Source organism: Arachis ipaensis, chromosome B3 (assembly GCF_059453495.1).
Source record: "Arachis ipaensis isolate K30076 ecotype BB chromosome B3, ASM5945349v1, whole genome shotgun sequence".
NCBI classification, from domain to species: Eukaryota; Viridiplantae; Streptophyta; class Magnoliopsida; order Fabales; family Fabaceae; genus Arachis; species Arachis ipaensis.
The window spans coordinates 31776268-31889139 of NC_142438.1; the positions used below are offsets into that span (position 1 = coordinate 31776268).

General features: G+C 34.5%; 9 protein-coding genes and 1 non-coding gene across 17 annotated transcripts; 4 read left to right on the forward strand and 6 right to left on the reverse strand.

Moving 5' to 3' along the window:
* Nucleotides 1–36574: 36574 nt before the first annotated feature.
* On the reverse strand, nt 36575–36681 carry LOC148570215 (small nucleolar RNA R71). The gene has a single exon (XR_015908212.1). It is a non-coding gene; the product is annotated as a small nucleolar RNA R71 (small nucleolar RNA).
* A 5557-nt stretch (nt 36682–42238) lies between these two features.
* Nucleotides 42239–44027, reverse strand: LOC107630251 (uncharacterized). 2 transcript variants are annotated; one of them, XM_016333347.3, is made up of 3 exons: nt 43239–44027; nt 42944–43141; nt 42239–42858 (listed from the first exon to the last, which is right to left on the reverse strand). In XM_016333347.3, the coding sequence occupies exons 1-3, from the start codon at nt 44025–44027 to the stop codon at nt 42463–42465; spliced, it is 1383 nt and encodes a 460-aa protein (XP_016188833.1). In that variant the 3' UTR covers nt 42239–42462. The 2 variants fall into 2 exon arrangements, with proteins under 2 accessions (XP_016188833.1, XP_016188832.1); XM_016333346.3 differs by having other exon boundaries at nt 42239–42861.
* An 11374-nt stretch (nt 44028–55401) lies between these two features.
* LOC107634364 (uncharacterized) lies at nt 55402–60952 on the forward strand. Of its 2 annotated transcripts, XM_088509675.1 has the most exons (13): nt 55402–55958; nt 56075–56214; nt 58224–58353; nt 58473–58960; nt 59090–59311; nt 59401–59501; nt 59579–59663; nt 59767–59844; nt 59925–60011; nt 60122–60259; nt 60344–60464; nt 60559–60631; nt 60709–60952. In XM_088509675.1, the coding sequence occupies exons 5-12, from the start codon at nt 59141–59143 to the stop codon at nt 60597–60599; spliced, it is 822 nt and encodes a 273-aa protein (XP_088365801.1). In that variant the 5' UTR covers nt 55402–55958; nt 56075–56214; nt 58224–58353; nt 58473–58960; nt 59090–59140; the 3' UTR covers nt 60600–60631; nt 60709–60952. The 2 variants fall into 2 exon arrangements, with proteins under 2 accessions (XP_088365801.1, XP_016193367.2); XM_016337881.3 differs by having other exon boundaries at nt 56075–58353.
* A 702-nt stretch (nt 60953–61654) lies between these two features.
* LOC148570216 (uncharacterized) lies at nt 61655–63701 on the reverse strand. The gene is made up of 2 exons (XM_088507957.1): nt 61896–63701; nt 61655–61795 (listed from the first exon to the last, which is right to left on the reverse strand). Exons 1-2 carry the CDS (start codon nt 62589–62591, stop codon nt 61655–61657), a joined length of 837 nt encoding a protein of 278 aa, XP_088364083.1. The 5' UTR covers nt 62592–63701.
* Nucleotides 62595–63002, reverse strand: LOC148570217 (protein FAR1-RELATED SEQUENCE 5-like). Its single transcript, XM_088506907.1, has one exon. The coding sequence runs from the start codon at nt 63000–63002 to the stop codon at nt 62595–62597; it is 408 nt and encodes a 135-aa protein (XP_088363033.1).
* On the reverse strand, nt 63093–64702 carry LOC107632921 (protein FAR1-RELATED SEQUENCE 5-like). Its single transcript, XM_088506908.1, has 3 exons — nt 64631–64702; nt 64068–64253; nt 63093–63962 (listed from the first exon to the last, which is right to left on the reverse strand). Exons 1-3 carry the CDS (start codon nt 64700–64702, stop codon nt 63093–63095), a joined length of 1128 nt encoding a protein of 375 aa, XP_088363034.1.
* A 4518-nt stretch (nt 64703–69220) lies between these two features.
* On the forward strand, nt 69221–75462 carry HGO (homogentisate 1,2-dioxygenase). The gene is made up of 9 exons (XM_016333345.3): nt 69221–69706; nt 70273–70503; nt 71237–71316; nt 72104–72271; nt 72380–72555; nt 72675–72744; nt 72881–73035; nt 73470–73553; nt 74935–75462. The coding sequence occupies exons 1-9, from the start codon at nt 69519–69521 to the stop codon at nt 75142–75144; spliced, it is 1362 nt and encodes a 453-aa protein (XP_016188831.1). The 5' UTR covers nt 69221–69518; the 3' UTR covers nt 75145–75462.
* Nucleotides 75463–78411: 2949 nt separating this feature from the next.
* Nucleotides 78412–82151, reverse strand: LOC107630249 (protein DJ-1 homolog D). Of its 6 annotated transcripts, none has more exons than XM_088509047.1 (6): nt 81664–82151; nt 81101–81226; nt 80233–80322; nt 79883–80102; nt 79709–79775; nt 78412–79081 (listed from the first exon to the last, which is right to left on the reverse strand). In XM_088509047.1, exons 4-6 carry the CDS (start codon nt 79935–79937, stop codon nt 78838–78840), a joined length of 366 nt encoding a protein of 121 aa, XP_088365173.1. In that variant the 5' UTR covers nt 79938–80102; nt 80233–80322; nt 81101–81226; nt 81664–82151; the 3' UTR covers nt 78412–78837. The 6 variants fall into 6 exon arrangements, with proteins under 6 accessions (XP_088365173.1, XP_088365171.1, XP_088365169.1 ...); XM_088509045.1 differs by having other exon boundaries at nt 81682–82079; XM_088509043.1 differs by having other exon boundaries at nt 81101–81339; nt 81697–82078.
* An 18605-nt stretch (nt 82152–100756) lies between these two features.
* On the forward strand, nt 100757–101449 carry LOC148570218 (uncharacterized). The gene has a single exon (XM_088506909.1). It carries the CDS (start codon nt 100757–100759, stop codon nt 101447–101449), a length of 693 nt encoding a protein of 230 aa, XP_088363035.1.
* Nucleotides 101450–101467: 18 nt separating this feature from the next.
* LOC148570219 (uncharacterized) lies at nt 101468–106568 on the forward strand. Its single transcript, XM_088506910.1, has 3 exons — nt 101468–102437; nt 103544–104299; nt 106366–106568. The coding sequence occupies exons 1-3, from the start codon at nt 101468–101470 to the stop codon at nt 106566–106568; spliced, it is 1929 nt and encodes a 642-aa protein (XP_088363036.1).
* Nucleotides 106569–112872: the final 6304 nt, after the last annotated feature.

Below are 112872 nucleotides of genomic sequence, written 5' to 3' on the forward strand. Positions count from 1 at the left end.
AATGTAAATTATGTAAATATGCAAATATGTAAATTATCCTAACTATTTTATCACTATGACCTACAATCCAAGATGCGATAAGGAGAAAAGTGGCTCGTATATATTTGAAGGCAAAAAATCGCCTTGATTTATTGCATAGTGCTTTCAACGTTAGGCCTAATGGTTTGAAGACTTAAAAGAGGAGAAAATATTCGGTAAGATTATTAGATATAAGTCTACTATCTATGTATTACACCTTATTGAAATCCTATAGTGTAGATTTATCAATTTATCATTTTAGTTTTCAGATGTTTGTACTATAGGATTTTAGAAAAGAGGTCTTTCATATTCACATATTGTTTTGTTTATGCATAATGTGTAACGACCCAACTTTCGATATATCATGATTACACAAAAAGTTGAGTGTTACTAATTTATCTTCATAGTTTGTAACTAATATTTAATATATGAGCCTGTATCTTGTTAGATCGTTATCATTTTCACGGGTAAATTTTTTTTTGAAACGTCATAAGGTAAATAATCAAGCATACATGAACATGAATAATAGAGATAAGTAAAACAGCAGATATTCACATTCATAATGTACATCATATACATCATCAACAATGTTATACAAAAGAACTCAGTCAGTTTACACCCTTTTCAGCCTCTGCTAGAAAATATGTACATATATAAATACACGACCCCCAAGGCCTGGCCCAAATAAAAAGCTTTTAAGCTGGCGCCCAGACTAACCTAGCAACATTAAAAGCTCCTAGTATCTCTGGTGTACTAACACAAGTAACAGTTTATACAAATATCAGTCCTAAGCTGGAGTGTCCTAAAAAAGAATGCTACTAGATGCTAACTGTTCATAATCATATGTCACTATTGGGCAAATTCTCGTGGGGCTCGCCCGCTGGCTGGTTGCTACCCGACAATGGTAACTCCTCCTGCTCAAAATTCTCATCCAGATCCTCCTCCTCAAAATTCTCATCCAGATCCTCCTTCTCATCATTATCATCATTCGGGATCACTATTATATCACCCGTACCTTTAGTGATGTTGCTATCACTACTCACATCTTCATGGAGAGAACCGTTTGCAAACACAGGTCTGTTCACGTATATCGGAGCAATTGCCTCTCTGGGAAGTCCTGACTGATCTTCTAGTTGTGCACCTAGAGATGGTGGAACTATAGGCTCTGGAGAAAATTTCCACTTAGGAGAAAATGCAGGAATGTAGTCATTAGCTGAAGCTAGCTCAGCAGGCTCTGTAGGCTCAGGAGCTGCCTGGTTCACCGGCTGTGCAGGATAGGAATATTCTAGTCCGTTGGAGAAAGGGTGATCCGGAGTGTCGGGATGGAGCCATGATAATAGGAACTCATAAGGAGCGTCAGGATCAAAATAAGGATTATCTAACGGGTGCTGAAACGGGTGATCTCGTAGTACATATAGTTGTATGCAAGACTCTGCGGCTAAAATGTAGTAACTGTGGAACATCGAGTCTTCATATATATAAGGATGCTCAAGCTCGTAAAACAGAACTCCAGTCTCCATCTAAAGGAAAAAATAAGGGGTAGGAACTGGGGAGTAGTCCTTAGTAAGGTCAGGATAATTAATAAAGTTAATCGTTTTCGTTGTTATCACCAGACAGTAGAACATTTCAAAGAATATAGATATACAACAAACAAAAAACAGAAAATAAAATGCAAACAAATGAATACAAAGAGCAGAATACGGACATAAAAATGCATAACAGAGAATAATGTTCACACAAGGATGATGTATGTCTAGCCTTAGTGTAGGTCATGAGCTCACTTGTCGGTTACTAACCCGCTCCCGACGTTACCCAGCAGCTGGTCCAGATATGCCTTTCCAGTTGGCATACCTACTGTAAGCATCCTCTTTGTCTTACAGAATGATCCTTTCTCGCCGATGTATGCTGAATATAGATCGACTATAAGCATCCTATTGTCTTTAGGAACAACATTCACAGCTGTGTTTTAAACTGAAGATACCTCTGCAAGCGACATCACACTTGTAAGACCCAAAACTTTTGAAAAATCTTATTATGAGCTGATTTCAAATTTATTTATTTATTAAAGATTTATTTTCAAAAATTATTTCATTGAGAATAATTAAATCAAGTTTTGACAATTAAAATGAAGATTTTACTTAATTTCATAATTATCGAGTTATTTTCTATATTTAAATTATAACGTTAGTAGTTATGAAAAAAATAAGAATTTTATATGATTTGGACTAAATAATTAATATTTTAAATTTTAATACTGATGTTTTGGAAAATAAAGAAATTAAATATATTATCTCTAACTCTTTTATTTGAACATTTTATTGAAAATAATTTGTAAAATTGATGAACAAATAGTATTTTTATACATTATTATTGTTGGATTAAAATTTATTTCTAATTACTATATTATCCCTATTTTTATTTGAAATTACAAAACTACCCTTAAACCTAATTTTACCTAAACCTTAATTTTAACATAACAAACCCTCACCCAAACCCTTTAGCCGCCACCCAACCCCCCATCAGCAACACACACAACACACTCAGCAGCAGCACAGCTGCAGTAAGAAAGAAAGAAAAGAAAGGGGAGAGAGGAGAGGGGAAGGCTGCGGGAAGAAGAAAGGAAGCTGGGGAAAGAGGGAGATGTTAAATGAAGTTGGGAAAAGAGGGAAGAAGAAAGGAAGGGGGGGGGGGGGGAGGGAAGAGCTGCACTATTTTAAATGAAGTTTCGAAAAACTTCCATATTTAGCAGAAACCTATATGTTTGTAACGCACCACTTATTTCCCTTACTAACTTATAAGCAAATTTTTACCTCAAATTTTCTTTTCTAAATAGAGTTTAACTTCTTCTTCCGAGTTTTATGATTACTTTGGGTTAAGTTGTGCACCTAACTATCTTTCTAAAATATTTGAAGAAATAATTTGCTTCTAGCCAAACTAGTATTCATTTTGTTTTAAAACTCTAAATAATCTCTTTCAACATGGAATTGTGTTAAAGTAATGCTACATTTATACTCTTGTCATTCTTTTACAAAATGCTTGTTGTGCACATTTTTCTTTGAAAACGTGAAATAATTTTTGAAAAGTTTTTCACTCTTCATGAGCAATGCATTCGAAAGTGCTTTAATCCTACTCTTGAGTCTTGTAAGCTTTGTTTTCGATCTCAGACATTCTTCTTTTGTAAACCTTATACTTCTTTGACTCAGCTTGATTTTGTTCAAACTACTGCACTACCTTTTCTTTTATCGTTCCTATCAGACTTCTTTGATTCAGGTGTTATTCTTGAGGTTGCCCAAGGTGATTTTCTTCCCAGCACTCTTTATCGCTTGTACACCCTTGTTTACTTGTAGTTTCATCAGTTCTTTCAAAACTCTTGCAGAGACTATCTTGTGGCCTGTCCTTCTTTTTCAAAGTCTTGTATTCTTCTGAATAAACTCGAGAATTGTTTTGCTATCACGTGCGACCCTTAGGCATAGTAATACGATGCGTTAGCTCTTTAAGACGTAGTATGTGGATATAGAAGGTGAAACAGTGAGTGTACAATGTTATGAGAAGTTGTGGGAGTTTTGTTCCTCATGAAAGAGTTTGTGGGTGTTAGACTTATGACTGGTTATGGAGTTGTAAAGTGATTGACGGAGTTGGAAAGTTGAAGTTTTGAAATGGATACGAGATCTGTGAGCGAACGTTATGTCAGCCGTTTAAATACCGGCATCCTTTGTAGCCTTTTACCATATTAACTATTGCTTTGCTTTGTGAACGCCTATCTTGATTCGCACCCTATTTTGTTACTTCAAGTTTTTGTAAAGTCTTGAGACCATATGACCTTTTTGCATCGAATCTGGTATCTTCTGCCCTACACCATACTTTATCCCTATATTTAAATCTTCTGGTTATTCGGTATTTGAACATATATATATATATATATGGTTATAATTACTATATGTGCTAAGATTTCTTACTTTTCTAAAAGTATTTAAAAGTACTAAGACTATGTATTATCTTATGTATTACTTTAATTTTCAAGGACGAAAATTTTTATAAGGTAGGTAGAATGTAAGACCCAGAACTTTTGAAAAATATTATTATGAGCTGATTTCAAATTTATTTATTTATTAGAGATTTATTTTTAGAAATGATTTCATTGAGAATAATTAAATAAAGTTTTAACAATTAAAATGAAGATTTTACTTAATTTCATAATTACCAAGTTATTTTCTATATTTAAATTATAACGTTAGTAGTTATAAAAAAATAAGAATTTTATATGATTTAAACTAAATAATTAATATTTTAAATTTTAATACTGATGTTTTGGAAAATAAAGAAATTAATTATATTATCTCTAATTCTTGGATTTGAACATTTTATTGAAAATAATTTGTAAAATTGATGAATAAATAGTATTTTTATACATTATTATTATTGGATTAAAATTTATTTCTAATTACTATATTATCCCTATTTTTATTTGAAATTACAAAACTATCCTTAAACCTAATTTTACCTAAACCCTAATTTTAACATAACAAACCCTCACCCAAACCCTTTAGCCGCCACCCCAATCCCCCCATCAGTAACACACACAACACACTCAGCAGCAACATAGCTGCAGTAAGAAAGAAAGAAAGAAAAGAAAGGGGAGAGAGAAGAGGGGAAGGCCGCGGGAAGAAGAAAGGAAGGGGGGAAAAAGGGAGGCGGCGCGGTGGGTGTCACTGCCGCCGTTGTTGAGAGGAGAAGAGAGGGAGATCTGAGAGAGCTGAACGGGAAGAGAGGGAAGGAGACCTTGCCATCGCGCCCAGCTCGCTGCGTGCCCCGTCGCATCGCTGCTCAGACCGCGTCCAACCTTCACCGCCAGCTGCGCCTCACCGCCGCCCAACTTGCCGTCGCGCCAGTCACCCAAGCCAGAGGAGAGAGATCGGACAGAGAGAGACGCGAAGAGGGAGAAGGACTCGCGCCGCTGCTGCTGTGCGTGCCGTTGCCGCTGAGGGAATCCAGCACCACTAGTGCATCACCGTCGTCGAGCCTCATCGTCGCCGCCGTCGTTGACGAGCCCAGCCACCACCGTCTCATCCTCCATTGCCGCTGCTGGAGGTCTGCCACCGATCTGATCTGAGAGAGAGGAGATGTGAACGGAAGAGAAGACGGGGAGCCACTGCCACTGTTGCTGAACCACCGAAGCTTCTGACCAAGCTTCTGCCGCCCGAAACCCGCTGCTGTCGTCGGAAAAAGCACTGACGGTAAGGTTTTAAGTTTTGGATTTCGTTTCTCTTGAAAAAGCACTGTATGTTTGTTACAGCCACCGCTGCCAGAGTTCTGGTCGCCGCTGCCGCTCGAGGTGGCCGCCGGTAGGGGGTGTGCATGGCCCGGCTCGGCCCACAGACCCGGCCCGGCCCAAAGACCCGGCCCGGCCCCAAGCACTTTAGGGACTAATTTGGTATGATTTCACCGGGTCTAGGGTCAGGTAAGGGTCTCAAAAATAGACCCGGTCATTATTTCGGTCGGGTTCGGGCCATTGCTTGGGTCACCCGAACTCGGCCCGGTGGCCCAGTCATCATACATAATTAATATTTTGTGTTATTAGTGATGGATGATGGTTATTTTTACGTGGAATTTAAGTATCGTAAACTTTAATATTTTGTTTTATTAGTTATTATAAGACTATAAGTTAATGTTTTATGTTTAAAATGCATAAGATTTTAGACTAATGCATAATATTATGTTATTTGTATTGATTTTCACATGCTAGCTTATAAGAAGGTATCAAGGTAATATAATGTTAACGGCCCGGTTTTCACCTAGTTTTTACCCGGTATAATCGTGGCCTGAAAGTGTATAGATTTCATCGGGTCTAGGGCCGGGTTTGGGTCTAATAAATAGGCCTGGTATATATTTCGGGTCGGGTCTGGGTCATATCAAACCCGGTTTCACCCGGCCCATGCACACTCCTAGCCGCCGGGGCTGCCGCCAAGCCAGTTCAGAGAATGTTGTTGCTTTGTTTTGTCATTACAGTAAGTATTTACCTTTCAAAAACCTCTGCGTTAGTATCCTGCTACGTGTATTAAAGTCTTAGCGATATTCTTGTGTTAGGAATTAGTAACCGAGCTTTGCGTGTAGCGATTAAGGCTGTTTCTGCTATTGAGAAAGCAAGCAGAGCTGAGGTTTTGGGTGTCGTCAAATTCGGGTCGAGATGAGGGGATTTCTGTGAAGGGTGTGGGTTATGGTTTCAACTTATCGAGGTAGGGGACGTTTTCAGAAAATTATACTTTATAAATTGGAATTATTATATATGGATATCCATGTGAGAAATGTATTTTTTTAATGATTATATAAGTCGTATGTGTTGTTTGGTATGAATGCTTGTTTGGTTGGATTGTCGTTCGGTTTTGTGAAACAGATTGTTTTCAAAGTGTTTCTTTAAAGTTATTTCTTCTAAAGTCTTGAAATTGAGTTCAATCCATTGGAGGTTGGTTTGAGTAGAATTGGTGTTCTTGAAATACAAAAATGATATGCATTTTTAAAACCAACTTGATTTTGAACTAATTTGGTTTTGAACCCGTTGAAGAGGGTTGCGGAATAGTTTGGTTGGGACCCGAAAAGGGTGGCAAAGTCCAAGTTTTAGGGGAGGTGCTGCCAAATTTTCTATAAAATCTAAAACTTTGTTTGAAATATTATTTAGAAAGTTTGAATTTGAGAAATCGTATTATTTGATTTATTAAGAAAATAGTATGTTTCGAATTTAATTTAATTGAGAAAAACGTATGTCTTGAGTTCAATTTATTCAGAAAAAGAATTGTTTTACAATTTTAAATCACTTAAGAAAAGTATTGTCCTAAAGTCGATTTTATCTATAAAAAGAGTTTATGATTTGAATTGGACTTAAGGAATTCGTTTAGAGGAGCTTTAATGAAATTACAAGAAAATGGTCTTTGATTGAATGATGTTGTTTTGTAATGATTTTGGAAAGAGTTGAAAGAATTGGTTTCTAAGAATGAAACTAGATTGGTGTTGGATTTTAACTTGGTTTGGAATTACATGATTTGATTTAGAAACTTCCTTTGAATAACTCAAATTAAGGAAGCAATGATTTTCAAGAATCTTTACAGAATTTATGGAAATGAGGTTGGTTGTTTTTCCCCTAAAGTCTTGAGACCTTGCCATGGGTTTTAATTAATAACTTTTGACTTTAAAGTGATTGAGCGAACGGTTAAAAATGAATGATTTTGAGTAGTTTAGAGGAGATTTTTAATTTGGCATGGTTTTGAAGTGGTTTGGAACTTATTTTAGCAAAATAGTTCTTGGCAAGATGTGAACTGAATACGTTTCTGATTTGAAAGTAAGTGGGCTAAGAATGATTATTGAAATAAGATTTTGAGTCTAATTGACTATGGATATTACTGAGAATATGATGAGCATTTTTTGGCCTGGCAAGGATAGTGGTATAATCCCGCTTGCTCAGTGCATAAAACGTTGTGCAGGGATGGTGGTTTTATCCCGCCTGCAGTGAGGATGGTGGTTTTATCCCGCTCACATATTGTTAATTTATTTGGCAAGGACGGTGGTTTAATACCGCTTGCGTGTTCCAGGCAAGGATGGTGGTTTAGTCCCACTTATCCGAGTCGGATATGGCAACATAACCAATGCGTGAGCTCATGGCCAGTAGGATAGGCATGCATCATATGCATTTATATGACATTGTTTGGGTGTGCATATTGTAATTGGTTTACCTATGTGAATAGTTATGTTTAATTGCTAATTGCTCTACTTGATATAATTGCTTGATTGTGTTTGAACCTTCTTAGTTGTGTTTGTGACTGAAAATTGGTTGGATTGTGATGAATTGGTTGTTGATTGAGTTGTTTGGGCCTAGTGCCGTGATTTATTATGAGATGGGCTGAAGGCTGTGTTTGGTTTGTGTTTCTGATTTAGTAAAGTATGAAAAACTAAACTGGTTCAGCATAGACTTAATGAACCTACACTTGGAACTAGGGCTGGCAATTCATACCCTACCCGCGGGTGCCCAACCCGGTCTAACCTGTTCGGATAGGGTAGGCTACCCGACCCGCTACGGATAGGGTAGGGTACGGTCCGGGTATGCCTGCGGGTAGGGTTGAGTATGGGTTTAAGGTGTACCCTACCCTACCCTACCCTACCCGCACCTCATATATAACACATATTTTATAAAAATTAGGTATATAGTAGTGAAGGAAGTGAGAGTTGAACCCACAACCTCCCTTATGTAATGACTTACAATAAGTGAACAACCACTAAAACTAGTTAGTTAATTTAGTAATTTAGAGCATTATTTTTTTATTTTTTTATGTTATTAATATCTATAAAATTCGAAATGATTGAATTTTATATTTACTTTGAAAAAAATTGATATTTCTGCAGGTAGGGTAGGGTAGGGTTTAGAATTTTAGGGTGCAGGTAGGGTTAGGGTTGAGAGATTCTCAACCCGCGGGTAAATCCTACCCTAACCCTACCCATTGCTAGCCCTACTTGGAACATGTTGGTCATTCATGCTGTTTAGGAAAAATCTTTTGAATTTTTGAAGAAATAACCGTTTCCTCCTTCAGAAAGGATTTTAGGTTTTTAATAGTAAATCTTTGGTTTTGAAAAGATGCATAAGGCGGTTATTAATCACTGTAACGGTTTTTATTTTCACGTATCCTATTATAGTAATTCTACAACCCTATAGTGAGAACCCTTTCGAGGACGATGTTCTCACTCCCCTACAGGTGTTCCCTTTTCAGGATATGGACGAGAAAGTCACGAAGAGTTTATTCTATTTTCGTTTATATGATGTATTGTATTGTTTTAGATATTATGGTTTTCCTCGCCTTTATCTTTATACATTCTGTAAGAGGGATAGGAATTGTATTAGATAATACTTATAAAATTATTAATATATATATATAGGTATTCTTTGAAAGTATTGATATTTGTATGGATGTATGTCATCTATTAAAAAGTCTTTTGAGCGGTAATACGATTTAAGTTTTAAAAATGCTCATATTTTAGTATTAAATATTATAAGAGTTATCGTAATACCCGAGCTATCAGAGTAGCGTAGTCAGAAGCGTGACATTTTGATAGTTAGGGTGTTACAACACTTGTCTAAGCCGGCAAGTAAAGCTCTAGGCTAGTATCCCTAGAAAGCAATCTGAGTGGTCACACTACTATCTATCTACCTACCTTGAGCAGCAGATGTTCAACTTATAACTTTGGCCCTTAAATATTTAAAAATTACACTTTGGTCCTACACTTTTATTTAATTATAATTTAACCCCCAAACTTTTTTATATTTATACTTTGACCACAAAATAATTTCAGCTGCTGGTGGTTTCTTTCTCACCAAGAAAACCGAACTAGCACCATGATTTCTTCATGAATTTCCACTTGATCTTTAGCAAGTTTTTCAAGCTTTTTTGTAACAAATTTTTCTCAACTTTCAATATCATTTTTCAGCCACCAAATCATCTAAAATTTATCAAGATTCAGACTTGAAAATAGCCTCAAATAAGGTTGGAACAGTTCGGTTTTCATGTTGCTCCATAAAACCAAATTGTTAAACTTATAAATCACCTAATTTCCATAACAAATCAAACATAATAACACCCGATTTCAAGCATCAATCAATAGTCCAGCAATTACACAACAAGAACATAATTAACCATGAATAATTCAACCAAATCTTATCTCTCGTTGCTGCCTCTAAAATTGGTGGACACACCAGGCTTCCTAGTTTACTTTTCACCTAGTTTTCAATCAAAACAAACCTCTAAACCATGATATACAAGAAACAAACCATCATAATAGGAAGGAAAAGAATTTTCTCATCTCTCTCTTGCTGAAAATAAAGATTTCTTGGTTCTTAAGATACTTAGACAAGAGATCTAAAGAGAAACATAAAAAAAGCACTAATTAAGCATAGTGCACCTTGGCTGAAATATACATGGGAAGAGAACAGATAGCAAACCTTGGCTTACCTGATGAATATTGATATGGATATGAAGAGAAGGAAGAGAGGAACACTTTAATCAGTTTGGATTTTTTATGAGAATTTTTAGAAAGTGAAAAAACCAAGCTTAAAGTTTAAGGCTTTTATGGAAGTTTTTTTTTCTTTTTTTGTTTCTTGGTTTCGGCTGAATGATGAAGAGAATGAAGCTGGTGGTGTCAATCAAAGGAGGTCCATGGCTTTAAGGGTGCTTAGTAAGCCAAAAATAATGTTAACATATTATTAAGGAGATAATTACTAAAACTAGATGTATTAGAACACAAGTAATAACACATCTGGAGGTAAACATTTGAGCTACTAGTATAAATGATACCAGTAGCATGATAATCATGAGAATAGAAGATCTATGATGAAGCATTAGCATAGCTAAGTTCATGAAAGTGTGCTGACATTAATCCGTACCGATAGATTTTGATCCTGGTTATAATATTATTAAACTTATCTTTGTTTTAACTAAAGCGGGTAAAATAATAATATAATAATAATATTATATTATTAGTTTTTCTGTCGAGATTCGGTCTTGCTCGTCAAACTGAGTCTAACCATGAAAATAAAAATTTTGAAATTCCTCGTCGAAGCGGCTCAAAAACCAAGTTTTTCGTGACTGAGTCGACAAGCTTAGGTCAGTAGAGGTGCTTGCTTACCTAATGATGATGTAGTGGAGGTGTCCGCTTCACTGAAATTTCGAAAAAATTCTATTTCGTTAGGAAAAAGTCCCATTTTCTGAGAACTAGGCCATTACATTCTACCATCTTTAAAGAAAATTTACCCTCAAAATTTCAGTTACATGTAAACAGATGCGGGTAGTGAGCTTTCATCTTGTCCTCCAGCTCCCACGTGTATTCTTCTTTTCCATTTCGTCCCCTCGCCACCTTAACTAGAAGAACTGTCTTGCCTCTCAGCTGCTTGTCGCTCTTGTCCACAATCTTGACCGGTGATGCTTTATATGTCAGATCATTTCATAACTGTATTGTCTCCGGTTGTAAAACATGTTTCTCATCGGGAGTATATTTCTTAAGTTGCGAAACATGAAAAAAGTTGTAAAGATTTGACAGGTAAGGAGGAAAGGCTACTTGATATGCTATTGGACCGACTCTTTTAAGTATCTAGAAGGGTCTTACATACCGATGATTAAGTTTCTTAGTCCTAAGAGCTCAACCTATTCCACTAGTAAGGGTTAATTTTAAGAAAACATTGCCACCTTCACTAAACTCTAAGGGCCTACGTCAATTATTGGCATAGCTCTTTTGACGGCTCCGAGCTGTTTGAATCTTTTGACGGATCCTCTTTATCTAACTAGTAGTTTTCTACACCAGGTCTAGACCCAAAATACTAGCTTCCCCTCTGTTGTGCCAACATAATAGTGCTTGACATCTCCTTTCACAGAGGGCCTCATATGTTGCCATTTCGATACTTTGCTGGTAACTGTTGTTGTAAGAAAATTCAATCAATGGCAGATACTTATCCCAGCTGTTCTGATATTCTATTACACAAGATTTCAATATATCTTCTAATATTCAGATAGTTCGTTCTGATTGTCCATCTGTTTGAGGATGATATGTCGTACTCATATGCAATTCTGTCCCGAATGCCCTCTGAAAAGCTCCCCAAAACCTGAAAGTAAACCTTGAATCTCGATCAGAAACAATTGATGAAGGTACCCTATGCAATCGTACTATCTCCTAAATGTATATTAGTGCAAGCCTTTCCAAAGTATAATCAACTCGAATTGGAAGAAAATGCGCTGATTTCGTTAATCTGTCAACAATTACCCAAATGGTGTCATGCATTGCTGATGTTCTCGGAAATCCTGTAACAAAATCCATCGTAATCTCCTCCCACTTCCACTGCGATATTTTTAGAGGTTGTAAGGTTCTTAAGGATTTCTGATACACCACTTTTATCTTCTATCAGGTTAAACACTTTGAAACATAAGCAGCAACATCTTTCTTCAAACCCGGCTACTAGAACATCTGCTTCAGATCTTGGTACATCTTTGTCACTGCGTGATGCATAGAGAATCTACTCTGATGAGCTTCCGCAAAAATATTATGTCGCAAATACTCATAATTAGGGACACAAATTATACTATTATATCTCCATAGTCCATCTTGTTCCTGGCGTAAGTCTTCTGGTTTTTCTATCTTCATGCGTGTCAATAAAGTTGACATTTTCCAAATCCTGCATGTAAGAATCTAAATGTTTTGAAAATTAAATAATAAATTATTTGTGATTTATTATATTTATTTATGATTTTATTTTCAGAAAGTTATTTACAAAAATTAATTAAATCAAAGTTATGAGACTTTGAGTTTAAAATAAATTAGGATTTATATAATTTTCATAATAATTGGGTATTTTTTTTATTTAGAATTTAAAATCTTAGCAATTGAAAAATAATTGAGATTTAGGATTTAATATTTTAATTTTATGAACTAAAAAAATTAATTTATTTATCTATCTAATTTTTAAATTAGAGTACTTATTTAAAAATAAATTGTAAGTTGATAAAAAAGTAGTATTCTCAAAAGTAATTATATTGGACTATATTTAATTTTTAATTACTACTCTACCTTTTAACTTTTATTAAAATTCTTACATTACCCAAATCCTAATTTCCAAATAAAAACCCACACTAAACCTAAGTGAACCCTAACCCTAGCACTCCTTCACCAATTCTATAATATCCTAACTTTTAGCACGTCATGATCGTACCAAAAGTAAGGAGTTACTAACCTATTTTTCTTATTTACTATTTACTATTTAATATTGAGTCTTTAATTCGATATCATATTTCAGTTTTATAGAAAATGCCGGAAAAGTTTGTTTTCATTAATCAAAAACATATATCAAAGATCACCAAATAATAATAATCACATAATTATTATTAATAATAAATATTATACAAAAAAATTCAAATTAAACTCAGATACAATTCCTATCCCTCTGTATAAAATAAAATCTTCAATAACTAAGGCGAGGGAATTTTATGAAAGCAACTCAACACACAAACTTAACTAAAAAAGACTAATAATCGCCCGCAGCTTCAAATTGAGTCTTTGGACCTGTGGCACTGAAAAGGTGAAAGATTTTGGGGGTGAGAACAAACCACACATTCTCAGTAGGAAATAGGAATGCCGTAAAAGTAATGAAATAAAATATAAATAATTAACTTTACTCAATAAAGACTATTTTTAACAAATCCCTGAAAATACTTTTAGATAATTAATTACTTTTTTTTTAATTTCTAAACTCAAAACAGATTTTAATCACACAATTAGTCATATTAACCATCTCTCAGCCACGTAATTATTTTTCAACCACAACATTACACCTCAATGCATCCGTGAACCAACAGCACAAGTAAGAGATCCAAACCAACACACAAACAAGTCAAACAACACAATCATAGATAAGTAATATAAGCAAACACAGCCAAATGCAAATGTGCAAACAAGGATGATGCATGTCTAGTCCTATCACAGGTAATGAGCTCATTTGTCGGTTTCGACCCGCACCCGACCAATGCGACTCGCAAGTCAAATAAGGCATTCCAGCGGCATAACCTCTGCAAGTTTCTACTTCTTGCAGGTGCTGATTCTCCAGCTGAAGCATGTGCCCCTTTCTCCTGGAAGCCATTCCATATACACGGGCATCCCCGCACAATCATTCACATAAAGGCCACGGCTTAACATTTTCACATCAGCACCCTAACTAGTTATTTTCCGTCACCCTTTCGTGACCTTTTATTAATTTCATAATCACACGTGTTGTGTTCTCTTTCCTCTTTCCTTCTTTCTCTTAACAAACCGAACTCAAATCATAACTTGAAACAAAATCTATTCAAAAAAACCGAATGTAAAACTTTATACTTTCTTAATAAATCAAGCTAAAAACAAGACTTTCTGTAATAAATCGAAATCAAATAATTTTTAGTAATTAAAACGTTTTCTTTGAAGCTAAATCACTTTTTATTTTAATAAAATTCAGAACTTTCAAATCTTGTATTATTGAGTCAAACCAATCATTATTAATAAATCAAATCAATAATTTCTCAAAATAAGCTTATAAATCGGATTTTTAAAATGAAATCACTTTTTGTGTATTTTTACAAAAATTGGACAGCATCTTCCCTTAAAATTGGACTTCACCACCCATGCGGGTTTCCTCAGATTTATAACTTCCCAAACCAAACTCATCCAACTCCATTCAACAGTTATCAATACGACAATTTCTTCAATAATTAACTCATCATATTTCAATTTAACAAGTAACACTAATTTAATCACCTTTCACAGCCACAACTCAACCAATTCATCACAATCACACAAAATCAGGATTTCAACAACTCCATCAAATCAGAAAACCAATATCAATCACAGCCTCAAAACAAAATTAATCTTATCCATTAATCACTCATAATAACAAAACCAGTCACATTCTCAGCCATGACCTAAACTCAATAAACTAATTATAACATCAAAACTTCATCTCAATACCAAACAAATCATAATTTTACAATCTCAAACCAAGCTTATTCCTATCAATTAGTCACCTAAAACTGTTTTAAATTATTCACAATTACTCATTAAACTTCATTGGCATTCATAGATTAAAACAATTAATTTTAAAATAAATCCCCTATCTCGAATAGTCGAACTCATAACCAAATGCGTCAAAGCCCCTTTTTCCTCGTAGTTCGCCACAACCATAGCTTCAGACCATTTCCGAGGCAACAACAATGACCTCAAACATGAAATGCAAGCACCGATACTCAATCCTATAGCAAATAACACCGCAAAATCTCAGCCACAACCAACTCTTATGCACTCTTCAAACATTCATATATTAGAAACTGTAATTTTTAAAATAAATCCCTTACCTTAAGGAATTGGACTCAACGACATAGTAAAACAGTGGCAGTGGGTGTTAAGCAGAACGGATTGCGGGCAGGAAGAAGTTGGCTCAGACTTCGACGATGGCAGCTCTGGCGGATAGAAAGGCACTAGGAACAACCACGAATCAGAGGACAAAATAGAGTAGCACAGTGATAGAGCAACAGCAGTTGCGAGTCTTACCAGGAAAAATGATGGTGGTACTAGTCTCTCTTTTTCCGCGACGGACTCCAGCCAGCCCTAGCAATGACAGCAGCAGCTCCAGAGCTTCGACAAGGCACGTCAGAGGTAGCAATGGAGTAGAACAGCTACAAAACCCAGCCTCCATCCCTTATCACTCATTGAGCGCTCTCTCCTCTTCGCCTCGGCTCGATTACGGTGACAGTTTTGCGGCGGATCTTCGGCGACGAGGCACGGCGGCACAGGACGCAGCTTGACGGCGGTGATTCACGGTGAGGGCAACGGCAAAATGGCAAGGCAATGAGGGAGCGTTTGGCCTCCCCCTCTCTCTCTCTCTCTCTCTCTCTCTCTCTCTCTCTCTCTCTCTCTCTCTCTCTCTCTCCCCCCTTCGTTGGCGACGTGACGGCCTTGGCAACGCGGTGGTGGTGCACAACGGTGGCAGTGTGACAGCATGGTACCCTCCCTCTCTCGGATCTCTTCTCCGTGCTCTCCCTTTCCTTTTCCTTAATCGGTTCTTCCCACTCCTCCCTTCCCTTTCTTTCTTTTCTTTCTTTTGTTTACTGAGGTATATGGGAAAGGGGATGGCAGTGGGTGAGTGGATAATGAGGAAGAGGTGAGCGTGGCTCACTAACAGGTGAACAAGTGGGGGGTACATGTGGGTGAATTGGATAATAGGGTTAGGGTTGGTGAAATTAAGGTTTAAAATTTGGGATTTAGGGTTTGAATAGAGTTTTAATTTAAAACTAGATTTAATCTAATATAATTAATTTTAAGAATACTACTTATTTTTCAAATTAAAAATTATTTTCAAGTAAATACTTCTAATTTAAAATTATAAATAAATAAATAAATTTTCTTTATTTATAGAATAAGGTTCAAAACTAAATATTCAAAATGTAGTATATAAAATTTTCATTTTTTCTCAATTACTAGAACTTCAAATTATAATTAAAAAATTACTCGATTTATATGTAAAAATCTCCGAAAATATAATCTTGATTAAATAGAATAAAACGTAAAATAACTTATTATTTAATTTTCGAAAATCTGGGGTCTTACAAATTCTAGCCGCCATCCCCTTTACCTCACGTAACACGCACACATGTACACGGTAAAGAAAGAGAGAGCGAGAGAGCAGAAGAAGAAAGAAGGAGAGGGAAGGAGGTAGACGACGCTAGTGGGCGTTACTGCCACCGTCGCCGCCATCGAGTCACAGAAGATAGAGAGCTCGCGAGAGAGAAAGGGAGAGGCGTCACCGTTGGAGCTGCAAGGAGCTACCGTCGTTGAGGTCTTCATCATTGCCATTGAGTGAAGCCGCCTCCACGCCTTCATCGCCATGATAGGGCCGTTGTAGAGGAACCCGACGCGACAAGAACAGAGTGCGAAAAGAGAGAAAGCGTGCACTGTCATGCTTTGTCGCCACATTGCCATCGACTGGAGATCGCCGTTGAGCTGCTGCACTGTCGCCGTCACTGGTGGGGTGGAGTCCATCGCCGAACTGAGCTGAGGAAGAGGGAAACGCAATGGAAGGAGAGATGTCCGCCACCGCCTACAGCCGTGCCACCACGCCTCTATTGCTATAGTACTTTACGTTAATATCTTTTGCTATGACAGTAAAAAGAGTACTTTACTTTGAAGGACTGTTAGAAAGATTTATTTATTAAAAATGACCTTTAATACTAAAATATTTAAGAAGAACCAAATCTTTTTATATAAAGAGATTATTTCTCTTAAACTTTTAGTAATTTTAATTAATTATTTTTTATTTTTTATTTTTGTAATCTTTCACATCCTTTTAAAAGAGGGGAGAAAAAGGATGAAAGATCACAAAAATAAAAAAATAAAAATAAATAAATAAATAATAAAAATTACTAAAATTTTAAGAGAAGTAAAAACTATTAATATAAAGAATATGAAAAATAAATAAAAAATAATTAATAATATATTTGTCTCTTTATAAAAAAAATTTGATCCTTCTTCTTAAATATTATAAATATTATAAAAATATTTGGTTCTTTTTAATAATTTTGATATCAAAAGTTCTTTCTAGTAATTAAATCTTTCTAACGGTCCTTTTAAGTAATTTTTTCTAAGAATTATGCATGAAGATGAATACTTTGAAATTTGAATATAAATTTTATATTTGTTTTAAATTAAATATTGTTAAAAACATAAATAAATAAACTTAAAATAGTATATTTGTTGTGTATGTTTGGACTCATTGGATTACATTGTCTCAATGGAAAAGATTACTACATAGTATATTACTAGCATTAAGGTACACCATCATTGTTCTCGCACTTAAAAGAGTAAGTTGATCAGCCTTATCATGCTTGGAAACGAGCTATGTCAAGAGCCCTAGCATAAAAAATTAAAAGAAGTGAACATATAAATTAAAAAGAAAACAAAAAAACAAGTGGAGTAAAACAGATCAATGGAAACGTGAGCAATAGAACCCATTCGGAGAAAATGATAATATTAGCAAATATCAACAACAGTTCCCATGGCGTTGCAGCAACAACAATAACATCTCTCTTGTTAGGTAATAGAGAAAGAGGAGAAGATGCACAACAAGAACAACATGAAGATTGGTAGAATGAGGCAAAGCACCAACTATTATTTTCACTTCCTATGATTCTTATGAACTTGTTCTATTACTTAATCACTTTGGTTTCTGTAATGCTGGGAATTCATCTCCAATCCTCATGCATCATATTCCTTATTGCATCTGGCATCTCAGCTTCTCCTGTAAATATATTTTCTAGCTTTGGGCGTTGCCACTAATGTCGGGCTCAACGTTGGTGGCACCAACGTTCGCTTAGTCACGCGTGCGCGTGACTCGCTATTTTTCTATTTTCACACGTACGAGTCATTCACGCATACGCGTCACATCAAATTTTTTCAAAGATTTTATCGAAGACGTTGGTGAGCAACGTTTGTGATAACGTTTGCACACCAATGTTGGCCTGGTCACGCATGCGCGTCACCCACGCGTGTGCGTGGAGTGTCAATTTTTCATTCTCACGCGTACGTGTCGTCCACGCGTGCGTGTCACAGCAAATTTTTCCAATGCATTCCTCTTGAAATTATCGAAGACATTGGTAGTAACGTTGGTTCACCAACATTCCCACCAACGTTGGGCACCCTTTTCTTTGCAAGTAACGTTGCCAGCAATGTTGGTGAACCAATTTTGGCCACCAACATTGCTTGTGAGGCTTGGGATATTGGTGGGCAACATTGGTGAGCCATCTTAGGCCACCAACGTTGCTCACTCTCTTCCTTGGAACGTTTGTGGCAACGTTGGTGAGCCAAACTAGGGCCACCAATGTTGCTCACTCTTCCTCTTTAAGCAACGTTTGAAGTAACGTTGGTGGCACCAACTTGGCCACCAACGTTGCTTCCTTTTCCTTGGACAATGTTTGTGGCAATGTTGGTGAGCTAAACTAGGCCACCAATGTTGCCTTCTCTACTTCTTCCTTACCCTTCTTCTGCTTCTCCTCACCTATCATCAACCAAACAATGCATCAAAGTCTTGCCATAGTCACAAGATATTGCATCATTCATATCATCAAACAATTCTTGCATAAATCTCATGAAAATGCACATAATTAACAATGTTTGATTGAATCAAGGCATGCATACAATTCTCATCCAAATGTTACTTATTGCCTAAGAAATGCATGAAAACCAAATAAAAACTAATGAAAAAGGCTTGTGAAACTAGCCTAAGATGCCTAGGCATCAAGCCTCCTTCACCTTGAGGTGCATATCCTCTTGATGAGCGGATATTTTATACGCTTTTTGGCATAGTTTTCATATAGTCTTTAATATATTTTGTTTAGTTTTTAATAAGTTTTTATAGGTTTTAGTGTTAAATTCATATTTTTTGTTCTACTATGAGTTTTTGTATTTTTGTACAATTTCATGTAATTTCTGGCTGAAATTGAGGAGCTGGAGCAGAAGTCTGATTTAGAGACAGAGCTCATACATTCCTTAGGAATGTCTGGGTGCTGCATAGCTTTGACAACATTTAGCACGAACTTTTTCTCATTGACTCTTAGGGTTACTTCCCCGTTTTCAACATCAATGAGGGTCTGTCTTGTAACTAGGAAAGGTCTTCCTAGGATAAGGGATACACTCTTGTGCCCCTCTATGTCCAATATCACAAAGTCAGTAGGAAAGACAAAAGGTCTAACCCTGACAATCATGTCTTCAACTACTCCCAATGGGATTTTAATAGAACCATCAGCAAGTTGAAGGCACATGCGGATTGGTTTGACTTCATCAGTCAAACTAAGCTTCTTTATTAGTGAAGCAGGTATTAGGTTGATGCTTGCTCCAAGGTCACATAGAGCTTTCCTTGTACAAGCATCACCTAGAGTGCATAGTATCGTAAAGCTTCCAGGGTCTTTAAGCTTCTCTGGTAAGTTGTTCTGAATGATTGCACTGCATTCCTCAGTGAGGAGGACTGTTTGTGTCTCTTTCCAATCCTTCTTATGACTTAGAATGTCTTTCATGAACTTTGCATAAGAAGGTATATGTTCAAGAGCCTCTGCAAAAGGGATCTTTATCTCCAATGTTCTGAGATACTCCGCAAAGCGGTAAACTATTTATCCCTTTCCTCTTGACAGAGTTTCTGAGGAAATGGCATCTTAGCCTTATAATCATCAACCTTGGTTGATGAAGGCCGAATGCCTTGTATGCTGGAATGGGAGTTACTAGCTTACTTAAGAGGGTTGTTATCAGTGAATGGCTGACCTCCCTTGCTTGGGCGTTCAACGCCCATGCTGCTGCCCCCTGGGCGTTTGAACGCCCAACCTCTACCCTTTCCTGGCGTTCAACGCCAAGAGATATATCTTTTTGGGCATTTGAACTCCCAGTCTCTGCCCTTTCCTGTCGTTCAACGCCAAGAGGGATGTCTCTCTGGGTGTTTAAATGCCCAGAGTCATTTTGTGCAGAGACCTGTGTATCTTCAATGGGCTTTTCATTTTTATTGTACCGAGGTTGGGTGCTTAAGGTTTTCCCACTCCTCAGTTGGATAGCCTGGCATTCATTTATTATCTGTTTAGATAACTGCTTCCTTATTTGACTCAATTGGGCTTCTACATTTCTGTTAGAAGCCCGAGTTTCTCGCAGAGCCTCTTGCAGTTCTAGCATTTGCTGGGCAAGGGCTTGCAGTTGCTGAGTCAATGAGCCATTCTACTCTAGAGGGTTAGGTTCTGCAACTACTGCCTTAACCTCTCCTTTTATAGAGGTCTCAGAAGATGATAGATGTTGATTAGTAGCAACTGTCTCAATAAGCTCTCGAGCCTCTCCATTAGTCTTTCTCATGTGCATGGAACCACCAGCAGAGTGGTCCAAGGACATTCTAGCCATGTCTGAAAGCCCATAATAGAAGATCTCTAACTATACCCATTCTGGAAACATTTCAGTGGGACATTTTCTTAACATCCTCTTATACCTCTCCCAGGCATCATAAAGAGATTCACCATCTTCTTGTTTAAAACCTTGGATGTCCAGTCTCAGCTAGGTCACCTTTCTTGGGGGAAAGTATTGGTTTAAAAAACTTGTCCACTAACTGTTTCCAAGTTTTTAAACTAGCTTTAGGCTGGTTATCCAACCACCTTTTTGCTTGGTCCTTTACTGCAAAAGAAAAAAGTAATAATCTGTAGACATCTTGGTCTACTCTCTCACTGTGTACTGTGTCAGCAATCTTTAAGAAATCTGCCAGAAATTCTGTAGGTTCCTCTTGAGGAAGCCCATAATACTAGCTAGTGCAATAAGTTGAGGGTTCACTTCAAAGCTACTAGCTCTGATGTGAGGTATGCTGATACTTCTTTCATAGAAGTCAGCAGAGGGATTTATATAAAATTCCAGAGTTCTCTTGAACTCTTCATTCCCACTTGAGTTCATGATTAAGAAAAGTAGAAGATGAAGAAGGAGGAAGATAGAAGGAGTAGAAGAAGACATAGAAGTAGAGAGGATAAACAATAATTAAAATTAATTAATTAAAAAGAATTTAGAAATTAAATTTAATTATTAAATTTCGAAAATAGACGAGAGAGAAGAGGAAGAGAATTTTCGAAAATTAAGACCTTCACCTCCGTCGACACTATCACACTGCTTCCCAATATGCTCGTCTTGAACACATTCCCATACCTAGAAACATTTCAGTTTCCTTTCTATCTTAATTATTGAAACTTGAAAGGATCTATCCATATACATATCCATCCTTCATCATTGTAAAGTACACTCGTTAATTCTCTCGTTTCAGTACTTTTCATAGGGTAAAACGTACAAGTCTAAAACTGAATTCACCTTTGCCTTTCTCCCTTGCCACAGAAATTATAATCAAAACTAGAATTAAATAAACTCGACAAGTTCTTAATTAAAGACAAAAAATGAGAAAAAAGCTTAAATAGTTAATACTGCAAGTCAAAATAAATAAAGAAACTGAATTTAGTGTCACCAAATTTTTGGTTAAATAAACTAAAACTGAATCTGCTTAATTGCTGCATTTATATGGCCTAGTTTTATACTCAAAATCCAAACCAAACCATACATTGCTCCTTTTTGTAAGCAAATAAAACAAAGAAATTTAACTGCAATTTGGTTCAGCTTTGTTCTAATCTTTGCTACAGATGGAAAATGACACTCAGTAAGGTTAACCCAATTACATGCTCTGAATGGAGACATTACATGTAACTATTCTGCTTGATATATGTGTAAAGCATTCAACAATTTCATGGATACAGGATGCTACCTACCAATGTATAGGAAAGCGAAAAATACTAAAGGAGGATGACACTCACATTTAAATCTATTGAGCACAATGAGAATTATGGCTAGAGAACTGAAATACCAAAGGAGGATGACATATTTTTAAATCTATTGACCTTTGGCTAGCCTCTCTTCCCCCTCCTGCAATTTCTTTCCCATTCTCGCAAGTCATCTCCCTGCTTTGATAAAGTACTCTCATGTGCTTCTTGCCTGCTGCAAATCATATCATAATGCATTATACACAAGAAGTACAGCTACATATTACAATAAGAAAATAGTAAAACCTTTTAAGAACAAATAGTTTAGAGTTATCAGGAGTACTCTGCAATCAGAGATAAGCAATCCCTTCGAAGTAATGCTTTTTGAGACTCAAGATCGTGTGATTTTTTGTCAATCTCTGAACTCTTTATGCTTATTTCTGCAAGTTTGGCATTAACAGAGCGCAACTTGGCTTCCACTTCTAAAGATTTCTCTTCAATGCTAGCAACCAAAGCATTTGCTTCCGCCAACTTTGACTCTGCAAAAAATTTAATATTTGCATGCTCTGAGCGCATTTTTCTTACAACCTTCTCTAGCTGTTGATGCAAAAAGGTTTACATATTAGCAAGCAGTAATTGTTAATTGTTAATTATTAAAATAAGAAAAGAATAATCATGGTTTCCACAAATAAGTTTTAATATAAGAATCCTGATTTTTTTATTTTGAAAAAGAAGAATTAACACTAATACAAGTATTTATATAATAATAAAAAAAAATCTTACATCAAGCACACATTCTTTCTCAACACCCAAGGCCTTCCTCAGATGCTCTTCCCACTTCTTTGCCTCAGAGATGACAATTAAATGAGCAGATTTTTCTCTTTCAAGAGCATCCTTCACTTCTGCCAAATCTTGATTCAGCTCATTATACTTAGAGCTCCACTCTTTTTTTCTCAATCAAGAGAAGCCCCATATTATATTGATACTCGTAAAGCTGGCCCCAAAAAAAGAAAACAAATTAGCTAAAAGAAAATTAACCAAAGTAACCATGAACAACAAACAGTGTACACTACTACATATAGATAAAAGTGGACATTTGACCAAAATCCAATTTCCTTAAGCAGTAGCAACATTGGAAGAAAGTAAAGAAGAAAACACTGGAAAAGGGACATTAGAAAGCTTTATGAACCAATACCCACAAGACAAAGACAGACTTGAGAGCTAAATTGCCACAAGCCTCGTTCTTTGGACAACATAACAAGCTGCCAACCCAAAACCAAAGTTAAAGTTTCAGTGCTCAAAAAGTAGGTTAAAATTTCACGAAACAGCCTGAATCCGGTTTACACTGGAATTACTCTCTTAATTTATAAAATAGTACTTTGAGTTCCCACTACAAGAAATAAGAACCAAACATTCAAATCAAAACCAAGAATTTCAACCAAGAGAATACTAGAGAACTGCAAAAAATATGCCAATCAAAAATCAAGAACAAATTAAAAATCATAACAAAAATCAAGAACTGAAATACTCAGGAACAGACCAGAATTAACTCAAGAACAGAACAGAAAAACAAATAAAAGCAGTGAAAAATCAAACAAAAAAAAATCAAGAACCAACCTGAGTCAGAGGCTCCATTCTTGATGATGCAGACAGAAAGTGGCAGAGTAGAGGGAGGAGTGGAGGAACACGCGGTGGCTGCCAGAAAGGGAGAGGTGCTGGACGACGACGGCTGGACGGGGCTCGATGATGGAGGGCGAAAGGGCTCGACGCGATGGCGCAGGGGATGAAGACGCTTTTACCTGCTGGCTTGATAGCGCAGCGAAAAATAGAAAGGTGTTAGGGGTTTGCAGCGACGGAAGGGAGCGGCGGCGGAGGGAGCATCGACGGAGGGATTGGGAGCATCGGCGATGTTCTTCGCGGAGTGCTGTGGTTCTTCGCGGAGTGCTAGGGTTCTTCAATGTTCTTTGGAGTGCTGAAGAGAGGGTTAATCGTCAGTGTTTAAGGTGAGGGACAATGAAGAGAGGGTTCACCACTACCATATCTGAACGAGTTAGGGTTTAGGTTCTTTAAAGGAGGGAGAAACGGGATAGGGCCAGTGCACCATGAAGATAGAGAAAGATGAAGTTTTGAAGAGAGAGGGTGTGCCAATTGTGTAACTCAAGGTCCTTTCGAAGGACTTCATTGAAACCTTTTTTTTGTGGAGCCTTTTGGCCACGATTTTAAAACATGCCAAAAGACTTAGGAAACAGCTACGTTTTTAAAATGACACAATAATGAAACTCTGTCGCCACGCTTTAAACGCGTGCCTGTTTCTCTCTATGGCTACGCTTTTTAAGTGTAGAAAAAAAACGTGGTCAAATCTCTAATCAATTGCGACCCTCATAAAAGCGTGGCCATTAACCCTTTTCACCATGCTTTTGAAGCGTAGCAAAAAAAACGTGGCCAAATCTCTCCTCAATCGCCACCCTCATAAAAGCGTGGCCATAGGTATTTTTTCTTGTAGTGTAACTCCAGATTAACCCAAAATTGACTCAGAAATATAAATAAGAAATCAGAATCACATCAACCTAGCTTAGAAATATAAATTAAAAATCAGAATCAGAAATTCAAAAATCAGAATCACATCAACCTAACTCAGAAATATAAATTATAATTAAATTAGAAATTAGAATTAGAATCTCATTAACCTAACTCCAGATTAACCCAAAACTAACTCAGAAATATAAATCAGAATCAGAAATTAAAATCACATCAACCTAACTCAGAAATGTAAATTAGAAATCAGAATTAGAAATTTAGAAATCAGAATCACATCAACCTAACTCAGAAATATAATTAGAAATCAGATTCAGAAATTCAGAAATCAGAATCACATCAACCTAACTCACAAAGTTGACTTACCCGACGGAGAAGAGGGGTAGACTAGCGAAGACTGGCGATTTGGCGGACGAACGGTGAAGATGCAACGAGGAGAAGAAGACGAGGTGAGCGTGACGGTGAGCTTGAGAGGTGCGGTGAGCGACTGAGCCACTCGGGGAGTGGGAGGTGGTGCTAAAGGACCGAGGGGGTGGGAGGTGGCAATCGGCGGTGTTTAGGAGAGGAGAGACTGAGGGTTTGACGAGGAGAGGAGAGGAGAAGAGACTCTCTGAAACAGTGAAGCACTGAAGTTTTGAATTTTTGACAGTTAGGGTTCTTTTTCATTCTTCAATGTCTCATATATTGGGTATTTTAGTCTTTTCATATAAATGGGGGTTAAATGAGTCTCTACAGGGCGGGATCTCTACTCTCGCTCCCGCCCTGTTTATTATACGAGACGCCATTCTCCGTCCTTGCGGGTAGAAATCAGCCCCCATACCTGTCTCTCAGCAGATAAATCCCCACGGATACCCGTCCCGCCAAAAATTTTTGCTATGCCTACACTAAGAAAGATAATTATTAATTCTAAGCTGTAACCTGCACAAAATATATAACTATTTATATACTTCTAAATTTTTTTATATAAATAATTTCATAATAAATATATTTGAGATTTTATAATTAAAAAATTAGAGTTCGATCATTATTATTGACTTTTTAAAAAAGAATCATTTCAACAGAATAAAATAAAAAAAAAGAATAAAAAACTTACACAAATTCATGCAAATAGAATAACAAATTTTTTTTTATGTGAAAGAACGTCTAACATATATAATTATTTATACATTTTTATTTATTAGTTTAAATTTTTATGATAAATGGACCTATGAATTTCTTGATTTTACGTTGCTTATTGTCTTGTTTGCAATTATATGGAATATAGTTTTTTGTATAGTTATTATACAATTCAAAGAAAGTAAACCGAGATAACTGTAATTTTACTAGAAATATATAAATGTATAAAGTGTTTATATCACTGTCACAAGGTTGTCCCTGCATGTCTGTTGGTAGGAATTTGACAACAAAATCCAATCTTTGTGATAAGATTTGCCACTCATGTACATACATATGCTTGGAAATTTGATATTAATTGCCATTCTTAGGTCGCGCTAATCAAAGAAAGGGCTAATAATGAATTATTAAAGCCAAAAGTTGCTTCTGAAGGGTTTTTTTCTAATATAGAGGCTCTATCAGTGGTGGAACCAAGGAGACCTAAGGTGGCCATGCTCCCTCCTCCCCCTTTCTATTTTTTTTAAATTTATTTTTTATATAATATATGTTTATCATTGATTAATTATATGTTAATATATTAATCATAAAAAAATTATAGGTAAATAATTCAATATGTATAATATGTAGTGCAATATAACAATATCAAGTAGTGTTTAAAAAATTAAATAAAATAAAATAGTATAAGTGTATTATCTATGAATATGTAACAAATTTATAATAAATATAAGTTAAAAATAATTAACTAGTCTATATAAAGATTAAAATGGTCCAAACATAATAAAAATGTAATTTTTTTTAATAAATTTCATTCTTTCATATTTTTATATATATAGGTTCTCCACGAAGAAAGATTTAAAATTTTCTCTCTTTCTTTGATAATAGCAATAACTGAATGAACTTATTTAGTTATGAAGAATATTTAAATAAAGTTTTGATAGTAGATAAAATATGATTTTTGGTAGATTATTATACGATCATATATATTAAAAAGAAGATTGCTTTAAAATTTTATAAAGCTTGGCAAACAAATTTAAATGTACTAAAATCTTAAAATATATTGTTTAATATTGACTTTTATATAATGTAATAATTAATTTGACATATATATTATAAATTATATTTTATTATTTTTTATTATATTATATTTTAATTTATTTAATTTGATCATGTTCTTATAAAATTTCTAATTCTATACCACGGGCTCAACTACAATTTTTTAAACAATTAAGACCTAATTAAAAAATTATTTCTCTAATCAGAAGAAATTAATTGTGACAATCAACGTTTTTTTAAATTTTTTTGAATCCTTAACATTTTTTTTTGGAAAGTTTTGGTGAATAGAAAATAAGACGAACCAAATTAATTTGAAATGAGTCAAGAAATATATATTTTTTTAATATTTAAGGAAAAAGAACACTCATGTAAATATACTCAATCTCTTTTATGTAAATATACTTAATTTTTTTTTTGTTATTACTTGAAATAAGAATATCATTGAAGCAAATTAAAGAATGTTTGGAGTAACTAATGATGCTATGTTGGTTTAATGGATCTATAATAAGTTCATAATGATATAAATTTACTTGATTTATTATAATTTTTTATGTGATCGTATGTGTTTATGATGCTTGTTTGGTGCCTAATGTTGTGGTTTAATTTTGAATGTGTGGCTTGCTAATCCTAGTCTAAGTAGTTCATATTTGTTATTCTCATTATATTGATGCAGAACGATAGATATGACTCAAGGTTATAAAAAATATATTATGATAAGAATATGACAAATAGTTAAAATCTATAAACTAAACAAAAAAAATACAAAATCTATGAAGTCATTCATTATAAATCTAAAAAGAAAAATAAAGTTGCACAATTTAAACAAATAATATTTCATCTCTTCAATTAGTTATCTAAATTTAGTGTTGTAACTTGACTCCATGATTGACTAATAATCTTTTAGCATGAATAAAATGGCAAATCAGCTTTATTTAAGCAGGAATTTTAACTTGCAATATAAATATTATTATAAGAAAAGTAATAATACAAAAGAACTTCATAAGTTTTAAACCAGCTATAAAAAATGATAGTAAAGAATAAAAAATATTAGGACCTGACAATTTTGGGTGAAATGTTTCTTTGATAATGCCATTTTTTTGTTTAGTTGTTTTTTAACCCAATTTTTTAGTCCTTTTTTGCCTTTCTCTTTTTTTTTTTTCAAGTCTTTCACATTTTTAAGTAGTCTTTCTAATGTGTCTCCATTTGAACAAAAGTTTCTTTTGCATTCAAAATATTTAAAACATCATTATCTTGATTGCGTCTACAAAAAGAATTTACCTTTTTATATGCTTCATCTATAATTCGCTCAACAAACTTAGATGTTACTTCAAAATCTGATGATTGAGCAGCTAATGTGATTGAATTAGAGCATATATTCTTATATCTTCCTGTGGTATCCACCCTAGTATCACTTTGAACAATTTTTCATCTATGTCATGAACAACCATTTCTCTTACTTCTCTGGTCTATCTCTTTATAATGTATTGATTCAGAATTTATTTTACATCTAAGATTTCAAACTATGACAACATAAGAATCCCATTGTTTCAAATACTTCACAACTACAAGTAATTGACATATCTTTCACATTGCTAGACATGGTGTATTCTCCATCTTTCTTAAAAATGACAACTTGATATTCACAAATTTAATTATTTTCTTTACAAAAAATAATATAAGTAGCATAACTCTAATCAAACTCATTTTAAAGTAAATCAAATGCAATAGAAGTATATATTTGTACAACATACTTTAATAATGATGAGTGAATCATCTTTAAGTCGAGGAAGTTTTTGCCTTGCCTTGCATTGTATTCAACTTATTGCTCCTTATATCACTTGGCACTAACAACTTGCTCAAATTGTTTGAAAAAATATATTATGTCTAAATTTGACCGCACAAAATCTTTTAAGTTACTATTAGAACTTTTATTTTTCAGTAGTATACATCTTCATATAGTAATGATCTCATTTTTTTTCACTTTACAAATACCCTTTAACCAAGTATTATCTTTCACTTTGTATTTCTGAAGCAACGCACCCCATGCCTCTTGAAATTGAAATTGGTATTCAAAATTATATATGCAAGCTTTGAAATCTTTCAAGATACAAAACGTATCTTTCAACTTATTCCCTAAATGTCTAATAGCATTATGCATTTTTTTTACCAAAGCATTTGTTATAGCAGGATATTGATTAGTGAAAATAGTTTTAGGCCTTTTTTGTATGAGCTTTCAAAAATAATTTAAATATCTACATGAAAGATTTTTTTTTATTCAACATACAAAAGAGCATCTCCAAATATTACTATTTCTCGATAATGATTGGATCCACAAAAAACACCCAATGGTCTCTTTTCTTTGTTTGTGCAATATGTAATGTTAAATGTGATTACATCACCAAAGATAACATAATCAATAATCATTTTTGCATCAGCCAAATATTTGTTATTTTCTCCTCATTATCTAACTGTATAGTATATTGAAATAAAGGATTATCAAGCAGCTGTCGATCAAAGCTTTAATAAACTACCTGCTTCACCATAGGCCAAGTCTCGCTTTTCTTTGGTTCGAAGATAGTTCTTTTGATCTTATTTGGTATATCCAAGAACATCTTTACTAAGAGCTTGTAAACTAGTTAGTTTATGTGTTTTCTTTGGTCTTGTGCCAACTTCATCTCTTAAATCCATTTGCAATGCTTGTATTTTTGAAATCTTTCTTTGTGATAACATCATATGACTGGTTTTTGAAATTCGCAAAATATGATTTTGATTTAACTCAAGGGCACAAATCACATTTTTTTTTATATCTCGAGCAAACTTGAGTGATATTCTTGGCAATTTGTTTTAGTCTCGGTGCAAGGATATTTTGTTAAATAATCTCATTTATCTGGTCTTCGTTCGCCTTCCTTTGCACAAATAAATCTAAAACTATTCACAGAATTATGCACCTTGCAATTATTGACATACTATTGTAGAATATCAAAACCCATCATTTCACCATAATTTCTTTAGAATTCTTTAGCTTCTACTACTATGTCAAATTTTATGTCTAATTTTGGTATTTTTTTCTGTTACAATTGGCTTGACCAAAATAAATAACAAAATTCCAAATATAATTATGATAAACATACAAAAGAAAGAGTACTAAATTATGTAAAAATTATGAGGACTAAATTAAGAGTACCAAATTATGTAGAAAAGAGATTAAAAGTACAACACCATGATACTATAAACATATATATTTGAAAAAAAAAACATACCTAGAATAAGTGATTAATATAGAACTATATTATGCAATTTGAGTTTTTTTCATGTTTTCAGAAACTAATTGAAAATCTTCTGCAAATATCACAAAAAATAATATATTAAGCAAAATTTTATCAAATATATTACAATGAAATTTGAATTTATTTAGTAAAAAAATACTTTTTCAAGGTGGTAACATTATGATCATTAACTCATTCGTTTTGTCAGATAAATTTACGTTTTTGGTTCCAAGAAGCAACACCTCTATGTTTGGCTTGCTTGGCAATCCTATCATAGCAAGGGACAACATAATGCTCGTCTCTATTGGGGACACTATCATCGTAGTATCCATGGATGGAACTAGCATATTCGTTTTACTTGGTGACTCTATCATCTCTTCTGTAACCACTGTGTCTTTCTTATTCGGCGACACCGTACTCAATATCTATATGATCTTCTCTATCATTTTTCACTCAATAAAAATTTTATTATTATACACTTATTTTAGTTTTGCAAAAATCTAACTGTACGTCCAATCCTTGCAAAATGGCGCATTTTTTATTTTTATTTTTTTAATAGTTGATGTTTTGATTCTCTTTAATGTATTTATTTATTATTTATTTATTTAAGATGATAAGCACTATTTATATTATTAATGGTTTATATTAATTCACTTTTTCTCTAAAATAAGTGAATAACTTTAGAGAAGCCAAATTCAAGTTATTTTATTTTATTTTTTTGTACAAATGAAAAACCAATTTTATAAAACTTTTAAGGTTAGTAATTTAGTATAAAGAAAGTACAAAAAGTTTTACTACCTTGTGGTAGAGGTGTCAAATGGGCCAATTTGTGGGCTGACCTCTCAAACCTGAAAAAAAAAAAAGACAAATCAGACTAAGATTTCGAGTCTATCAAACTAAAAAATATTTGCCAAATTCATATTGTGAAACTCGTGGTTTTTGGTGGAGCAGTGCAGGTGGTGCACGAATCCCCACGCTTCGTACAACTGAATCAACAAGTGTACTGGGTCGTCCAAGTAATACCTGAGCGATTCAGGGTCGATCCCACGAGGATTGTGATTTGAAGCAAGCTATGGTTACCTTACAGGTCTTAGTCAGGCAGATAGAAAAGTTGTTGGATTTGTGAGATCTGAACTAGGTTGATATGTTTACAATGATAATCTTAAATCTTGGATGGTTAAGGCTTGGAGTTGCTTTGTCCTTCTGGATTAACTCTGGTCTTATTGTCTTCTTCAATTGTGAATGATTTCTTCTATGGCAGGCTGTATGTGATTGACGCTAGTTTGAGCAGCTGCCAATACTCCTCCAGATCTAAACCCAGGGTTAGTGTGGATCCATTCTGATTGAGGGTGAAGTTTCTGCAGTCCATTCTCTTTGGTGATCCTACTCAAAATGCCACAGACAAGGTCGAATCTTCCAAATCAGAGGATGCTCCGCCTTTGGATTCTACCCTCTACCACAGAGATCCTAATCTCCCCATACTTCGGCTGAACTGGTGTCTCGAGAAGTCCCCAACGAAATCGTGGATTGGCTGTCTAAGAGATGTATAGTCAAGCTGGCGATTCAATGCTTTCCACTGAAGTATTCACACAAACCCAAGAAGAACACGGGTGGTTGTCAGGCACGCGGTCTTAGTATGAAGAACGAAGATGATTGTCACGGATCATCCCGTTCATCATGTTAAAGAACGAAAATACATCTTAGAGTTAAATCAAACACGGATTGAAGAGAAACAGTAATACTTTTATTAATTCATAGAACTCAACAGAGCTCCTCCCCTCAACCTAGGAGGTTTAGAAACTCATACTGATAGAAAATACAATGATCAACGAAAATATTTGGTGTAAAGGTTCCTATGATTATGTAAAATATCCCTTAAATACTAAACTAATGACTAAGGATTACATAGGAAGGGTAAAACAGTCTTTTTAGTGCTAAAATTCACTTCTGGGGCCCACTTGGTGAGTCTTTGGGCTGAGCTTTGATGAGATCCACGTGCTAAGAGGCCTCTAGGGAATTGAACGTTGGCTAGGGAGTCCTCTTTGGGCGTTTGGACGCTGGTCTCTTCTCCTTGGGCGCTGGACGCCTGAAATGGGGCAGAAGGCTGGCATTGGACGCCAGTTTTGGGCCTTCTAATCTGAAGTAAAGTATGGACTATTATATGTTGCTGGAAAGTTCTAGATATCAGCTTTCCACAGCCATTGAGAATGCTCCATTTGGACTTCTATAGCTCCAGAAAAGCTCTTCCGAGTGTAAGGAGGTCAGATTCGGATAGCATCTGCAGTGCTTTCTCTGTCTCTAAATCAGACTTTTGCTAACTTTTGCTCTAACTTCTCAATTTCAGCCAGAAAATACCTAAAATTACACAAAAATACAAAAACTCAAAGTAGAATCCAAAAATGTTAATTTAACACAAAAATCCATGAAAACTTAATAAAAAGTAAAGGAAAAAGGAAAAATATTATTAATAATCTAAAAAATCTAAAAATTGATTCTTGAAGCAAGAAAAAGTGGCAAAAAGCAAAAAAAAGTATGTTGCAAAAGAAAAAAAATTATATGCATACAAGAAAGAAAAAAATGGCGAAAAAAAAAGAAAAAAAAAAGAAAAAAGAAAAAAATCCATTACTGCCCAAAAATTGCAAGAAAAGGAAACTACTTTATAGCTGTTTTAGTGAGGGTAGTTGGAAAAGTTTTGCAGTGAGTTGCATAGCTAACTATGATTGATCTGACTAGTAGTTTAAGCAGCTTTGTTAATTAGAGATTTATAGCCACTATATAAGATGCACTGCATAAGAAGCTTTGTTAGAGCTTCATAGTTTCACTACACCTCTTCCTTCTCTCTAACTTTTGTAGATACAACCTACTTGCTTTGTTGGGGCTCTAGTGTATGGAGAGTTAGAGACGAGACATCTAGCCATGGGACCGGGTGGGCCGGGGGGTCCTGGTGGAGGGCCTGGTTTTGGTGGCCCTGGCGGACCTAGAGGCCCTGGATGGGGTCCTGGCCCTGGTTGGGCTTCAGGGCTGGTAGACCGAGCTGGGGTCCTTCTGGGCCTGGTTTCCTTGGGCCCAGTGGAATTTTTGGTGGATTTGGAGATGGTATATAAAAACCCTCATTTCTTCATGGTGAGTAGTAACTAAACATTACGAGAAGCCATGATTGCTATATTTTAAGCCCATTAATAATGACAATCCCCATTAATGAATTTCACATATTAGAACCGGCTCTAAATTCTAATAATTACTTTCATTTGTTTGGTTGATGATAGGTAAAGAGAAGCAAAAGAAGGGCAGAGAAGAAGCAGAGGAAGCAACGTTGGTGGCCCAAGTTAGCTCACCAATGTTGCCCATCAACGTTCTCAATGAAGAAAGGAAGCAACGTTGGTGGCCAAAGTTGGCTCACCAACGTTGCCCGTCAACGTTGCCAAGCATGAAGAGTAACGTTGGTGGCCCAAAGTTGGCTCACCAACGTTACTAGCAAAATATAGTGCCAACGTTGGTGTATCGTTACTTCAAGTTGGCACACCAACGTGTTCGATAAATTTTCAAGTTGGAGCTGGAAAAATTGCTAGTGTGTGTATGCATGAGGCTCTGTGTGCACGCACAAAGGGAAAATTTGCAAGTGTGCATACGCATCAATGGAAATCACAAATTCTGCAACATCACCAAATTTATATTTCTGACACAAACTTCCAATGATCATATCTTTTTCTACAAAATTTAGTTTCCTCCAAAATCTATATCGTTTTAAAGAGTTTTAAATTATCTTTAATTTGATATAAAAATCGTTCAATTTCAAAAACTACAGCTCAAGATATGATCCGTCAAAGTTCACTAAAAATCTATTTTTATCAAAATTCACTAAGTGCTCAAAATTTCAAAATTTACAACCAAACCAAATCAAAGCCTAGTCCATCTCACCATAAAACACTGCTAAATATTATACTTTACCCGTCCATCACATTTCGACCAATTCAATATAGTTTCATGCATTTTCCTAGGCAATAAGCAGTATTTGGTTGAGTATGCATTCATATCTTGATTCAATCAAATATTGTGAATTCTAAACATTTTCATGAGAATAATGCAAGGATTAAATGATGTAATGAATGATGCATTATCTTGTGATTAGAGCAAGGCTTTGATGCAATCTATTTGATTGATTTCAGGTAAGGAGAAGCAGAGAAGAGCCACGTTAGTGGCGACATTAGTGCCATTAACGTGGGCACTAACGTGGAAGAAGGGAGCAGCTTGGGACGTTAATGGTGAAGTTAACACCATTAACGTGATCGAAGGCCAGGGAAGCCCACGTTAATGCCACTAACCTGAGCCATTAACGTGGAAGAAATGGAGTTTTGGGACGTTAATGGTGAAGTTAACACCATTAACGTGATCGAAGGCCAGGGAAGCCCACGTTAGTGGCCACGTTAATGCCACTAACGTGAGCCATTAACATGGAAGAAATGGAGTTTGGGGACGTTAATGGTGAAGTTAACACCATTAACGTGATCGAAGGCCAAGGAAGCTCACGTTAGTGCCACTAACGTGAGCCATTAACGTGGAGGAAGTGAAGTTTTGGATGTTAATGGTAAAGTTAACACCATTAACGTAATTGAAGGGTAGGAAAGGCCACGTTAGTGGCCACGTTAGTGCCACTAACGGCTGGGTTAACGTGATTCAAGGAAGATTGGGAACGTTAGTGACCACGTTGGTGTCACTAACGTCTTCGAGCCAGGAGTTTACACATGACGTTACTCACACTAACGGCTAGACTAACGTGAATACTGCCCAACTTAAACTCCTCCAGTAAGCTGAGCAAAGCCCAATGAGTTAGTTAATTGCTTCAACTAAGGCCAAGGGCCCACATCCAAATACTTGCAGACTCAACTGAAGATCAGAGAAGTAGTATATATAGGGATAGTTTTGAACTAGAAAAAGATTGGGACCTGGGGGGATCCAGGATTGTAAACACCCAGAATTTTTACTCAGTTTTACTTTCAATGCAATTTACATTTCCATTTTCCATTCCCAGAGCTATGATCAACTAAACCCCACTTCATTGGGGGAGGAAACTCTGTTGTAATTTAATGGACCAATCATAGTTCTTGTTATTCTTCTTCCTTTCATTCTCTTTGATTTGCTTGAAAGCTTTCGATCTTCATCCAATTGAGCAATTGTCTCGGAAGAGAAATTGTTCATACTTGGATTTCCTCGGAGCCTTGAAAGAGGAATGAGGAAATCATGCTAGAAATGCTTTCTCATGTTGGACTAGATTGGGGGTTGGACGGATATAGTGACATATAATCCTCCCGATACTTTGATCTAGAAAGACATGTGGTATAATTAGTGATCGCACTTCATCTCTTCCCATGAGCAATTAGATCAAGGAATTGGGCAATTGTTCAAGCTTAGAGAGATTGAATTGCCAAGAAATTGGAATTCAATCACCTAAGATTGCCAAGAGATCAATGAGTGGTATGGATTGAGGAAGAGATGAGAATGAACTTGATCTGAAGAATGCAACATCTCCTGAACCTAATGAGCTTCCCCATTCTTATCTTCCCACTCTCTATATTCTGTAATTTACTTTGATGTTCATCACCCCCATTCATATTTAATTTCCTGCAATTTATTCTTCTCTCTCTCTTATTTTTCAAAACCACCTAACTAACTATCTTCTCTCTTAAATTTCGAAAATCTCTCTCTCTTCTCTTCTATTTTTTGAAATCAACATTTAAATTTTAAAATATTTTTAAATTATTAACCATAATTTTCAAAAACTAATTAATTAAATAAATAAAATAAAAACAAAAATATTTTAACTCTTATTTACTTTTTTCTATTTATACTTCTTCTCTTCTCATCTCTATGTATTCGAGCTCTACTTCCTTCTCTTGTTCTACCTCAACTTCTTTATCTTCTTCTTTTCTCTTCACATCTCATTGGAAGCTCTATTGTCCAAGTGGCACAAAAAGCTTTCTTGTGATTTTCTTTTCATCTTCCATGTTCTCTTTTTTTCTATCTTCTTTTATTTACTCTTATCTACTATTTTCAAGGTATTTTTTCTACTTCTTTTATTTATTTTTATTTTTATTTTTTATCTTCTTCTTCTTTCTTTACTTTTGACTTTAAGGAGGAGCTTCTTGTCTATTGGAAGTCTCTTTCTTTTCCTTCTTCTTTCTTTTCCTTCTTTTTTCTTTTCTTCTTGTTATGACCAGGAACAGGGATAAATAACCCCTCTTGACTCTTGATCTTGAACCTGAGAAGACTCTGAGGAGGCGCCTACATCAAGCTAGAGCACAACACTCCAGAAGAGACCTTTCAGAAAGTTTTGAATAAGAACTGGAGGACATGTCCGAACCACAAGAGGAGTCTAGAAAAGTCCTTGGTGACTTCACCATGCCTACCTCTAACTTTTATGGCAGAAGCATTGCTGTACCTGCCGTTGGAGCTAGCAATTTTGAGCTTAAACCTCAGTTAGTCTCTCTTCTGCAGCAGAACTGTAAATTCTATGGACTTCCACTAGAAGATCCACATCAATTCTTAGCAGAATTCTTACAGATCTGTGATACTGTAAAGACTAATGGAGTTAATCATGAAGTCTACAAGCTGATGCTCTTTCCCTTTGCCTTAAGAGACAGAGCTAAGTTCTGGTTGAATGCCCAACCTAGAGAGAGTCTTGACTCTTGGGAAAAGCTAGTTAATGCTTTTCTGGTTAAGTTCTTTCCTCCTCAAAGGATGAGCAAGATTAGAGTGGAAGTTCAAACTTTCAGACAAAAAGAAGGTGAATCCCTCTATGAAGCCTGGGAAAGATACAAGCAACTGATCAGGAGATGTCCTCTTGACATACTCTCAGAATGGTCCCTCATAGGCGTGTTCTATGATGGTTTGTCTGAGATGTCCAAAATTTCATTGGACAGCTCAGCAGGTGGATCTTTCCACTTGAAGAAAACATCTGCAGAAGCTAGAGAACTCATTGAGATGGTTGCAAACAACCAATTCATGTACACCTCTGAGAGGAATCCTATAAACCATGGAATCTCTCAGAAGAAAGGAGTTCATGAAGTGGAGGCTCTGAATGCCATCTTGACTCAGAATAAGATCCTGACCCAACAAGTCAACATGATCTCTCAACATCTCACTGGGATGCAAACTGCACCTGGTAGTAATCAGGAAGCTTCTCTTGAAGAAGAAGCTTATGATCCTGATCAACCCACCATGAAGGAGGTGAATTACATGGGAGAACCCTATGAAAACACTTACAACCCTTCATGGAGGAATCATCCTAACCTTTCATGGAAGGATCAACAGAAACCTCAGCAAAGTTTCAATAACAACCAAGGTGGTAGGAACCAGAATAGGTTCAATAACAGACCACCATTCCCATCCTCTCAAGGGAATATGGAGACCTATAAGCAGAGCCTCTCTGTTTTAGCTATTCTAGTCTCCAGCCTACACATATAGTAAACAATGTAAACAACAGATTAGATGGGATAGTATTTTTTTCATGGGTTTTTTAATTTTAAAATTAATTTAAAATTAATTTTAACTTTGTTTGTGTATTAGCAATTTTGTGATTTATCTTGTGTTGAATTTAGGAAATTTTATCAACTTATCTCACATTTACTCAATGAAATAACATAATTTTATGAATCTCTCCTAATTTGTGCTTAAGAGTGAAAACATACTTTTTAGGCATTTAAATTGCTAATTTTGATTCAGTTTGATTCCACTCGATGCCTTGATATATTTGTTGAGTGATTTCAGATTCATAAGGCAAGGAATGGATGGAAGAAGTGAGGAGAAAATTATGCAAAATGGAGAATTCATGAAGAAATGAGCATTTGAAAGATTCAAGCCACACTTCTTAAATTTATCAACATAAAAAATCTTGTTGCAATATTAACAAATGTAAGTTGATTCAAAATTTTAATGCTATTATTATTATTATTATTATTATTATTATTATTATTATTATTATTATTATTATTATTATTATTATTATTATAAAACCTTCAGTTTGTTTTCTTGGATAACCTTAATAAGAGTTGTTAAAATATTTTTGACAAGAAATATTTAGTTATTAATCTTTGTTTTAGAATGTGTAATATGATTAGAATATTCATTAAAATACTCAATGAAGTAATAGTAAGACTTAATACTACAAGCCGTTAACATGATATATATAAATCTGATGCTATTCATCCAATTTAGTATAGTGTCCTCCTAAATCGAATTTAATGAATTCGATTTATTGTATATCATAGTAATTCGAATTCGATTTATTCGATTTACATATATTTAGTATAAATTGCATATTTTTACCATAGAGGTTCCTTTGAATGTACATCTGCAGTGTATGAGTTCTGATGACTACTCATCCTTTGATGAGGATGAGGACACTAGGGAAGAGCAAGTTGCTCGGTACCTAGGAGCTTTTATGAAGTTGAATGCCAAGTTGTTTGGTACAGAGCCTCTGGAGGAAGAACCTCCACTGCTTTCCAAAGAACTCGATGCTTTGGTTCAGCAGAGGCTACCTCAGAAGCTTCCAGATCCTGGATGCTTTCTAATTCCTTGAACCATAGGCACCATGACCTTTGATAAGGCTCTGTGTGACCTAGGGTCAAGCAACAACCTCATGCCACTATCTGTAATGGAGAAGTTGGGAATCATTAAGGTGAAAGCTGTAAACATCTCATTAGAGATGGCAGACAAGACAATGAAGAAGCCATATGGCTTAGTAGAGGATGTCTTGGTGAAGGTTGAAAGCCACTACATCCTTGTAAACTTCATAGTCTTGGATATTGGAGAAGATGAGGATGACTCTGTCATCCTTGGAAGACCTTTCCTAACTACTGCCAATGCTATCATTGATGTGGCTAAAGGAGAACTGACTCTACAACTGGGAGAGGATCACATCTTGTTCAAGATGTCTCATCTCAATTCTCCCTCTAAAAGAGAGATAACTGTGCAACACTTAGTGTTCCAACCTGGTGCGCGTCTACGCAAATCCCACACTGTTCGTACATCAGCAGTACCAGCAAGTCACGAAGATTGTGGCTTGAAGCCAGCAATGATTGTCTTGCAGGTCTTAGTCAGGCGGAACTATATTTTTCTTAGTTTTAGTAAAATTCATTTAAATCACTCCCCTATTTGTTTAAATGACATTTAATCTCCGTCCATGTAGGACGAAAAATTAAGTTATGTTTATAGAAGTGTTTAATGTTACATTTTTTAAATATAAAGGTGTATTTGATTTATATTTATATTTTTTGTTTTTATTTTTTATATTTTTATTTTAAAAATGTATAGAAAAAAAAGAAACACAATAAACTTTTTTTGTTATCTTTTGTATATTTTTTTATAAAATTCTAAAATATAAAAAATACTAAACATAAAAATAAAAATACAAATCAAGTACAACTTTCGATGTTGAATTTATTATTATCTAAATCTTGGAGGACTAGAGGAGGTTGATGTTAATTTGATTTTTATTGCTGTTGATTTATTAATAATTTTTTTTTGAAATTTATGTTGTTTGAATCTACTATATTATGCTAAACAGGGTGGGTTGGTTTTTGTAAAACTGGAGCACTATTATTTTTCACCTGGCGTGCCAATTGGTCCAAACTCCATCTCTCTCGGGACACAGATAGACACGGAGATCAATCAAATGTTGTTTAACTCATTTCCAAATTACAGCTGAAGCTTTAGCTTAGTAGTCTATCATCAATTCATCATGCTTCTTAAAATACTATACCTTGGTTAAAATCTCACTAGAGACATTGGATGAACCATTAATAGAGTGTGTGTTGAGTGTGAATGTGTGTGAATATTGTAGAGCTAAATCTTAAAGTAGTCTTTAAACTTGCACTCGAACCTCAAAGTGATTCCTAAAGTTAATAATTACTCAAATTCATTCCCAGAATTGCCCTCTAGGATTCATAATAGTCCATAAGATAATTTTCGTCCATCCTTGCCATTGGAGATGATTGAAACGACGTCGTTTTGTATTTATTAAAAAAAGAAATGAAGAAAAACACGCTTCCCTCCCCCAACCCTTCCCCAGATTTTCTTTCCCTTTCCCTTCCACACTTCCTTTTCTTTTTCCCAACCCTTCCCAGTTCCCTATTTCCTTTCTCTTCCACGCTCCCCTTCCCCTTTCCCTTTCCCTTTCCCAACCCATCCCCAGTTCCCCTTTCCCTTCCCCTTCTCCTTTCCCAATCTGAGGCCCTTCCCCTTCTCCTCCTTCTTCCCCAACCTCTACGGACCTGTTAGTTTTTTGTTATAATTATTATGGCGCTGCACTCGGTGCCTTCTATTTCTCAACCGCACCGAGAGCTGTTATTATCGTCAATCTTAGCTACTAGAACTGACTCGCGTCTTCTACTCCAGTTCGCGGCTTTCGGCTCCAACAAGTCAGCGCGTCGCCGCCGCCTCTCTACTTTTCCTTCTACACCAATTGCGCCGCTATGTCATCGTTCTGCTATTAGAGCTGTTCTTGAACTCGACCGATGCAGCAGTAACAAGAGTAGCAGCGGAGTTCGCCATTCTCAACCTTCCAATGTCAAGCCACAGATCTGATTTCGGTGATCACTTCTTCAGAAGCACATAAACTTTTCTTTCTTTTTTTATTTTTAGCTTTTATTGACTGAAAATTGATGAGTAATGAGAATGTTTACTTAATTCATATGTGGAAATTGATGATTGATTGTATATGAAGAAAAACAAAATGAGGTAATGGAGGAATTAATTTTGAAATAAGGGAAGTAGAAGGAGACTGAGAGAAGATAAGAGAAGAGGGAGAGGTAGAGAAAGAGATAAAGAAGAGACAAAAGTGTAAGAGACTAGGTTGGGGGAGAGAAGCGTGCGGCGCGGCGCGACACCGTGACGGAAGCCACGACAACAAAGAGAAAAGTAAGGGGAGGCTCGGGTTTTTTTTTTTAATAAATACAAAACGGCTTCGTTTCAATCCTCTCCAATGGCAAAGATGGACAAAAATTATTTTAGAAACTACTATGAGTCTCAGAAGGCAATTTCGGGGACAAATTTGAATAATTATTAGTTTTAGGGATTACTTTAAGACTCAAGTGCAAGTTCAAGGACTACTTTAATATTTAACTCATATATGATTAAAAAAATTCATTTCCAAATTTTAATACATACCGTATTATTTCTTGATCAAAATAAGGTGTCAACTTAATTTATTTATAGAATAATTGACCATTTGTACCCATGAGAGTTAAGAACGCTGACACTTGTACCCATCGTAGATGAAAACTGACTTTGTAACCGTGAAAGATGGGCTCCGTGTGACAAAAATAGCCTGGCTCGGGTTGGCACTTGCTTCGGGTTTGTGGCGTCCGACGTGGCTCTCCGAACCTCCCAAAGCCTAATCCACGTGTATCTTAACCTTTCTATATGAAGGTAATGCTTGAAATGAAAACTCTAGCAACTTGTCCTACCCAAATTGAACTCGTAACCCCAGCAATGTCAGCACGCAGACTTAACTCTGATGCAACTCCAGGAAGTCGCAGCAGTTCCTCAAGTTCGAAGAAGATGAAAGAGAAGAAGCTCGACGGCAAATATTTCTGTGGGATGGATGTTATGTTGATGGAGTCTGGAACGATGACGAACCCTAACAGATGGTTCATCAGATGTCCTGTATGGGCGGTAAGGACCAGATGCTGTTCTTGTTGAGGTGAGACAATTAGTTCTGAGTTTTAGTTGACAATGAGGGTTTTTTTTTTCTTTCTCAGACAAGAGATTGCAGATACTTTGTTTGGGTGGATGAACTCGAACAAGGATGGGAGGGCCTGACAAGATGTTTAGCGAAGAGAAAGTTCGAGCATTGTTATGCAACCCCTGATGATGGATTGACTCTCACTGCAGGGGGAAAATCAGCAAGCATCCTCAATGATGGCTAGGAAGATAGACAAATTTAGGGTTGAAATTAGGGATAAAATTAGGGGAATTAGAGTGTTGATTACAACCGTTGCACTGGGGTAGCGTTTTGTTTGTTTTGTGAGTTGTATTTGGTGATGAAATCGTAAGACTTGTAAAATTGGAGATCTTTGTTCGTGATAATTATATTTTCAAATGAAATTGGCTTGATATGGATTGTTCCTAATCTATACTGGTTTGCTTTACATGTGATACATTGATGTAGATACACAGGGTTTGAACATGTTGCTGCAATCTGAAATGATTCTGATAACGTTTAAAAGTAGACATTAATGTTGAAAATGGACATGAATCTCTATCTTATCTCCTTAAGGATCAAACAATAAGTTGGAATGTAGTAACCTGATTGTTTTGCTATTCAACATATGAGTTCGAACCAAATTGAATACATAAAATGCTGTAACAATAGTGATAACTGAAAAAGGCAGAAGAAGGCAAGTATCTAAAATCTGTAACAAGACTTCGTTCCTTATATAAATAAAGATGCTGCAGGTTCCAAAACTTATGAAGTAAGACAAACTGCTCTGTACTGGCAACTGAAATTACACCCTCCATAAAAGCATTACTAAGTCATATCTAAGCAAAAGCATGAAAATGCATAACAAAACACAAGAGTTATGTTTCTCACTGGTGTAAACTAAATACAACAAAAAGCAACCATAACTAGTCTACGATATTGGGGTCGAGTTACTGCTCCCACTTGATAGGCCATTTTTTCCTCCGCTTGATCCACGTATCCTGCTTCGACCTCTACCTTGACCTCTCCCTGTGTCAGATGTGCCTCGACCTCTAGCAGTTGGAGTCACAACTCCAGGTGTGGGCATGAACTGCATGAACCGGGTGCTTGTTCCTACACTAGCACCTTGCATTGGATGAGGCGCAGTTTGAGAGTTGTGTGTGGATGGAGTTGTAGCTGGCTGGTTGGCAGGTGGTGTCGTTGGCTGCTGTCTTTGTCCGGTCGGAGGCGGTCGTTTAACACTTCTCCTTCTAACTTGTTTTCTGGTTGTTACGTTGTTTGTTGGTGGTTGTGGTGGTGCAGTTGGTGGGCGAGGCATTGGGTGAGGCTGCTGCAATCCACAGAACAACGTAGTCATTATGACACAAGGTTTACAAGGCAGCTTAGTGAAGTGATTAAAACAATGCACTTACTTGCGGAGTGTGGGCTGGTGTGGTTTTGTTTCTCTCTTCAGTGGCCTCTTGTTCAGCCTCTGCATCCTCTAATGTCTCCTCATAGTACATTTCAGCCAGCATATCCTCATCCTCCTCATCTGCTAGTGCTTGAGGTGCAGAACTCCCTTCACCCATAGCTTCCTTCCGCTTTTTACAACTTCTCTTATTGTGACCAGCCTAAGGAAAGAAGTATTACTCGTAAAATCAACTTAAAATCACATGAATAAATAATTATAGAATTTACAGAATTTCATTACAAATTGGTTTACCATACCTGGAGGCAGTACTTGCAGATAATAGTCCCAATCCTCCTCGTAGTTCTATGAGGGTCACTCTTCTCTTTAGGGCCATCATTTCTCTTGTCTCTCTTGAGTGTTGGTCGCCCGATTGGTTTTCTATACAGTGGTGGAAGAATGGGGAGGGTTTCAAGGTGCTCCCAGTACTCCTGGCTTGGAACTGGACGCATGGAAGTCTGATAGGCTGCGTTGTATGCACCCATGGTAAGCCAGTTGTGTGCATATTCTTCGGGCCTCCTGTTCTGGTAAGCCAAAGCAGCACAGGCATGTCTACATGGTAGCCCTGTGATTTGCCATAATCGACAGCTGCATGTACCTTTGCCAAGGTCCACACTTACCTTAATTGGCAGACAATGCACCTCATACACATTCCCTGCGTCATCTCCAGTAGGCAGAGGCCTCCATTTGTTGCTCTCTCGCTTTTCCCTTTCTAATCTGCTCTGTTGGGTTGGAGCTAACCTTCCACTGTACCCAACCAAAGCCTTTTTGTTTCTAGCCATAATCCGCATTACGTAGCACCTCACTTCCTCCAACATCGTAATTATAGGCTTACCCTTCATCTTCTTCACCTTGGCATTAAAGACCTCGCAGTTGTTGTTGGTGTAGTTGTCCAACTTAAGGTACTCACTAAAATGAGCTCTGCTCCATTGTTTAGGGCTTATCTTATCTAAGTACTCCCAAGCCCCAGCATTGATCCTTTTTAGTCTCTCCATGGCAGCATTGAAGTCCTGTGTGGTGGTAGCCTTGGCACAAGACCACATGCACATTTTCAGCTGCAAATCACTCTATTTCTTGCGGAAATTTTGCCATATATGCATTGCACAGAATAAGATAGATTTGATTATTTGCGTCCTGTCCGATGGCTGTCAGTAACTGCCCCCCGTAATATCCTCTTATGAATGTCCCATCCAACCCTATAAAAGGTCTACATCCACCCATAAACCCCTTCTTGCACGCATCAAAGCAAACATAGATCCTCAGAAAAATAGGATTCAAATCAGGCATGGGATTTGTGTGGATGCTTACTGTCGACCCTGGATTAGTCTTCAGTATCTCGTTAGCGTAATCACGAAGTCGTGCATACTGTGCAATCTCAGAACCCTCAATCCTCTCCTTTGCTTTCTTCATAGATCTATAGATTTTCCTTTCATTGATAAGTACATCATACTCGGATCTGAAGTATTGGTCAGCCTCCCTCACTGTCAGGTTTGGCTGCACTCGTATTCTCTCCTCTAACTCATCTATGACCCACTTTCCATCTGCTGACTTACAGTGATTGTCCCTGCTGCAGGTATGTTCATTTACGAATGTCTTTACCTGATAACTTGCTAGAAATGTTCTCTTGGCACAGTATATTTGCCAAGGACAGTCCTCATCATAGCATATGGCCTTCGATCTTGTAGAATCACAACGAACAAAGAATATGCTCCTTCCAATATTGTTATTGTACTTTCGGACAGCCTTCCTGAAGTGGCTTAGAGTTTCAAACTCCATCCCAACCTCCAACCGCACCTGATTCACTGGGGCATCAGCATTGCTCTGAGGAAAAACTGGCGTCTGGTTAGTATCCTCGTCACTTGCTATGTTGTGCAATTCCTCTAATTTATAGCAATGATGTCCAGGATTTTCATTAGAGAAATCATCCTCATCAACGGGGACGTAGAAAGTTGGAGGCTTGTCCGGATCGGGGTTTGGGATGAAAGACTGGTCTGTAGGGGGCCTCTTAGTTGATCTCCTCTTGTTCACCTTTGGCCTTCCCTGAACCTCCTCTGAAGGATTGCTCTGATCATTCTGGGGAGTCCTATTAGTCTCAGAGGGTGGGACTGTTTGAGGGGTTGATTGTGAGAGTGGATTCCCATATGGATGTAGGGTGTATTGGGTTAGTTGTTCTGGTTCAAGAGGTGTAGAGACATTGGGTTCAGAAGAAGGGACTGAGTCTGAACAAGCAGTGTGTGTTGGTTGCTGATCTTGTTGAATAGGTGGCTGGGAAGGTTGGAACTGAGTTGATGGTGGTTTATCTGGTATGACAGGTGTTGGGGGAGGCTGAGAAACCTGTCCTGCCTCAACAGATCCTGAAAGTTGTGGGTCTGCTGTCTCCTAGGCCATAGTGATATTGTCCTCTTTTTGGACCTCAAAACCAGCTTGTTTATGTGCTTCATAGGCATCTTCCCTGCTCTGGGCCTCACTCCTTTTTCGGTCCTCCATCCCAACTTGTACATTACGTACAATTTCAGCATCATCCTCATCTTCCACTACTATCAATCTTCTTTTTGGACTCTTTTTCGGAGTTGGAACCCTTTTAGCACAACGCTTTACTCTCATCTTTGATGGAGTCATGTTGTTCTCCTCAACTAACATTGGTCATCCACCGGATGCTCTGTATATACATTTATTCTGTTACTGTTCTTCACAGCTGCCTTATACATCCTAACTATATCCATGTCAACCCTGAGGTCCCTCAACCCATCATTAAGCTCTTTCCCAGGTTCCAGCCAGAAAAAATTACTAACAGATGTATATCATATGTCCTTCAGCAAATCAGATACGAAAAAATCATTCAAGGTATCAACATTAACCCTCTCTATCTCTGTGACTTCACCACCAACGTAACTAAGCTTCCCACACGGCCCTCTCTCAAACCGTCCTCTATGATTAATACACAGTGTTATATGGATGGTGGCCATTCCTGAAAGTGAAATAAACCAACACATTCTAAGAAAACAGTACATGTTACTACACCTAACAGAAACCATAAATCAACTACTTAAGCACTTAACACAAACCAAAAATCAACTAATCAACTAATTTAGCAATTCTCAAGCACGATTTGATATGGTAATGTAATCTGTCTAACTAGTCTCAATGACATTTGAAATTAATTAACATTGGCAACGACATACCTCAGCTCTCTGCCGACCAAAGGGAGTGACCTCTACACCGTCGGCGACGAAATCCCTGGGTTCGAGCTCTGCTGCCTATTCCTTGCAAGTTCCTCTTTCACGTTCTCGTTCTGATGGCTCTGTTCTGCTCCGAATGCCTTTTTCGACTTGTCAATGACAGCGTTGAAACAAAACAACGATCTTCTGTTGCTTCAGGGTGATGGCTTGGGAGTGTTCTAGACGTCTTCTCCGGCTTGGAAACAAAACGACGATTTCTGCTAGGGCATCAGCAAAATCCCGCGAAATTCTCTTCAATCTCCCATCCCTTACCAAAACAAATTGTCACACGGAACCCATCTCTCATGGTTACAAAGTCAGTTTCCATATACGATGGGTACAAATGTCAGCGTTCTTAACTCTCATGAGTACAAATGGTCAATTATTCTTTATTTATATATCTTAAACTTTTCATTATGAAAAAAATGCAGTCACCTGAATACTTTTTTCCCATATATCTGTTGAAATTTAGATGCCAAAGAAAATTGGCTATAAGAATGTCTCTGCTTGATTTAGATACTAATAAATTACTATATGCACAAAAAAAAAGTGTATTATTACATTTTTAAACGTTAGTATATTTGATAAAATTATAAACTACACTTATTATTTTTAAGCAAACTATACCTTTTTTTCTAAAGTTTAAAAATAAAAAAATAGACAACAGATTTTGGTATTAAAAAAACTTTTTTCTTAATACTGAAGTATCTATAAAATATCACATATTCTAAACTCTCAAATAAATGTGGAAATAAGATACTTCATTATAAAAAATATTAGATAATTATTTTGATATGATGACAAATTAATATGTATCAATAATGAAATGAAAACATAGATGAACAAGCAAGTGACATATATATAGATTATATTATCAGTATCAATATTTTTTTTTCTTATTTTTCAAAAAATATATTATATAATTTCTTATACTAACATGCTGTTGACATTAATAAACTAAATGATTGAAACATCATTTTGATTAATTTTGCAAATAGAAATACCCTTTTAATGATTTTTTAAATGACTAAAATAACTTTTTAAACTTTAATTTTGTTTATTTTAAAATAACTAAAATACTCTTTTACTTAATTTTAAAAGAATAGAATATTTCTTTAAGGACTAATTTTAAAAAGAATAAAATAATATTTTAAGATATATTAATGTTGTTTACTAGTATTATAAATAAAAAAATGGATTTAATGTTAAATATTAAAATATCCTATTAGATTAAGGATCTTTGATTGTATTAGAAACAAAATACTAGAGTTTGGTTACTAAAGGACTAAAACAACTTTTTAGTGTATTTTATTTAAACTTGTAATAAAATTCACTACAAAAGTATTTAGTGTTTTAAAATCATATTCAAATTTTTATTTTTTGATTCATTTAAACATTTGCTTAAAAAGGTATTTTAGTCTTTTAAAATGAATATTTAAAAAGGATACTTTAGTCTTTTTAAGATTAACTAAACTAAAAGTTTAATCATTTTTTTTTGTGATCGGAAAGAAAACAAACCACAAACTAAAGAAAGAAAAAAAGGTTAAATACTTCTTTCATCCCTAAGGTTTGAAGCCAAAATCAAAATCGTCCCCGATCTTTTTTTTTTATTAAAATCATCATCAACGTTACAAAATGTTATAAAATCGTCCTTTTCTACTTTAATTTTATTTTTTTTTACCAAATTATCCTTAATAATTAATATAAATAATAATAATATTAAAAAATAAAAACAAAACTCTCCCCCTACTCCCATATCTCTTCCCTTCTCTCCCCATACCCTTCCTCATACCCCCCACCCCCCACTCCCGTATCTCTTCCCTTTCTTTCCATTCTCTATGCATGTCACCAATGGACTCATCATACTACCCTAACCATAGCTCACCACTAATTCCTTACCTTTACCTCCCTGACCCAACCAATATTCCTCACGCCCACCACCACTGGACTCATCATCCCACCCACATCTCACCACTGCTTCTACAACACCTCCATATCCTTCACTTCACCACCGCAACACCACCCCTGTTCCCTCACCTCACTACTATACCTACTCTCATTATGATATTTCACCATTGCCACCTCACCTCAACAACAACAACAACAACAATTAATAAGGAGAGAGAACATAGATCTCGACAACAAGGAGGGAGGCAATGGAAATGGCAAAGTAAAGGAGAGTGGAGAAGAGAGGTTATGTGAGGTGGATGGAGAAGAGAGGTGGAGTCAAAAGTAAAGGCAAGCGGTGGTGAAGGTTGTGTCGTTGTCGTCGGATAGTGGAGGCCTGGCCAGCATGAGGTGAGACTAAGCTCTAAATAGTAGAAGGCGTCATTTGTAACGTTATAAGAGAAGCAACGATGAGGCTGAGCTTTGAGGGATTGGGGAAGGGGAAGGGGATGGGGGTGCCGGGGGGTATGAGGAAGGTGATGGGGAGAGAAGAAAGGGAAGAGATACGAGAGTGGGGTGCATGTGGAGGGAGGGGGAAAGGTTTTGTTTTTATTTTTTAATATCATTTTTATTATTTATATTAATTATTAAGGGTAATTTGGTAAAAAAATAATAGTTAAAGTAGAAAAGAACGATTTTATAACGTTTTGTAACGTTGAGGATGATTTTAATAACAAAAAAAGGTTGGGAACGATTTTGATTTTGGCCTTAGACTTTAGGAACGAAAAATATACTTAACCCAAGAAAAAACAAACAAGAAATTGCTTAAGAAAGGCAGTCTCATTCAAACTCCTTTCAAGGCAACAAAAGCTCCACTTGGAGAGAAAGGGTCATCATTGCAGCCTTTGTCATGATATCTGCTACTATGTTTGCATCTCTCAATATCAACCAGAGATTAGCACGCCATTTCTAAGACATGATATATCGAATTTTCAACACCAAAGGATCAATAAAACCACAGCAATCATGTAAATTATTAACAATAATAAAGACCTCTACACAATCTGTCTCACATATAATATCTCTTTAGCCCAAGTTTCAGGCTAAAAGAAAACCTCTCCAAATCACAAACAACTCTCCTTGCAAAATACTATGACTCTCAATTGTTCCTAGACAACCTCGTTGCCACCTTCCCTTCCAATCCCTGCTAACATAGGAAAAACCAACCCGGACACTATTGTCAGGATAGTTAGCATCACAATTAATCTTAAAGGTATCCACCAAGAAAGAATCCAAGAGCCACTAATGGTGGAGGGAAGGGATAAACACTCGTTACAACTCAAAAATATTCTAAAGCTCCTTTTCCAAGGACAAAGTTATACCAGTCACCTTATCCGTGGTCCAAGGCTCGTGGGGATGAAAGATTTTGTTATTTCTCGAACGCCAAATCCACCAAAGACCAGAAAATAATCTAAAAAGACGTTATTTGCTATTATGTAAGAACCAACTCATCAAATCCACTGGTTGACCGGAGATACCCAAAGCTTGCCAAACTAACTGGACTTTTGGACAATTCTGAATGCAATGTAAAACCGATTCCTGACCTGAGAAACATCGTGGACAGCTATCCATGTGTGAAATGCCCATCCTAAAACGAAATGCAGCAGTAAGAAGAGCCTCCCAAAGATATAGCCAGGCCAAGAATTTGTGCTTTTCTAGAATATGTTGACGCCAAAGCCAATTCTCCATATCCTCTTAACTAAACATCTTCCTACTGAGTCACAAATAACCACTACGAGCGTCATAAATATTTGTTCTGAATCAGCTTGAACATACGGGTTGTAAGAGTTAATGTTGCTTTGTAGAGACTGATTCAGAAGAGAATAAATATTCTCAAGGTTCCACTTTCCAGATGACCAAAGGTCCAAAATCCGGAGATCCAAATAAAAAATGTGAACATAATCCATCTCATGACACAATCGTCCCTCTCTTCTCCATTTAGAAAACCAAAAGTAAATGCACCAAATAAAACATTCCTTCAGGATATCTCAAACTCGACATATACTCTTCCAAACATAAGATCCCTTATTTCGAGATTGACTGAAGCAATCATCTTTAGAGAAATAGTATTTCTCCGTCAACAGTTGAACCCATCTTTTGTCAAGATGGTGAAAAAATTGCCAAACTAATTTTTCAAGAAGAGCAATATTAACACAAAAAAGTTCTCTAATTCCCAGACCTCCAACCTTCTTAGGGTGACAAACACCTTCCAGTTAACTAAATTCAGGTCTCTACCATCAACTTGACCCTTCTATAGAAAATTCTGCATCTTGGATTCTATTTTATTAGTTACCCCTTTAGGGAATAGAGATACTTGCATGCAATAAGTAGGAATTGCACTCACTACCGAATTAAGCAAACAAAGTATGCCGGCCTTATTAAGCAAATTCTCTTTCTAGCTAGCTAGTCTTCCTCAAATTTTGTCCAAATCATCATTGAAAGTTGCACGTGTCACCCGAAAGTGATTAAAGTTCACCTCTAAATATTTGTCCAAATTTTGGACGAATCTGATGGAGGACACTCTGGTAAATTAAAAATTCAAATTTATAACCATAGTAAGACATTTAAAAAACAAAGGATATTTTTGTTTATCTAAAATAAAAAAAATATATATATTAGTATTTTTAAAATTAAATTAAAATATCTAATTTGTAATAAAAATTAAACAACTTTACTTTTAAAATAGTATTTTAATCTTTTTATAAATGACTTCAAAAGAGTATTTTTGTCTTTTTAAAATTAACAAAAAAGGTTATTTTAATAATGGTTATAAGATAAAAAAAATGTTCAAAATCTAACAAAAATCATATTTAGAGAATTGATTTGGTGATTCTAATAAAAGAATCGGAGACTAGATTGATTGGCCTTTTTAATTTCTGTAGCACAAGATAACCTGTATATAAAAAGGGAACTAAAAAAATAAGAAAAAAATTAAAGCAACCACAGAGCGAGTTTAACATATAGAATATTCAGTCACAAAAAAATATATAAAATATTCTTTTTTATTAGTATCTATATATCCTTCGAACCTCACTTAGCCATTCCAAAATAAAAAACTAACCCATCTAAACCTTACATAGTCATTCCAAAACAAAGTACACATGAGAACAACTCAAATGGATGGCAAAAGTAATTATAATTCATTCACTATGAACAACCCTTTAGGTGTTGAAAAATTCAAGAGGCAAGGCCACATGATAGTTAACTTTTTTGCCGATTATTTTGATAATGTTAGAAACTATCCCGTTTTAAGTCAAGTTAAACCCAAATATCTTGAAAAACAGGGTCCATCTCTTGCTCCTATTGGCCCTGTCTATTGAAACCATCCTTCATGACGTGAAACAACACATAATCCCAGAATCACACTGGCAAAGTCCTAATTTCTTTGCATTCATCCTATCAAGTGCCTGTTGGTTTCATGGGCTAGATGCTCAGCACTGGACTCATCGTCGTTGGATTCAACGTTCTCTTTCCGGCGACAACCGAGCTCGAGAGCACCGTCACTCGACCAAAAGCCAAATTCCTCTTCACGGGTGATGGTGGTGTCGTCATGTTAGGCACAATATGCGAGGCAGTATTGGCAACACTTGTGGCTAGAGAGACAAAATGCTAAATCAGATAGAAAGAGACAAGATCGAAAATCCATTGTGCGGTTAAAAAAACCACTCATGCTGGGCTTGATCCAAACGCCTTCAAAGTTCATTAACACCTTCAAAGTTCGTTAAGACTTCGATAACCAACTCAATTTTGGTAAGTGGTAACAACGAAAACGAACTCTAAATTATTATATCCATATTATTATTCAAGTATTTAAAATTTAAAATAAAAATAAATCAATTTATAATTTTTTGAAGAAAAAAATATTCAAGTTATTCGCTTTGTAATATATTTATATTAACTCGCATTTCATTTAAAAAATTATAAATTAATTTATTTTTATTTTAAATTTTAAATATCTGAATAATAATAATATAGATATAATAATCTAGAGTTTGTTCTCGTTGCTACCACAATCGAAATCTTAAACGGCTTTGAAGTTGTTTGGATTAAACCGCAATACGAGCGACTTTTTGAACCATGCAATAATGGGTTTGATTTGAGCCGCACAAAATGAGCTTTCCGATCTTGTCTCTTCTTATCTGATTTAACATTCTGTCTCAGTCATAAGTGTTGCCAATATTGCCTGGCATGTTGTGCCTAACATGATTCCACCGCCATGATCCGTGCAAAGAAATTATTTTAGAAGCTTGAGCTCTTGACCGAGCCATCAATGATGGTGCTCTCGAGCTCGGTTGCCGGGAAAGAGAGCGTTGAATCTAACGAGGTTGAGTCCAATGCTGAGCATCTCGTCTATGAAGAGAGCAGTTCTACCACTTGATTGGTAGAATGCAAAGAAATAAAGACTCTGCTCGTGTGATTTCAAAGATTATGTGTTGTTTTATATCATGAAGAATGGTTTCAATAGATTCAAGAGCATGAGATGGAAGCTTTTTTTTTTTTTCAAGATATCCGGTTTAACTTGACTTAGAACATGATAGTTTCTAATATTATCATGGATGGATATGGTTTGGATTTTTAAAAATCTAAATTGCATCCACTTTAGAACCAGTTTTGTGGTTCATAAAAACAAACTGGATCCAAATTAAAAAGGGAAACCGATTCTAAACCGGTTTGAAAAAAATAAAAGCCAGTTTCAAATCGGTTTTAATATTCAAATCCGATTTTATATACAAACCGGTTTTAAATTCGATTTTTTTAATATCCAAATTTAAAATCCTGTTTTGTTTTTTTTGGAAATCCAGTTTCAAAACCAGATTTTTTAACCTCAAGACCAGATTTTTTATCCAAAAATCCAATTTTAAAACCAGTTTTAAAAAATCTAATTTCCAAACCAGATTTTTTAACCAAAATATATTTTTGTCATTTTGAGACAAATTTTTGAATGAAAGTATAAAACTAGATGTGAATACCAAGCATACCTAGTCACAAACTTTAAGTGATAAAAAACTAGTGGTAAAAAATTAATAAACTTTTAGTATTTTGTGCACATGTTATAAAAAGTTTTACTCAAAATTGAAGTGATCTGCGTGCAAATTAACAAATAATATTACTTCAAAAATTACAGAACAAAATGAGGAAACACCCAAAATTGAAGTGATCTGTGATCCAACAATAACAAGTAGACAAAATAAGGAAACACCCAAAATAGATGACCTGAACTTTTTCCTACGCTTATAGAACAAAAAGCTGCAGAAGCATAACTCTGAAGAGGAGTTGAATTTTAACAGGGTTGAAGTTTAAAAGTTAAATCATACTCTACTATCTACCACAAGTCCACAATGATGCAATAAGCCAACATTTAGATAAACAGATTGGTGTGTTAATATTGCAATTCACATAAAAAAACAGATTCAGTGTCAATATCCTAACTCACAACTAACTTCATTATATTATAATTTGCAAATACTAGCTCACTTTCTCATGACATTATCTTGAATAAATTCAAAATAAATTCACCCAACAACATATTTAGAACCAACATTAGCATGATGAATGAACAGGAACAACAGTTAGTCAAACTAAGGGAATACCAAAAGTATTTCCAGCACCCTGATCTTCTGTATCCTTAAATGAAAATGCAAGGGTTTAAATGAGTGTTCATAGATATGATAAAATGGTCCAAATGATCATAAAAGTTTACAATATGATATCAATCAATCTTAACAGCAGATAAGAGAAACTTCCTTCTCTCGCACCATTCCTACCTCAATATTCAACACACAAACATGAAATCACTCATGTCAAATTGCCATCAATAACAAACCAAACTACCAAAGCATTCATCATGAAACGCAAAAAACTTAACAGCAAGTAAGATTCTCAATAGCAGGCCAATAACACCATACACAAATAATATGAATGAATGGATTCATCAAATAACCAAACGAATATTAGTGTTTCCTTTTTCAGAAAGAAAAATAATTGAGCTGAAAGAAGAAGGCTTTTTGCCAATTAGGTAGAAAATACTAACACCGTTTAATCTTTAGCAATTAGCACAACGAAATGAATAGAGTAACAGCTGAATCAGTGACGAGACGCTGAAGAACTGAATCGAGTAACAGTCTAACAGAGTCGCGCACTATACCTGAACGCCGGAAGGGATGGAGCTGGAGGCGAGCAGCGCTGAAATCGACGGCGACGAGAGGTAGAAGACGACGACAAGGTGATGGCAGAGCTCGCAGACGCAGAGTGGCGGACAGAGGAACTCGCAGCTTCAAGCTCCGGGAGAGGAAGGGGACGCGCCGTGGGAGATGAGGAAGGGAACGCATCGTCGCAGCTTCAAGCTTCCTGCTCCGGTGCCGGATGCGGCGGAAACAACAAACGCCGGCGACGGAGACGCAGGTTGAAGAAGGAAGAGAGCGAGATCAAGAAGGAAGAGAGCGAGAACAGAGTCTCATATCTGAAATTAGGGTTTTTTTTTTTTTTTGGATTTTAATTTGTATCTGGATCCGGATCCAGATTTAAAATTGTTTAAATGGTTTGGATTAAAAAACCAAACTATAACGACAATTGTTTGTTTTTTCTGTGATCTCTCAGTCTGCAATCCAAGCTACCCCAGGACTGAACCTCCATCATGAGAGGTGGCTACGTCCGCAGTGGACATTCACGATCACATGAACCTCATAGAGAGGAGCATGGGTTTAGGAATGCGAAGAAGGTGAGAAAAGGTGAAGGTGGACAGAGCTTTTCGGGAGAGGTTTCACTCGTTCCTAGAGAAGAAGAATGGATGATCGAAGGGGAGGAGAGAAGCCAGCAAGGAGGTCAAGCTAAGAAGTTATTTTGTTATGCCGTAAAAGGAGGAAAGACACCGGTCAGGGTGGAGGAAGGGGATGAGCTCTCGCTGTCTGAAGATGAGGAAGTCGAAATAGAAGTAATGGAGGAAGAGAGGAACATAGACAAACCAACTGAAAAGAAGCAAGGCCCAGAGATTCGGGTAGAGAAAAACTTGTTTAAATGCAAAATAGAAGGGGCTGATTTGTTGGTCCCAACCATCTTTAGGACTAACGTTAGTCCTTTAGCCTAATTTTTAATTTAAACTGTTAGATCATTTTAATATTATATCTAATGGTGTAGATTAAATATAAATTTATATATTTAATTTTATTAAATACTCCATAATATTTAATGTTTTTACAAATAAACCTTTTTATTTTTTTCTTATTATTTTTTTTGCAGATGGGTCTCTTCTTCTTCTTCTGATTTTCTTCTTCTTCTTCTTCTTATTCACCATTGCAATGAACCCTTCTTCACCACTGCAATGAACCCCGGCATTAACAGCAACTACCAGGGTCTGGATTTGTCTTCCTCTTATTATTTATTTTGCAGATGGGGTCTCTTCCTCTTCTGATTTTCTTCTTCTTCTTTCTATTCACCGTTGCAATGAACCCTTCTTCACCACTGCAATGAACCCCGGCACTAACAGCAACTACCAGGGTCTGGATCGAGACTACCCATGAACGCATGCAAGTGTCATATCCTGGATTGACATTATTCCGCATCCCTACTCACCCCGCCACTAAAATTTGTGATGTTCTTCTTGTCTGTATGGTCATCGACGTCGTGTGGTGTTTTCCGAGGAGGAGGTATTTTTCATCGAAGGTGCCTCACATACATACATACACAGAGACCCAAAAAAGAAGAAACATGGAAAAAAAAGGGAAAAAAGTGTTTGCTGAAGAGAATGGCCTCAAAGGAGACCCACGACTTCCAACCATTTGTCAAGCATCAGAGTTGTTCCTTACTTCCCCAAATAAGGTTTTCATTTTTTTTTCTTTTTTTCTTACAACGTTTTTATTTTTATATTTTTTAGAATAACATAAAAAAATATTTTATTGTAATTTCTTTAATTTTTTAACCTTCTTCAACAACAGATTTATAGCTGTGGCTGTTTGGGTTCATAAGATGCTTAGAAATCTGAAATTGATGGTGTGCCGCACAAAAGATCAATGAAAAGATATGCAGGAGACCAACTATAAGCTAATAGAATAAATCTAGCCATAGAATAAAAAAGGTCAGTAAATAATCTTGCATTTTTTTTAACGTTGTTGAAACTTATGGTTGAGCAGGACATAATTGAACTTTGTTAATTGGAGGGAGTGAGTGAAGGATTGTTGATGGTGTTTTTTTAATAGCTAATTGGTGTTAAAAATACATTCATGAAAATACTCATATCTCTTTAAAAAGAGTTACTTAATGATAATAATTGAACTTATTTAATAGGGTAAATATGTATGATGTCAATTTTTACTCAATTTAATGTCAAGTATGGCATATATTGTCCTATTTTATGCATCGAATAGCTTGTATTCACTCATAGATATTGTTTGTATGCTTGCGGAGAAAATGATTGTGAAACTAATAGGAAAAATCAAGCAAATAAAATTCTAGGAAGACTATTTATAGCTCAAAATATGTTCATCCCACATAGAAAATAATGTTAGCACTATGGTTAGGACAACAATAAAGAAAAAGTGATTTTACTAGAATTGGTTTTACTAGAATTGAGTGAGAAAATTTGTATTAAAAATTTGAATGTCTCTGGAGATAGTTGTGATAAATATAACATGTGCTTGTATAATAAGGAAACTGTCAGAGTTCTTTCTAAAGAGTTCATTAATGAGAAGAATCAAATCTCTTTATTTATGAGTGAAGGGTGTTTTCTTATATGGTAACTGGGTTGATTTTAATAGTTAATTCATGTCTTCATGAAAAGTCCTAGAAATATCCCTGATTTTTTTAAAATTTAGCTTATAAAAAATATAGAGTTGGTTTAAACATAAGAAATGGCTCAAATATGATGAAGATAACATATATTAGCTCAAATAAGTAATACACATGCATATATACATTAAGTCAAGTTATGAGCCAACTGGTTAAATCAGTATTTATTCAAATTCCACTTACTAATATATGGATCCAATTTCTTGAACTATTAATGAGTTTAGCTCAAAGGAGCTCACGGAGGCAGTTCCATTAAATTAAACTTATGAGTTAGACAAACTTGTTAGAATAAATGTGTTAAAGTAGTTTTATATTTTATAGTAGAGTAAAATATTTTTTACATATGTGAGTTAAATTTATACTTGAGATTAAAGTAGAAAAAAGAAGTTACAATATTCATAAATTTAGTGTGTTGTGTTGAATTTATACTTGAGAATTTTTTTATATATGTGATGCCTTGGTGTGAGATGGAGCAATTTATGCCAAGGAGGCATGAATTCTTTGATAATTGGAATGTCAATAAAAGCATGGAACCATGAGTTAAGCTTAGGCATTGACTCTGCATCAATAAGGTTGATGGCCACAACTTCCTCAGCTATTCCAATCTAGTATGGAAGTCAGCCATAGCAATGTCCGCAAAGCCAATGTTATCACCTCCAAAGAAGCGTTTTCCCTCAAGTCCAACTTCAAGCCTCTTCAGATTCTCTCAAGCTTCTTCTGCTGCCTTCTGTTGCTCTTCTCCTACCTTGGAAAACGCTGCCACAACCGTTGAATTTTTACTTGAAATTAAAGTAAATTTTTTTTATATATGTGATTTGAATTTATACCGCAACTTCCGTAACCACCTTTTTTTTTTTCAGTTTTCTAAATTTGAATTTTGAAATTGGACATATTAAAATTTGAAATTTAAAGTATAAAATTTAACAATTAGAGTAACGTCCAGGTATTTTAAAAAATTGAATGCTCATTAATGTGATAGCAAGTTTCTGTATTTGATATTGAATTAAATGTTTTCTAAATTAAATGTAATAAAATCTCGGGATATCTCAATTAATTTCACTTGATTTGTTTCCTGTAATTGTTCCTTTATAAAATCCATAACGGCCAGCCAGTTGTAAACCCTGTTTGTTGTCAACCAACCTAACCTTGTCGGCAGTATGTTTTACAATTTCAATGGCCACTACAGAGAATGTCACTGCAGTTGCACCTGATTCGGTCTCAAATTCCAAGTAAATAAATTTACTTTTCATCAATTTCAATATTTACGTGATAGTAAATGTTTCTAATATTTGGTTGCAGGTTTGAAACTGACCCTTTTATGCGTATAAATGGTGTGGAATTTGTTGCAACAAGTGCAACCCCTACGCAAGACCCGACATCGCCGCAACTGCAGAATGTTTCTATAGATGAGTTATTTCGTGCAATTGAAGTATGTTAGCCATTAGATTATATTAATCCAATAATCCAAAGGAATAAAATCATTTAAATAAGTCTCCACTTCCGACTTGATTAGCCATTAACATAGACCTTGGTGCTGTTTATTTACAGGACTTGAGGAGAGATGTGAAGGAGCTAGGAGAGCTAAAGAAGTCTATGGAATAACTAACCAATTCTTCTGGCAACATAGAGAGATCACTCAAGGTGATGGAGTTTAAGCTGTACCATAATGAAGATAAGTGCAAAGACCATGATAAGTACAACACAAACCTACCTCCCAAAGATTCAGTCAGCAACGTTGATTTTACTCAGCAAAGTGTAGACAGGAACCCAATGATGACACCAGTCGCTAATCCACCATTGAGAAAGAGGTTGAGATGCAGCCCCGCACAACTCGACAATGATGTCACCATTGATATCTCTGATGCCGAAGATGATGTCACTATATCAGATAAGCATGAATCGGGGTTGTCTCGGGCATCACAATCTTCGGACTTGACAGCATTAAAGGAAAGTGCATTGTCAACCCTCAACTTAGAACCAAGGCTAAGTCTACAGCTTTCCTTGCCAGCAATTACTGCAGGACATTGCCGACTAAGGTAATGGAACCTTGGTTATTGAAACTTTGTCTTCAACTATTTTTTACTTGCCAGCTTAACCTCAAACCTCATTGCATTATTTTTACCTAAAAATTGGATGGATTTCATATTCTAATGGTTATTTCACAGGTTGAATCCTCATTGACTCGAGGAAAATTGCTCACCTCTCCTTCTCCTAATATGCGAGTTGCTAAGATGACAAAGACAGGGGATGCCACATTATTTTCTGTTCCACGTCGACTTCCTGCTCAATCTGCTGGTGTGCCTTGCCTCCAAGGTGAGAGGTCACTGCCACAAGGCTCTAACTCTAACCAAATGGAGAAATCACGTTACTATAATGCAATTATTAAGGTGACAATCATTGATTACTGGTTTTGAATGGTCATAATATGCCACTTTGACTTAATAAACCCTAAAATGAAGAAGTCTCCTTTTTTTAGGCTTTTAGGTGCAAATTCAGACCATGTGCTAAAATGCAGCTAAAGTCTGTTCAACTTGAAGGATTAGCATATGCATTTTGTGCAAGCATTGAAGATCCAAGGTGAGTTCCCCTTTTTCAGCTCACACTTGTAGGATTAGTGTTGTTGAACTATCTTATATGAAACATCTGAATTTCAGTGAGACCATGATTAATGTGGATGACACGATAGTAACTAGGGAAGAACTTGCTTGTCTAGCTCCCGAAAGACCAATCTCAGACAAGGTACCTACACGGCTACACAAGCTGTTTTTTGCATGTATTTTTTTTTTGTTGTTGGCTATGAATATTTGTCTCCAACCATAAATTGCTTTACTCTCATTTGTAGATAATCAAGCTTGTGGTAATGAAGGCCACATGGGACCAAGCAAATAAGACTTTTTGGATGCTTCCGCCATCTTTTGCGGTAAATATCATGTTAACTTATATCACTTTTCTTTGAATTATGCGTAATTCATTAGAATGAGATCTCTTTAATCCTTTTAGGTGGAACATTTTATGGGACATTCACTGGATAAAATGATTGCTACCTATATATATCGCTTTATGCCTGTCGCACCGGATCTTAAATTTGTGAGTGCATGTGAATTCTTTAATGGATTAATTTATGCAAAACCTCATTAAATCTAAATTTACGAGTTTAATGTGAAATGACCCACACTTAACTATCCGCTGCTCTGTAGATTTATGTGCCAATTAAGGAAGAAGGTGACCACTGGTATCTTATGGTCATTAGCTTATTGGATGGAAAATTATATCAGTTTGATTCTAATCTAAATGACGATCAAGTTGAGCCAAGACAAGAAATTATGAAATCCTTGGTGATGTGTCCTTAATCCATTTCTTTATACACATGTAAAATAATACATGAACCTTAACAGTCTTGTCATGAATATAATTTTCAGGCTTTAAAATTATCAGATATGGTAACTTTTGGTCATTACCTAAAAGGTGACATTCCTGAAAGAAAAGATTTCATGAACTTTGATGTGAAAGAGGCTAGGGGGTGCCCAAATGTCCTCAAAGGTACACATAATTGCAATGAATCTTTTATATTCATCTTTAATTAAAGCGATCTTTTATTGACACTAACTATTTAATATTGCCACTAAACTTTTAGTCGCGACTCTGGTCTCTGAGTTCTTCAATGGTTGTCTATGAGAGAGAAGTTTAATCCCACAGTGTCGGGCATTGTAAGTTAGCCAAAGACATATTGATTAATTATATGCATGCTGAGCATATTATTTAACTGATCAATCCATATTTGCAGCTAAATGAGCAATATATCCGTACATCCGTTGTGGTAGATCTTTTGTTGGGGGTGTTCAATGACCGCAAATACGAGTTTCAGAAGAAGAGCAATGAGTTCTGGGCTACGCTTTAGCGTGAACAGCATGGAGAGCAACATTTTTGCATATTCAGTTATTATTTTCAAAATTTGCTTTAATCCTCAATTGTGAACGAGATTAGTGACATTTATAATTTATTTGTTGAATTATTATTTTAAAGGAGAAAGTTTGTCTGGTCTGAATTTTGTTACATTATTATATTCATAATAAATACAAAGATCAATAATATTTTGCTATTTTTATTTTAGGAGTTTGTTGGAACGTTATGCTCACCTATATTCATCATGTGTTCTTTGTCATTCTAAATTGAAAATGATTAGTTAAAGATTCACACATGATTTTTTTTATTCCAGGTTCAGAACATGTCTCAACAAATACATAACCACACTATCATGCCATAGAAAGGATGCCTTTCATGCATCAAGCTTATATTCCCCCGAAATCTTGGTCTAACTTTTACTGCAACCATACATTAAATATAATCTATCTACTTTCATGCACATATTCCTCAATAAAATTCATACAAAAGCTAAGAAGAATAGAGAGTAATGTCAGTATACAAAAGCGCAAGCAACAACCTTTCTGAAGGGTCCTCAAACCGTATTGAACCTTCTTCACAATTAACCCAACTGCACTTCTTTTACAATCTTTCACGCTTTAACTAATCATAATAAGACTCTTCTTGCTGAGTTCTGCATCTTACAATTACAGGATCACAAAACTGTCTCTTGTAAGCCATAACTCAAAATGTACTCATTATTGTAAATATACCAATCTTGTCTCAAATCTCACTTTTTTCATAGCAATTAACCAAATAACACCAAGTTCATCATGAAAATTCATACACAAAGTTCAATTACTCAAGTTTTATTCAAATATCACATAGTAATAATTTATATTACTACATCGAGAACTCTTCACTAAGTTCCATGTCGGCACTTGCATCAGAATCTCCTGCCCAAAACTCTTGTTCTTCATAATCTTCTTCAAGATCAGATGCCCAAAATCCTTGCAATATCAAATAAAATATTGATCAATTTCCACTCTTATTAATGAAAATTATATAACTAATATGTTGTGGTACCTAAATCATTAAAGCAAATATTACCATTTCTGCATCTGCATCTAAACCTTCCTCAACATGGTTCCTATTTATACCATAAGAAGTTGCATTGGTCTGCTGCTGAATGTCCTTTGCCAATGGACAAGATTTTTTATTGTGCCCTTCCATGCGACAAATACTACATCGTTGTGGTTTTCGTTTTACCTTCTCACCAGGACGACACTTGGACCTACAATTTTGTGGATTCTTAGGAAAAATACCATCTGAATCATCAGCTTCAGCACCAACTTGCTTTTCTTGTTCATCTTCAATCTTGAAATCTTCGATTAGGCTTATAACAGTATCTCGAACAAGGTGGAATCTCTCCTGCCTTCGACTAGCGACATAGGACAACTGCCGACACCAATCCACCAAGCATCCATATTGACTCAATATTATAGACTCCCAAGTAATGCCACTTGAATCGAAAGTGCTTGTCTTGGCATTCTTCGACCATCTTGTCAACACAAGAGACTTTGGCAGCTCAAGGATGTTAAGAAACACCAGCACACAAACTATATGCTCACACAAAATTCCAAAAGAATCCATCCTTAAGCATGAACAATTAAATTTCGTCCTTTCATTATCTACAGACACCTCCCATGAACTATTTAGACTTCCATATTTAGATATTGTATAAAGTACAAATGAATCAAATGCCACATCTTGCACAACCTTCATTCTTGCAGCCCTAACAAGCATGCCTCAAAATATAAAAAATATCTCTCGTGTATAGAAATTTGATGCAGACCTTTCCAGAGGTTCTAATGCTGTTTTAAGTACCGGAAGACCAGATATGGAAACATAGTCAGCTTCAACCTCCTTATATCTTAGGTAGGTAAGACACCGCTTAAAATGCTTTATGAAATCAACCAAATTGTATTGATATTTAACATATTTTTCAATAATAGAGTGCAAACCTTTGCATCGAGAAGTTGTCCTAAATCCTGCAAAAAACTTGCCTCGAATATGTGCAGTGGCCCACATATGCCTTTTCTCGTACATGTCAATAATCCAATTCTTTTCAGCTACACCAAACTCCTCAACCATTCCAAACCACTTCTGCTCAAATACACTAATTTCATAATCTCCTAGCATGCACTTCTTAAACATAGATGTAAATTTTGGGTTTCCAACATTACTTGTGGCGTTCCGAATGAGGTGCCAAGCACATAATCTATGATGGGCATTTGGGAATACCGTCTAAATTGCAAACCTCATTGATGGAGCACCATCTGTAATCACAGATACAGGTGCTTTTCCCTTCATGGCTGCCAATAATTGCTGTAATAACCACACGTAGACCTCCTTACTCTCATCGATAACTAGAGCACTTCCAAATACCACTGTTTGGTTGTGATGATTCACACCGGAAAACACTACTACCGGACACAAGTACTTGTTCTTCTTGTATGTCGCATCAAAGGCAAGCACATCTCCAAATACTTTATAATCTAATTGGCTTATTCCATCACACCAAAATAAAGCTCGCAATACCCCTTTAGCATCAACTATGTGCTCATAATAGAGGTTTGTATCTTCAGCTTTCTGGTTTTTGAGGTATCGCAATGCCGCTCTAGCATCACCCAGGACATGACGCCTTCGCCTAGCAATCTCATTATACATATCCCTTAAGGTATAATTAACATTTTCATAACCACCTGCTTGATTAGCTAACATAGCATATATATGGGGTGTGCTAATGCCTGCATCCTTCATGTTGTTCATTTGACTAGCATCAGCTTCTGCCATTTTTCTATGTGTAGGAAGGAAACCAACTAACCTAGGATCAAGGCAATCATGATTGTGCGATTCAACAAACAAAGCCACATGCCATCTTCCAGTGTAAGCCACAAAACAAACTACAAACCTAGCCAAGCAACCACAACGAGTCTCAGATTTTGGCTCCCTTTTTCTGTTTTCCATATTATAATATTTCTCTGGTCTAAATCCCTCACGAGAGCACACAAACAATTGCTTCACATATTCTCCTTTGCTATTTTTCCAAGTCTTACTTTTTCTAGCACCAAAACCAACAGATTTTGCATAATGGTTATAGAAATCAAATGCTATCTAAAGATTAGAAAAATGAAAACATTCCATCTCATGAGCACCTATGTTCAGAAAATCAACCATGGCAATATTTTCAATATCTTCTATTCGATATAATTCATCCACCTCATGTGAAAAATCGTTCCCATCAAACATTGCTTGAAATTCTTGTTCCCCTAAATCCTCAGAATTCATAGCTTCCTGCTCAATTTTATCTTGATACATTCCTTGAAATTTCTCTGTATCATCTAACTCTTCTATCATCTCATCAAAGAAGACTCTTTCTTCCATTTTATCATCCACTTCAAGATCCTACTTAGCAATTTTATTTGCAACCGGAAAAACATAAAACAAATAGTATTCTAATAAATCAAAGTGCAGAGACCACTAACATGAAAATAATAGCACTGTTCTGGTTCTATATTTTTTTTAACTTATTAAATTCTAAAATAAGTAAATAGAAGAAAGCGTTGAAAATGTAGAAAACAATCTCCCTTATGCTATCAAACTCAATATCGATTAAACAAACAAAAGGAAGAAAAAACATCAATGGCCAAGCAGGAAATATCGACAACTATGTACAAGAAACGGATTTAAATTTATGAAAAAATGAACAGGGAACCATTAATGTGGAAGGAAGAAGAAATTATGTGATAAAATACAATATTCATGCAATAGAGAGGACTTACCGGTGGTCGCACTTCTCTTGTGCCACTGTCAAAACTGCCATTGCTGCCTCCATTATCAGGTGCGTTCTCCATATGAACCCTAAGAAGTTTCAGATTTTCTAGTGTTTTGTTAAATTAGTCATTAATATAATTTTAATTGGTCCAATAAAAAAATAGGGATATAATGGTAAATGATTAATATTGGGTTATTCTTGTAATAAATAAGAGATATAGTACTAATGTTATAATAATTGACTAAGAGTGTTTTTACAAAAAAAAATATATAATTGTGTTAGACAAACATTAGGAGGGACCAACGTAAATGCCACCCAAAATAGAAAGTAGAAACCATGTTGTTTAGGTATGTGTCCAGCGTGGTATTCAGCATTTAATTCGCTAATTCGATATTAGAAAGGGTGAGATTAATATGATATTTCGAACTAAATTTCGGAGATTAGTATAAATAATTTTAAATTTAAATGATTAAAATAATAAAATTTGTGAATTTGAAAAAATTTGAATTTTTTAAATTTTAAATTTTTATTTTAGATGATAAAATAAGATCTATTATTATTAAATATTTTTTTTATATTTTTTTTGTCTCATCTATGAAATAAATAGTGATAGATTATATTTTATTTTTTAAAATAAAATTTAAAATTTAGAGAATCCAAATCCAATTTGAAAGACCACTTTAAGAATTTAGCCAAAAAAACTTAGGTATCAAAATATTAATTTTTATTTTTAATAATATCATTTTTAAAAATACAATGTCTACAAATGATATTACTTGATATATAATATTTTAATATTTAATTTACAAAATGTAATATTTTAAAATTTTGTATAATATTTTTAAAATAAATAATTTTTTATTTGATTGAATCTAAATTTTTTACTCATATTATATAATATATTAATATTATCTTTATTTATTTAAATTAAAAAGTTAATAACTAAATTTAATAAATACATAAAAAAAATTATATATAAATATAATTTAAGATAAATTTAATATAATCAATTTTAGATAAAAATGTTTATTTTTTTAAAATATTCCTAATATTAAATTTTTTAATTTTTTAAAATTAAATATAAATCTAATTAAATATTATTACTTTTTTACATTAATTTTTTTTGAATTTACAAAAATATCTCTAATAATAAATTTACAAAAATACCTTTAATAACAAATATGTTTAATTAAAATTAACATTATCATAATTAAATTTACTAAAAATATCGATAACAAACATCACAATAAAATTAACATAAAATACTTATCTAAATTTCTAAAAATCACATAATCCATAATTCGTCTCATAATTCATAATTGAATTTATACAAACAAATCTCAACATTTTTAAACACATATACTAAAAATTTAAAAACGACAATCTAATACCATTCATAAAAATTAAAAAATAACAAGATTTAAATCAATTTTTTTTAGAAATGGCAAAAAAATTTTCGATTGAAGTTAAAATACCATGTCGATTAGATTATTGTCCCTTACAATGGTAAGGACAACCTTCATTTTATCTTCAATGTCCAAATAAGGAACATCCCTCAACAGTACCATTAGCTTCATTTTGCGCTCAGCTCCTTTTTTCTCATACTTAAAATAAGAAACCATATCAATTAGAATAGTTGTGTGTTCTTGATAAGCATCTTTTATTGTTTTAATAGATTCTGATACTATGTCAAGCACTTTTTCACTTTTGTTCTCTCTCTTTTTTTATTCCTTTCTCTAGTAGACGAAGTACTAGGAGCAGCAGAAATACCAGGAGCAGCAGGAACCAGGAGTTCGAGGCTCCTAAAATATAATAAATAATTCAATAAAAGACTATCTATTTATATACACAACAGTAGGGTCAACAATAAATGAATTTATGTACATGAACTAGATTCAATTGCTTACGTACTTGTCAGCTTCATATTCAATTTCAATTTTTTCCAAATTTACTTAGATATTTTCATTTACTTGCTGATAACTCAAGTTTGTTTTGCACTCAACTTTCATAGTAGCAACTGCTTGAGTTACATTTTCTGCATTGTCTCCTTGAGCTTTATCTCTACCAAATGCTATTTCCAACTCTTTAAAATGTGGAAATGATTTATTGTAGAGGTCATTAGCATTAGGATGGGACTAAAATTAAAAGAAAAATAAGTAAGCAATAAATATTAAAAAGTTAAGATAAATAAACTTGTATTAAAAAAGTTGTTTAGAATTTACACTCTTTCATTCATTGAAAATTTGTCATTCCACTACAATCATTTTATCTTTGTCATTCCAACCAAATCCACTTCTAACCGTGTTCATCATTTCAACTATTACAAAATATTATCTCTTTAGCAATTTCACACTTAATTCAAAGTGTGAATTAGTCTAAATATAACATAACAATTTAGAGTTATTACTACTAAGACAAACATGAAGCTTTCTCCACATCAGCGACTCTTTCTCCCTTTGCCAAAACTATCAATTATCAAGTGAAGTGATGTAATGAGTAATGCAAATGCATAAAATACAAAAGGGATAATTTTTTTTCATTCTGAACTAGATCCAACAGATTGCTTCAATGTGACCAACAATGAGATATGGTATAATAGCGAAAATTTAGAATAATTAGGTAAAATTTGTAACACTCTACCATACAGAATTTTGTACTTAAGTCATAAAACATAGGTGGTGAGATATTACGATCTCTAAAATAAAAGATATACGTATATACATAAGAAGGAAAATCATATCGAGGAATCTTAAAAAAAAGTTTAAGCAAAAGTCGCAAAGTGAAAAAAGCGCATCGCTCGAGTAAATGGTTACTTGGATAAGAAGAAAAGTAAAGATATATATACATAAAGAGCAGAGCATAAAAAATACAGCATATCAATCTCCAAACTTGACCTGCAAAACCAAGGTCAGCCAGTATATATATATATATATATATATAAAGTAAGCTCCTATTTTTCCACAAGAGCCTTTGGGAGGATCAAAGATAAAACATATATGGAGAATAGTCTATATACATATACATAACATAATAACAAAATAAATAACAATCCCAACTTCACTTGCAGCAGGAAACTCCAGACGCCTAGCAAGATACCTTTCGATCTGCATTTGAAAACAACAATATAGGTATGGAATGAGAATCGGGAGTTCTCAACATGATAAAGGTGCCAATATACATAATATATAAGATTTTGGAAAAGCCAGAGACAATCCTAAAACTCTGGTACTCAGAATTTAAACTTAAGGAATAAATTAAACTAGATATTAGGTAAACTATCTAAGGTTTTCAAGTCCTGAATCTAACCCTAACTCAACACTTCACTTTTGCCTCCTCCAACCCTCCAAAACACCGGTGGATCTATCCTCGTCACTCATCCGCTAGACAAGAAATCTCTCAATTGCATAGACATACAATATAGACAAAAAAAACACAGATAAACTGCAAGTATAACAGGTAGAACATATATCATATAGTATATAGCAAATAGTCAAACCCAAGTAATGCACACTCAATCAAAACAGACAAATGCATATGATGTATGCCTATCCTATGGCTGATGAGTTTCATTTGTCGGTTATATAGCCAAATCCCGACATGTCCGGTAGCTAACCCTGAACAATCCCTTCGTGTGCACATCTCCAAGAGTCTATGCATATAATTCTCAATCATTTAATTTTTATCTCATTGGAAAAATTTCCAGAAAATTAAAGTACCCGGCCACATCTTGTGACTTAGGATCAATAGAGTATCGAGTCTCAACCTAAAACGAATGATGGCTAACCACTGCATCTATAAAAAAAAAACTCGTATCTCAGATAAAAAAAAATACGTAAGCCAAATAATCATTCAAATTTATATTGTTCATTCATATATAACATTTTTGCACTCCCCAAACAATTCACATTAACTCATTCATTAATTATATTTTATCATTCTCAATTAATCAACATCATTTTAGTTCTCATTCATATCATAATCAATACGTCGACTTTTTTTCGGTTAGAACTCCATCTTCCATAACCTTTTTATTTATGGGGTTGCAAAATGCTGTAAACAGAATTTGTATTCTTGGAGTTGCTGCTGAACATATTTTTTTATTGTTCTTCAATTGATGTTTTTGATTCTCTTTTGTGAACTTTTTTGTTTTATTGTTTAGCTGATCAAATTGTATAATAAAAACACATTCATTGCAAGAATCATAAATTGGGAAGGATGTGGTTTTGGTTTTCAGATCGGTGATGGTGGTATGTCTAGAACAACAATAGAAGAGTAAGGAGTGACTGTGAAAAGTACAGACACTTTTTTACAGAGGTTGACCTAATGAAAGATATTTTAAAATAAAAAATTTAAAAAAAATTTTAATTTATAATTATTTAATTAATTATAAAAAATAATTTAATAATTAATTAAAAAAACATGTCATATCATTAAAATTTGATGGTCATTTCAACATTTTTTTTTATAAAAAATGTGCTTTGACGAGTTCAAAAATACTGCTTATCAATTTTTAAAGTCTTTTAAAAATTATTTTACCAATAATAAAAATCAAATATCAACATCAGAATATCAAAATTAGTATTTACCTCTTTTCTTCGTTTGTTAGTTTATAGTTATCATTATCTCTAATGAGTATGGGATGTGACTTGTCAAATTTCGTGATCATTTTATCTTCTGTCTATGAGGGACCCAGGTGACCGAAGTTCCAAACTAGCTTCTCTCTTATTTCTTTTACGGTTCTTGTTTGTAATCACGAAGATTTTACATCTTGGCTCACTTGCTATGATCCTTAATAACTTGAATATCCTTCCTTTTCTCTGTGACTGCCATAGGCTATTTCTACTTATAAGCTTTTAAGTATACATACATATTAAGTATATCAGTTTCCGTGAATCATGGAAGAATCCAAGGCCAGCGGCGACTTCCAGTACCTCTCCGGCTTCGGCAACCACTTGTCGTCGGAGGCCCTCGTCGGAGCTCTGCCGGCCGACCAGAATAGCCCCCTTATCTGCCCCTATGGTCTCTACGCCGAGCAAATCTCCGGCACCTCTTTCACCACCCCTCGCAGCCACAACCTCTTCAGGTTCATTAATTAATTAATACGCACTTCACATCTTTCAGTTTATTATCTTCTTCAATTCAAACACCCCCCCCCCCTCTCTTTATTTTTCGTTTTTCTTTTTTTCTTCTTCTAGTAAACTGTCATACTGGTCTTCAAAATTAATTTTGTGCATGAGTCAAATTGGTCCCACTTTTAGCCGTAGTCCTTCAAATTAACGAAGGTACATCAACATAGGTCCACTACTGCAAATTTTTCCTCAGATTAAGTTGGAGACTAATTTGACTCATGCTTGAAATTTGAGAAATCAGATTGAACATTCGAGGCCTCTTCTGTTTGGATTTGGATCTTCTAACTTTTGAATTTTACTTTAATGAAAAGTGTGATCTCTCGTAATTTATTTTATAAGTGGGATCAAGAAAAAAATACGAAAGAAAGACTATTCAAGGGTGAGAGATGAAGCTTTATGTTCTAAAGTAAAAATTTAAAATTTAGAAGATCCAAATTCCTTCCCCATTTAGCCGTTTTGTTGATTTTCTTTGCTTTTTTTCCCAGTTTTAATTTGTTTGTTTATTTTTGGGTTGATGTAGTTGGTTTTATCGGATCAAGCCTTCGGTGACTCACGAACCGTTCAAGGCTCGTGTTCCTTCTAACGAGAGACTTTTGAGCGAGTTCAGCCAATCCAACAGCACTACTAACCCAACTCAACTTCGATGGAAGCCTGTGGAAATTCCTGATTCGCCCACCGATTTCATTGATGGTTTGTTCACTGTTTGTGGTTCCGGCAGCTCCTTCATGCGCCATGGATATGCTATTCATATGTAATGTATCAAATTGATATCTTAATGCTATTCGGCGGTGTTTTTTCTTTCTTTGTTTCATTTTGTCGGAAACAAAATCTTTGGAGACCCAGATTAGTGGTTTACTCTAAAACAAAATTGATTGATGTGATAAGTGGATAGTGTGTATGCCGAAACTCAAATGTCAATACCCTTATGTTAATTTTCTCTGCCTTTCATTTAGTTTTCTGAATGTGGAGCTACTGTCAGAACCAGATAACATGTTTAGAGGGTCCACATTTATACTTGTTTCATTAAATGTTAGTGGAACGAGTAAACAAAATCATTTAGTTATTTCTTGTTAACATAATCAGTTACTGCTTTAGTTGAATAGTTAGTGTACTTTCTCTGTTCATAAACTCTTTCAACTTTGTTGTATTCATTGAATTGGTATATGAAATTCTGTTTTGGTAAGAATGACTGAAGAGTAGTCAAGAAACTGGTTCTATGTTCAGTTTATGTATTGAGCCAAATGAGTTCTTAAGTAATGTGCTATTTTTCCTTTGTCGTTAGTTATGCTGCCATGGATTGTTGCCCTGAACAATTATCCTGCAATTTTTCTCCACTTATGTAATTTTATTGTAGCCTATGCAAAACATGAATAATGTTTGATATAGTAGATATTGGTGCAAGTTGTCATATTTGTGAATTATTCAAATTTTGAAGGTATTATTCACACTAATTATGTTGAGTGCAATATATATCTCATTTACAGGTACACTGCTAACAAATCCATGGACAAATGTGCCTTTTGCAATGCTGATGGAGACTTCTTAATTGTTCCCCAACAAGGAAGTAAGTGACAATTATACACATCTTGGTTGTTTTAGCTATGGAAGTTTGTTTTCAGCTACTTCTGTTGTGATGATGTGCTTTCATTATCATGCTTTTAGGGCCATACGATTTCCTAGTTGATCAGTGCTTTAGAAACCTAGGATTGATCTTTCCCTTTCATACAACAGAAGAAACATTGTTCTCTGTACTCTTTTAAGTCTTCATACTTGACTGCTAGGTTTAAATTATTTAGATTTCGTTACTATGATTCTGGGCATTCTGGCCATGGCAGTATGAATATTTTTCTTTATTTCCAACATGAATTTGATTCTATTGTGGCTAATGTGGCCTGTTGCAATCCTGATGCAGTTTTGTTTTGGTCAAATTACATGAATCGGTATCATTCCATAATTGGGGGCTGCTGTAGTTGCAGTAGTAGTGTCCTGGTTGTGCGGCTCTGCAATTTGAATCTATAAAAGAAAATATCTAATTCAAGAGTAAATTTGGATGAAAAGTACTGCTCTTTAAAGGGATGGTGCAAATATCATCTTTATGGTTCTTTACAATGTATATTATTCCTGAATTATTTCGTCTATATTTTCTTTATGATACTTTATGTAGAATCTTATTATTAGAAGGAACCAAAGTTCTCAGTGTCACCATATTCCTGAATTCATCAATATCTTATTTGGAGTCTTGGCTAAATAATACAGGTTCCATGACAGCTAGAGTATTCTTTAAATAGTCCTTTATTAATGTCACTTCTTTTGTAGTATATGTTTCTAATGACCTTTGGCTGGTTTTGTAGGCCTCGTGATCACTACTGAGTGCGGAAGATTAAAAGTTTCGCCCGGTGAAATTGCTATATTACCTCAAGGCTTTCGTTTCACTGTGAATCTGCCCGATGGCCCATCCCGTGGCTATGTAGGTGAAATTTTCGGTACTCATTTTCGACTTCCGGATCTGGGACCAATAGGTAAAATCATCTATTGTGCCATTAAGAAATTTAAGTTAACATATCAATTGCTTACAAATTCATAATACACAAAATTAAAAATTGATCTGCTGTTTTTGTTTTTTTTAGGTGCTAATGGTCTTGCATCTCCAAGGGATTTCCTTGTTCCTACAGCATGGTATGAAGATAAATTCAATCCTGGGTACACTATAGTGCAGAAGTTTGGTGGTGAACTATTTGTTGCAGTCCAGGATTTCTCTCCCTTCAATGTTGTTGCTTGGCATGGTAATTATGTTCCATATAAGGTGGGTTGCTCTTGTAGCAACATTGTTTCAAGAGAATGTTATCATTTCAATCTTCAACATGTTATTTCCAATTTTTTATGGGTAATAATAATTTGGGAAATCTTGTTTTTGCTTTGTAGTATGATCTAAACAAATTCTGCCCTTACAATACTGTTCTATTCGATCATAGTGATCCCTCAATAAACACTGGTACAATCTCTTTACTATTTTTTTCCCCAAGTTTTAGACTTTCCCTTAAACCACTTGTCTCTTTTTCTTCTGCCGGCTCCTCCCCCCTCCTTTTCTTTCTTTTTTCTTTGTTGTGACAATTGTGTTGTATATGCAGTACTGACGGCACCATCGGATAAACCTGGGGTGGCATTGCTTGATTTTGTAATTTTCCCACCAAGATGGCTGGTTGCTGAGCACACCTTCCGTCCTCCATACTATCATCGCAATTGCATGAGTGAATTTATGGGCCTCGTTTATGGTGGCTATGAGGTAAATTAAGATCTAATTTAACTTTAGAGAGCCATCGGTTGATATCATAGAAACTACCACTTTTAAAGAAGAGTAAATGGTCAGTCCCCAACCACAGAAAATGGGAGAAGCATTAATCGATACTCCATAGGCTGGGATACCAAAAGGACTAATATGTTTCATCTTTTTTAGTATTTAGAACTGCACGTTAATTTATTTTGGTTAGGGATTGAATTTTCCCTAAAAAAAGACAAGAGTTAAGTGTTTAGTCTAAAATAATCTATTTTCATACATTTCTGTATTTTTTTTAAATTATTAGAATATTAAAAAATCTGTTTTATTTTTTATTTTTTTTTTCCCAGCATTCTGAATCACCGGGCTTTACATCTGGTGATCATGAGGCAAAATTTTGTCTTTGTCTGTGACTAATACATTATACGAATTTGTTTTTTAAGGCTAAGGTCGATGGATTTCTTCCAGGCGGTGCAAGTCTTCATAATTGCATGACTCCGCATGGTCCTGATACGAAGTCGTATGAGGTATATATATGTCGTTTTCTTGTACCAAGATACTAGCTGTACTTATTATACATTGTCCTGATATTTATTTATTTATTGATTTATTTTGAGTATTGAATCTTTTAACAAGGTATAAGATCGAGTAGCATAAGTATGCCAACCATCTATCCTTCTATCTATCTTATCTATCTATCTTATCTACATAAAAGTTAATACCTATATTTTCTTTTACCAAATATATGAAGACTCGAACCCGCAACCTCTTAGATGAGTATGGGGAGATTATGCCATTTGAGCTATTATTCATTGGCTGATACCTATATTTTCTTGCAATTAGAGAATGACATCTCTTTTACTTATTCTATTATTGCCACATAAACTCTTTTGCCAAATTTTAAATTTATTTTTTTATTATTTAGTTGTCATTAAATAATTCTATTTATTAAAATATTACTCTATTCTTATATATCTTGCATTATAGATCAAATCATCTATATATTATATTTTCATATAAATTTTTGAATTTTTAAGATAAAATCATAAATTTTGAAGTTAATTGGTATTCAATGATGTTAAGAGGAATTGTTGCAAAAATACTTAGATTTATCAAAACCAAATAGAAAAATAATTGCCTTTTTTTTATATTTTATAAAAAATTATACTTAAACAAATACTTTAATATATATATATATATATATAAACAAACATTATAGATTGGTAGAACTAGATTTTATTATACTACAGAATTTACTATGATATAATTCTTTATTTTAAGAGTTAAAAATACTACTTAAGCAAATACTTCAATATATATATATATATATATATATATATATAGATTGATCGAATTAGTTTTTATTATATTATTATCAGTGTAATATACTATAAATTTTATTACATTTGTTTTTTAAGAACTATATATATATATATTGTTTTATAACCTGATTATAAAACTCAAAATTCCTCTATTATCATTTTAATTATCTAAAAAATTTTTACCAAAAATTTATAGTAGTTTTTCATACATTTTGCGAATCTAAATCTAGTTGTTATGAAACCCAGTTCAAGTGCAAAACTCAAGTCGCCCAATCTGGTGTGACTCTTCCGGGCCATGTTAATTTTTTCTTTCTTCTTAGAAAGAACTTCGTATCTGTTTTTTGCTTTTATCTCACCTCTTTGACATTCAACCAAACCCTTATCATTCAGTTTTGAACATCATAATCTGTTAATTGCTAATTATTTTTGGCATCTAATGATATTATTTACATTTTAATATTTTATATTTTCATATATTTATTAATTATCATGAACTAGTATCACGTCTAGGTCAATGACCTTTGATACCTATGATAACAACCAAAAGAGAAATGAATAATAATAACATGTATTGGTGCACTTACAGGCTACGATTGCACGTGGGAATAATGTAGGACCTTCAAAGATCACAGAAACAATGGCTTTTATGTTTGAATCGTGTTTGATACCCCGCATCACTCCATGGGCTCTACAATCACCATTCTTGGATCATGATTATTACCAGTGCTGGATTGGCCTCAGATCTCACTTTAATCAGAAATCTGAAGTCCCAAACCTGCAGAATAATGGAGAGTAGGGGATTCAAAAGGTTGTTGGTGACCCATACAAAACACACAAAGGTTGTTAGTGACAGAGAACAATACAGGCAGCCGAGGCTGGGTCCAGTGGCATTATCAACTGCCTCAGAGAGTTGCACAAAGGTTCGAATCCGGAGTAAGCTCAGGAAGTTATAGAACCCATAGTATTAATAGTGTGTGTATGTCTCTGTTTACAAATAAATGCGATAATATATAGTATTATTGTGTTTCACAATTCACTTACCTTTAGAAAAATAAATGTAAAAGCTTATAATAATGAAAAATGATCCACAACCAAGGGATTTATGCAAGTCAAATCAAGTAATTTTTCTTGTCGTTTTCTTTTGCGATCGTGGTTGTCATCACCGTCGGTGTTGCCGCTTCTTCCTCCTCCTCTTCTTTTTCTTTTCTTTTCATTTGAATTTCTTTACTTTCTTCCTTTTCATTATCGTTATTGTTAGAAAGTGAAACAAAAAAAATTATGAAAAATTAAAATTAAAAAAAAAAGATAAAAAAAAAAAGAAAAGATGAAGAAGAGAAAGAAGAAGAATTTTAAATTATGTAAAATTTATTAAAAAAATAACACTAAAATTTTTTAACAATAACATATAGATATCTTAGTTTTGACATCGAAACTTTAAACACATTTCAGTGTTATTTTTGTTTCCTGTAAGAATTCAATCCAATAAGAGTAAATCTACATTCATTTAACTAAATAAGATTGCAGTACATGTTTATTCAAGTCTAATATGAGAAATAATATTCCTAAAAGAAGATATAAGAGCACAAGAAAAAAAAAAGAAAAAAAGAAGAATAAGAAGCAAAAAAAATACCGCAATAACGAAGAGATTTATGTGTTTTTAAACAAAATTTCGATGTTAAAATTATGAAATTTCGGTGCTATTTTTATTTATGGTAAGAATTCAATCAAATAAGTGTAATTCAAAAAATTTCTATGTCACGTTATAAAAATTTCTGTATTATTTTCTGATAAATTTTGCATCACTCAAAACTCATCCTCCCTTTTTTCTTCTTTGTTATTATCATTATTTTCTTTTTTTTTTTAATTTCAACTTCTCATAATTTTTTTGTTTTTTCCTAGTAACAAGAATAAAAATAAGAAAAAGAGAAGAAAAAATCAAACAAAAAAAAGAAGACATATATAATGCACAAAAATCACTAAAAAGAGGGAAAAAAAAAAGAAAAAATACAGCAATAAATAATAAAAGAACTATGATGACAAACAAATATGTGAAGAAGAAGAAGAAAAAGAACGAAAAGAAGAAGAGCACAAAGAAAAATAAAAAGAAGCACAGGATATGAAAATGTAACATGTTCATATGCAAGGTAGCATGTTCATATGCGCTAAAATTCGTTTTTATTGGACTTGAACCAATTTGGTTGGACTTAGTTGCCAAAAATAATTAAATGTGTAGCATCACTCTATAATAATATACGGGTTGAGCCATTATGCCAATGAAAAGGCAATTAATTAGCCAATTGTCAATTATAAATATTTAGTTTCTATAATTATGTAAATTTATTTTCTCACCTTTAATCCAAAATAATTTTCTCATTGTTCACTCTCTCCTTTGCTTCCATTATTCTCGCACCCCGAAAATAATAATTTCTGAGTAAATAGTTATTGTGGCACTTCAAAGATTTTGATTTTGACAAAACGATACTCAAAACATGATAATAACAAAATAACTCTTAAAAAATATTTTTTGTTTAATAAAATGACCTAAAAATTTATATAGTTAATTTATCTAGTCATTGTTAATTTTTTTTTATAAAAGTACTAATTTATTCTTACCTTCTATGAAATTACTTATTTATCCCCTCATTCTCTTATCGCTATTATCCATCATCATTTTTTCCACCCCTTCAACACTATACCTATATCTAAGTCCACCTCCTTTGTCACCCCCACCTCCACTTCCACGACCAATACCACAACCCCAATCTCCACTTAACTTACTACTCCTACCTCTAATCCCTGTCACTATACACAGCATTACAGCAGTCACACTCCACAAATCCTAAATCACTCTCTCATTCACCATTCATTATTTATAGTGCCTCCATTCTCTATTTACATCAACCATCACTCATCACTTTTCTCTTCTCTCACACACTCAAGTCTAACACAATGTCCACCATTCACAGTACCTCAAGCTCTTACTCTGCTGTCTGTGATTTTCTGCGCTTGGAGTTTTGTTGTCTGCATTTCACTGCACCTCAAGCTCCGCCGTCTGTGATTTACTGTGCCTTAAGCTCTATTGTCATCTCGTCTCGTGAGTTCTACAACCATCAAGTCTCATGTCTTTGATCTTCCTTCTCCTCCAGCATTGTCGCCTTCATTTGTTTGTGACTGACACACCGTCTTCTTCTCTGAGTTATGTGGTGTTGTCGTCCTCTTCACCAATCCCTGCCCTTCGTGGTACCATTTCTGCTTCTATATTTTTTGTTTTTTTTTGGTGTCCATGTATTCCTTGATAATAATTCTTCCGTTAGTGCTAAAATTTGTTCCTTCAAACAGTTATTAATTTATATCACACATATTTTTTTTGGTCATGTGCACTCTTGTCTTCAAACACCACTCCTGTGAGAAGGATACCTAAAAAGGGAACTTCAGGCCAGATCCTCATCAGGCTCCCATGGACCCCGCAAGGCCTCGCAGAACGAATAGGCCTCGCAGAACGAATCACTCGATATCAAGCCGCATGCATATGACAATTGTATGTATGTAACACTACAAGAAAAACACCCATTCAGGTACACTTAAAAAGTGTAGCCAAAAGTAAAAAAAAAATGATGCCTTAGACTACGGCTACGCTTTCTGGGCTACGGCTACGCTTTTTATGGTGATTCCTATTCGGCCGTTGCCTATTCTCAAAGGCTACGCTTTTCTGCACCAAGGGCTACGCTTTTGGCGTTTGGGAATAGGGTACGCTTTTTAAGTGATGTTGTCCAAGACCAAAGGCTACGCTTTTCAGCTTTCATTTTTGCCAGAATAGGCTACGCTTTTCAACACTACTGCATCACCTATAAAGCGTAGCCACATTGTATACCATGGCTACTTTTTATAAGTGTAGCCTTAGATCCCTCATTGTTTTTTTTATTTTCTATATATATATATATAATATTCTAATAATTTTGTACAATATAATATTTAATAATATGATTACATATATAATTCTGTATTTTTAATTAAATGAGTTAAATCTTATAAAATAAAAATAAAAATAAATACACAATTATACTAAATTAAAAAATATTCTAGCAAAGCATAGTAAATACATTCTAAAGATTCACAAGCATTATAATGATATAGTATATTAGTACATAAAACAATGGATCCAACTATCCAATTGAACAATCATTCAACAATAGAGAAAAAAATGAAACATGTCTAAAGTCTAAACTACTAATTTCCATGTATCAATGAATATAAAGAGGATTACAAATTAAGTCTAAAATTAAAATAAATAAAAGAAAAGAGAATAAACAAAGACTTTAGTGCCCTGAGTACTAAGTTCCTATCAGTTGTATGTGCCTGAAAATCATTTGAACATACCCCACAAAGAAAGAGGATTTTTTTGTTGGAGCCACTTATGTTGCCTGCTAGTGCCTTTACAAAGTGCTGAATAAATTCAGAGTGCCCTTCATAAGTGGCGGCAGTAATGAGATTACCATCCACCACTGTTGCTAGTGTCTGGTTCAACCCAATAAGCACCAGAGGCAACCGGTGCTGGTTTAACAGGAGGAAAAGCGGTAAACTTGTGATCTTTAGCTACACCTGCAGCCGCCAGAATCAACTGTCTGAGGCAAATGGAAGTAAGTGCTTTTCCAGAACTGAAAAGCTTGATCACCAGTGCCACAAGAGGATCATGAGCAAGATACTCTGGCGCTCTTCCACCCAGTAACATCACCCTGTCATAGTTTGCAGCATCAATTGAAGTCTGGTGGGAAGATATGCATATAGAAAAATTAGGAATAAGGTAGAAAAACTAAAGCAAAAGTGTCAATGCACATTGGTTATCTCTATAAAGCAATTAAATAAATCAATGCAGATCAATTAAATAAGTGCCGTATCTGAAATAATGAACAAGCCATAAACTAAAGGTATAGTTCTGATCAAGCCCAGAAAAATATAAGTTAATAACAAGAAATTAGCCTTATTAACCAAAGCTGGAAGTTCAGAAGAAACAGAATAAAAGTCTGCATATATATCAGCAGGTAGGAATATTCACAAAGATCACAATAAAAGTCTGCATATATATCAAAGCTGCAACTGAACTGAAAGATACCACTTCAAAGTGATTTCAAATTCATAAGCAATAATATTCACAAAAGAGAAAAGTACACTCATGCCACTCAAAACAAATTGCTGTCAATCAGAAATTCAATATTCTTCCTTTAATCTTCTTTTGAATGATTTTCAATGGTTATAGCCTCCTCAACAAAAAGGATAAAAAAGATCTCTCTTCTCCACAAGTTCAGATCAAATGCAGATTGACTGAATTGTATTCAGAATAATTCTTCCATCAGACAAAGTACCTTGAAGGATGATTTTGTATTGATGAGACAGCAGAAGGGAAGTTACCAACAAATTTTACTCGATCACCTGCAAATTATTTAAGCCTCATGTTAACCTTTAGGTGCTATGCAATATGTACAATAGGAAGTAAATTTGGAGATAGTTGCTCAATTTTTAACAACAAAACAGCACACCTGTTTTAATAGTAGTGCCTTTTGATGAAGCAGTAGAAACCTCCTGCTTCAGCATAGCCTGAGAACTTATTGTGGATCCACCCACAATTTCAGCATCAACACTAGAAGCTGGTTTACTATGTTTTAAAGAAGCAGCATGTGTACTTCTCTTGGCCAACACAGATGGTCGTTCAGGCTTTGAACTTTCTTTAGCAGAATCAACTTCCTTTGATGGAGTTCCCTGAAATATCAATCACATAACAAAAATTATTATTATTCTGTTTATATTAACAGCGATTTAGGAAGAAATCATCTCAACAATACAAACAGATAATAAGAAGTAGCAAAAGAATATCTGAGAAAACGTACACCAGGTAGTGAAAGGGAATCCACAATTAGTAGCCTTGCACCAAAATGCTTTGCAAGTGCCTTGGCAAGAGTCTCCTAATATATATCCGAACCTACACAGGAATCGCTTAATGAGAGCACTTCTTGATTGCAGAAAGGGGAAAACAAAGCATTAACAAGAATGAAGGAACTACCTGCAACTAAATAGAATAAGGCTAATAAGACTAATTTCTTGTTTGGTTACTTACTTCAACTGAGATAAAATCTGAATCTGAATTATATATCAGCAGAAAAACCACAAGAGAAGGACAGGTCAGAAAAGTCTATACTTGTTAACAATAATTTAGAAACAAGTTAATCAGATTTATATTTTGTAACTCATTAACATAGATATATCTAACTGATTTGGATATCTATGTGCACAAAATTTGCCAAGAAGAATTGAGAATGATAGAACTACTGGCATCCATATTTGGAACGGATGTACAGCTAAAGAAGTGCACAAATAATATTCTAAATACACTTAACTCAGTTTCTTATATGACATATTTAATTACTAGTTATAAAACAGAAGAGAATTAAGTGCATTTGTATGCCAAACTATTAAAAAAGCATACACTTATTACTTTTTATTACTTTTTAGTTTAATTTTTTTATGTATTACTATTAAAAGGCAAGAAAATATATGTATAGATATAAGACCATTGAATAATTGAAACTATTAAAACATATGTCCTCATATCACTCACTCTCTAGCAAGCTCTACATAAGACCATGCACCATCCTTTAGCTTCTCATCCAATCATAATCCAAAACAAATTAAATTAATTTACACACAAATCAAATTAAAACACATGGAATTAGTTAACAGATAGAGTGAAGAGGAAGTACCTATCATAAATTTGAACCTGTTACATCATGGACACCATTCTTTGCTGATCAACTTCTGGAAGTGATTCCAAACCAGTTAACATGCTCTTATCCATGATTCAATTCAATTCAACTCAACCTAGTGTTCTTCATTCACATTAATCAAATATATCACACACCTCAAGCAATTATAGTACATCCACTTCAATCTCGTTAATTAAAATAAAATAGTAATAAAACGACCTGTGGAGACGGAATCTCTGGACCAAGACAGAGGGAGCAAAGGCAACCGGGGAGTTTGGAGAAGAAACTCAAACCCCAGGAACAAAATTAAAACCAGTTAACTAACAATAATATAGGATGAAATAATCACAAACAGCACAATATAATCACAATTAAGTCACAAAAGCACAAAGAACAGCAGCACAGCAGCATATTTACAATTAATAATCACAAACAGCAGTAAGAGCTAATCAACAATCAATTAATCAATGAATGAAAAATTGAAAACATAAAACATTCAAGAATAATTCAAAGATCAATAACCCTTAGGAACAGAGCAAAAAACCGAACAATGTCATTACACTATTACAGTGAGCCACGAACAGAGCATGGACCTTCGAAGACGGCGAGCTGGCGACAAACACTACAAAGGACGACGGCGAAGAACTGCGAAACGGGACTGGAAAGAAAACATTGGCGAACGAGGGATCGAGGGACCTCGAGAACGATGAACCTAGTGGCGATCTTGAGCGCGACGAGCGGCGACGGTGAGATTTATGGCGGCGCGGTGGAGGCTAGGGTTTTCACAACCTTACAAGGAAGAGCTGCGAGATGGATGAACGGCGGCAGAGCACGACTAAGAACGATGAGCAGACGAGTGAGACGGTGACAGTGGCGCACGATGAAGGAGGGCACAATGACGGGGAGATTGAAGAAGCGGCTAGGGTTTTGTTATTTGGTGCTCTGGTAGGAAGGAAGGAATGACGAAGATAGAGTGCAGGGCTTCGATGATGAGAAGAAATAAAAAGAAACAAAAAAAATTCACTAAGTGTCCTGTACATGTGTATTTGGCATTTTTACATTAGGCAGCGCTTTTAAAGCGTATCCAAAACTTAACAAATATGCTACTCTTTAAAAGTGTTTCCTTTGGTATGAAAATTGTATTTATAGATATCAACATAAGGCTACGCTTTATAAGTGATTTCTATAATACCTAAGGCTACGCTTTTTAAATGATGCCACATTTGTGTATCCTTTTCTCTTATAAAAAGGCAACACGGAGAAAAGCGTAGCCTATTCTATGAATAGGCTACGCTTTTCAAATGTAGCTTAAAAAAAGTGTGGCTGAATGGGTATTTTTCTTGTAGTGTAAATTGGTATGCGTGATCTTACCAACACTAATGCATTAGATGTCATCAAAACCCCGCAATTAAATCAATTTATTGTATTGACCTTGTTTGTTAAAAAAAAAATTCCATAATTAAGCGTGTTTGGATGAGAGTAGTACTTGAATGGGTGACCTCATATAAAATCCTTGTGTTGCACCTGTTTTTCTTTTTGGTCATGAACAATCTTAGTCTTTAAACACCCCTCCGAAGAGGAGGATATCGAAAATCGGGGTTCCATGGCCAGATCCTCACCAGGCTCTCTGGGGGCCACAATGCCTTGCTGATTGAATTACTTGATGTCGGATCGCATGCTTATAACAATTGTGTGCACATGGATTGGCAGGTTCGATAATACTAGCAGTAATGCACTAGATCATATAAGAACTCTGCAGTTAAGCAGGCTTGGTCGAGAGTATTACTTGGATGGATGATCTTCTAGGAAGTCCTCATGTTGCACCATTTTTTTGGTGATGCATACTCTCAATCTTTAGACACCACTCTCGTGAGGAGGATCCCCAAAAGCAGAACTTCATAGCCAGATCCTCGCTAAGCTCCCATGGGCCTCGCAAGACCTCGAAGATTGAATTATTCGATGATGGGCCACATGCTTATGGCAATTGTGTATGCATATATTGGCAGGTGCGATAATCCCAGCAGTAATATCCCAGATCCCATTAGAACTCTATAATTAAGCGTGCTTGAGTGAGTGTAATACTAGGATGAATGACCTCTTATGAAATTTTGTTGTACCACTTTTTTTTTGTTTTGTCATGTGTACCATTGGTCTTTAAATACCATTCTATGCAAGAAGGATACCCCAAAGTGAGGTTCCATAGCCAGATCATCCACAGGCCTCCATATGCCCCGCAAGGCCTCACAAATTGAATTACTCAGATGTTGGGCCTCATCCTTATGACAATTATATGCGCGTACATTGAGAGGTACGATAATATTGGCAGTAATGACTGGATCCCATTAGAACTCTTTAGTTATGCTTACTTGAAAAAGAATAGTACTAGGACGAGTGACCTCCTATAATATCCTCATGAGCTTGCAGGTCCTCACAAATCGAATATTTCGATGCCGGACCACATTCTTATGACAATTGTGTGTGTGTTCAATGGTTGGTGCGACCATACTTGTACTAACGCATCATATCCCATAAGAACTCAATCGTTAAGCATGATTGGACGAGAGTAGTACTAGGATGGGTGACCTCCTGCAAATTCCTTATGTTGCACTTCCTTTTCCTTTTTTTGGTCATTTACACCCTTAATCTTTAAACACCCCCTACAAGAAGGATACCAAAAAGCGGGGCTTTGTGGTCAGATCTTCGCCAAATTACTCAATGTCGGACAGTATGTTTATGATAGTTGTGTGCACATAGATTGGTAGGTTCAATAATGCCAACTGTAATGCACCAAATCCCATTAGGCTCTGCAGTTAAGCGTGCTTAGGAGACATAGTACTTGGATGGGTGACCTTCTAAAAAAATTTCGTGTTGCACTACTTTGTTTTTTTGTTCATGTACATTTCCAGTCTTTAAATACCACTCTCGCGAAGATGGTACCCAAAAGCAAGGCTATAAAAGTAGATCCTTGCCAGCCCTCATGGGACCCGCAAGGCCTTGCAAGATGGTATCAATACATTCAAGCACTGAGCAACCGGGACGGAACCCTCTCGACCTTGCCAAGCAATCTGTAACTCGTTTAACATTCTCAGTCATTCCTTTCATTTGGGAATAAGTAGTATGACCACAATCCAATCAATCACGTGTCAAATAATTTGTTGTTGTTATTATATTAAAATGTTAATATAATAAGGTCTTTGATTAAATTTAGAGATTTATCATTGTGATAGTGATCATAATATTGAGAGATAAATCTTTTATAATTTAATCTAAATTGTTCTTGGTCATAGGATTATTAAAAAGGACATTAATAATCCGAAAAGATCAATATATATATAATGGTCTTCATTGGATGAAGATTAGTAGATCTCATTTATTAAATTATATATATATATGGTGCATATAGAGATATGACCATTGAACTGACTCACTTTGAGAATTCCTAATGGTTATAATTACCGTATATTTGTCAATAGGATATTCTCAAGATGAACATGGTAATAGAGTTTCCTTTGACCTGCGACTGTCATAGTAATTAACAATGTATTTATTATACTTTGATTCCGGACACCTAATACCTTAGGGTGCTAGTTGAATGGATATTGAGTATGATTTAAATACTTTAGAATTAATGATTAGTCAATAAGGAATCCGTCAACTCTCGGTAAAGAGTTTGAGCTCTATAATTATAATGATTGAGATGAATAAAACCTTGGCCAAGGGGATTGAATGAATGAAGAAATGAGTTTCTTAGGTCATTCACAGTTCATTATAACAATGGTAACAAGTTAGAGTTTGACAATTAAACCATACTCTAAAGGTTAACCAAGAGCTGGAAAGATGGAAGGAATTATACTTTGTTCTTCTAAGGTTCTTAGTAAAAATATATTACTTCATACTATCGGGTCGTTGAGGAGTGTTGCTAGACGCCAACCTTGATTAGTAAATTTAGTATGACTAATTTACTACCCGCTTAGTATTGAACCTATGGGGTCACTAGGGGTGGCAAGCGGGGAAGCCCGCCCTGCCCCGCCCCGCCAGAAGCCCGCCATTTGGCGGGCTGGCCCGCCCCGCCCCGCCTAGTGAGGCGGTCCCAGAATCCTAGCCCGCCCCGCCTAACGGCGGGCTGGCGGGCCGGCGGGCTAAGCCCGCCAAATATCCTCTTTTTTTTTTTTTTTTACTTTTAACTATTAAATAATATATATAAAGATATAAAAAAATCTCTTTTGTTTTTTACTTTTAACTATTATAATTTCTAAAAGTATAAACAAATTATAATTTTTATATTCACAAACATTAAAGTCTTTGTAATTATAAATATTGTTTCCAAAGCAAAATAAACATAATCCAAACACATAATTAACAATATTGTCTCTAAAACAAAACAAACATAATCTAAAACACCCAATTTTCATCTTCATTCTCTTGTAAGTTGGGTTGGGGAAGTTGGGTTTTGGTAAAAAAAATTATAAAAATACCCCTTGCTAAAAAAAGACTAAGCCCGGCGGAGAAGCCCGCCCCGCCCCGCCAAAGCCCGCCAAAACCAGCGGTTTAAGCGGTGCGGGTTAAGCGGGCTTTTGCTATTTGGCGGTCCCAATTTTCCAGCCCGGCCCGCCTTTTTTGGCGGGTTACGCGGGCCGGCCCGGTGGGTTTAGGCCCGTTTGCCACCCCTAGGGGTCACACACTAACGAGTGTTCTAATCTTTGCTGTAGAATTATTTAATTATTAATTTGATTTGATCAAATAAATAATTATATTAATTCAAATGGAATATTATTATATTTTTTGCTAGCACCAAGAATATAATAATAGTATGATAATTGAGAATATTATATGAGATTTGAGAATAATTAGTTATTCTATTTCTAAACTTGAATTCTAAATTTGGATGAGATCCTAACTGATTCTATTTCAAATTGAGTTATGATATGATTCATAAATTTGAAAGATTCAAGTTTAAAATAACAAGATATGATTTAAATTTGAATTGAGAATCAAATTTAAAATCAGTAACAAATCTCATACTATATATATGTATGCCAAGAGTAGAGGAATGTGAAAAAAGACAAAGAGAATAACAAGGGTTGTTATTCCTTTACCTCTATGCACATAAATGTATGTGAGTCTAATTCTTGGAGAAGAATTTTATGGTGTGCAAAGAGTTGCAAGAGGTTTCTCAATTTAGATCAGATGTCCATTGGTCAAGGAGTTGACAGCAAAGGTTGGTCTCGGTGTGGATACGCATAGCGCCTTCGTACCATCGAAGGAGAAAGTGATTTTTACTAGCGTACTCAGGTATTTTAGATCTGATCTATATATTAAATTATTGAAATAAAATTTAAGCACAAAATAGATCTTTAGGATTACTTTCTTTTCTTCCGCTGCGTGTTATGAACATATAGTAATCCTACAGTGGTATCAGAGCTTTGGCTTTTTTTGTGTTTAAATTTTTATTCCTATTTTCTTAAAGTTTGTGAATTAATAGGATTAATTCAAACTTTTTTTAAGCATCTGATGCAGTTATTTCTATTGAGATGGTTTTCTAATAAATTAATAGTTAATTTATTTTAATTATTTAATTGTGATTAAATTATCATTCTTTTAATATAAAAGTTATATTTATAATCAAATATTTTGTTTGATTTTATTTATTTATTAAATTTTATTGTGATTTTGATCACAATAAAAGGAATAAGATACAAAATATCTTTTGTTTGTTTCTTATATATATAAGTGTATATATAAAGGTCAAATTTGATTTGATAATTTTTAAGGCTAAATGTTAGTACATGAAAAATCAAATTTTGATTTGATTGATGTGTTTTGAACACTATAATTTTAGAAATTAGTTTTCTAATGTTCTTGATTATAAAAAGCGACCTGACAACCAGGAGTTTTATTTCAAGATAATAATCAGTATATACATTTGATGTATTAGGAATTTAATTTTATATTTTACCTAGACAATCTAGGAGTATAAAATTTAATCCATGAATACTGGTAGAAATTCTCTAACAATTGAGATACATCCTAAAAGTTAGGAGTTTGCCAAAAATAAATTTATCTCTTGTTTACAAGGAGCAACCTGACAACCAGGAGACTTGTACGCAAAGATAGAATTTATTTATGCATATGATGATGTATAAGGAGAATTAATTTTATACTTGAACCTAGACAACCTAGGGGTATAAAATATAATTCAGTTAAATAATTGTCTGACAACCAGATAATTATTTGGGATTATAATTGTATGTGATACAATTTAATCATATTTATTTGGAATAGGTATGAGTAACAACTTGACAACCAAGGTACTCATTTACGATTCTAAATAATTTTTTGCTAGAAATATAGATTTCTTGATTTACTTTCATATTTTAAATTTTTAAATATGTCAATTTTTCGTATGGCATACTTGAAAGTAATATATTGGCTATAATTTAGAATTATTTTTTCAAAGGGTACGGTTATTATTGAGATGATAATCCTACTCAAATGATATCTTCCAATAAGATTGGGGACGGAATAGTTAGTACTTGTGAAGTATTTGGATTATTGTTTTATTGCAATATAGGTTATTTTGACAATCATGAATTCTAATTTCAAAAGCATATACCCACTATTTATTACTGAACATCTTGAGAAGATGTATAGTGCCCAAAGTAAGATAGTATGACTATCAAAGATTTTATTTAAACTAGTGGGAGTATTGGACAATATATTTTGAATTAAACAACTTTAGAAGTTGGAATGCTATTAGGCAAATGGCTTTAGCGAGAATTGTTCTTGCAAGCATTTTTAGATATTTATTTTGTTACAAACAAAATTTTCCTTAATATGATTAAGGTTTGTGATCTTTTTAGAAAAATTCAACATGAGTATTGAGGATGCGAATCAAAATTGTTCTTAAGGGTTGGTTTGACCAATAATAAAAATATTGAGTATTTTTATTATAAGAGTTTTAAAGTAAAATCTCTAATATCTAATTGATATTTTATTGAATAGAGAATGAGATTCTCTTAACGCACAAATACTAGTACTCTATGTACTCCATCATGTTTAAAGAAACATGAAATTTTATTTAGTTGAGGATCAATATTTGTTAAATATTTGGACTACGTTTTAAAAATATTGCTAAATTAACAAATTTTTTACTAAATAAATTTTTTTATCCATATGAGATATGGAAAAGGCATACGCTCAAACTCAAGAATATTAAAGTTTAGAGATGTCTTATATGTGTTAAGAGATTGCACAACAATAAAATTGATATTAGGTCCGATAAATGAGATTTATTGGTTACCCTAAAGAAATAATGATATTATTTTTATCACTCTTCTTATGATAAAGTGTATGTGATAAGAGGTTAAACTCCTTTTTAGGAAAGGGATTCCATCTTAAAGAAAGAGTGGGAGTGCAATTACTTTTATTAGAATTATATACCACTCAATAGAGGATATACTTTCTGAGAGTATAAAAAGTTTGATCGTCAAACTAACTTTTCAAAAAAAAAAAATATATCCTATTTGTATAATGATACAATTCTATAAAGATAGATCTAATGGTTACTTAGATTTTTTTATAATCATGTTCAATAAGTATTGTCCTTAAAATAAAATTACGCACTATTGTAGTGGGAGATTTCATGTTTTGAGAAAATGTGATATTTATTATACATTAGGTATATTTTGCACAAAAAAAAAAATCGAGCACATATGCTCAAGAGCAAAGGTGTTTAAGGTCAAAAGAGTTTTGATAAACACAAATGTGCATTGAAAAATTATACACATGATTGATTGGCTCTAGTGCAAGTGGGAGATTATTGTGATAATAATATGCCCAATATCCAATCTATCATGATTGGCTCTCGTGCAAGTGGGAGATTGTTGGGAATAAGTAGTATGACCACAATCCAATCAATCACGTGTCAAATAATTTGTTGTTGTTATTATATTAAAATGTTAATATAATAAGGTCCTTGATTAAATTTAGAGATTTATCATTGTGATAGTGATCATAATATTGAGAGATAAATCTTTTATAATTTAATCTAAATTGTTCTTGGTCATAGGATTATTAAAAAGGACATTAATAATCCGAAAAGATCAATATATATATAATGGTCTTCATTGGATGAAGATTAGTAGATCTCATTTATTAAATTATATATATATATATATGGTGCATATAGAGATATGACCATTGAACTGACTCACTTTGAGAATTCCTAATGGTTATAATTACCGTATATTTGTCAATAGGATATTCTCAAGATGAACATGGTAATAGAGTTTCCTTTGACCTGCGACTGTCATAGTAATTAACAATGTATTTATTATACTTTGATTCCGAACACCTAATACCTTAGGGTGCTAGTTGAATGGATATTGAGTATGATTTAAATACTTGTAGAATTAATTATTAGTCAATAAGGAATCCGTCAACTCTCGGTAAAGAGTTTGAGCTCTATAATTATAATGATTGAGATGAATAAAACCTTGGCCAAGGGAATTGAATGAATGAAGAAATGAGTTTCTTAGGTCATTCACAGTTCATTATAACAATGGTAACAAGTTAGAGTTTGACAATTAAACCATACTCTAAAGGTTAACCAAGAGCTGGAAAGATGGAAGGAATTATACTTTGTTCTTCTAAGGTTCTTAGTAAAAATATATTACTTCATACTATCGGGTCGTTGAGGAGTGTTGCTAGACGCCAACCTTGATTAGTAAATTTAGTATGACTAATTTACTACCCGCTTAGTATTGAACCTATGGGGTCACACACTAACGAGTGTTCTAATCTTTGCTGTAGAATTATTTAATTATTAATTTGATTTGATCAAATAAATAATTATATTAATTCAAATGGAATATTATTATATTTTTTGCTAGCACCAAGAATATAATAATAGTATGATAATTGAGAATATTATATGAGATTTGAGAATAATTAGTTATTCTATTTCTAAACTTGAATTCTAAATTTGGATGAGATCCTAACTGATTCTATTTCAAATTGAGTTATGATATGATTCATAAATTTGAAAGATTCAAGTTTAAAATAACAAGATATGATTTAAATTTGAATTGAGAATCAAATTTAAAATCAGTAACAAATTTCATACTATATATATGTATGCCAAGAGTAGAGGAATGTGAAAAAAGACAAAGAGAATAACAAGGGTTGTTATTCCTTTACCTCTATGCACATAAATGTATGTGAGTCTAATTCTTGGAGAAGAATTTTATGGTGTGCAAAGAGTTGCAAGAGGTTTCTCAATTTAGATCAGATGTCCATTAGTCAAGGAGTTGACAGCAAAGGTTGGTCTCGGTGTGGATACGCATAGCGCCTTCGTACCATCGAAGGAGAAAGTGATTTTTACTAGCGTACTCAGGTATTTTAGATCTGATCTACTATCTATATATTATTGGAATAAAGTTTAAGCACAAAATAGATCTTTAAGGATTACTTTATTTTCTTCCGCTGCGTGTGTTATGAACACATGGTAATCCTTCACTTTCATTATTCAGTCTTTCATTCATCTCTTTCATTTTCATACTTCAGCCCTTAAATTTTATGTTCTTTCTCTGTAACTTCTCTTAATTCACTTTATTGTCCCTCTTTCTAAAACAATTCTTTCGGTATTCATTTTCTATTCTATGCTTTTCATATGCCTTTACTCTTTTTCTGTTTACTCTTAATATCTTAATTAATCTTTGTCATTGTCTCTTACCATGTCCTAGGTCTTTTACGAAGAAAACCTCTAAATCCTCAGCTTTAAAATTGTCTTTTTACATCTTTTACTATAATTACTGTTATATTTCTTAACTTTTACATTATTTACCTTTCATATTTTCATCTCTTATTTTAATTTTGTTACCACCTTTAACTTTTAAATATTAATCTTTGATCATAATACTTTAGTTATTTATATTCTAGTCCCTAAATTTTAGTTAATTATATTTTAACTTTTCAGTTATTGAACTAATTACACTTTCAACGTTGAATTTCACCAAGTTATATTTTTCTTTAGTTATTTACGAAACCTCGTTGTATTGTACCTTGGTGCCTAGTACCCAAACCAGTGCTTAGCACCTTTGAAGCGTGAAAATTGTCGTAAAACATAGGTGCCTAGTGCCCAACACTGAGCACCCATCGCCCAGAGTTTTAAATAACAAGGCGCCTAGCGCCCATGAAATTTGCATGGTTGGGCCCCCAGCACTCAAGGAGTTTACATAGTTGGGCACCCAGCGCCCATGATGTCCCAGGGGAGGGCGTCCATCACCCATGGTATTCACATAATTAGGCGCCCAGCTCCCATGATATCTCAGGGTATTTTAACCATCCAGTATCCATCAAAATATCACATAAACACCTAGTTTCAAGTGTTCAATAATCAACCATCTATCAAGCATCAAAATACAATCAATTCATAATTAATTTACTGAACCTTATCTCTTTGTTTTTGCTTACTTTACCGGTTTTCTCTCGATGATGTTTGGCTATTTTTTTTTTCTAATTTTCAATCAAAACCAACTTATGAACTATGATATATATGATGGGTAATTCTTTGGTGGCCAAGGTTATAGTGACTAAGAATGGCTAAATTTTGACTGACGAATGAACACATGACATGTGGAGAGTTGGGTGAAGGTTGTTAGTTAGAGTAATAGACCTTATTGTTAGTGAGTAGCAGAGCAAAAGAGTAAATAGACTGACCAAAATTATATGAGCCTTTGTTTTGAAGGAAAAAAAATCTGTTAGTATTTTTTAAGTGGATAATTCCTATCCAAAACTTTAATGGTTGGGCTTTAGTATGAAAATCTATTATAATGTTAGATTAATAAAAGATCATGAACTATTAATAATGAAAGTAATAAAAAAAAGAATTAAATTATGTAATATTTATGTGAACTTTTATTATTAATGTATTTGTGGCATAAATTATATGAGAGTATAAATTTATAAAGTGTTAAAATTTTATAAGAAAATATTTTTTTTGAATAAAAATAACTATTAAACAGTATTGTTGATATTCATGGTTATTATTATTATTATTATTATTATTATTATTATTATTATTATTATTAATAAAAGATAAATTTTTGAAAATTAGTAATTTTTAGTAGTTTTGTTTATATTTTGGTGAATATAAATACTAAATTATTTTTAATAGATAAATTTTATTAATTTATATGTTCAAACTCTAAAATTTTTGAGTGCAAATGGTAATGATTCATGTGTATGTGCAAAACTTTAATAAACATATGTGTAAAATGTATGTTTATTGTGTACAAAATCTCTATAAATATGAGTACAAATTATTACCGACTAAGCAGGGACGGAGCCAGGTAGGAGGAAAGGGGCAATGACCCCCCTAATTTTAATTTTTTTACATGTAAATTATATGTAAATTTCAGTTTAGACCCCCTTAAAATTTTTATTTTAGTCTTATTTTATTGTGTAAATATTTTTGACCCCCTCTAATATTTCATCTAGTTCGGCCTCTACGACTAAGTGCTGACAAAAAATGATAATACTTGTTAGTCATATAACACTGCTCTTATTAAAAATCTTCATAATAGTTTTATTAATAAGATTTGCTTTTTTACTTTGTGAATCCACTAAAACTGACATCCGTAAATTTTGAATTCATAATGTCATACCTTCTATAATTTACTTAAATAAACTAGTGAAAAATCAATTATACCAGATTGTCTTAAAACTGAATTCACTGTTAATTTTATTTTTTCTCTTAATATTTATATAAAGCGTGGTCTTTGTATAAAATTTTAAAGAAACAAATATAAAATCTACAAAACCGCCACGATTTGTGAAGTAAATTTGTTAGTTTTTATTAACGTTTATGTTTTTTTAAGATATTAATTTATTAATTTTTATTTAACTACAAATTCTTTATTTTTTAATTTGTATATCTATGATTATACATGTTATTTGTTAATTCCATGATATAAGTTTTAAAACTAAGGAAGAAATGGCATTGAAAAGCAGAAAACGTAAAAATATAAAACAAAAAGAGTCACTCGTGTTTTTTTAGGATATTCGTGTAAAATTACGGTAAAAAATATTTTAATCATAATAGTGTATAAAATATTTTTGTATTAGATTACCAAGGACGGATCTAGGATTTTTAATATGGACGGGTCGAAGTATAGACAAATTTTTTAACTTTTTTTTTAGATTTTTTCATTACATAAAAGTAATTTAGGAATAATATATAGTTATTGAATTGATTTTATTCAAATATAAAGAAAAAATCTTATAAATTATTTTTTATAATATCATTTTTTATATGACAATTACATAAAAGAGACAACATATCGATAATATATTATAAAATTATAATGGACCAAACATTTATAGTGTATTTAGTTACAAAAATTATTAATTAAAATTACTTGAAAAAATCTTAAATTATTAATTACTTAAAGGTATAATACTGTTATTAAATATAAGATACGAATATCAAAACAAAATGATAGCTAGAATTAAATAAGTTATGATAAAAAAGGTTTGGTAATTTTTTTTTTAAGAATGTAAAATTAAACGAAAAATTGAGTATCTTTTTTGCAAAAAATAACATCTAAGATACACAATATAATTTATCAGAACATAATTCTGTAAGTCATTACTAATATTTTATATAATAATATAAATATTAAATATGTTATTATTAAAAGAACAAACAATTTTTCTTAAAAATAGATATAGAGAGAAATATATAAAAACTAATTTGATAAGTATAAAAACTTGAGTGTATAATATTAAATTGGTTAAGTAAAAAATATTAGAGAGCTAAATAATTAAGATATAAATCTATTATATAATAAAAAATTAATACATATAAAGTTACTAAATTACATAATATTTTTTATTTTCTTAGACATATATCTCATATGTAGACATAGTTCTTTAAAATTTTTGGATGGCCAAGGCTACAACTGTTTCCTACATATTACAATAAAAGATAAAAACAGAATAAAAATGAATAAAAACTGAAATTCATATTTTGTATTTGACTGGAACTCAAATAAAATTGCATATCTACAAACATATAAATTTAAACCATAAATTTTGTTTTCGAAAAAGGTAACCTATATATAACCTTCTAATGTGGTATTTCAGTATAAATTTTTTATATTTTAAAAATTTTAAAATAACAAATAATTATAATAAAAAAAATTTATAAAAGTCTAACCAAATTTATACAGTGTGATTCTAAAAATATTAGGCCATAGCATTAGTAAAATTATTATTTCTCTTTTAATAATAATAATAATAATAATAATAATAAAAAATAATAATAACTATGATAAAATCAACAATACTATTTAATAGTTATTTTTATTCAAAATAAAAATATTTTATTATAAAATTTTAATATTTTATAAATTTATATTCTCATATAATTCATGTCACAAATATATTAATAGTAAGAGCTCACATAAATATTACATGATTTAGTTCTTATTTTTTTTAGATTACTCTTATCATTAATAGTTAATGATCTTTTATTAATCTAATATTATAATAGATTTTCACACTAAGACCCAACTATTACGGTTTTGGAATTATCTACTCAAAAAAATACTAACAGATTTTTTTCTTCAAAAAAAACCCACATGATATACACATTATTTTGGTCGTGTTTATTAGTCAGTCAAAACTTAATCACTTTTAGCCACTATAACTTTGGCCACCAAAGACCTATCCATATATGATAACCAAATTCTCATTGTAAATTCAGGAAGGAATTTTTCACCTTGACAAATCTAATATGGTTGTGAAAAGGAAGAATACATGAACAATTTAATCGATTTAGAATCTTCATTGGAGTTTTAGAATCAAGAGACCGAACTTTTGAAACTTGGAGGTTATGGCGTTTTCAACTTTTTCTCTCTTGTCCTCCTCTCTCGAAGTCACATATGAAGAGAAAGAAGGAAGTAGGAGGTGGCTTTCAAGATCTTGTATGAAGAAAAGAAAGCAAGTAGGAGGTGGCTTTCAAAGAAAGGCCGTGAAAGTTATAAAGTGTGATTAATCAAAATTAATTAATAAAATATTAATATAATATAATATTAATATAATAAAATATTATTTAAAATTAGTTCATTAAACGAAATCTAACTGTGTCACTTGAATTTTTAAAATTTTTAGCTGTAGTAGGTCGAAAACGCAGTTTTTCGCTAGTTTAATAACTGATAGTAACATGGCAAGGTGCTTGATGGCGAAATGCCTATGCCGTAGAAGTTCCCACTTTGCAAGATCTCTAAAAAATTTTATTTCACCGAAAACTAGGCTGTTACGTTCCTAAACTTTGCACTAATGCTAACTCTCAAATATCTTAACAAAATGTTCATGAATATGTCACTTACCCCTCTTTTACTAACTCTATGTCTTCTGTTAATAGAGATTCAGTTTCAAATAGCCCTCACCCTACAATTAATTCTGACAAAGCCTCACACACGCCTCAGACCTTCATTCCAATACTAACAATAATAACATATCTTCTGAGGCCATATCCAACTCAGTCTCTCCAAATCCTATCCAATTTCTGGAATTGAAACACAACTCCCCCTCCCCCTACTTTTACTAATCCTTTACCAAGAAATCAGCATCCTATGGTTAGTAGAGCAAAGGATGGCATAATTAAGCCAAAAGCTCTAGTTACAATTAAGTCAAACAACAAAATTGAGCCAAAATTGCCTAAAACAACAGTTATAGCTCTCACTATCCTTAATTGGAAATAGGCAATGGAGGAAGAATATAGGGCTTTGATGAAGAATCAGACTTGGACATTGGTGCAACCACCAAAAGATGCTAAAATCATAAGTTGCAAGTGGGTGTTTGCTGTCAAGAAATTGCCAAATGGTGAGATTCAGAAATTCAAAGCAAGATTGGTGGTACAAGACTTTTATCAAAGTGCAGGTTTTGATTTTGATAAGGTATTTACTCCTGTGATTAGGCCAGCTACTGTGAGGTTAATACTTAGCATTGCTCTTTCTAGAGTTTGGGTGGTAAGACAATTCAGCTTTAACAATGCTTTTCTCAATGGAGACTTGCATGAGACTATCTTTATGATACAGCCTATCGGATTTGAAACTAACTCAGATACTCAAGTTTGTAGGTTGAACAAATCTCTTTATGGACTTAAACAAACACCGAGAGAGTAGTTTCTCAAACTGAGCATCACTCTTCAATCTTTTGGATTTCAAAGTTCCAAATATGACATGTCTCTCTTTATTAAGTGTGGTGTTAATTCTGTTATTTTTGTCTTATGCTATGTTGATGACATAATAATTATAGGAAATGATTCAATTGAGATTGATATGATGATAAAGAATCTTGATAAAAAATTTGCATTAAAAGACTTAGGTGAATTGAGATATTTTCTTGCTATTGAAGTGTTGAGAACAAGTAGTGGTGAGCTACATTTAACACAAACTAAATACATTAATTATCTTCTCTCAGAAATAGGCATGCAAGATGCTGCACCAATGCCAACTCCTATGCTCTTATCACTTTAACTAACTAGTAGTGGCTCAGAATCTTTTGAAGATTCCAAGTTATATACAATCTGTTGTCCGCTCTCTTCATTGTGCAACAATAACTCGCCTTGATTTAGCTTTTTCAGTGTCTCAAGTGAGCCAATACATGCATGATCCCAGGCTGTCTCATTAGAAGACAGTGAAACGCATTTTGAGATATCTTCAAGGGACAAAAGAATATGGATTAGTCTTTCATAAGTGTCAAGATTTTCGGCTATATGGATTCTCAGACTCAGACTAGACTTCGGATCTTGAGGATCGAAGGTCTGTGTCTTGGTTTTGCATTTTTCTTGGAACTAATCTTCTTTCTTGGTCTTGTAGGAAGCAAACCACCATTAGCAGATCCTCAACGGAAGCTGAATTCATGAGCTTAGCAGATTGTGAAAGTGAAATTGTTTGGTTTAACAACATGCTGGCAGAATTATTGAAAGTGGCTTTGGCAACTTCTCCTACAATATTTTGTGACAATCTTAGCACCGTTCTACTGATAGCAAATCCAGTCTTGCATGCCAAAACTAAGCATTTTCAAATTGATATTCAATTCATCAGGGACAAAGTCAGGAAGCAAGCACTTCAAGTGGTGCATAAAGCTGAGAATGAGTAAATTGCTAATGTTTTGACTAAGCCATTGTCAGTTGTGGCTTTCGAAAGGTTTAGGTGCAAACTGGGAGTTGTTCACAGACCAAATCTCAGTTTAAGGATGGATATTGGTAATAGAGCTAAAATTGAGAAGTCTGAGTCCTAGCTTAATTTTGAAATATATAGTTTGTTAGTGTGTGTGCAGAGCTAGTTTTGGAATTTTGTTATAACTTCCTTCACCTCCAGCGCAATATATTTTGAAGCAGAGTGTCTTTTTGGTTGACTTAGTAATTTAGGCCTGCAGATTTAGGATCATAGATAGAACAATTATGTATCAAATATATATGCGCCCCAGCAGGGAGCTTGGATCATTTAAGAAAAAGCCAACCAACAAAACTAGCCAACGTGTTTAGTTTTTTTATTTTTTTTCTAAATTAATTTTTTATTAAAAAATCATGTTTTGGACTAAAATATCAACTTTTAGTGAATTATTTTGCCTTTTAACAAGTAGGTTGGAATTTGAGATAGTTTTATTAGAACTCAAAATATTTGGATTGGATTATTAAAACACATTAATAAAAACAGAGTAAATAATTATTTTATCTCCAATGTTTTGGGTAAGTTTTAAAGTTATCCCTAATGTTTAAATCGTTCTATTTAAATCCATAACATTTCAAAATTGTTTTAATGTTGTCCTGCTATTAGGATCTATTAACAAAATTGACGGCAGGACAAAATTGAGACAATTTTAAGACATTAGGAACTTAAATAGAACGAAAACCTTAGATATAAAAGTGATGCATTACCCTTAGAAGAATTACCAAATCAACTCTCACAAAACGTGTCTCAGTCAGAGCTGCCATCATTTGTTTCTCTTCTTTCGTTAGCACTCCCAATCACAAGCTTCCTCAATTACCATTGCGAGCCACCAATGAGAGGTGGTTATGTTAGGGGAGGACACTCCCGTTCCCATGAGCCCCCAGAATCGTCGAGACGCAATCGAGAACAACGCTCAGCTAAGAAGATAAGAAAAGGGGGGGGGGGGGGGAAGGTGTTGACTTTTCTGGAGACATGTCACTAGTTCCAAGAGAAGAAGATTGGATGGTGGAAAAAAGAGAAGGTTGTCCTAATGAAGAGCAGCCAACCAGACGATCCTTCAGTGAGGCGGTGAAAGGTGGCAAGAAGCCTGTAGCCATAGAAAAAAAGGAGAGTTCAGAATCATCAGACGAGTCTGATAACGAGGAGGGGGAATGCTTGCAGCCTGAGATCCGTGTTGAGAAGGTAAATGGTATCTTTAATTTTGTAGTTAATGAAGCTGCAATGAAGAGCTTAAGAAAGCCTTGGTGGGAAACACTCATTGTTAAGCTTATGGGAAGGAAGATATCCTTGCCGGTGCTTACCAGGAGACTTGAAGCAATATGGGGAAAACAGGAAAGTATTGAAGTCATTGATATAGGGAATGAGTTTTTCATCGTCAAATTCTTCTCTCAAGAGGATCTTGACTACGCTCTCACTGGGGGCCATGGAAGATATTTGACCACTATCTCACTCTGAGATTTTGAAAGCCAGACTTCAACCCAACGGAGGCTACCATTGACATGGTGGCGGTGTGGATAAGGTTGCCTGGCCTTGCTATCGAATATTATAAAGATGAAATGCTGAAGAAGATTGGCAATGTAATAGGAAGAACACTGAAAGTGGACACTAACACAGCAGACAAGTGTCGAGGAAGGTTTGCGAGGCTGTGCGTTGAGCTAGACCTGTCACAACCATTGATCTCCCAATGCTCCATTAATGGAGTCCGCTACTTGGTGGAGTACGAGGGCATACACAATATATGCTTCTCTTGTGGGATTGTGGGCCATGAAAAAGAAAACTGTCCAGGGAGAAAAACTGGGGAGAACGGTGGCCAGAAAGTCACAAAAGAGGCACAGAGAGAAGGAGAAATTCAGGTGAATGGAAGTGGAGGAAACACAAATGGAAGGGATATTACGGGAAATGCCAATCTTGACAAGGGCAAAAGCGTCATTGACGGACCAGAAGAGCTCTTTGGACCATGGATAGTTGTACAAAGAGGGACGCGTGGCAGAAATGCGAAAAAAGGGGTAGACACAGGTACAAGTAGTGGGGTGAATAGAGGAGAGGTAAGGAAAGAAAAGGTAGCAATTGCTAGTACGAGGTTTGTTGTCCTCGATGATGAGAACAATAATGACCCCAAAGCCAATCATGAGGGCACAGGGAATGTCCCCAACAATACGACAAGCACCCTGGCTTTAGCACCCACAATGAGCAAAAGGAAAGAGAACCAAGCATCCAAAATTAATGAGAAAGCCTATAACAAAAAAAGTCCAATAATAACCATTTCAGCCCAACCAAAGTCCAATGGCAAGGTAGGCCAAGCAACCCAACCAGTTTTTAACCCCAGCAACCCACCAGATCAAACTAAGCACCCACAAAAAGGAAAAATCCTGACCCAAATTAGAAAAATAGACCAAACACCCCACAGCCACACCAATGTCCCATATATGAAAAATCCGGCAAATAATAACCTAAACCTTGACCCCAATAATGCACCGGAGTCACAAAACTCAGAACCCACCTTTAATTCACAAGATTCACAAATGGAAGAGTCATTTGTTCCGGAAACAGGACAAATTGATGAAGCAATGGATGAGAGTCCTGAGCCAGAGCCACCAGACATGAACACAATTGATACAGAGATAATGGTTGAGGCTGCTCTTCTTTACGAAGCCAAGGGTGTGAGAGCTGGCATGGTGGAGGAGAACCAAAACCACTGGTTAGAGAATGGGAAGGAAAGCGGCCCGATAAAGGAAGGAGAGGAGGGCGAGAGAACCATGGAAGTGGAAGTGCCCCGTGGGGAGGATGATGCAGTTATGGAGCAATGAGGCCATCCTTTCTTTTCTTTAGATCTGATCTGATGATTATTCTCTCATGGAATTGTAGAGGGGCAGCGAGTCAGTCCTTCACTCGCACCCTTAAGGAATATCTGAGAATGCATAAACCTGATTTGGTAATCCTACAGGAAACGAGGTGTAGCGGAGAAACTGCACGCCGCACTATTGATAGAAGTGGGTTTGCTTTTAGTCATGTGCAGGATGCCAACGGTTTTAGTGGAGGAATTTGAATTCTTTGGAATGACCCAAATATCTCTGTTAAAGTGGTTAGATCTTGTGTGCAATTCATACATATGGAGGTAACTCATGAAAACAACCATAGCTGGATGCTAATGGAAATCTATGCGAGCCCACAAGAAAGAACTAGAAGGAGTTTATGGTCAGAGTTGAGAACTATAGCAACAAGTATATCCAAAGCTTGGCTCCTTGTAGGGGATTTCAATGAAATTATGTGTGCCTCATAAAAGAAGGGTGGGGGACGAACAGACTTACATGCTTGCGCAAAATTTAAAAAATGGATAGATGATTGCTGTTTGATAGATTTAGGATACATTGGGTCCAAATTTACTTTGAAGGGCTCTGTACGGGAAGGGATGGAACGTGTTTTCAAAAGGTTAGATAGGGCGCTGTGTAATGCTGACTGGAGAACTAAGTTTGCGGAGGCAAAAGTTGATGTGTTAACCCGAATGCGCTCGGATCACCATCCCCTCTTTGTCACTCTAAATCCTCAGTTAGCCAGTAGGTATGAAAGACCCTTCCGATATGAAGCGATGTGGATTACACACCCTGAGTACAAAGAAACTGTCAGACAGAACTGGAATTACGAGGAGAGTCTGGACAATAGTCTCATAGCCCTATCTAGCAATCTCTCTAGGTGGAACAAGGAAGTTTTTGGCCATGTTGGAAGGATGAAGAGAAGACTTATTAATCGAATTGGAGGCATACATAGGGCTCAGGCAAATGGTAAGAACCCTTTTCTTGAAAGGTTAGAATTTCAACTTCATAAAGAGCTGGCAGATATCCTTGATAGAGAAGAAATTTTGTGGCTGCAAAAGTCCCGGGAGAAGTGGATTATTGATGGAGACCGTAATACCCGCTACTATCATACAAGAACCATTATTCGTAGGAGGAAGAACAAGATCCTTAAGTTGTGGAATAATGAAGGGACTTGGGTGGAAGACCAAGAGGAGTTGGCAAACCTAGCCATTAATTTTTTCACACGCTTGTACCAAGAACAAGGTGATACAATACAACTCCAATCATCCAAATCCTATCCAAAGATTTAAGAGGATGTAAAATGGAATATGGATGTGATACCCATTGGGGAAGAGATTAAAGATGCTTTTTTCAGGATTGGGTCCCTCAAAGCACCCGGGTTGGATGGCTTCCCAGCCATTTTCTACAAAGAAAATTGGGATGTAATAGGGGAGAGCATCATTAGTCATGTTAAGAGCTGCTGGGAAGAGCCAAGTAATATTAAAAATCACAATAAAACCTTAATCACCCTTATTCCGAAGGTTACAAGGCCAGAATTCATCACTCAATTTCGCCCAATTGCATTATGCAATGTTAGCTATAAAGGCTTGTCCAAGATTTTGGTGAATAGACTTAAACCTGCCTTAATTGATAGAATCGCTCCCCATCAGTCAAGTTTTGTTCCAGGACGAAAGATACAAGATAACATTTTAATTGCTAAAGAATTATCTCATGTGTTGAGGAGGATGAAAGGGCGAAAGGGTTATATGGAAATTAAAGTGGATTTTGAGAAGGCGTATGATAGACTTAATTGGTCTTTTCTCAGTTCTTGCCTGGTGGAGTTTGGGGTCCCTGAGAAACTAGTTAGTATTATTATGATGAGGGTGACTTCTGTTACCTACAATGTGCTTTGGAACAGTGGAAAGACAAAGGAGTTCAATCCTGAGAGAGGAATCAGGCAAGGTGACCCAATCTCCTCGTATCTCTTCGGAATAGCGATGGATAAGCTTTCACAGATCATTGAGGAAAGTGTGGAGGCTAATGTTTGGAAACCAATGCGAGTTGGAAGGTTTGGGCCGACAATCTCTCATCTTCTATTCGCAGACGACTTACTCATCTTTATGGAGGCTGATTTTGATCAATTGAATAATGCTATCTCTATCTTGAATGCCTTCTGTTTAGCTTCGGGACTTAAAATAAGCAATGCCAAAACTTCCCTGATTTGCTCAAAGAATGTTCCACAACAAGATAGGAGAAGGTTTGTGGAGATGAGTCATTTCCAAGAACAACCTTGTCTAGGTAAGTATCTTGGTGCTCTTATATCCAATCACAGATCAGGAAAAGATAAATTTAAGCATGTCCTACAAAGAGTCAATGACAAATTAAAAGGCTGGAAGGCTAAATGCTTAACTCTTGCTGGTAGAATTACCCTGGCCAAGAGTGTTATTACACCTATGGCCAATTATGAAATGCAACACTCCAGAATTCCGATAGGGATTTGTAATTTAATAGAAAAAAGAAAAGACAGTTCATTTGGGGCGACATGCAGAATCAGAAAAAAATCCACCATGTAAGCTGGAACACCTTCTGCCTCCCAAAAAGACAAGGAGGTCTTGGATTCTGAAAGCTAGTTGCTATGAACGATGCTTTCCTGCTGAAGCTGATATGGAGGATCTATACAGAACCACAAGCTTTATGGGTGCAAGTCCTAACTAGCATTAACAAAGGCAATGAATTTAATTTGGGAAGGTGTGATTACAAGCAAAAAAGCTCTCCTATTTGGAAGGAGCTCTCCAAGCTTTGGCCAAATATGAAGGACTGTTGTTCTTGGATTTTAGGTGATGGTAAAAGTGCTCGATTTTGGCATGACAACTAGCACAACGATTTAAAGAGCCTTCATGATGTGCTAACAAGACCAATCCCTGAGGAATTAGAGTACAAAGCGGTCAGTGCGTATGTAACTGAATCTGGTGAGTGGAACCTTCAAGCTATGCAACCATACTTAGCAGATACAATGTTAAATAATATTCAGAATATCCCTCTCCCCTCCCCCCAACCAAACAATGAAGAGGGTGTGCTTAGTTGGAAACACTCTGCTGATGGTATATTTACAGTAGCCTTGGCTTATAAGCACCTAACTCGAGAAAGTAGGGAAACCACGGAGAATTGGAAGGAAATATGGAAATGGAGGGGTCCAGAAAGAACTAAAGTCTTCTTATGGCAGGTTGCTCATGATAGAATATTCACGGCCAAGAGAAGAGCTAGGCTGATGGGAACTCCTCCATACTGTCACAGATGTCCTAATCAAGAAGAATCCACCTTACATGTGCTGAGGGACTGCCCGTGTGCAGCTCTTGTATGAAATAAGTTAGTACAATCGAGTATTCTTGCTACCTTCTTTACAGCTGATTTTAAGAGCCGGCTAAACTTGAATCTCACAAATGCCATAGGTCATGGTAGTTCGACTGCTTGGACTGATATTTTCATGACGACTTGCTGGTGGCTTTGGAAATGGAGAAACAAAGAAATACATGAACCTGCCTTCAGTAGACCTACAAATGATAGATGCATTCTGATTATTATGGAGAGTACAAGGAGGATAGAGGAGGCCTTTAAAAAGAGCAAACTTATAGAAGTGAAGCGAGATCCAGTCATCTCAACTATAGCGTGGGTTCCCCCCCACCCGGGATTGGTGAAACTAAATATTGATGGCTCAGTTCGAGAAATTAGCAGGCAAGCAAGTTGTGGTGGGCTAATCAGAACTAGTGAGGGAGAATGGGTCGGAGGCTTCAGGGCGAACCTAGACTATTGCCAAGCCACCCAAGCAGAGCTATGGGGAGTTCATTATGGTTTACAGACAGCATGGAGTCTAGGGATGAGAAGAGTTATAGTAGAGTTAGATTCTCTAAATGCAATCATGTATATTAAGAGAAACCCCAGTGACAGCCATGGCCATAGCCATATAATCCAAAAGATAGCAGAGTGGATGAAGCGACCTTGGGAGATTATATTTAGACATGTTTATAGGGAGGCAAATCGGTGTGCAGACTGGTTAGCTAGAAGTATTCAGAGTCAATTACCAGGTTACAGTTTTATAGACTTGTCTCCTTCAGATCTTCAGAGCTTGCTTATTGATGACTTAACCGGAGTCTCTATCTCTCGTATTATTTTTGTGCAGTCTTTTTGTTTTTGGGCTAGTGCCCCATATTATTACCAAAAAAAAAAAAGAATGACCAAATCAAGCAAAATAAAAATAAATTTTAACAGAATGAATTGCATTACAAATTCAACATTTTTATTCATCATAGAACACTTCTAAAATGACAAGTAGATAAACTTCTGGAAAAAGAAAAAAAATGAGTATGATAATATATATATATATATATAATAAGTGCTACACATACAAGTCATTTTGGTTTACAAGTCATACAAGTTGGGCCAAACCCAACAAAAAGAATGCTCACCCATACGAGCGTGTCAACACGCGCGCTACTCAATGGTTTCCATAGCGCGCTTTGCGTTACTCCTCCTCCTCTTCCTTCTTCTTCTTCTTTTCCTTCTTCTTTGCGTTTCTCCTCCTTTTTCTTCACGTGTTTCATATTCATCGTCGTTTTTTTACTATTGTTGTTGTTGTTGCATTTTTTTCCCTCCTTCTCTTTCTATTGATTTTGCAATATTATGTATTTTTTTCTTTTTTGTTTGATTTTTTCCTCTCAAGAAGAATTATCATAATATGAAATAAAAAGATGAAGAAGAAGAAGAAGCAGCAGAAGATGAGAAAGAGGAAGAGTTTTGAATTATGTAAAACTTATCAGAATAAAAATACACCCAAATATCTTCGTGTTGCACTCAAATATCTTCGTGTTACACTCAAATTTACTGCAAATACAGAAAAATATTTCCTCTAATGCTGCATTTTTTTCTTCTTTTTTTTCTTATTTCTTTCTTTTAGTTAAATGAATGTAAGTTCATCCTCTTCCAAGTAATTTTGCAGCATTATGCGTTTCTTCTTCTTCTTTATTTGATTTTTTTATTTTTAGTCTTATTAAGAGAGTAAAACAAGATGAAACTTGAGAAGGTAAAACAAAAAAGAAAAGATGAATAAGAAAAAAAGAAGAAGAAGATTGTGATGATGATGAAAAAAAAGAAGAAGCAGCAGAAGGTGAGGAGGAGGAAGAGGAAGAGTTTTGAATTATGCAGAACTTATCAGAATAAAAATACACCCAAATATCTTCGTTTTACACCCAAATTTGCTGCAAATATAGAAAAATGTTTCTTCTAATGCTGCATTTTTTCTTTTTTTTCTTTCTTTCTTTTAGTTAAATGAATGTAAGTTCATCATCTTTCAAGTAATTTTGTAGCATTATGTGTTTCATCTTCTTCTCTGTTTGATTTTTTTGTTTTTATTCTTGTTAAGAGAGTAAAACAAGAAAAAACTTGAGAAGGTAAAACAAAAAAGAAAAGATGAATAAGAAAAAAAGTAGCAGAAGATGAGAAAGGAGGAGGAGGAAGAGTTTTGAATATGCAGAACTTATCAGAATAAAAATACACCCAAATTTGCTGCAAATACAGAAAAATGTTTTCTCTAATGCTACATTTTTTTCTTCTGAATTGAACCACACCTCAGCCACTTGATTGGATTCAAAACAATAATCAATTTCGTTCTGGTTTAATTGACAATCTGAACCTGAATTATTCATTATCTTCAACAACGAGATAATTGATGATGAAGGATAAAGAGAAAAGGAAAGGAGGAGAAGAAATTCAAATGAAAAAAGAAGGGATAAGTATTGCTTTGGTCTCTAACGTTGAGGGTCAGAATCGAAACCGTCCCTGGTGTAATTTTTGATTTAAAAGCGTCCTTAATGTTGCATTTTATTTTAAAATCGTCCTTTCTAATAATTTTTTTCTAAATGACAAAAATACCCTTTTTTCTTCTTTTTCTTCCAGGAGAAGAAATTTTCTTGTTCTTCTTCTTCCAGAAGAACAAATTCTTCTTCCATTAACAAATTAAAAAATACAGATTCAATCGAAAAAAAATACACACAACTCGAAATCAGAAATTCAAGAAATCCAAAAACAAATCAACAATAAATCCAAAATAATAAAAAAAAAGCAACAGCACAACAATGATGAACCAATCCATTATTCAAATCCAGATTCAACAAATCAACACACAACAATGATAAAATCAGAAAATAACAAATTAAAATCATAATAAAAGCAGAAACAGAAGCAGACCCAGAAGATGTAAAAGCAGAAGCACTCATGCAGAAGCAGAAGGTAGAAGACAAAGCAGAAGATGCAGAAGCAGAAGTACTCAAGCAGACCCAGAAGAATCAGAAGACAAAGCAAAAACAGAGATTGAAGCAAGAAGCAGAAGCGGCGAGGTGGCGAGGAGCAGCGCCAGCGGGGTCCCCCTCCCGATGACGATGTGACAGCGGCGGCGAACCCTCAGTCACAGAAGAAGAAGCAGAAGCTCAGGCAAAAGCAGAAGTTCAAGCAAAAGCAGAAGAAGAAGAGGCAGAAGAAGAATCAGAGAGGCAGTCACAGAAGAACAAGCAGCGCCGGCGGGATCCCTCCTCCCGATGACGACGCGACGGCGGCGGCCAACCCTCTGTCACAGAAGAGCAGAAGTTCGAGCAGAAGCAGATCCTTCCTCTTCTCTTCTCTCCTGTCGCAGCGCAGCCCCTCTCCTTTCTTCTTTCTTTCGGCGACGGCGACGGCAGCTCCAAGCTTCGCCGGCGCCGTCCCCCTTCCCCTTCCCCCTCTTCCTTTCCCCTTTCCCCTCTCTCTCTCCCTCTCCTCCCCCCTTCGTGTTTCCTTTCCCCCCCCCCCCCAAAACGGGTTTCCAATTCCCTTCCCCCCCACCCCAAAACGCCTTCTTTTCTTTTTCTTTTTAGTTTTATAATTTTTTTAATTAAAGTGGGAGTAAGGGTATTTTAGAAATAAAGTTAAAAATTTTATTAAAAAGGACGATTTAAATATGAAAAAAATATTAAGAATGATTATAAATCAAGAATTACATTGGAGATGGGTTCGATTCTGACCTTCAACGTTAGGGACCAAAACAATACTTATCCCAAAAAAGAATGAGGAAGAGGTAGCGGAGGAAGATGTGGTATTAATGACGATGATATATATATATATATATATATATATATATATAAAATATAAATTATACATTTTTGTTTCTAAAGTACCAAACTTCTTTAATGTTTAATTTAAATAAATTTTATTTTTAACTTAGAAATAAATTTTAATTTTATCCTTCAATAATATCAATTTTTTTACTGTACGTAGTTATTCAATTATTTTTTAATCACATCTAAGTAAATTACTCTTAATCACATTACTTCTATTATAAGTAAATTGATTTTTTTTTTAGTTTTACTCGTCATGAAATATTTGTAGAATGACTAGTACATTAATTTGCGAAAAAGAAAAAAAAAAGCATGGTACATATATAATAAAGTATAAATTATATCTTTTCTCTCTAATGTACCGAAATTCTTTAATCATTTAATGTTTAATGTAGTTAAACTTTATTTTTAATTTTAAAATAAATTTAAATTTATCCTTCAATAATATCAATTTTTTATGGTAGATAATTATTCAATTATTTTTTTAATTGCATCTAAATAAATTACTCTTAATCACATTATTTTTATTCTAAGTAAATTTATTGTTCACTAAGAGAAAAATTAAAAAATAAATTAAACAATTATCTGTCATAAAACAAATTGAAATTATTGAAGAAAAAATTAAAATTTATTTTAAAATTAAAAATAAAATTTAATTAAATTAAACATTAAAAAAATTCGGTATATTAGAGATAAAAAGATATAATTTATACTTTATTATATATGTACATGCTCTTTATTATTGTATATACGAGTAAAAATCTTGAATAATTTATTGTATATACGATTAAAATTCTTGGATTCGTAATACAATTCATTCCGTTAATATTCACTATCATTTTACTTGATTTGGTAATTCTTCCAAGAGTAATGTATCGTTTTTGTCCCTAACGTTTTAAAAATGTTTCGATTTTGTCCTACCGTCGATTCTATTAACAAATCACTAACAGCAGGACAATATTGAGACGATTTTGAAACGTTAAGAACTTAAATAAGATGACTTAAACGTTAGAGCGAGACAACTTTAAAACTTATCCCAAATATTGAAAACAAAAGCTACTTGATTCATAAAAATAAGAAACAAGAATAAGAAAAAATTTTAATGAGATATATAGGTCAGCCTATTTATTTCACGAACCAATAATTGAGTCAAACATGTAAAACATAGGTTTAATTACTCTGTTGGTCCCTATAGTTTCACGAAATTTTCAATTAGGTCCCTATATTTTTTTTTTCTTTTTAATTGAGTCCTTGCACCAAATTTTTTTTTTAGTTGGGTCCGTACACTTTTTTTTCCTTTTATTTAGGTTCCTGCACCAATTTTTTTTTTTAGTTGGATCCTTATAAAATTAAGCCGATTACTACTAAAAGGGACCTAATTGAAAAAAAAATTGGTGCAATGATCCAATTAAAAGAAAAAAAAGTATAGGGACCTAATTGAAAATTTTACAAAATTATAAGGACCAACAGAATAATTAAACCTAAAATATACAACTCATTTTCAAGATATTTTTTTTAAAATAAAAAATTCGTTAAACGAGTCAGCCAACTAATGCAACCTATTTTAGCAGTTCTAATTAAAATATCGTGATACCATTATCAAATAACGTGAATGAATTTAATTTCATTGTTTTGAAAATCATAAATAGAAACGAATATAAATTTGGTTCTGATGGAAAAAAAAATTACAAAATGGGTAGGATAAAGAAAGGAGATTTGAATTTAAAAATCTTTTTCATGGAAGAACAATTCATTGTAATGGTTATAACTAGGAAGAAAAAGAGTAAAGTATCAACTCGGTCTTTGTCTATTTTTTCGAATGACAACATGACCCTTAACCAAAAACACGATCCATTTCGGTTTCTGATTCTGTGCTCCGTCTGCCTACGCAGTTCTGTCACTTTTACGGTGAAAACTTGACAAAAATTGCTGACGTGTGTAGGCAAGTGGATGACATGGATGACTTGGGTGGTTACGTGGAAGATGGAAGGCCACGTGGCTAGGTGAAACAGACAGGGTCTATCTGTCCTCGTCCACAATACACGAATGCCGTCGTTTTTAGGTTTTCAGATGTCTTTATTAGACGAGTCTGGTCGTCTCTCTCTTTTCTTTCATGTATGGAACCCATACCACCATGAGCAATAGCAGAGAGCGTGGGAGTGGAAGAGATGCGTCGATCGATCAGGGTAGGAGTATTTCTGTAAGCTCCGTTAGCAGTGTTGGAGTGAGGAAGAAGAAAAGATTCGTTACCCCAAAATGCAATTGTGGGATTCATGTAATTCTATTCATGTCATCAACACAGTCGAACCCTAATAGACTATCCTTTGGATGCCCATATTTCAAGGAGTTATGTTCTTATTCTTTTTTATATCTGTAGTAAGCATCTCTTCATTGCAATTCTAATTTTTCCATTTTTTACTGTGCAGACTGCAGAATCTCATTGCAAATATTTTCTATGGCTGGATGCATATGTTTCACTGTTTGAAGAGGAGCAAATAAATGATTACAGTCTTTATGGTCGGAATCCAAAACAAAATCATTTGTTGGTGGCAACTGTTTCCATGGAGGAGAAAGTGACTAAGCTAGAGGACAGAGTTTCTGGCTTAGAGTTGCAGATAAAAAATTCTAGGCATGTTAAGTGTATTAGGGATTTTAGTTATCCATTGATGGCTCTTATGTTTGTCTTTAAACTTGTATTTGCAAGTTATCTCCGATAAATTAGATAGCAGATAGTAAGTCTATGATGTTGTTTTTATTTTTGAAGTGTCTGTTGCTGAAATTTCTATTACCTAACAGTGTAAATATGATTTTATTGAATGAAATAGTTGTGTTAGTTGTCTGAAAAAGATTGACGGTGTCAAACAATAAAATGTGTTAAACTCCAATTCTTGCAATCCATGGAAACCAATCCAATAGTAACTAACAATAATATGTAACATTAACAATTTCATACAGTTACCAAATTATCAAAAGCTTGTGCACAAGGTGACTCCTAAAGTGGGCAACATATAGCCCTAGGCCAACATTAGAAACACAAAGATAAATAGAGTATTATAGGTCCTTAATTCACACAGGAAGTTGCTACGGCCATTGTCTCGGCACTAAGTCCATCTTGTTGACTTGGTTTAGGCACCTTTGATCCAGTAGGAGCATTAATCTCATTGTTGAATGGAAGCTGTGTGTTGATTGGAGTGGGAGGCCTGAAGTATGGTCCAATGATTGGCGGATTCTGATTCACCATAGAAGTTGGAATAAAGGTGGACGTGGTTGGTGGTCTAACAATTGGTTGCTTCATCCTTTGTGGAGGTGGAGGTGGGTTATTCAAGTTGGGAGTCTCAGATGCTCCCTATAAATAAACAGTAATTTATTATGTGAAACAAAAAGTAAAATTAAGACATTGCTATTTATAATACAATTGTGATTTAGATTACAACCTCTGGTTGGAGAGCAAATTGTGAAAGAGGAATTTCATCTCCTTGTCCTACTGCTATACCTCTTTTTGGTGTTGATTTAGGTAGCTTCTTTTTTTTGTTTTTTTGTCTTTATCTACAATTATAAACAGTATACAACTTATGGCTAGTCAACAACAATTTCATGAACACATTTCAACTAAGTAGCCCTACAAACTACTTACCACAGGATTCAGAGGAGTTCCTGCAACACTGGCATTCAGATTGTGATCCTCACCAACCTGATTCTGTGTGGATCTTTATACAGAGATGACAATTAAATGCTTCATCATTTTTTTAATGACAATTAAAACCCTGGCCAACCTATAATGTCACACTTAAACCCTTAACCATTTAGATTATATGACAAATCAATTCCTAAAGATGCCATACCTGTGACAGCTTTGGCCCATCTCCTACTGACTTAAGCCCTTTCTTCTTAGCTACACCAGTCTTATTGCTTCCTTTAGGTGACATCCTCTCCTTAAGCCAAGTCTTCTGCTTGTTCTTCTTCTTCTTCTTCAAACTGTCATACTGCTACTGTCATCAGACTCATAACCAGGAGGAGGCGGCTTATAAGCCTCATCCTCAGCGCTTTCATATCCATGATCAGAGGAGGAGGATGATGACTTAGGGGATGAGCAGTAACTGGAAATCAAAACTTCCTCTCCAACCCCATCACCAAGTAGCCTAACTCTTTAAACAAAGTAATCAAATCAAAATAATTAATCAGGTCAACATTCATTGGTGGCCTCCTATGAACTTTTCCATGCAAATAGCTAAGAATTCCTTCACTGTCCTTCTTGAAATTCACCCCATGGTGAAACACAGGGGTAACCAGATATTCAGCCACCTGAAAAAGTACAAAAAAATTTTGTTAACTCCTAATTTAAAAATTTAAATATGTCACACAGTTTCTTTAATCTTACATCAATATAAACACCCAATCCTAATAATCTGTTCCAACTTTCATTAATTTTTTAACACATCTCTACACTTTCATCTTATTTATATACATAAAAATCTTAGGATATGGCAACAGAAACAATATATTATCCTCTCTATACCCCACCACGACTGAATGCAAACAACAATTGTTAAATGAGGATAACGCACACACAAAAAAAAAAATAAAGAAAGGGACAACAGCAACACCAACCTCAGCAATCTGTGTTGTGTACAGAACCGTCCAAGTTCCGTCAACAGCACCATCCACCCACCGTCTACGTCACCGTCAAAAGCTTCGTCAGCAACCTTGTCAGCAAGCTTGTCACCACTCACCACTGCCTTGATGGAGAAGGTTCTCTGCTAGGGTTTAGAAGGTAATTGTGTTAGAGGGTCAAGGGTCTTTACGGGAGAACATATAAGGCACGAAACCAAACGACGCCTGAAAACCTAAAAACGATGGCGTTTGTGTGTTGTGGACGAGGAAAGATAGGCCCTGTCCATTTCACCTAGCAACGTGGCCTTCCATCTTCCACGTAACCACCCAAGCCATCCATATCATCCACTTGCTTACACAGGTCAGCAATTTTCGCCAAATTTTCGTCGTGAAAGTGACAGAAAGACCGCGTTGGTAGATGGAACACAGGGTCAGGAACCGAAATAGATCGTGTTTTTGGTTAAGGGTCGTGTTGTCCTTCGGGGAAATGGACAGGAACCGGATTGGTACTTTACTTGAATAAAAAGGTGATTTAAACTTTAAGTGCAATTTAATTCTATTTTTTATGAATAAAAAGTTTATAACACATTTAACTATTTCTTATTTTGTACTTAATATATATTTAGACCAACGTTGAGAATCTTTAGCACAATAGAATATATATTATTGAAGACTATTAGAGGACTATCAGAATTTGTTATTTTTAGTCATCAATTAGCTATTATTGTTTAAAAGTATAAGATAAAATATATTATTTAATTACTAAACTAAAGAAATTATACTAAAAATTTGAATTAATAACTAAATAATAATAAAAAATAATAAATTCTAAATTATAATAACTCCCTAACATTTCTCTATATTTTTAACATGAAACAAACTCAGATTTTAAAATTGTACGCATGTATTTATGGAATTTTGATATAACAAAAAGTTAAAAGTATTATCAAAAACAAAACTTTTTGTAGTGAAAGTAAATA

Bases quoted from the DNA above. Each gene is read 5' to 3' on its own strand.
- LOC107630251 (XM_016333346.3), bottom strand. From the start codon at position 44,027: ATGTGCATGTGGTCTTGTGCCAAGGCTACCACCACACAGGACTTCAAT. The intron at 43,142-43,238 runs GTATGGTAAACC...TTCTTTCCTTAG, and splicing joins TCTGCAAGTACTGCCTCCAG to GCTGGTCACAATAAGAGAAG. The intron at 42,862-42,943 runs GTAAGTGCATTG...TGTGGATTGCAG, and splicing joins CACCAGCCCACACTCCGCAA to CAGCCTCACCCAATGCCTCG.
- LOC107634364 (XM_016337881.3), top strand. From the start codon at position 59,141: ATGCGAGTTGCTAAGATGACAAAGACAGGGGATGCCACATTATTTTCT. The intron at 59,312-59,400 runs GTGACAATCATT...TCCTTTTTTTAG, and splicing joins ACTATAATGCAATTATTAAG to GCTTTTAGGTGCAAATTCAG. The intron at 60,012-60,121 runs GTGAGTGCATGT...GCTGCTCTGTAG, and splicing joins TCGCACCGGATCTTAAATTT to ATTTATGTGCCAATTAAGGA.
- LOC148570216 (XM_088507957.1), bottom strand. From the start codon at position 62,591: ATGCTTGTTAGGGCTGCAAGAATGAAGGTTGTGCAAGATGTGGCATTT. The intron at 61,796-61,895 runs GTAATATTTGCT...TGATATTGCAAG, and splicing joins TAGATGCAGATGCAGAAATG to GATTTTGGGCATCTGATCTT.
- LOC148570217 (XM_088506907.1), bottom strand. From the start codon at position 63,002: ATGTTTAAGAAGTGCATGCTAGGAGATTATGAAATTAGTGTATTTGAG.
- LOC107632921 (XM_088506908.1), bottom strand. From the start codon at position 64,702: ATGGAGAACGCACCTGATAATGGAGGCAGCAATGGCAGTTTTGACAGT. The intron at 64,254-64,630 runs GTAAGTCCTCTC...ATTGCTAAGTAG, and splicing joins CAAGAGAAGTGCGACCACCG to GATCTTGAAGTGGATGATAA. The intron at 63,963-64,067 runs GTGGATGAATTA...TCTAATCTTTAG, and splicing joins GGAACGATTTTTCACATGAG to ATAGCATTTGATTTCTATAA.
- HGO (XM_016333345.3), top strand. From the start codon at position 69,519: ATGGAAGAATCCAAGGCCAGCGGCGACTTCCAGTACCTCTCCGGCTTC. The intron at 70,504-71,236 runs GTAATGTATCAA...TCTCATTTACAG, and splicing joins CATGGATATGCTATTCATAT to GTACACTGCTAACAAATCCA. The intron at 73,554-74,934 runs GTATATATATGT...GTGCACTTACAG, and splicing joins CTGATACGAAGTCGTATGAG to GCTACGATTGCACGTGGGAA.
- LOC107630249 (XM_088509047.1), bottom strand. From the start codon at position 79,937: ATGCTGAAGCAGGAGGTTTCTACTGCTTCATCAAAAGGCACTACTATT. The intron at 79,776-79,882 runs GTGTGCTGTTTT...AATAATTTGCAG, and splicing joins AGGCACTACTATTAAAACAG to GTGATCGAGTAAAATTTGTT. The intron at 79,082-79,708 runs GTACTTTGTCTG...AAACTATGACAG, and splicing joins ATACAAAATCATCCTTCAAG to GGTGATGTTACTGGGTGGAA.
- LOC148570218 (XM_088506909.1), top strand. From the start codon at position 100,757: ATGGAACGTGTTTTCAAAAGGTTAGATAGGGCGCTGTGTAATGCTGAC.
- LOC148570219 (XM_088506910.1), top strand. From the start codon at position 101,468: ATGGATGTGATACCCATTGGGGAAGAGATTAAAGATGCTTTTTTCAGG. The intron at 102,438-103,543 runs GTAAGTATCTTG...CCTTCTTTACAG, and splicing joins CCAAGAACAACCTTGTCTAG to CTGATTTTAAGAGCCGGCTA. The intron at 104,300-106,365 runs GTATTATTTTTG...TAATAAAAGCAG, and splicing joins AACCGGAGTCTCTATCTCTC to AAACAGAAGCAGACCCAGAA.